This window comes from Stegodyphus dumicola, chromosome X2 (genome assembly GCF_044657685.1).
Source record: "Stegodyphus dumicola isolate Sdum_Otavi_A_Nest chromosome X2, ASM4465768v1".
Classification (NCBI taxonomy): domain Eukaryota; kingdom Metazoa; phylum Arthropoda; class Arachnida; order Araneae; family Eresidae; genus Stegodyphus; species Stegodyphus dumicola.
The window spans coordinates 151,294,264-151,438,442 of NC_140781.1; positions in this window are offsets into that span (position 1 = coordinate 151,294,264).

A 144,179-nucleotide genomic window follows, 5' to 3' on the forward strand; every position below is an offset into this window, starting at 1 on the left:
ATAATAACTAAGAATACTTTTTAGTATCACTTTCTAAATGGTAATTATTAAGCTTAAAGTTTTATTACATATCACGTTTGTAAAAAATTATAGGTAAAATTAAAATGCATTAAATTTTAAGTTAAACTGAAGTATTAATTTTTGAAACAAAAAGGCATAATTGTATTAAGCATCAAGAATTTTAATGGAAGCAAGGCTTTAAAAATTAAGGTCAGTTGGTGAAGTTTTATGCTTATTCAAAAAGCATGATATTAGGTTTTTAATGAAAGACTTCTATCTGTTAATTCAAAGGAAATTATTTGTAGGTAGGGTAAAAACGTTATGCAGTTGCCATCTATTACTTCAAACAATAGCAGACTGTTGTCAAACACTGAGTGCAGATAAGAATAAAAAGGTTAGTTGGACGTTGTAATTCAAGCTTATGAACAAAATTTTGAATTCCTTGTAGTAACAAAATAAAGTTCATTGCTATGTTGAATTCTTTAATTTACTGAAAATGTCATTTTTTAGAAGGAGAGAATATACTATTTTTGAAACATAAAGAACAGCTGTTCTGAGTTCTTCATAGAAATATTTCACAAAATGTCTTTTATTGTAATAATATGATCATATCAACATGCAACACGTTTACTCATATAAGTTAAATCTAAAGGAACATGTGTCTATTTTAACTAAAATTACTAAAAAGAAAGTTCTAGAACATATCTTAATAATTGACACTAAAACATGCAAATAAAGCATACTGTTTTTTTATCAGCTATTTTACAGGCCAAATATAAATTCCAGATGACTTTCCATTATTTTATGTAAAGGATATACATGTAATTTAATGTAAGGAGTAGCATATCAATTTGAACTTAATTATCAAATTAAGCTCATATCGATTATTAATCAAAATGATATATATATACCTACAGATATCGTTGCTTTATATGCATTTCAATGTATTTTATTATAATAAGCATTATTTTAGACCAAAAATCTATTACTTTTATAGACATATCCTTTAGTATTTCATCTATGAAAAATATATTCTACACACATATAATTACTTAATGAGATATTAGAAGGAAATAATCTGAAACCTTTACAGATACAACCACTGAAATTTTACGTAAGAAGAGTATCTTCTACTCACATAATAACGTGCTGTAATAATACAAGCAAATAACCCGTAACGATTACAGATATATCTGTTGAGATCTTACATGAGAAAAACATGTTCTTTTTACATAATTATTTGATGTAATATTACACGCAAATAATCTGTAACCATTACAGATATATCGTTTGGGATTTTACATGAGAAAAATATGTTCTACTTACATAACTATATGCTGTGATATTACAAGAAAAAGATCTGTAACCATTACAGGCAAAACTCTTGTAAAGTTACAAAGAAAACACCTGTTGCTGTTACTCAAATAACCCATGGCATCCCAGTTTCCATGAGTTTTCTTAGTAACCTTACAGATTTTTTTTACAGTGTGTGTTATTATAACCAAAATTGTTATTTATATCTGATCAATCGATCATTTGACCTCTAACTCTCTCTTATGTTAACACAATTCAATTTTAATATTTGTTTCGTTTTCTTTTCAGATGATCATCTTTATAAAAAAAATTGTCTTAAATCACGGTATGATGTAGTAGTGATCGAGGAGTTTTTATGGAATGCAAAATAAAGGGACTAAGCCAGATACGATAAACTAGAAATCAAGTGCGATAGAAGGGGTTAAATGTTATTTCTCTAATTTAGCACAATTTCACGAAAAAGTCTATCATTTTACAATTAACAATTCTAATGCGTATTCAGCTATTTGAATATATATTATAGCCTGGCTCCCATAATAAACAGGAATCTTGGGACATTTTGAACTAAAAGAAAGCTCTGCATTTGTCTCTAAAAACGGTGACATCTATGTAACTTAAAAAACTTACATACTTTTAATGAATATTAGATCGATACCTGAAGGTATCAACGCCTGCTTTTAATATTTTGTAAAGCAGATTTTTCATCATATTTTGATGGATTATAGTCTAAAAATCAGACTTCTTGCTTTATAATTTGATATCTAGTTTCTGAGCAACATAATACAGATAGTCAGTGGTAAGACAATGCCCTCAAGGTCTACCGAAGCCTCAGATAGGATCCTTAAGGCAAACTTGTTTTAATTTTTTCGGGTCAAATATCATAAATGCTTACAGAAAAGGAGTAGGAAAGAACTTATTTTCATCTCAGAAAACCACCATTCAGACAACATCCTTAACTGCTCTCTGAAAGCTTTAAAGATGAAAATCCTTTTAAGGAAGTTAATGTTGTGGTTCCATTCAATGTTAAAACCCCTTTTATAGTCTGGTTTTGCATTCCTTCATTACAATTTCCAGAAAAGGCGTAAATTAACGTATTTTTCGAAAGAAAAGAAAAAAAAGGAAACTTAAAACTCCGCAAGATACTCCAACTAAAGGCCTCTCCTTGCTTCTACACTGAGCAGTGTAACTTCTTTAAACATCTTCTTACAGAACTACTTGGATAAGATAACTCTTAACATTCTGTGAACCTTACCACAAAAGTATTATAGTGCTCCTACAAAACAGACTATAGAATCTGGCAGCAACAGTATAATTAGATCATTCGTAAAATTGTGGTGCTGAAAGTATATATTAAAGCTGTCAATTAGAATAAAACGATAATCTTCCCGAAGTCTAAAAATCTTCACTAATTTCCCCACCAGATCGTCCTTGTTACTTTCTTTATGCTACGCATTTGATGACAAGCATAAATTTCTTTAATCTTTAGAACTGTTTTTCTTCGAATGCACAAGTTTCAGTATACATGTCAGTTTTTTCAATTTTTTTAGCAAATCCCAGGACAGAAATCCAAAAGGGAAGTGGGGTTAAAAAATGTGACTTATGAATATCCATTTTTTTAGTAAAACATTTCCCTGTTAAAGAATCTAAAATTATTTAAATATATGGCATAAGACTAAATGTTCAATCTCATATAACTTTTAACACGTAAATGAAAAATAATTTCGTTTAAATTACTGGGAAATGTAGCATTAAAATTAAAAACTCTAATTTGATAGCCTAGCAGTAGCCATGTGAATAAGACCATCGAGTGTTCTTAGTTCGAGCCAGTTTTCCTTAGAAAGTGCTTCATGATGGCATTACTTTTCTCAAGATGACAGCCGGACCAGGGACAACGGTGAGGCAAATGAGGCACTTGCGTCAGCTGAACGGCTAAGAAAGGCACCAAATTAGCTGCAAATTTTAGAATTGCATTAAAAAACAAATGTGGTTGTTAACTTTCTATTTTGAAACATATCGAGTAGCACCATTTTAAAATATCTTTTTTTAAAGCACTATATTTTTGAACAGTTGCGCACTCACGTGGTTTCCTTTAAACAATTAAATCATAAATGCAATTAATTTTTAACTATTAAAGTGAGACAGAAAAATCGTTATCGCATATTTTATGTCATTTTCAGCTTATTATTACTTTATAATAAAGTTAAAAATTATTATTATCACTTTATAATAAAGTTAAAATTATGTAAGACATCGGTGATAAATCATTGCAATGAGTTCAAACTAAAAATCTCTTTAAGCAAGTCACTTTAAAATGTTATATACGTTTTTGTTGAACTTAATATACTATACGAAAAATAAAAAGTAAACAAAGCCTTGCAATCAAAAATTTTGTAGGCATAAAAAATGCACGTAATAATAGAAATAATAATAATAATAATAGAAAGATTAGCCCACTATCAAACCCATCAAATAGGTTAGCCATATAGGTGTTTTCATAGATTTTTCCCATGTTTAACCTGAATACAAGCTGGTTTCCCGTTCGAAAATCCTCAAGGAAGGCATTCCACTCTTTAAACAAACAGCCCATGTATGCTTTGCTAAAATGAATTAAACAAACAAACACAACAGTAGAAATATCTCTTTCTGTATAGAAAATATAAGAAAATATTCTTGAAAATGGGAATGTTAGGCCTTTAAAGATGAATGCATCAGCAGAAAATGAAAATAAGTGAAAAAGAAAAGATAAATAAATCGGATTGCCAAGAACCAATTGATAAAAAGTTATTGATTTTTCAGAAAAATATTTTATTAGTATAAATGAAATAAAGAAGATGTATTTTAATCTCATACTTAAAATAGAGATATCAGAATTAAACGAGATAGCTTCTGATTTCCGGTTTTTAACGCAATTGGCTTTAAGTATTTAAAAAAGAAGACGCTTAGCGCTTAAATATAAAATGATATAAATGGTTTAGACATTCCGTCAAAAATACCTAGTATTAAAAACACACTATTTCAATAATTCTGGTCGCAAAGCAATATCAATGCTTCTCCAGATAATCAGTGGGAATACGTTTCATTTCAGTCTCATGTGAATTCGAAAGTTACATCAGGAATATTTTTAACGTTGGCATTTACTAATGTTAGGGTGAATAAATCTTTAGAAAGCTTAAAATATTAAAACAAATCACGTAAAATCTTCTCTTGGCTCAAAAGAAACTTTTCAATATGCCTATTTTATGTACAGAACATAAAATATAAAATGAAGTACGTTCTGGAAAACTGCATGTCGATTTTATTTTGAAAAGCGAAAAAATACAATTACAAAAAAACTTACTGTAGTACTTTTTAAATTAATTGTAAGTCTACTTACATTATTTCAGTGTTATTTGCTGTTTATTAAAAATCTGGTCAAAAGCATGCTGTTTAGCGTTTCTCTTTTAAAAATATAAATTATTACATGTATTAATTTTTCAATACATAAAGTTATGAAAAAAGTTATCATTGAAAAACAAAAAATGTTTGGTATGGTTTCGTATAATAACCTTTGTCAAATATAAATGTGTACTAGTACAGTTAATGAGATTGCATTTTGGCGAGCGCATTTACTTCTTTATCTCAGGTGAAATGATACCTAGGCAGGGCTCTGCAGATAGCCGCCGCGTACTTTGCCGTACCTAACTACAGAATCAAACAGATTAAATTGTAAAACTTCATGCTACTTGACAATATTGCGCACAGTCCTTTTTTTTCCTAAGTTTTTATTATCATCAAATTAATTAAATTTGGGATAGTTTACATATTTTTAAGAATTCCAAGATAAGTATAGGAAGCGTGGCTAATTATCTGGGTAACTTCGTTAATTGTTATAGGGTCTAGCTCCGATACGACCTAATAGCTAAACATTCATCTGGCTATAGGTTCTTCAAAGCCTGACCCTTAAATCAAATCAAATCTTTTGTTTCTCCTGTGAAGAAGATACTTCCAAGAACTAGTTTTTTAATCAAAAATATTTGTTAAGTGTCCTTTCGATCTTGTGTCATCAACTACCTTGAAAAATTAATCAAAAAATTCCCATCTTTGTTTTTCATTCGAAATTCGAAAATTACTTAAGCACAGAGATGAAGTAAATAAGAAATGTATATTCATCGCTCCTTAATACAAGCAATTTCCCATATAAGAGTCCTGCAGAAACCAGAAACTCTTAAATGACTCCAAAATGTAATAAAATTCAGGTGATACGAATAGGTAAATATCATGTAAAGAAACATTCTGAAAACAATGCACTTTTTCAGTAGTCTTCAGACACTGTATTCTTACTAGTTACTGGTATTCTTGCTAGTACTGAATAAATTCTAAGTATGCTAATAATAACTAAATCCCTGTTCTCAAAATACTAGATTGCTGTAAAAAGGTGAAGTATAAGAGAGAAAGGATCTCCTGCTGATAATCAAATGGTAAAAAAATGCAGCATTACTATTATTTATGCAACAAGTCGCAGTTAGTAATTTGCATTCTAATGCAGTCCTTCAATGAAAAATCTTATTTATCTACTTAAACTAACTTAACAAGCTCATTTATATTAAAATTTCTTCCGTTAAGGTAATTACTATCAATTATCCTAAAGTCAAATTTTGTGATAATTGTTTTAGCGTTTAGCTTTATTTATTTAAAAAAAAAAAAAAAAAAAAAAAACCTTTCCAAATTTATGAACATTTCTCAAGTGCTAAGGGCCCACCAGCGGCCGAGCGGTAAAATCGCTGAACACTGGTAGTTCGGTCCGAGGTTCGAATCCTGCCAACGGGCTGGCTGCATGGGTGTTTTCGTGGTTTTCTCCATGTGTAACGTGTATACGAGACAGTTTCCCTTAGAAAGTCCTCCACGAAGGCATCCCTCCCTTTAGGCAGATAGCCCTCGAGGCTTTGCCGTAATTAAATAACCTAACCTCAAGTGCTAAGACGTTCTTGAAAAAAATAATATATAGATAACCTAAAATGCACAACCGGTATACAAAATCAATTATAATGCATTGCTATTACTGTAAAATTTCCTTATATTTTGTATTTGTCCTATATTTTTTTTTATGTTTTGTATTTTCCCCTATATTTTGTATTTTTTCTTATATTTTTCTTTATGTTTTGTAGTTTTACCCTATATTTTGTATTTTCGTTATAGTATTTGTAACTACATTACTTTTAAAACCACGTAAAAAGCACAGCTTAAATTGGCTTAGATTTTAGATGTGTTTCTATCGATATCAAAGGCAATCAGGCAGAGTACTTTTTTTTAGAAGTGAAACCATTTTTTTTTCAGAAGTGGGTGGACCAACAAGGAATATCAATTGGTGGATATAAGAGAAAACGAACACGGGATTATCTGTAGAAGCAAACAATAATAAATCGTTAAAAAGGCTAAGAAATCCAGTTTTCAACACTTTCAAAATAACGTATTACCTTTTTTGCGTTTCATTATAAATTTCCTTGACAGAGGGCGTCACATCTTTTGGTTCCGCCCATTGATTTTCTTATGCATATGGTTGCTGTTTATATGTTGTATATGGTTCATAAATTTTTGCATCTTTGCAAAAATTTATGAACATCTTTGCAAAAATTTATGAACAGGGAGTTACGACTAATCACTCTCGAAATCGAAAGAGTTTTGTTTAAAATATTTGGCAGTTTAAGATTGCTTTCTTGCTTAATTTTAAGTTCTGTTTCGACGTGTTTCTTTTCCATTTAAATTGTATTTATTCTTTTCTAGAGCTCAGTGTTCCCCTGCATATCACTTTCATCTATAGTAACGCAAGTTCTAATCTGAATCTGTACATATCATCTAAAGTATTTAGCTCTGTGAGCTTCATTTGTCATTACATTTATAAGGTATTTTCTCCCACCATTTTGCATGCCTTCTGGTGTAACTAGAAGCACTCTCTACGTGTATTCGGGAGATCTGGAGTTGAAATCCGGACGAAAGCATTGTGCATTTTTCATGTCCTAATATCGATATAACCTAATGACTCTTCGCATTATTTTCAGCTAGCCAGATTTCATTTAAATAATGAAGTTACGCACTCTAAAGAGGACTACTCATAAAAGATGACAATTAGCTTTACCTTCGTAGATATTGAGCCTAGTCATGTACTTGCAATTAGCTAATGTTTCAAATAAGATAAAGTTTTATGAAAGAAATTTCGGTATTGTAAGTTTTTACAGCGAAACGTCCAGATAACAAAACGTTCGTTATGTTAGTAAAAAAAGTTCCATGGAACTATGTGCATATTTTTAGGAAGGAAATTGGAAGTTTCTTGAAACCATTTACAACCAAATATCGGATTATGTTTTATCTCGTAATCGTCAAAACATGCCGTTTTTGCTTTTCGGTCAAAATCTGATAGAAATTTTTTAATACAGATATAGAAATATGACTTGAGTTAACACCTCTTTTGTCGAATATATTAGCCCATTTTGCACACGTCACATGATAAATATTTTTTTTTATTTTACTTATGCAATTACTTATGAATATTTCACTACCTATGCTTTTATTTTACGTGGAACGTATAAAAAGTTAAATACTTCGTTGTTAGAATTTCCTAGCTTCAACAAACAGTGTTCTTTTTCTAACGCCTCTCTTCTAAGAAACAGTATAATTGGAAGTACAAAATCTGAGATCAGCATTCAAGGAAATAAAACCACAGGCATCGTTTTAGAAACACACTTTATGTACTCAAATGATATTTATGAGTACATAATTTCTAGTATTCACTTACATTAATTGTTGTGTCAATGAGCTATAAATGCACATCAGAAACGCATTATTAAATCAAAGATTAAGCAGAAAAAATGGAAGAAAAAGCAATAGAAGGTACTTTCATGTGCGTTTAGCTAAAATATGTATACATGCATATCCATATCGTATTTCTAAAGTAATTCTTAATTCTAGCTTTTTTGAATTAAAAATATTGCGTAATTTTAAGATAGAATTATTTTTCATTATAGAATAAATAATTTAATTACGAGAGTAAGAAAGGTGAGCTCAAATCTATATTTACCCTGCTCTTGAAACCTTAAACGAAAACTCGTGTCAGTGTTTTTTGCTTATCTTTATGTTCATTCTGCCTGCTTACAGAAATGCATAGAAATCTTAGGACAGAAGAAATTGATAATTGGGTTTAATGCACATTAAAATGCAGCCTTATATTCTTTTTAAATTAAATTATTTTTACGCTATGAAAATACAGTTAAGCTTAATTTTACATGATGCCTATTTACATGCTATTTGCTTTCAAATTACGAACCTTTCAATGAGGCTTAGTAATTTATTGAATATTTTACTTTTTAACTTAACTTTTCATTTTTCTATTCTCCAACTATCAAGTTAATCATTTTTGCTAACTTTGCAGTTCCTTATGTAAAATATTTGTTTATTTTTCTCTCTAATGTGATGAGTTATCCATCTGCTTTCGGAATAATAAGAGAAAAACTCTGCATGTCGTTTAATAATATAAATTACATCAGTGTTTCATTATTTCCTGTTGATTTGAGATTTCCAGAGTAAAAGTCATTTGGCTGTACTTTAATATGCCCTGTTGTTAGAATGATCCTGTGAACATGCAAAAACATGGAAGAACATTGTTACTTTGCAACACTGTAAGCTTAGGAGAAGTTCGGGGGAGGAAAATTAAACAAGAAATCACTTAGCAATCTCACGGTTATAGATCTAGCCAACAGTCCCACCCGACACTAGTGACCTCTTGCGTGTTCGGCGTCGTAAATCCCGCAAGCCACCTATAGCGATCCGAACCTCATGGATATCCCATGAGCGACCCAGGGAGGTCAGGATAATATTGTCCCGCATAATTTAACTATATTTCAAACCTCACAGTGGAACTTAAAATCACAGCTGCCCAAATGCCATTCAGGAAGAAAGTGGTGTTAGTCATGCCTCAGGAAGAACGCTTGAATTAGTAAGGTTAGGCATGAAACGCACGAAAATTATAAAAAAAAAGTATTGAAGTCATATATAAGTATTTTGATTATTATAAGTTATTAAAACTTTATTATTGATATTTTTTTGAAATTGTTATGAAAGAAGTCAATTATTTTTTACATATACCTTCTTTGTTATATATCAAACAAAGAAATAAGGGAATTTTCATCGTAATTCTTTCAATAAGTTAATATTATTAATAAGGTCTTGCAAAAAGCTTTTATTTTATTTCTTTTTATTTTTGGCAGAAGAATCAGGACAATATTCATATAATCAGGCCTTCATTATTATTCATTCACCATGACTATGAAGTTCCTCATAGAAGAAAGAAAGTGTACTATAACTATTTCGTCTTGGGTTTCGATCAGATCTTGCAGAATGTTTCATTTCAGTTTTGGGGCAGGATTAGGCCCAACAGTATTATAAGTGCTTATTTAAATCAGCATCCATAGAATCTGACAAAACTTTCGTAATAGTTTTACAGGTGGACTATCCAATCGTTTCGTTGATGAATCGCTTTGACCAACTCAGAAGTGTGCCAAGATCGACTGGGAACTTGTGATCACCATGCTGGTCAAACCTTATCTGAGAAATTGTCAACGACTGCCAAATATTTCCTGAAAAGATCTGAATCAAGCATTTGAAAAATAAATTAAAAACTTATTTTTTAAATCTAAATCCCTGATGACACTATTTGTCTCTGCTCTCATGATTAATAGTAGGATTTCGATAATTAGAAAAGAAACGCAATAGTATACCAATTATTTGCTCTCCAGTTTTCTGAGCTTTCCAGGTATGCGGACACTTCAGATTCAAATTCAAGTCACAGATTATCTCAAATAATCTAGAAAATTAGAACATTTCTTAAGGTGATGATTCCAGACCACCAAATACAACTTCTGCAAGCATCCGTGTAATAGATGGGATACTAGTATGTTTCCATACCAAGTTAACTTCCCTGTCGCAATAAAAATGCAAAAAACATTTAAAGTAATATCTTTTCTTTACACTTTTTATTTGTACTTAAAAATGCAATTATTTAAACCCTTGTCTTTGTCAAAAGTCATACATATTTTAAAGAGGGAGAAATGCCATTAGTGGCCTTTGAAACTGCATAGTGTTTATTTGAAATAAATTTTCTGGTTATATTAATTATATTTTTATATTGTCTTTCTAGAATAAATTGTTTCAATTATTCGAACTTTTGCTTTGAAAACTGGCATCAGTTCTGATAGGCTCAATTAACCGGGTTTGTGCGTATAGCTACTGAGCTATGTCTCGTCACATATCTTAGACAAGTATTTTGCTTAAAAATGCACAAATTGCTTAAAATAAGTTTATATTTGTATGTAAAACATGTATTTGTTCAATTGCATATATAGGTTTTGAATTTCTTGTTTGACAACAGTTTAAACCTTCTTATTCTAGGGGTTTACGCTCTTCCTTAATAAGTATATTTATTTATTTTCTAGATATCACTGATACACAGTCATGCGCAACAAGTGAAGATTACTTTTGATGAACTGCAACCATATTGTTATTCCAGATTTATATACAAATATAAAACTGAGGAAACCATTTGAATTATTTTATCCAATAGTATATAATGAATATAATGAAGCTATTTTAATAACCGAAATTATTTTTAGCAATAATATTGTGGCTAAAGAAGGAAACTGGATTTATTTAGAAAGCGAGACGCCGTCTTCCATCTTCTGATGATAAGCTAAGAAAAAAGTAGACTTCCTCGATCTTGAATTTTAAGCTCAGGAGAGAATGATTACATTCTTAATTTAATAAATATCTTAATGGGCGTCCTTAATGAATGTCTGTTGTAGCCTAGGAACTTTGTTATAACTGATTTTACCCCTACATTAGGAGAGAACAGAGCTCTTGACTTATATTTTCAGTTAGGAATGATATTTTTCCAATAAAAACGAAAATAGCTGTATTAGACACCGATTGCAAACTTGATTTAGAGTTAGAATTTGTGTAGTACTTTAAGTCTTGTAGTACAATGCATTCTTCGGCTTTAATTGTTCAATACTAATTGTTGCCGTATAATGCGTGATCCGGCCGTGCACTTCAAAAACTAATAGATTTCCATCCTTGCTATTATTCATTTATTTTTTTCTGAGGGTGGGTAATTTTATCTGATGTAAAGTACCTTCGTCTTTAAAATTTTTCATTTAGTTTTTTTTAATATTAAGTAATTTCTGATAAACTGCATTTGTATGTTTTTAGTTTCTTGTTTCTGTTCCGGGACTCACTATTATTTTATATTAACTTCATTAATTCATTTACTAGATTTAGCTTCCAATATATTGTTAATTGCAACAACTTTTAAGCAAGTGCTTTTAAACTTGAGCTCTTTAATTCTTTTTTTTAAAATTTTATTATTTCAGTGTTACATATACGTGTATAACACAATCTTCTTCTTTTAATGCTCATCTTGGCCTAATAAATACATAGTCTACATTATTTTTTTAAACATATGTTTTATTTATTTTTTTGAAACGTATGTTTTTTTCATTGACTATAATGCAACAAATAAATAAAACATACGTTTAAAATTATTGAACAATGTGTGCTCCTACTTCAGCAACTGCATTGCCTTTTTGTATTTACTTCTCTGCGATTTGATGCCTAAATTATGATGATCTGAAAGTCTACTACTGCCCACTACAGAAGAAATAAACTCCATTATCCTTTTTCAGGTTGAATCTAAATTTCTATCTCTCTCCGTCATACATGCACTCGTATATATTTACTGTACATTTCAAATGCACATTATCCTTGTTTTTATGTAAAAAAAACCTTACATCTCAAATATGAAGCTTAAATATTTTAAATGGATTCAGTTATCTTAAATTGAGTAGTACGGAGCAAAATGGGCAAAATAAAAATAGTAACTACAGTTAAATATAAGAGAAACACGCAAATATGAAATTTAAATCTATGCAAGAAAGCAACCTTACTTTGGCGTAGCTTCTGGATAAAATTCAGCATTCAGCTAAAACAAGATTGCTTTCTTGCCTAATATTAGGTAACTAAAATGTAATAAAATTTTAAGAATCAAAATTTCATAGCATCAAGATCTCTGTCTAAAAGGAAAAGGAAAGAAAAACCTCCAATGTAAATAGCATTAAGTTTATTTAGCAATACCGGTAATGCTCTGCATGGACATTTAGTGAAAATATGTACTCTGAATTCAAAACCTTTTTTATTACATCTGTAAAATATCTTCGCTTATCTATGAGTACATTCACAGTTAACTTCATGTATTATAAATTTGAAAATGTACAATGGAAGTTAGAAAATGTATCATTATATGTGTATTAAATTGATTTTGAGTGTCAGTAGTTTTACTTTACGTGAATTCTCTAAATATGTGCCTCTTTGCACGTAAAAAGTTTATTTCTCATTTATTTAAATATCAAACTTTTCGATCTCCAAATTTCGTTGAAATAAACAGTGATCTTTAAATGCCAGTGGAGGAAAGTTTCCAAACAGTATTCGCCTGCCTCACCTCATCTTGACCTCATGGCCCGACACTTCCTCGCTAAGCACTGGGCGGGAATGACCGAACTATAGGGTCATTTAGCCGTGTTATCACCAAGAATGTTGCCCCAAGCGCACTCCAGGTGGTAGATACAATATTGCACAAGCAAAAAGGAGCAATAGGCTGTCGAGACATTAGGCCATTTTGAATCAGGAGACATGGAAAGCTTTCAGTGTCGGGACTCGAACCCTGGAACTCTCGAATACGCATCGAGTAGGCTTCCAATTACACCACAAAAGCATGCGGAAAGGAGGGAGAAAATACCTTAATTATTAATGTATTCATTTTACATTTATGTATAGCTTTACAGCTGTTTAAGCTATTTTATATATCAGTTGAGGGGAAATTATTTCGCCAGCATAAAATTCCTGTATCTTTTATGTAAAGCAGCTAAACAATACAACAATGCAGCTCAAGACGAAGTAATAAAATGTCATGACACCAATTTACGATTAATATACACGCTAATTATGGCGCTTTGTCGGCAATTTTTTTAATGTTAATGACGACTTACACCATTTTATATCTGAATTGAGACCTTCCGTTAAAAACGAGATAGAGTAGAAAAAATAGAATGAGCAAAAAATTGCCTGCGAATAAAACTAGAAGTGAAATCAATTCTGGAAACACTTTGAATATGTTAATGCAGAGTATATGGCTTGTTTTACGAATGATTCATTCTCGTCTGGGGCACTTTTTCCCCCGAGTTTTAACGACTCCTTCTCTTCTTCTGTTACAAACAACAGTTGTGAAAGTTTATGTTAGGTTTCACTGTTGAAACTTGGATTTTAAGTACTGAATTCTACGAAGAACAACAGCAAATTACTGTGATGCCGATGCATAATCACAGTGAATGGTGCCAGTGAAGTATAACAAAGTTTTAGTTTTTCTATTTGTGGCCTAACGTTCCTGCTGAAAATACTATTTATTCCGTGATTTATGTTAAGGCTTTAACTGTTCTTGTTCTTGAGTTACAATTTATGGCGCTTATCCAATTCTTAGCAAACTGAGGCTCTTTTCATTTCGAAAGATAAGCGTTGTAAGCTGCTCTGTTGTGTTATATCATATAAAATTTTACGGCTAAAAGGAATATTTTCTCCGAAAGAAACACTACTACAGAAATTTTAAAAAAAGTTCTGCAACTGAACAAAATGTTTTATACTAATTGTATTTTTAAAGTATTGCCTTAAAATATAAAATTAATTCCAGTTTCTTAAGCAGCTGATAGTGTATTTTATCATCTATACTAAAAGAATGCTTTGCATTTGCGTTTATGCTGTCTTATCTTAACTTTCAGCATAATTAACACAGGAGGTACTAATTCAATTATAGAGAAGACAATATAATGTATAGAAAAAGAACCATACAAACCATACATAACAGGTTGGGCGTCAACGTAAGTATTTTTTACAATTTTTAATTGCTTAGTCCTTTAAATAAAATTAATCTACAAGTAATAATAACAACTAACAATGTCTAAGTAATGATGCAATTGATTAAAAGCAAGACCGCAGGAATTCTGTCTTTCAGTTTTATTTTTACCGGATTTGGAACTTAATTGAAACAGTTAAAGATACGCGAATGAATAAATTACTTGAAAATGAATATCATGTAAATAATTTCAATATATTAGGTTATCTGAAAATCTCGAGAAAGTCAAATTTTCAAAAATTGTGGAAATTCTAAAATGAATATTAATGGAAAATTGTTTCAATGGATGACACCCGCATAAAAAAGTTATCTAGCATTTGAAAGTTTAGTCGCAGTTTTTATGCTTTAATATTAAAAAACTGCTCGTTTGGTGCAAGAGAGAGATGAGTTTCTTACAAGCAGTTAAAATAACGCTTTTCTTTTCGAGATATATCATTTCAAGAATGTTAAAAGATGTAAAATTATATTATGACGAAAAACAGACATATGAAACATTACTACTGCAATTATCGTAAAGAATGTAGATGAGATGTAACCTCCTTTGCCTTATATTAATTAAACAAATTTATATATTGCTTTTGAAAACATTCATAAGGTGTTTCACCCAAAAAAATCTACAAATAAAAATTAGTTTAGAAAATACAAGTACTGCAAATACGTTAAGAAATAGCGACATTATTACAATAAAGCTCCAGTTTGTTGAAAACTACAGTACCTGATCAAATGATTCATCATTTTCCTTCCAATTTCCCTCTTTTTGGATGATGTGCAATTGCCGAATAGGAAACACATAAATAATTCAAAGCGCTATCATATACAAGAGGATCAAATAGGGTAAGCCACTTTTAATGCATCTATTGGCCCATCTCTAACATGCTGCGCAACATTCAGGATTCAGAATACAAATGGTAACTCCATAAGTACTCATGCCTAAGGAGAGACTGCCAGCTATGTTACTTCTGAGTGTGTCAGTGTCCCCATCCATCAAATAAGATTGGCAGTCTGCACTGCTAGCTAAAGAAACGAAAGAACCTAATCTCGTTAGCGTACAACTGCCAAAGTCATTTCAAAATTGATCGTAAGGACGTTACGGTAACCTTCTGACACTGACACAATGCAGTTATTCCTTTGCAACTAATCTGTGATTGATCCCTAATGGAAAAGAAATAAGATTGACGAATATATATGCATCCATTCAAGTGACAGAATATTCCACGTGTGGCTTTGTCTAAATACAATATTTGTTCTGTAGAGTCACCAGGCTTTTTGTTAAGCAGGAAATGTAAAAAATATGCAGTGCCCTAGCCGGGACTCGATTCCTGGACCTCTCGAATACGCTTTGAGTATGCTTCCAATTACACCACTAAAGCGCGCGGAAAGGAGGGAGAAAATACCTTATAATTCTTTATAAACTTGACAACTACAACAATTGTTCTAAGCGGTAATCAGGTTTCTTTTTAATACCGACCATAGATCTAAGCAGTATGCCAACACAGAAGCGCACTTAAACGAAACGCTCATATTGTTTTATAATATTATATTTCTTATTAGATTCAGTATCATATTTCTTCCATTTAAAGTACCTTTGCTTTATTTATTATGATTTTGTTATGACTTATAAAAATGGTTTGATCTGAGAGTACACCATAAACCATATAAAGTACCTCGTCTTTTAGCTGGTTTCTCATTCTTTTACTATTGATATCCAAGAACTCTAGTCCAGATGACACTTTTGAGTTTTTTAACTAAGGTTAAAATATTCACACTGTAGCTTCCAGGGAAGTTTATAATTATCAGATTATTCTTATACAAGATACTTTGAAATGGATTAGGTTAGGTTACATCATCTTACTTGAATACGGTAAAACACATGAGGGCTATCTACCTAAGAAGATATATGTCATAATGGAGGAAATTATTTAAGGGGAGTTAGCTCGTATTAGCGTTACGTAAGGAAGAAACTACGAAAATCAACTACGCAGACAGCCCGTAATGTAACTTTTTCTCGAATGGAATATATGATACTTACGAGCTATGTTCACACGTAAAATTTTGCTTTGGATATAATAAAAGAAAAATTAATCTTGAATGGCCAAGCTTTGTCACAAACTTGGGATTTGAGCAAAATGGCTCATGCACACGTAATATATTTTGTCTGTTTAACAAAAAAGAACACTATAACAAGATCAAATGTGCGGACACTTTGTTATTACTTAATCAATCATTGCGACAGTCAGTTTTCTGAACATGACAACATAGAATGGCTAATATGTATTGCATAATCTTAATTCAGATACTTTAAATACTATTAATGAGATCCCTGTGCACCCGAAAGTAATTTGAAGTAACTATGAATCATCTTAATTCTGTATTTAGTTTTTCAAGATCGCTAAACAAATATTTTCCCCTTCTTTCTTCAAGAGTCTTAAATAACATACACTTAAAACACTTTGACCAGAATCCCTAAATACGTATAAAATAGATTTCATTATCTAGTTTACAAACTAACAGCGCATAAAACATCGCTTCATAAAATTCTATATTATGTTTAATTGCTCTAGTATCCTAAGCAGTTTATTTACCTCTCATCATCTCGCACATAAGGTGGTATTTTAATAATCATTATCTATCTGATCAGCATGCGCTAAAAGTAGGTAGGTTGGCTTGTTAGTTGAATATAGTTAAAAATACGAGAGCTATCTACCTAAAGAGAAATATACCTTTGTGAAAGGTTTTCCAAAATAAATTCTTTTGTATCGATATTACAAATGGGTAAAATTATGAAAATGTCAATGGAGCTAACTCGTTCGCTAGGATTCGAGTCTGAGTCGTACTATCAGTGGCTAGTGGCATTAACCACTTGGCCGTTGAAGCCCCTCCTCAAATAAACAAAGTAGTCATTTAATATATTTTAAGTCTAACCCAATTAGGAAATAGAAATGTCTGAAATTATTTTCTCAGCTTTCTTCATAGATTCACTTCACTCCTATGCAATTAGCGCAATATCCCGTTAAGTTTCGAGTTTCAGTAGAAAAAAGTTTTGTCACAGTTTTCAAAACCATCCCAAAGCGGCGTCCTTCAAATGATCAACATTGTTGTGGCAATGAATCACGCCAACGCTGCTTCAGTTTTTGTCGAAACGAAGTCACTTGCGGCAAGTTCTAGTAAATACGCTGGATGAAGAAGAAAACGATATCCGCCTTCTGAATAGCAGTTTGGCAAAGCTGAGCCTTGGATGCTAGTTGTCATGTAAAAGCTACACATTTCTGTTGTTCTTGTTATTTGTCCGTTTTACATTTATAGCTTGTCGGAATTGAGCCATCTCGTTAGCACTTGTTATCATGGTATTATGTGGCACTTAATCAATAAGCTTTGGTCTCTCTTCATCAAAAAGTAGCATCTAAAATTTTGCCTCAGATTTATGGGTTTTGAATTTATGAGGTCATGGGATCCATCGTAGTTCAACACCATGTTCTCTTGTTTCGTTACGGGCACAGTAATGAAGCCATGTTTCATCTCGTGTCACTAGTCGCGAATAAAAATGTTTAGCGTTGTTTGTAATGGACAGTATTCTCTAGAAAATTCTACTCGATGTTTTTTTGTTTTGTTTTGTTTTGTTTTGTTTTGTTGTTTCATTTATGGCGTCAACATTCTGGGAATCTATTTGATGCAGACCTTTAACTTTCCTAGAATTTTAAGCAAGATACTTCTTCATTGATCCAACACTGATATCCGTTTCGTAGCAATCTAAGAAACTGTCACTTAATTTATTTTTCATCACTTATTCATCGAATTAAAATTATTCAGGTAAAAGTCATCATTAGTCGCCAAGTATTGCCCCGATTTACTGGCTTTCTAGTAGAGCGTTTTCTTCGCAGACCAATGCGTAATCGTTCAGGAACCCTACCGATCTGAGTGTCATGTTTGCTCCACGCTACGTATCCAGCTCCGCATTCGTTAACAGCGTGGCAGATCTGGACGATGAGATCTCAGCGTTTTTAAAACGATTGAATTACATTATAAATAATTTTGAAGTTACAGATGGGAATTATTGGAATTTGTACAAGGCTGCCAGGTCTGGCCGTCACTTACCACGCTTCATTGCTGGCACTATTTACATTTAGTTAACATACTGAATATGCATAAATTATACAGATAATTCTCTATTCTTAATACAATTAAACCAATTTGCCGATCTCAGTCACACAATTTTATTAACAATTAGTTATTAATTTAAGAGAATATTAACTAAAGGACACAAATTTATTTCTCATAGTTCACGAGCGGCTGAGCTATGAAATCACAGATTAATGATAACTAGTATGCGCGTTAGATTCTGAATCACGGCTTTCTTTTCTTTTCGCCATATACAGAACAGCTGGCCGACTGAGTTAAGTGCTAGTCAGCCTGTTGAATTCCGTCGATGGAAAAAAAGGAAAGGAAAAAAACAAGACAACTAGAGTTTAGTGCTATGTCCTCCGGGATTTGACTATGTGAAGTGAGGAATACTGAAAGAAGGACCGGAGCATGAAAGGAAATGCATGGTATGGACACTGTTGGTGACACTCGTGAAAAATGCTGATGACCGCTTATCTTGAGTACTGAGAAGTTGCTGTTACTTGCAAAGGAAGTACTATGACGTTATCGAGGACAGTGTTCTCCTAGTTGTAATGCGTACTAACAGTAATACTATTAAATCAAAAAAAAGGGGAGGGATGCTGCAGATTCTATATTATTAAGAGTTTTTCAAATTTGCGATATATTACGAAATTCTGCTAATTCAATACTATTACACTAAATGCTAATTCAATTGAGATAGTTTTCACTATTATGGATATGTTGGGCTTACGAACATATAAAGGATAGGGTATAGATACAGGTGAAGATGTAAAGATCAAATCAGTACAAATATTTATACATTACAGATCACGAAGCAAAAAATTACAAATTAGGTTCATGAGATATTTCTCTCGCCTTCTTGGTGTGTCTTCGTGGTGTGGTGGTCTGTACCCCGGGCGCGTATTCCAGAGGTCCGTGGTTCGGTTTGCATATTTTTCATCTCTCCTGCTTCCAAAAAAATACCTAATATCTCTACAGGTTAATAAAAATATCTTATGTTGTAATAAAAATATGTATAATAATTTCCAATATGTTGTGATTACATTAATCAAACGCTAACGACAAGTTATACTGGTAAATTGCAGACTCATATATCCATATTATGCACTAGTAACAATTAAAAATGTATTAATTAAATGAATGCTGAATCTAAGCTAAGAAAAGATATTTCACGGTGGCAGAGAAAGGTTCTGCACCACTAACGCTTTACGTTCATAAATAGTTGTAATTCTTTTTTTCGGAAATTATGTAGTTGAAAGGTATGTAATTTGTACAATATTAACAGAAATCACTCACTGACTACAGGCAACAGCCTCTCAAAAATAAAATCAAAACACCTGCTGTTTATAATTTCTTTTAATACCCCAAAAGAATGATATTGTAAGGAATTACTGCATTCTCCTTTGCATGGTCTTATGGTGTAAGCGGTTAGTATATCTATCTGATAATTAGAAATACGTGGGTCGTATACGGGTGAGTGCACAGTTGATTTTCCAAGCGCCTTGGTCTGTTCTGTCTGATAGTATGTTCAATATAATAATTTCCAATCGTTCTGTCATCCCAGAAGTATTTCATAGTAATTATGCTTGGAACCTATAGTGCGCCTCTCGTAAAGAACTATATTCTTCTCTTTCGGTAAAGAAAGAAGTAAAATTTTCATGAGTATCAGAATTAAACATTGAAATATATAACATTAGTATTAGTATGTACACACAGTGTATAGCATTAGTACGAAATAGGTGTATTAGAACTAAGTTGTATGAATGAAGCAACAGTTGGTCTCAGCGATATCACACTAAGAAAGGTTTTTTTTTTAATTCATGAAAGAATAGTACAAAATGTGAGGACAGAAGTTCCTGTATTGAGAAAATAGAAATTTAATGATGTTTTGGAAGTATTGCATTTTTTCCCTATGGTGTACGAGGATTCGATTTATTTGAATGTTAATGCCAAGTGACACCTGACATCTTAAAAAAAAAGGAGTTCTGTGGCATAAGCGTGTTTTTCTCATGACTGACGGATACAGTGACAAAATTTTTAATACATTCGAACATAGAAATATCGCCCATATGAGTCTTAAGGAGTGATTATCTTTACTGTACTTGTTACAGGATGTATATAATAAATGATTAGGTTACAGCCTTCTTCAAATTTGAAAGAAAGAGTATAATGGTACAAGATTGAATGGACTAAATTATTAAGAAGGAAATCCTTACAAAATAGCCAGCATTTTAGCTAGCTTCTTCTAAAATTTTTCTTAAGTTTCGTCTCATTTTCTCTCTTATAAATTTTCTCTTTTCTACTGGGAATTATTTTCATTTCGCGCAAAAAATAGGATTTATAAAACCTGTTTATGATCATAATTTAACAACAAACATTACTATCTTTGTTGCTGCTTGGATTCCCTATGAACAGAATTAATTATTTTACCCAGTTATACATTAAAACAATCAGTTCACTCGTAAAGGTAAATCAGGCTTTGAAATTTATGAACTGAGATATCATTTCCTTCATATATCTTGACAGATAAAAATCAATCCATTTTTAAACTGAGTAAATACAACTATTTAGTTAACTCGCTAGTTAATTGCTTCTTAATATGTGTACCATCTTAAGATATTTGACTTCCCCAGATGGGACGTAAGATGCTTTCACGCCAGAAGTATACTCCGCAAACACTCCCTTTCGTATATATGAAACTGCGAGCACTACTAACAGATCAATCAATGACATACAATATGATGGATCACTATTGCTCCTCTATTATCAGGTCTCAAAAAAGAATAAAGAGGAAAAAAAGAACCACTGCAACGATAATAAATAAGCAGCCTACAACTAAAATTCAGCGAATCGGCGTTATATTTTTATTGTTTCGATGTTTCGACTAGATTCAGCTCCTGTGTTAAAGCGCTTTCGAAATAAAAACGCAATAAAGAAAAAGGAAATAGTCAGTCTGGCTAAACTGATAAATGCGGTGTTGAAATGTTTGACTGAACGGGTGTTTAGCGATTGCGCTCTTTTTTATTACTTTTGTTTTTTTAGCCAGTCTTACGATTTCGTTTTTACTTGATCCTCATGCCTCAAATCATGATTGATCATTCGAAGATTCAAAGCAGAGGAATAAGGGAATAAATATATTTATTGGCATACGAATATATCATCTAGACTAGAAATAAAAGTGATCAGGTGAATATCATTATCAGGCTACAGTATCGGGTAGTGGATGCTAAACGTGCAAACTTGGCAGGTGTCTGAATAACATATATACTCATATATTATAACAGAACCACGGAATGCTCCTATTAATTTGATGCCTTTAGAGTAATGGATAGTAGTGTTTGCTATAGGTTTTAGGAAGTTTATTGGGGATGGTTTTAAAAATAAATCGTTTTTATTATAAGTCAGCAATTTCTTCCGACTTTTTATTGATAAGGTATTTTTTCCTTCTTTTCCGCATGCCTTCGTGGTGTAACTGGAAGCCCACTCTATGCTTATACGGGAATCCCGGCGCGGGCATTGCACATTTTTCACGTCTTCAGCTTCAAAGAAAGCTAACGACACTGCAATATTATATGATGAATTCAGATGTAAGTGCAGATATAGTAAAGGCGAATCGGGACCACAGATAAAAGTCATTTGAGAGAGACCACAGAGAGAAATCATTTAGAATTCCAAAAGTTGTCTGACAGGCGGAGTGCACGGTCTTGGTTTAAAGTCTTCCTAATTACAGAGATATATAAACTGTGGCTATTTTATTGTGGAGGCATCTAATAGGCGGCCGCCGCTACTTCCTATGAAGGGGGAGTCAATTTTACGTCCACGCCTTCTCCGGGGATTCGAACCAAGGTCCTTCGGTGTCGCATTCAGGCTCCCCTAACCACTATACCTTCTGGGCGGCAAAATCTGTATTATACTTTTAAGCAATATTCATATCATTTAAGTTTCTGAATTTGCTAAAAGCATACATAGCCTTTTTGGCAACTCACACTTCTTCAAAGGAGAATACCACAGTTTAAATCTAGCTGCCGAATATGTTGTTTGAAGGTATACGCTTAGTGTTTTTGAACTTTATTTTAAAACTGGTACATTTGTGAAAAAATATTTTTTAAGATATAACAGAATATCATGTACATAATGTAATACCGAGATCTCTATGCATTTTATTTATTTACTTTTTTAAGTTAGGGTGTATTTTCACGAATTTATTTATCAGTGATACTTATTGATTTAAAAATCATTCAAAACTAAATATATACTATATTCCAGAGTAGACAGTGAAAAATGAAGTTGGTGGTTTTTTGTTTGAAATAAACTTCCCTTTAAAATTTTTACAAAAAGAGCACACGATTAACATTCAGAAAATTCTCCTCCGTACATAAAGGAAATCCTAGATGGATCCACAGTTCTTTTCATTGCATTTTAACGTTTTATAAAATTACATTAAAAGTAAAATTTTTTATATTTTAAGTTATTATTTATTCAATGTGACCGATTTCTAGTTTTTGATATTTTTCGTTATTTTTTTAAATAGCCGGGAACTTGCAATTTAATGCCTTCGTTGCCAATGCCCAATACCCATGGGTCTTATCACCGCAAACTTTGCCTATAGGTGAGGAGTTATTTTATAGCTGTGTGAAAGGGTAAGTTCGACACAAATTTTGTTGAAGAACTCCCCAGACAATCGATCATGTGAGGGCCTTCTACCTTCTTTTCCTTTCACCAAACATCTTATGGATATCTTTCTTAGCCCCATCCGGCTCTTTTCTCTTACCTTTAGCGTATGCTTTTTCTGAACCATTTCATATTTAACAACGAAGATGTGGAGGTTATTGCAGAATTTGCAAAGGTATTCCGTAACATAACGCCTTGGTCCAAAACATCTCCAGAGGAGTTTCAGCTTGTCCAGTATTTTAAGTAGCTCCATGCCTCAAAGGAACTGTGCACTTACAAACATTCAGATCTTTTCCGGGATTCAAGCCCAGAGTCAACGATACTACAGGCCAAACAAGGTGGCATATTTCAGGTTTTAAACATTTTGTGATAAATATAATCCAGAAATTGTAAATAAATTTGTGCACAAGTACAATACATTAAATTAAAATGAATAATTTTTTTCTGCAACACTTTTACATAACGTCATTTTTCATTATTAGCCTTTTAAAATCCTTTCGTGAATCAGTTTTTATTCAAAATAAAATAACGGTAAGACAAATTAAGAACAGTAACATTATCACCAAGTGGATTCGGACTATGAACTTCCACCTTTCTATGTCTTGTCACTAAGGCTATCGGTGCTTCCAAAAAAATTGGGAAAACTAAATAATATATATGATCCTTTCTGTTGTAGGACAGCATGCGCCGAGGAATTTTCCACAGAACTATACATGCACCAAGTTTACCCGTTGTCAGTGGTTAAATTAATTTTATTCATATTTCTTATAACAGTCTTTTTGTTTTCAAATTAAGTATCATCAATTAAAAAAAAATTAAAGCGTGTTATTATATTTCAGCCTTTATGTATTGAAATAACTATCCTAAGGGATATATTTGTTATGGTTGGGAAAAGTCATCACATTCGAAATGTGTGTGTGTGCGTGTGATTGCGGCAAAGCCTCGAGGGCTATCTGCCTAGGGGAAGGGATGCCTTCGTGGAGGACTTTCTAAGGGAACTGGCTCGTATACACGTTACGCATGAGGAAAACCACGAAAACGCCCATGCAGCCAGCCCGTTCGCGGGACTCGAACCTCGGACCGAACTACCGGTGTTCAGCGACTTTACCGCTCGGCCGCTGGTGGGCTCACATTCGAAATGAGTTGATGACGAAAGTGTATCTTCTTGCTTGAAGGATGAAGTTGCTCGTATATAACTTCCTAGAGCAAATTGTTTGACGCGTGTTGTTCTATAACAGATAAGATTAAATATAAATGTCACTTAAAAATTTAGAGCTAATTTTTTGCTTATTTCTGAATACTGTGCTTTTGGTGTTTGGAAATATATTTTGTTTTCCTTTATGCAGAGTTTGAGCGAAATCGGTGAATCCAAGATCTTGCACTTCCCTTCGACGTTTATATCTAACTAATAAATATATTGAGCTGCAAGATTTTTTACTTTATTTCCTCGTGTATGTTGCGTACGCGAATGTTGTGGCCTTGCGTATTCCCCCTAGCTCTTAGCGCAGGGTTCTAAAAATTTAAGATAGTCGCGTAATTTTCGCCTTGCTCAAATCGTTCAGATAATAACTTGCTTTAAATTTTAAAATAAATTCGTCCACGTAGTAATTTTTTTTTTCATTTAATAACAAAGAAAAGCTCTCGCAAACTACCTAAAAAGGTCACACTGAACCTTTCCCTTCTAACTGTTAAAATTCATGCTAGCCAAATGCAAAGACCGACCCATCACAGCGAAGCGAACACGAACTGATATTCACTCTAGTATTTCGCTGAATCGGCTGCACATTCCTCTTCTCTAATTATTTATGGATGATCTGAGGCCTCATAAGTAGTTGGTTGAGATTTACGTTACAAGGAAGTAGGAATGAAGCTATCTCATTACATTTTGTAATGTTAATATTACTGTGTACTCTTAGTGGAATGTAGGTTTTTTTTTTAAATAAATAATATTTCGGTAGTTATCAATAGTGTATCCATGGATACTTTTACTTTGTTATGAGGTTATTATAATTGCTTCCTCTGAAAATTAAATTACTCACATATGTTTCTCTCTCTCGATTTTCGAACGACAAAGTTAGTAAAAATAAGGTTAAAACTAAACGAAGAAATACGGTAATTATGTTAAGAGAATGTAATGTTAAAATTTTATAAAAATATTTAATTAAATACTCGTCAGTAGTTTCTTTCACGTGAGGACATATTCAGCAAGAATTTAAAAGACAGGAAGACTTTAGAAAAGTGAAGATTAGAAACTGGAGCTAAAGAATCTCTCAGATATTACTAAACAATATCTGAAATCTTGGAATTTTAAATGCACTATATGAGGGCCATTATTCGTAATAAAACATGTCAACTAAAATTGCTAAATTGGAATGAAATTCTACCTAAATATATTTACTAGCTGATTTTTATTTAAAGTTGAAAACCTGAGATTATTTCTCTATTGTTAGTAAATATATTCATGAGTATTTCATGAAAACTCTTCATAAGCGAAAACAAAAGAAAGCATTTTAATAGATATATCTCTAAAGTACAGAAAAATGCTCACAAGTCAATTGCATCATATTAGAGAAAAATCCCAATATTTAATTAATAGTTTGAACAAAGTTCGCTAATAATAGAAGACTATACAAAATCATTGTTTTATAGTCATAAATTTCATTGGTGTTGTTATTTGCGTTCACTGTAAGATTCTAGCATTGCTTTTACGAAAGGTTTAAAAGAGCAGCAACACTGTGCTTTAATTTTAAAATTACAGTATACGATTAAGGCATAATTAAATTTTTTAAGAATCTTATGAGGACATGAGAATGTCGAGAATACAAATCTCGATGATTATTAATGCAATATACAGAGCATTACTTGAGTAAGCATCTTTTGGAAACAAAAATTTCTGAAGCAAAGCGATCAGAACTCAGAAATGCATCTTTACCAATAATTTGGTCTTCATTATTACCTTCTTCGTCGACCTGTAATTATCACACGTCTCTTGAATATACGAATAATTTAAATCAAAATGTGACTTTTACAGAAGTTACATTTTTCTTTTGATCTCTCACTAAACTATGAGACAAATAATTTTTTTTTCCTCCGCTTTATTTTACTTGTCCTGATCTAGTTTTACTAAAATCACTAATTTTTTTAAAATCACCCCTGTGTTCTTGCAGAAGCAATATACATTTTGCATTAATAATACACCTTTGTTAGATGTGCCCTAACTACTACGGTACGAAAGTTTTTTTTTTTTTTTCCCTAATGGCGGGCACTATCCCTTATTAGGCGTTAGCCTGTAAGGATCCTAAGTTTTACTAACGTTTATTTTATTTTAAAACTGTACTATCACTTCTTATTTTCTATTTCCGGCCAGAATTAAATGCTTTAACTTGTTTATGCAAATGGTCTTGCTAACGCCCAAGTATTTAAGTTGTGGTTTTTCGCCAAGAGTGAGAGAGAGAAGGAGATTTAGGAAGCGAGCCGTTTGCCACTGCAGTCTTACGAGTTTTTCACTCGGTTGCTGTTTGCCTTTAAGGCCAGAGGTTTAGCCCTCTTGATATTTGAAAACGTATTGTAGTTTCAGCAGCTCAGCATACTACATACGTACCCTTTTAAATAAATGCCAGTCTTAGTGCTAGGCATTTGTATACTAATTCAAAGTTAGCTTTTAGTTAGAGTTTTAGTTAGTAGTTTTATATTTTTACGTTCAGACCCCAAGTGGTTGGTCTCTGTATCCCGAAGTTCGGGAGTACCTGTAAAGTAGTAGAGAATAAAGAGTTTAGTATACCCTTCCTGCTTGTGTCGTCTATTCCACACAATCTGGAACAGAGCTTTAGTAAGCTCCCTGTTCTTCTTCAGGATACTGTATGTTCCCGAAGCAAGTGAAGAGACATACATCTCCTGACAAGCCATTACTTAGCATAAAGCGGAAGTCTGTTATGGGGGCACCTAATCGGTGGGCCACCATTGCCTCCTATTTATCCTATTAGACAATTTACAACTGTACCTTCTCCGAGATTCGAACCCGAGCCCTTTGGTACGGCAGTCAGAGTCACTTTTCTGTCTGGACGGCGACCACTTTCCCGTCTGGGTGGCGAAGTAAAGTATATACTATAAATTTGTGTAAAAGTACTTTGAAGATGAATTTTGAAGCTGAATGTGAAAAAGGTTTAAATCTTACACAGTTAACATATGTGTTGTCGATTTAAAAGTGTTATTCAGACCTCAAAATTTACAGCAAGCATCCTGCAAACAAAATTACGCTTGTAAGTTGCGTAATCTAAATACCGCAACTACAGCATGAGTGGGTAGTGAAGAAACAATAACTGTAAGGGCATTAAAAAAAGAAGTCTTTGCCTCCATTTTATGAGCGCTATGAACTAAGTAATATAAACATTATGATCATGAACTATTGGCGTAAACAGATGTAAATCTGCAGTATTTTGAAACTATGGATCAAGAAATACATGCATTTGTTTCAAGAAGTGTTCTTAAACGTAAAAGAGCAGTATTTATGAAAACAATTCTGAGCAACTCATTAAAACGTTTTATTCGTCTTCAAAACTGCTTTTAGACTCGAATATTTTTCTAGAATTTTAATTTTGTGACACAGATTGTATTTCACAAATCACAAAAAGAAAATTCCCATTGAAATGATGTCAAGTTACTACTGTGTCCAGAGAATTAGGCCATCAAATACAATCCTTCACTAAGCCCATTGTTTCTCTTACGTCCTTTTTCTTGTCGATTACCTTTTCAAATTCATATTTGAATCGTCGTTAATTAAAGTAATTGTCTGATCTTCAGCAGCCAGTGAACCACACACCTTTCTTCTTGAAGTAACATCATTTCATATTTAGTCATAATCAAATAATCTAATCTAACCTAAAAATTCATAATTATAAGTCAGAATTATTCTTCAAACTGAATGCTGTCAGCGGTCGGTTTTTAGTGGGTTGTTTTTTTTCAAATAAAGTGCTTTTGAATGATAACATGAAAGTCCCTGCATTATTGATAACAAGTCATATCATATTACTGATTATAAAAAGTTAATTTGTTCCCTTTATTAAATATTAAAACTCTTGTCATAATTGATAATTTTGCTTTCGCTTTCGATTACTAAAATATGTCTAATGCGCGATATCTATCTGTAGATGATCGCGGTGAATAATTAAGCGTGGAAGACGCTGACTTCACTGCTTTTACTTTTTCTGAAAAATAAAGTTACTTTACATCTTCATAAATTGTAATTTCGAAAGAAAACCGTGTTTAATTTAAGCATTAAACAGTTAATAACATACTCTAAATGGGTAGGGTGGAAGTCTAGTTTTATATTTATGTATAATCTATTATGTCTAATTTTATGTTATTCAATAGTCCCAGTGTTTTTCTCAACACCAGTCTATCACAATTTGCTTTGTCATTAAGTTTGCAGAGTCATTAGGTTATTTTGAAGACATGAAAAATGAGCAATGCCCTCGCCGGAACTCGAACCTGGACCTCTCGAATACGCGTCGAGTGTGCTAACCGTTACACCACGAAAGCATGCCGAAAGCAGGGAGAAAATATTTTATAAGTTTTACGTACCATATTACATTTTATTACCTTAAATTGATATGAAACGTAGAGGGACATATTAAAATCTTATTAGACATATTACAGAATTTATAAAACATGAACGAAATGTCGTAGAATGATGCAGGTTGAGCCAAAATTCTTGTCATGAGTTCGAATTTCTAGACAACAGAAAAAAGCTTAACGGACAACCGAAACCCACAATATCATATATAGATGGATTTTTGGCTGTGAAACTATATGTATCCTCGAATGTGCACCACTGGCATGTCATTCTTAGAACAACTATAAACCGTTATCCGTCACAAATTCGCTTCTATTGAGCCAACTATATTGAACTTATGGGTGAATTGTGAGATTTATGCGTTTTTAGAAATGTTATGTTCTGTGGCGGAGGATATGATAAATATGTAAGATTGCGAAGATCTGCATAATGAAGCATTTAATGTTATCTGACGGGTAAGATGACCGTGTAGCCCCATCCGATCACGACATTTAAATGTTATTTTTTGGGCAAAATTCTTGAATTCATGATATCAGTTTTGGTGCAAACTGCATTCTCATAACAAAACTCGTTTATTTTTCATGAACTTTAAAACATCTTGTGACTTTTAATGCACACTGTAGACCAAAATAACAATTCTTCAAATCAGATTTAGGCATTATTATTATTAGCATCGTCGTTATTATTATTATTATTTTGCTGCTAGTGTAACGGCACTGGATTAATTAATGAGCTGCGAGTAACATTTTATAAAATTCTCATTTCATTTTCTACTGCCTGCTTTAATATAATAGCTCAAAACCTAAAAAGTATCCAAAAGCGAAAGGAAAACTGGTATCAAGCAAAATTATGACTATCTTTAATAAAAGAAAAATATTGCTATCGGTACATAAGAGCAAATCTTATAAAGTCTTTTTCCCTACGTATCACTTATTCGTACGAAATACAGTTATCATGTTTTCGAGTCTAGATATTTTTATGATTAATTTTGTATTTGGGAGGGGTATCTGATGAGTGATACGTTTCTAATCGAAATCTAACTCATATCACTGTTCAGTGGACTGGAGACAATGATGCAATGAAACATGCGATCATATGAAACAGAGTAAATAATATCCCAGAAGTTTTCGAGTGACTGCTTTTTATGTGTAGCCGAGTAGTAATAAGTTCTGGCCTTTCGTACTCGAACGTGATCTGGATCTCACTCGGGCATGAAAAAAGGCTTTTGAATGGAAGAATTTTAAGCTGGGATCTTTAACTGGTTATTGTTATTATTTTTTATTGTTTCTTACATTCTAAGAAAATGTGTTTTTCATTTGTTGAGGAGTAGAGCTGCATTTGGATTTCTGCTTTTTTTCTTTTCGGCTGCTTTAATATGTTTGAATGTGTGTATGTATAGAGAAAAGGAATTAAACCTTTGGGAATTTTTTCTCTCTTTTCTGAGAGCTGTCGATGAAACATTTTATGAAGAAAGGAGAATTAAATTTTTAAAGCGAAATTTTTTCTGTTCCATGATACCTATGTTATAAAAATAGAAAAGATGTTATTTAATCTTTCATTTCATGTATGCTTAAGTCATTGCATTTTCCTGTATATGTAAATGGCAAGATTTATATGTTACTATTTTAAAAAGTCTTTTTCATGTTTATGAAATGATTTCTTCTTTCATTCGAAATATCTAGATCATTAGCTCTCAAAGCGTGGGTCGCGACGCACCAAAGAATTGTGGCACAGTTTTTGATGGGGTCGGGAAAGCTTCTGAAGTAGTCTTTTCTTATTATATAATTACATACATTTACCTATAATTACAAATTAATTTGTAATTATCAATTAATTGGTAAGAGCTCCGTGTGTTAAATTGTAATTATTTTATTAATGAACAGCTTTTTTTCGCCAGACATGCGGAGAGCGACGAGTCGCAACTGAGTAAACGCTTATGGGTAGCGGTATTAAAATGTTTAAAAGACATGAAAACATTAATCTGCGTTCTTTGTGACTTGCTATTGTGTACTTCATTTTAAACTCTTTCTCATTAAGTCAGAACATTTAATAATATAACGATTGCTCTGTAGCATCAGTTCTGTGTAGATTTTACTTCGCACAATACAATACAATTTGAAACAAATCGATGAAGATGTTAATAAAACCTTTGCTGTGAAACTCATTTCAAATAAAAAACATATCGACGTTGTTTCAGTCATTAATATATAAAATTAATTTTATGAAATAATAGCATTCTTTTAAAACCTGTCTATGTTTAATTACAAGGTTGTTCATAATTTACGCATTTCTGACTTCACACATGGGAGACTAATTTGCTTAAATATTCTTTCTGGCAGTTTTATTTGACAGGCAAAAGACACAGTTAAATTTACAAAATTTCAGAAAACTTTGTAGAAAAAAAAAAAAACTGTCCTTATATTTTAATTTTAATAGTTATAGACAGAGTTTTACATTAATATAAGATTTTACTTTTCACATTTAATGTGCAATTTTATATATTAATCTCATGTAAGAATTAGTTCTTCAATTATATCATTATTTTAATATTTATGAAAGTAAAGGAATTTTGGCTCTACTCTTATATGCTCCCTAAGATCACCAATTGTGGCGATATGTGTTCTGCGCTGGTTTTTGGCGCGATTGGATGTTGTATGGCAACCATTTTGACGTTGAAAACTCTTTTGCTGGAGTGTTTTAATTGCTCGTTGGTTCGTGTCGTGCGTGTTTTGTAATGGCCTATGTTGCAATGAGAGACCTGGTTGCAAGAGAGTCTGGGAGATTATTTTTAGTGGCTGTGCATGATAGAAGTAAGGAAATGCTGATGCAGTGTATTAAAGAGCGAATTGAGCCTTGTACAGCTACTTTTTCGGATGGCTGGAAATCTTACAAGAATTTAGGAAAAGAAGGTTTTGAGCATTTTTTTGTGAACCATAGTATGAATTTTCTGGATAGTGTGTCTAGCTGTCATATAAATACGATAGTGATTACGTGGCGGAATGTTAAAGGCGGCACGAAATTGATATTTCTACTGTTCGAAAAATCATTCATTCATGGTAAGTGCATTTTATTTTATTCTTGTTCTTATTTTGTAAAATGTTATGTTCACTGTTTTTTTAGTATGAATTTCTGTCGTTATTGTTGCTTTGTTGCTTTTTGAGTTGTTGATTTTTGTTTTAGTTATTTTGAAATTTGTTTTAGTTATTTTAGTTTATTTTGTTGGTTAGTGCGTAGCGCCTAGATTGTGCAATTCGTCGATGTTTTTTAAAGTTAAAACAGAACGCTGTGTACATGATATTCTTTGAAATTTATTGTTGTTATGTTAATTTATTAAAGCGAGGTGTGCGTATTCCGTAGATTCTTTCGCTGCCTAGATTGTGCAATTCGTAGATATTTTTTTATGTTAGAACATGGATTCTTGTCAAACATTTTTGGTTAGAAACTTTACGTTTTTGCTATCTAAATTTTTTGTTTTTGTTTCGGATTTTCAGCTTAAATTGTGTGTTCAAAACGTGGTTTTTTGCATGTGTGAAAACCGCATTTTTGAAGACATTTTAGGCTTAAAGTTCGAAATGTAGACAAAAAATTTAGATAGTAATATGGCACCGTGGAGTTTCTCTCCAAAAATGTCTGGCGAGAAATTTGGCGACTTGAGGGCGACTATAAGAGTAGTTACGGAATTTTATCTTACAAGTTTCGCATATTTTGATTTGTTTATTAATAACTGAAATATTCAACTAATATATATTATATTATAAATATTCGATAGCACTGTTGAGAAAAGGCAAAATGAAATGTGCATAAAATATAAAGACACGCTCTTTCTTTATCGTAGAAATTGTAAGGGTTTGTACTGCTAGATTATTTCTTAGCTACAGCATTTTTTTAAGAAAATTTTTATTGTAGTCTTAAATAATTCTTCCATGCTCACATTTTCGAAAGGTACAAGCTATAAATCACGTCTCAGAAATACAAATAAAAATTTACATTCTCTTACTGAAATGCGTTTTTATTTTATTAATTTATTTATTTATTCTTTGTCGAGAATTAGAAAAGGTAGTTTGTATGATTTCATTTTTTTTCAATTGTTAAGTATCTTTAATCAATCAATTTTGTATCCTTTTTTTGATGGAAAGATATTTGACACCAGAAGCCTGCGAAATAGCAATTAATAATAATAATTAATGGAAGAAGAAAGCAAAATCGTGTTACAGCTGATTTACCGTTAGTAATTTGATCTAGCGATTAAGCCATTTTTTGCGTTTAATTTTGGAAATATTTTTGGGAGAATTCGAATTTGTAAAGCTTTCTTTGCGGTTAGTAATGTTCAACGGAGTTAAGAAACGTTACAAACTTTCTAAATAGGCTATTCTTGCAGGGTTTCGAGGTTATTCATGCCTTAAATAGAATATTTTCAATCCGTAATAAACTGAAAGTTATGCAACGTTCTTATTTTGTACAAACAACTTGCAAACTAAATAATATCAGAAATAAATTTTAGTTTATGATTTAACATTTTTTGTAGTTTATTTTATTGTAAGTTGAACTCTGAGTTTGCCGCCCAGAAGGTATAGTGATTAGGGAAGTTTACTGCGGTACCGAAGGACGCAAGTTCGAATCTCGGAAAAGACATGGCTGTAATTGTCCGTCCCTTCATAGAAGGCAACATAAACACATTTATTAGGTGCTTCCATAATAAAGTGACCACCACTTCTGACCATAGTATTCGCCCAGCCTAAGTCGGGTAAGTGCCCGCCAAGGGAAGATAGGGGGAAAACTCTGCGTTTGACTGAAATGGCTGCGTAATTTGGCAATGACAATACTAGTTACCAGATTTTCAATAACTATTCTTGATCTTTTTATACCTGCGGTATCCTTAAAATAATATTCATGTCTCGAAGAAAAATTATGATTTAAAAATATGTTTATATACGACTAGTGCAGTCATCACTATTTGTTGTGGAACTCCTAAAGAATTTTTGCCGAACACTATTCCACCTATCCCGTTCGAGAAGCAACCTAGCAGTTTCTTGCGTGAAACTTTACCTGAGAAAGAAACGAAAGCCAGACATTATAAAAACAGTTCTGCTAATCAAGAACTTGTTGCTGGTAATGTGCTGCTTATATTGTTTTCGAATTCGAAGTTTAAGAAAATATTTCATGTGACCATTTTTTTTCTATGACAAATTTCAAAACAGTTTTGCTTTATTTAGGAAAGAAGTTCTATAACTAACTCATTTCAAAATATTTATTCTTTACTAAGGAAAGAAACCTGTCAAAGAAAAGAATATATTATTTTACGAGCATAAATCTCTGAATGATAAATGCATACATGCAAAACAATTTCATAAACTAGTTTCTGTACTTTCTTTAGCCCCGGCAATTTTATTTTTAATATATTTCACCTTACTTCACTTCTTCTAATTAACAAAATAATGCAAGGTGCAATATAAAAAAAATACTCTTAAACCTTTTCTTCTATTTTTGGATTTGTCGTTTTTTTGGTTGCAACCTGTAATTTAAAGCCCAAATTCTAATGCAATGTAAATGAAACTGTAATCGCGCAGATATACTTCCCATGTTGTAGTGCTCCTCCCCCAACAATGCCATGGAGGTTGTAAAAACACGGTTGCTTAGTTAACCAGGGTATGGGTGTGCTCTTTGAAAAAATTCAAGAGGTGTTTTTTTTTTTTTTTTTTTTTTTTTTTTTTTTTTTTTTTAAATGAGTAATCCTTTATTTGAGTAAATTTGTTTTGCAAGGAATGCATTGCATGGTAAAACTTTTGGTGGTGAGTTTGGGAGACATTGCAATGGCAAGCCAATTTTATTTATCTTTTATTTGTTTAACACATGAAGGAAATCTCATTGAGATAACACACTATTCAAGAATTGCTTCGCGTCATTGACAAATAAGCAAATGCATAACTATTTTGCGGTTTATCTAGAAGCTGCAGATTTTATGCTTGACTAGAAAATATATCAATTATGTATGACTTTAAATAATCATTAAAAAATACAAACATATATAAGTCTTAGTACATAATGCTTTACCAATAATTCCCTAATAATTATGGTTTTAGAAATCCGCAGATTCTAAATTGAAATGCCGCGTTGGCCTTTCGATTACCTGATTTTAAATTCAAATGCCTCACTGGAGTTTCAATCAACATATTCTAAATTTATAGACCGTTCGCATTTACATCAAGCAATAGCCTGATTGTATGAGTGTTTTATGACATTGAATGTATGAGTATTCTATGGCATCTATGACACTGATTTCCGAACTGGTAAGCAGAAATTCTAGTTTTGTTAGGGGCAAAGGCAAACTTCGAATAAATTATACTAAAATAATAATTAAAAATGTGTAGCAATAAAGTAATTTAAATGAAAAATCCGACATTTTTCGATATCCTCGAGGATATTCTTCAAACTCATGGGTTACTGTTTTGAAATTTTGTAAACATTAACTAACTATAAATTACAAAGTTGCCCTTGAAAAGTATCATTGCTCATGGGTAGCGTATAAGACATGTCTTATGGAGTCAGATTGATAATTGTATAGAAGTATAGTTTTTTAAAAGCTTTTTCATATAAAATGAAAATAAATGCAAGTCAAAAGGAAGCTGATTATTTTTAACTTGATAACTAAAATATGCTTATAAGTATTTAAAAATTTTAAAAATCTTATAAGTGCACAACTGAGATATATTAATCTCTGGATACGCTACTCAAAATCCTATTCCAATGATTCACAAATATATATATATATATATATATATATTACTGCAAAATGTTAATAATGATTATGGTACACTTTTAAGTCTATTCACTGTAGGCTCCTAAGTACTTAAATATGTATGTAATAGATGGATAATTAGGTTGAATGCTGCTTATAATATTTTGTAACATTTAACTTTACTTCCACAGATCTTAGTCTTTTGAGTGTAAGAAAGTTTTATATGTAATAGGAACTAAGAAACTCTTACATAACAAAATCAGTAATTAAAAATCAAAGAAAGGGAAAATGTCAACTGGTGGTTCAAAGAAGTTTGTTTGAATAGCGGTTAGATGTTCGATACTCTAAATAAATGGCGAAGGTATATTTTAAATTATTTCGTAATTCATAAACTAATAAATTTCTTCAGTCTTCATTCGGTATAACGCATTTGGATTTTTGTTATAACAGGTCAATAATAGTCTTACGTTTATAATATATTTTTTGTTGCCTGTTAAATCAAGAATATAGTTTTTCATATTCTCCTTGATTTAACCTTCATAGTAAACTTTACAGTCTGTAATATTCTTATATTTTTAACATACCTGAAAGATTCATGATATAAGAAATAACTGAATGTGCTACGTTTAAATATGCTTTGGAATGCAAAGATAAAAGTCTATAGAAATATGATAGCACAGAAATTTTTTAACAAATATTCTTTACAAAATTTTTTGTTATCATATGAATACACAATCATATAATTTTTTTGCTTTGAGATAAAATATTTGCAATATAACAATGAATAAATTATCTTAAAGATGCTCTAAAATCCCTGACTCTAATAGCCGAGAAAGGGAAATGGGTAACTATTATTAAATATCCCCCTTATGTCAAAGTGAAAAACTAACTAATAAACGAAGGAAAATTGGATAGAAATCTGAAGAAAATTTAATACTCACGCCAAAAGGTAATTAGATATTAAACTTTAAAAAAAGGTCTAAGTTGCAGACTCTTTTATTTTCTGATCATACCTTTTTTTAGAGTGGAAAATATAAATATTAAGTTTTGTCAATTTCCCAACATTTCAAAGCATAAGATCCGTTTCTTGATACAAGTTTTTTAACTAGACAATGGAGAAATAAACCAGATCTAGAAATAACTTGCTTAAAATTTCGCCCCTTCGAGGGAGTTCCTCTCCTGCAATCGACTAAACTGTTAAGTGCTTAAACCCCACAGATCCAATTTAGCCATGGGTAAATTTTCCTCAGAGGCCTATCTCGCGACTTCAAAGGCAATGGAAAAAAAGGAGAAAAGAATATATTTTATCCCTTTTATAAGATACCTTTTCCCTTTTTTCCTCTTTCATTATATTCAAATTAGCCTTTTTTCCCCTTCGTTGCCTTGAATGGAAACAATTTAGAGACTACAAAAAGCCATGCAAATCTGACCATGATTATCGCAGTGAGTAGCAATTTCAGGGGCTTAGAAGTAATTGCTTCCTTGGGAAAGCTATTATTAGATCAAACGCTACTATATAAACGCTCCTTGCCTTTGTATTTTCTTTGCCAGCTATCTGCATACATTACCTCCTTAATTTTTGGATTGTTTATATTTTAGTGTACTTCTTTGTTTGCGGTATTCACTTAAAAATAAGCAAAATATTTCCTCTGGATGATTAATTTTCAAGAGATATTCATTATGCAAAGAGATGGAGTAAACTGTTTTCGATTTAAACAAACATATACATTACGGAGTAAAGGGACGTTTGGAGATTTTTCTTATAATTTAATGAAGCATTAAAACTAAGTAGCTTCTTTGACTTTTTCATATTGATTATTTTTAATGATGAGAGAGATGTTAAGTGAATCGTGTTAGAATAAGAGTTTGAGGAGGATACTTATCTTGGAAATGAATTTTATTTTTAAGTCAAAATATTTCTGTGATGTTACTACGAAAAGAAAAGTCTTTCCTCCAAATTAGAAGGGAAGCTGCTACTTTTCAAGTCTCTGGCAGCTTACAGCTGACTGTGTATTGATATATATCTGTCATCATATTTACCTTAACTGATACGAAATTTATATACGCCAGAAAACTAATTCCACGAATGTTTGAATAAATTAGAGGGATTTTCGGTATGCTTATTAAGCTACATTTGACTATAAATAACTGGTCTAATTTGAATGCATATTTTATAGTTAGCGGAAACACCAAACTAAAACATCGGGGCAAAGGCAAAAGCAAAAGCATTGCAATAACAGAAAGGAAAGATGTTGCGGACGTAAGCATTGCCGAAAAAACAACACAAAGGAAAAGCATCGTTTAACAAAACTATGTGGGAGAAAAAAATCGTATTTCTAAGAACATTGCGATAGGAAACATCATCGCAAAAAATAAAGCGGTTCAAAAACTTAGATTTAGAAAATTGTAAATGTATTTTTGACTAACGAGTTTTGAGCGCAAAACGGAATGAGTACTTTTTTTTTACTTCTGTAGTTCAATATTACTAATACATTTTTATTCAAAAAGCAAAAAAGTGAAATTAAGCATTTGCCTTAAATTCAAATACTTAAAATTCTTAGGAGTTTAAATATTATGGTTTGAAATTATATATTTAAAGATCATTATTTAATTTACTTCTTTTATAAAATTGGATAAGTCGTGCAAACATGCATTTGAAAAAACATTTATGCAATGATATATCGTCATGCGATTTTGAGCCAATTTATTTTCTATGACGATATTTTACACTACATTTTTAGAATTGGATGTTTTCTTCTCGCTTTCGTTTTACCCGCGCCCACCAGCGAACGAGCGGTAACGTCGCTGAATACTGGTAGTTCGATCTGGGATCGAATCCCTGCGAACAGGCTGGGTGCATGGTTGTTTTCCCCATCCGAAACATGAATACTAGCCACTTTCCCTTATAGAGTCCTTCAGGAAGGCGTCACTCTTCTTAGGCAGATAACCATCAATTTGCTTTGCCTTAATCAATTAACCTAACCTAACCTATTCTTTTCTCCGCGAGGTTTTCGTTCGCGATGTTTTCGGCGGACAGTTATTTTCTAATGCTTTGGGAAGCTATCTTCCAAAAAACAGTGTCTTTCATTACTAATAGTAAAACCTTTTTCTTTTAAAATTAGTAGGGTGTCTGATAATGTATTAGATTTTGCGTACTAATCTAGGGCATTTCAAGATTTGAAAGTAATAAGTTTTAAATCAATGACCTATTACTCAGTGAATAATCCGCATATTATTCATTGTTGTCATTGAGTTGTTTGTTATTTGAACATTGATGGTCTTCGACTTAACTGTGTTATTTGATGCACAAAACTAAATAACTGATTTTGTGCATCGAAAATCAGTTGGGATGTATAACAATTTATCACATGATATGTTTATTTGCCTAAAAAATATATACTTTTTTGGAGCAAAGAAACATATTACGTGTTCTCCATTCAAAAAAAATATGCATCTTTACTCGCAGCTGTATTAGTTGGGAAGGTGTAAGTAATACCGACAATTTGTATTTAGAAACTTATTTTAGTGTCTTGCAGATCCTACTAGACTGGGAAGAGAATTATCGCTTTAGTCTGAAACAAATAACCAGTTTGTAAGAAATAAAATAAAAAATAACCTGTTTATATAACTCTTAAATGAACAGAAGGGGCTCACCAGCAGCCGAGCGGTAAAAGCCCTGAACCTGGTAGTTCTGTCCCAGGTTAGAGTCCCGACGAATGAGTTGGCTACATGGGCGATTTCATGGCTGTCCCATAAGTAACGTGGATATAAGACAGTTTCCCTTTCTCCGCGGGCATCCCTCCCTTTCCGTATACTGCCTAAGGGCGGATCACTTAATAATTAAATGAAAAATGAACAGAAAGCTATATCTGTGCTACAGACGAACCTGTGCTACTTGCGGTTATTTAACAGAATATAAGATAAAATTATTTTAATGTAGCTAACTTGGTCTGAGACTACCAACAAAACAGGCTAATTAAGCTGGCTCATGATAATTAACGGTGCGTATTTTAAATGTCGGCTATCAAAAATGCTAAAACTGGAATAACTTTGACAGAGCTGGCTTACGTAGCTGCAGCTACGTAACTGCAGTGCAAAGCTTCAGAAGCTGTAAAGTATTGAAACTCTCGGCTTAAGTACACAACTAATTTGCGTTCTAGTAAGAACTACGGAAAAAAAATTAAAGTAAAGTTCAAATCATAATAACTTGTTAATTAACATAAAATTTTACAAATTGTTAAATTTCAACAGAGTGGTTAAGACTGCTGAATACTGAGAGTTCGATCTCAGATGAATGGGTTGCAAGGCTGGTTTGCTTGGTTTTTCCCGCCCACCAGCGGCCGAGCGGTAATATCTCTGAACGCTGGTAGATCGATCCGTAGTTCAAATCCCGCAAACGCGTTGGCTGCATGGGCGTTTTTGTGGTTTTCCCCATGTGTAACGTGTATACGAGCCAGTTTCCCTTAGAAAGTGCTCCACGAAGACATCTCTCCTCTTAAGCAGATAACCCTGAAGTGCTTTGCCATAATCAAGTGAAATAAATATTGGTTTTCCCCGTGTGTTAGAAGCAAATTTTCTTTAGAAAGTCCTGCAAGAAGCATGATTCCCCACAGACAGATAGATGTCCTTAACGTGCTTTACCGTATTCAAACAAGTTAGCCTAATCTGATATCATTCCACGAAGCCAGATAAAGTGATTAAACACTACCTTACAATTAACCAGCGGCTGAGTAGTTAGAATCCCTGAACACTAGTAATTTGACCCGGACTTGGTAAACGGGCTGGCTGCATTGTTGTTTTCGTCCTTTTTTTGTGCGTGCAACAACAAGGCGTTTTCTTAAAATGTCCTCCGCTGAAGACCTCTCTTCTTGTAGCAGGTAGTTTTAGTCTGTTTTGTCATAATCCTATACATCCAGTTTAATCAACAGCAGCTTATTTGCAATGACTAATAAAGTTGCTCATTAATTTTAATGCTGCGATTCAAAATTTATAAATTACAGTAAGACTTTGCGTTGTAAAACAAGGTTTAACCAAAATGATTACTAAAAATAAACGATACCTAAGACAGTCATCTCGAAGGTTTAAATCAACGAGGTTCACTATTTTATCCTTTAGAGATAAATAAGACATACTGTGTAATGAAAAGTGATCTCGACACATTTTATGTCAAAATAATGAGTTGTGAAGTAAGTATTTGATTAGAACCCGAGCTTAAGTAATAAGTTCATCGATGGATTTATGAAAGGCTGTGCTGTACTGTAAGATTTACCTGAAAGGCTGTTCGACTAATAAATTTTGGAAATCTGTCTTTAATTAGCCAAGTTTTCTAACCGATAATATTCTACAAGAGGGTTTCTGAAACTGAACACTTACGGATTTTTAACGGAAAATTTTGAGATGGTTGTAAATTTCGTATTTTGTGACATTAATTTTTTTTTTGCAATTACTACTCATTGTTTAAGCTAGAGTACTATTGACTTCATCATACTTTTTTTCTTATTTTGCTTGCTGAAGCTGATTGTGTAGTTTAAAAATGGTAATTTTGATAAAAGTAAAAATATAATTCTCTTTGCATAGTTACCGTCTTACACTACTTTCCTTCGGTAACTTGAAATACAATTTAGCAAATGAAAACGGAAATTTTACGTGCCTATTATTTTATGCACTATGCATTAAATAATAAAGAAATTAGCAGGCATGAGGTTTCCAAAGATGACCCATTTCCCTTTTTCTTCTTCTAAGACTTATATTAGCAGAAAAAAAAAATCAAAACGTAATGGATAGTTCATTAAAATCAAAATCGAAATCAGAATTAAATAAATAAAAATATTACACATTGTTTTAAATAAGACAGACGCATAAAATATATCGTATTACAGTGGATGTAACTATATTGTGATACATACTTTTGCTCAGCAATCATACATGTATTCACTTATAATTAACACAAATAGTGTTAATGACTTATTCCAAAATGTATTATCCGACATTTTTTATTTCCAAGTTAGTTTGGATAAACAAATTTCTTGCTAAGAAACTATCGAATTTGCTTTAAGTAGTTCAGTTTAACTTTTAAAGTATTCTGCTGCTCGCTACCTTAGGTTTAATTCTTTTCAGAGTAGCATTATAAGGTATTTATCCCACCTCCTTAGCATGCCTTCGTGGTGTAATGGTCAGGACACTCGGTGAGAGTTCCAAGATTCGAGTCCCGGCTAGGTCATTGCTCATTTTTCACATCTTTTGCTTCGAAATAACCTAAGGTCTATACAACAGCATTACAAAGGGAAGCAAATATATATGCAGAAATAATTTACAGAAGATATTCTTTCGTTAATAGGAAGAAAAGTAAATAAACTGATAACACTATCAGTTATCTGTTGAGAAAAGAACAACTGTATTAGCTGTTGATAGAGCCTCTTTGAAAGTTATTTTGTTAATTTTGCTCTGATCAATCACTGTATTAAAAATGAATCTGCAGATTAAATAAAATTTTATCACATACAAATAATTTTGGTAATTTAAATTAATGTAAGAAATAATGATAATTTTTTGTGCTGTGAAATGCTTTTATGCATGCAAGAATAACATGCAAGTACAAGTGCAGCGTCAGAACTTGCACTTGAAATCAGTCTTGTGTTATTTATTACCGTTCCATTTTAATATGAAGAAGCACTACTAATTCTGAAATTGAAAAATACCATTAAAAGAATTAGAGCTGCTTGAAAGTATTGGTACCATCTGATTTGGAACATCTTCTGCTTACGTTGAAGTATGAATATACTCTCACGTCTAGAAAGCTTGTTAGTTTGTTACAAAAGCATGTTCCATTAATATCTCTAGATATACAAGGTATATGCTCTGTCATCCGCAAAGAAATGCTCTAAATAAACTTATTTAAAAATTGAGTTTCTATGAAAGAGTAATTAAAAAAACTATTAAAAAAAGTGGAAGGTAAGACTTGAATCATAAAATGCAAAGTTACCATACCTTTTCTAATTATGGTATCATTGAAATAAACTGACCTAGAATAAATATACTAGTTATTCTGTAAATGAAACATTGTAAGGATTAAAAAATCGGCTCGCATTGGTGAGATAAAAAGATGGATTAGGAAAATACACTTTATGCTAATCTTTATTGCATTATAAACCTCTGAATTTTCATCATACTGTTCATTTTTGGGGTATTTATTACATTTATTTAAATGTGATCATTTCATTTGCTTCAGAAATTTAACGTGAATTACTAGAAAATTAATTAATTGTAATTGTTCAAATGTTCTGTTATTTTTTATACCGTCTCATTTTCTCCCTAATAAAATCGCTCACACTTCCTATAAAAACGCATTTTGTTACTATATAGAAAATTTTATAGTTTGTTTTATCCAATCAATTTCTAATTTAGTTTATTAATTTTTTCAATTATTCTCTGAGGTTTAAAATCTTGTAGTTTTTTGAGCTAAACTACCATTTTTTGCGGCCTATATTTCTTCGATGGTTCTTAGTTCTTTTGCTATTTGAATCAGTTTTTCCTCTTGCATAAGTATATTAAATCCTTTTCTAAATTAGGATTTAATCTCCTTTGAAATCTCCCGGCCGTTTTTTAATTTTCATCAAATAAATCATCAACTTTTTTTGAAAGGAAAACAAAATTAAATCCATTATATCTTTATAAATATCATCTAAGTTAGAAAGTTTCTCTTAGTTTCCGTTTAAATTTCAAGCTATTGCATTTTTTTTTTTTGGTGTAGCTCGTTCTAAGACTTAGAACGTTTTTAAAACTTCGCTAGTAGTACTGTGTGTTAAAATGAAATATAAACATGAAAGTATGACTGTTGTTTTACCATCACTGAATTCAGAAAACTATTTTTCTCTGATTAGTTTTTATAGTGATAGAAACTTATCAGAAAGAAATTGATGAATCTTTTATATTTATATATTGTTGCCTCCTTAATTTATTCGGCTCAACAGTGGGCGAGCCGTAAAGTCACTGAACACTGGTAGTTCCTATCTGGGTTCGATTTCAGGCGAACGGGTTGGCTGCATGGGCTTCACCCCATGAGCAGCTTGCATATGAGAGAGTTTCCCTTATAAATTCCTAGACGAAGGTATCCCTGCACTTAGACGTACAACCCATAGGTGCTTTGTCATAAAACCAAGCAGAGTAAATAATCCATAGACTTTATTTTCGATAAAATAATTAAAAAACGCTTCATATGGTGAATTAATTTTTCTTGAGGCCTTTTGTTTTCTTAAGAATGTGTCAATTTTAACTGGCAATTTAATGTTTCATAACATGCTTATAGTGATTCAGAAAATTTTCAGTTCTTTCATCTCTATTTTGTTTAATAAATCCTTGCTTCCTGTTTTTATTTACCCATGTTATTTCATATCTTTAGGTGATGTATTCAGGAAAAATAGTACAAAGTATTTTTGTAATTTTAAAACAAAAGACTTCTGTTAGTCTTTAGCGAAAAGCAAAGGCATGTTGAATTTTACATAATTTTCAAGAATGGATTTAATGCCATCGAATCACTTTCAAGAATGTATATTTTCTCTTAACTGAATTTTGGTAAAGAAAACCAGAAAGCTAGAATTGATGATCACGGACAATAAGTGTATTTAATAATATCTCAAACAAAGCTTTTTTGTAAAGTTAAACTTTCTTTATCTCTTGATGATAAACATGCAGCTTTTTATCAAACCCCTTATAAAGCTGATTTACAATATATAAAGCATTTTCGTTTATTTTGAACACTGATATGATCTCCGTTGCTTTCATGACGTGCTGCCTGTAATCGGTATAGTATAGTAAATCAACCGTCGTGGATGCTGCAGTAATGAGAGTTACTGAAATGGATGCCTGATGTTGGGTTGGAATCCTGAACAAGCCATTTGCATTGTTGCTAAGTAGTTCTTTAACGGATTAAGACACGTTGTGAAGTCATTTCTAGAAATATTTTGAAACAGGAAAGGTGATATAATTAACAGTTCCTTTGCCGAGATTCGAACTCTCAACCTTTCGATTGCTAGTCGGGTGTGCTTTCTAATTACGCCACGAAGGCATGCGGTAAAGAAGGTAAAAGATCTTACAACGTAACACCTGCTACAAATTTAATCCTTTCAAGAGCTTATAGGTGGAAAATTGGAACGTAAGAGTATTTAGCGCTCTTATTTTTTATTAATATATTTGTTAAATTTTTTATAAAGCGTTAGAGAAAATAAATTTTTGCATAAGATTTTGTGCACATAAGCAAATAAATGAAATATCATTTGATATTATTTAACAAACTTCGATTCCTCAGAAGCAAAGTTACGTTGGTAAATTTTGGGCAAAACTTGATTTATTGTTATAATTATCAGTAATGACATGGTTCTCCTGCGTAAGTTATCCTAATTGCAGTTATGATCAGTTCCACAGTTTCTAAATTTATCTCTGCTGAAAGTTCTCGTACAGTTCTTAATCGGAATTTATCACGCCATGAAAAATGTTCCAAGCACAGAAGAATTCTTTACCCCTAGAAACTAATTCTACTTATCAATATGTAAAGTAGTTAGGTTAAATTCGGAGAAGGAAATGTGAAAATGAGAAATGCCCTCGCTGGGATGCTTCCAGTTACTCTACGAAGGCATGTAGTAACGAAGAAAAAATTCCTTACATTGTCCCCCACTTAAAAAGCAACTGAGGAGGAGAGAATAAAAACACCAAATCGCGGTGGTGTTGAATTATAGTCTACCACATTTTAGTTCGAGCTCCACTTGTGAAAAATCATTAAACATTTTATTTCAGAGCAAGAGACATGAAAAATGTGCTGTACCCTGGTCGGAATTTCAACTCAAGAGATGCCGAAGTTAGCCGAAAGTACTTTCAAATACACCCCGAAGCACGTTTCAAAAAAGAAGAGAAGGTTCCTTACAAATAAAATACTATTATTGTTTCAAATGCAGCTGAAGAAAAGTGAAAAGAAAAAAATTAAAGCCTCTTTTCTTATTTCTATATTTTATATATTCTTATTTCTTATTTTCATCAATTATTTTCATTATATCTTACTTCGAATTTTTGATTTCTTTATTTAAATACCTTTCCTTTCTATTTTATGTTCATTGTAGAGGAAGTGTGTACAATAATTTCCTATATGTCGGTATTAAAAGTACAGAATCTCATAAGATTTTTTCGCAAAACGAAGCGTGGAAAATCAACTCTACCTTCCTCGCGATGCGACCCAGGATGAAAACAATGCATTCACTCACGACGCAACGAGATTAATTCTTATACTGTTTTGTTATTGTATCATATTAAGCTCTTCGAATGCTTTACTTTCCTATTATGTTTTATGAAAATTCACACTGAAAGGATTAAGTTTTGAATTCTTTTTATTGGCCGTCAAACGTCATTCTGTGGTACAGGCAGAGGTGGGACAAGGGTTGAAAAGCTGGAACGGTCGTCACATTAGTCGGGGCAAGTTATAAATTCATTACAAAAAAGAAATTACGATCGTTAACTTTCCTCTTTGAAACATAAAGAACGCCATTTTAAAATATCTTATTTAAAATAACAAAACTTTGTCAAAACAGTTTATATAATTTTAAAATGCTGCGTCCTCGATCCTTCTCTCATTCTCTCTACTGTATGGCCAAATGTCTTATTTCCGTCAATTATCTTTTCGTACCATGTTCTCAGTCAAGATAGCCCTTCTATATGTACATTTCGACGTATCATACCGTCAGTACAATATGCTGAAAAATGATTAAATATGAATTAACTGATTTACTTTCTTTCTTTCCTACAATGGAGATTTTTTTAATATGTGTATTATTGAATGGTTTCCGTTATCTCCTAGAAACAGTAAAAAAAATGCTTTGAAAACAATTCAGTTCAATTAAAAGAAGAATAAGCAAAATTAAATTGTTCGTAAAAGTACCAGAGTTTTATAGTAATGCGCTCGTTGTCTTCCAGCATTAAAATTTATTGATAGAACTAATGCACTGAAATTCGTTTGTATTTGCGGTAATGAGCTGCGTAAACTAAAGTTGCCTAGGAAACACCTTGCTGCCGGCATTAGTAATTCTGTTCAAGTTCCTTTTAATCTGAGTTATTGCTTTTAATGCTCTTACTTTGCCAAATAAAACTTTTTAGAATCCACTAACTGAATGTGGGCAAGGTGGCGCCAAGCTAAAATCTGATTAAATAGACTTAATGCACGAAAGCCCATTGGTATATAAAGCATTAAGAAATTAACCAAGGAGTCCTAGAAATGAAATGCACTTATTACTAGTTGCTTTCTCTATACTGAATTAATCAAATTAACATGAGAAGTTAATCAGTTTCTTCACGGTGAATAATAAAACTATTTCTGAAAATACTTCAGAAAAATCTGAAAATTTCGCTTAGAGACGAATAAATGAAAGAGCATGAAGAGAAACAAAAAGTTAATAAATGATAAAATTTATTAATAAATCAGGTAATTAAGATCAATTGATAAGAAAGTGAACTTTTCAGAAAAATGTATTTTCACTGTAAAAGCAGAGGCGGATTTATGCGCAAGCTGCAATCGCGAATAGCTGCACTTTCTAAAGGGCTCAGAGATTTTTCTAATTAATATAAAAATAATGAACAGACCCTTTATATAAATATTAAAGAACAGTTTGAGTAGATTTAAGGGTGCCCCTTGAATTATCGCTAAGTTGTTGTTTCATTTACCGCCAAATCGTTGTTTCATTTATCGTCAAGTTGTTGTTTCATTTATGGTAACCTGAGTAGTTGAATGCTATGGAAACCCTATTATGACGTAATTGGCTGGAAATTGTGAGTTGGAGTTCGGATGAAGTACGTTGTTATTTTGTGGTTTACACCAGGGTTTCTTAAACTGTGGGTAGCGACCCTCCAAGGACCCAAGGACCTGCAGCAGGGGTCGCCAAAAATTTTAGCAGTTTTGATATTTCTTTAACTTACTATAATGATTTTACAATTACCAAATATTTTTATACAATGTATCTGAAAGTAGAACAGAAAGAGAAGGAATCGTTTAAAATCATCTTCAATCAGATTGTGCATTTTCGTCGTTTTCATCATGTGTAGCGTATTAATACGAACCAGTTTCCCCTAGAAAGCTCTCCACGAAGGCACTCCTCCCTTCCGTATTTTACCCGTTAACTTATTTAAAAATTATTTTATGAATATAATATATGTTGATTTAAACTAACGCTTTAAAAACTAAACGCTTTAAAAATTGAACAAGTTTTCTTACATAAAGCTATTTTTAAACGATTCCTTCTCTTTCTATTACATTTTGCTACTTTTTTTTGTTAAAACTTGTTAAGTTTCATTTTCCAGTCTTTATATTGTTTTATGGATTTTAGTGGTATATATTGAAAAGGAAAATCTAAAAGCATGTAAAGTAAAAAAGATGATTTTTTAAAACTAAAGTTCCATTTTTTAAAACTAAAGTTTTTTTAAGATATGTTCGAAAATTCATTTAAGTAAATTAAATACAACATTTGAATTAATGCGAGGATTTTTAGAATTTTTAAAATGCTTAAGGATGTATTTTAAATTTAACTAGTTATTACTAACTAAATATTTACGGTTAATACAATCAATTTGTGTCGCTGCTAGAAGAATCTTGCAAGATTAACACCGCAAACTAAATATAACTCAGTTTGTTCATTTGTAAATATATTAAAGTTAAGGATTATAATCGCATAGTTATTAACTATTCTAAAATATTGAACATGCAGAGAAATTACAGAGTTTTCCTTTTATTTCTGAATAATTACCTTCGATTCGTAATGAAAGGGGAATCGTTCTATTCTAGAATTATTCATTTAATAAAGGCTTCGGAACTATACTCCTTACTTAGTTTAATTTCTATTGATGTTACTCAGTTATCTCTAAGGCTTACTGAGTAAACAATTCTGAACTTTTAATTTAGGATACGCAAAAATCATATAATGTATGCACTTTAAAAGACATGGCAGAAAGCGGAGGATGTAAATACGTCCATGCTCATATCAAATGCAGCAATTGCATTTCGTTTTCATTAATACTGATGATTCATGATTAATGTAAGAGTTATACACTGTGTTCTACATATCGTTATGATCCTTAAAATACATAGTCACATACTGTTCATAAAATGCTATAAATGAAAAAGCTTTTTTAATGCATTGTACTGAATTATTCAAGTACTGATTTATGCTACAAGAAATTTATTAAAAATATTTCAGTTTCTCTGGATTATTGCCCACTTTGGTTAACTGTTTTTCAAAGCATGCGACATGACAGAAAATTAAAATGTTTCCGGTTTCCAAACACAGGCAGATATTCTAATTAAATGTTATTCGTTTCCGCCATTCACAAAGAAAGTATTTTCATATTTTCTTTATATTAAATATGTAAAAAGATATTTTATTTATAATGTAAAAACAATTTAAGTATGAACATTACCATCGAAACGAATGAAATAGAATGAAAATTTTTCTTAAGCATACTTAAATCTTTTATTTCTTGAAATCTCTTAATTATAACAAAAGATATGAATTCGTCATTTTAAGAAGAAATAAGCTTGCACTGTTCTACAACTTAACAGTTCCAGGTACATGATTTTTTTCAGACTCAAAAGAATCTCCTATGTATAACATGAGAAATCTGTAAAATTTCCACTTTAAAAATATAATAAATTACAACGTTACTTCGGTTTTATTTGAAACTAGTTATATAAATAGTTTTCTTTAAAAGCTAAACATTTCGTATAGAGTTTAATTTGCTGTACCACAAAATCTCTATGCCTGTGTAATTGATACTTGCTACTCAAAGATAAAATTAGAAAGTACCTAGCATTTCCCTCTTAGGAAGATAGCTGTCTTGTGCTTGGCTGTAATCAAATAAACCAAAGCAAAGGTAAAATTGCTTTTCTAGAAAATTTCTTATTGCAAATCACGTAATAAAACCTACTGAAATCGAGCGCATTTTACATTCCTTATTATCTTTTTAATGGTTACATTGATTAATCTAAGAAAGTATGTTTTGTTCAAGCATGGGTATATCTTGATAAAATTAACTATCGAAAAATTCAAGGCTCATTACAAAATGCAGAAAAGATAATAATTACATTTAGAAAAAGCATTTTATCGTTTGTGACTTAATGTCAAATACATTTCTAAATCCGGAATGCAGTCATTACTTTTGGCGGATTATTGTATACATACACATATGCACAAAATCATTCTTAAAGAAAGGGAATACTTTGAAACATATTCAGCAATACTGGTATTGGATTTATGCCAAGTATATCAGATTTATTTCTAACCTCCTAGTAACATTGGAAATGAACTGTACCTTATATTAATCCATCAATTAAACTTTTGAAAACTGAATAAAAAAGTATGCAAAGGTAAATATTATTGTAATAAAATAATTGATTAAGTTTATATAAATTCATTTATCAATTCAAAATTATGTAAATTAATTTATAAAATAATTCATAATTCATTCACAAATTCAGAATTATATAAAATAATTGGTTCATATTTATTTAAGGAAAAACCTCTCGCTTAAAAATCTGAATTTTACGCAATGTGTTTTAGGGGCTGTTTATGTTAAATTTTTCCATAAAGGATGGCGTGGGAATTTATTTTTCATCAAAGCCTCATAGTAGCCAGGTGTATATAAATTAGTTTAAAATATTTTATCAGATATTTTTTGACTGGTTAATATTAATTTTGCTAATGCTTACTTTTTAATTACTTCCTGTAAAGTTGGGGTACCCAAACCGTAGCGCATACAGCAAACGTAATGCTTTGGATGATTACAAGTGGCGCTTCAGTCAGTTCTGAGTGAGCCATCATAAAGTCGAGTTTTAAAGCAGAGTTTTTGGACAGCGTTCTGTATGTTTTTGTTTATTATTATTATTTTATGAGATATGGTGTAGATAAGTATAATATATTTATTCTCCTTCATTATATTTTAGAGTTTCGAACCTTTCTGTTATTTTAATTCCTTTTATGCTTTACAGTGAAAATAAAATGACCTAAATAAGTGCAGATTATGATAGTAGGCGTGAATGTAATGAACAGTAGGAAAATGAACAATGAGATACCTTTTGATGACCTCAGAAATCGCGTGACTTATGTATATCTAATGTAAACAAAACCGATCATTCTTCCTCTTCTTCTCTTGAGGAATGTATCTCATTATTTATAGCAAATTCGTCAGGAAAACCGTTTTGCATTGTTTGTGAAAGTACATTTTCACATAAGACGTCATCTTAACAGTCACTATAAAACACAGCATCAGAATTATACAGAAGAAACGTTTAAGTTCTTAAAGAGTATGCGACTAAGAAAAATGAAGAAATCAGAAGACAAAATAGTATATTAAGTTGTGAAGACAGATGATGACAGAAGCAATGACAGAAGCTATGACAATATGAAATTACTTGAGCATTGGCGAAGGAAAGGAATTCTGAGTAGATTTTGGAAATTGAAATATGTTGTTTCTAATTTTTCAAAACAAGAAAATAAACTACCTGATAAAAGAACTCTATTATTTGACGACTGGCTGTTTATTTTGTCATTTTTATTGATATTGCTGGCCATCTCAATGATCTAAATTTAAAACTACAAAGCAATAATAAATTATTTCCTACCTTAGTAAGTAACATCAGTTCGTTTTAACTGAAATTAAAACTCTTCATCTCTCATTTAGAAAATTAGAATTTGAATCAGCTTCCATGCTTAAAAGCGCAGAATGAATGGGCTGAGAATAATAGCAATTTGACCAAATACACTGAAAAAAAATCAAGATATTGCAAGGGACATTTCAAAGTCATTTTCGTGATTTTTGCTAAAGAAGAAAATTCCATTCTCACCTTTATAAACCCATTTTCACTTAGTGAACTAAACATAATGCAGATGCTAGTAATATACAAATGCAACTGATAGATTTAAAAACAAACTACTTCTTAAAAATGAAATTTGATGAGGTTTTACCAGATCAAAATGCTTCTGACGTAATTACTTTCTGGCATTCATTACCACATGAACGTTTCCCAGAGCTACAAAAAATTATATATGTCATTTTGGAACGACATACGGATATGAACAAACATTTTTATCAATGAAATGAATGAAAAGCAAAACAAGGTCTCGTAAAAGTGATTTAAATATGAAGAATTCTCTGCTTTTCTCAGCAACAAATTTAACACCAAACAAAAAGACTAGCGAGATCAAAGCAGGCTCGAAAGTTTCATTAATGGTAAGTAACGTTTATGTGCTGTAATAGATGTTGTTTTACGTACAATAGTTAAATCATTTGAAAAATCTAATTATGTTTATAAACATACTTCCATATAAACAATTCGTAACATGAACATAAGACGCTATAAAAATGATCGTGTTATATGGCGCATTTGAAATCGCCTGTCAAAAAATTGGCGCAGGGTATGCAAAAGGATGCCCACCCCTGCTGAAAAGTGTCCAATTAGTGCGAGTTTCATCTTCTTCTAGAACTAAGTAAGAGACTTTTTAAAAATAATCATACTTTCCGTTTCATCAAATAAAACATTTTACACTTCTTTTAAATCAGTTTTATCTGAATCCTCCATAATTAATCAAATACACGTGTAAAATAATCCTTTTTATTTTAAGCATGTAAGGGATGTTTTTCAGACTTCTTTTGCATGTTTGCCTGAAAATCAGAAATTCCAATTATAACTAATCATTCTTAAATCATGACTTAAGCCTTATTTTTTAAAATAATCCAACGCAGCGACTTACAGTAAAAAAAGTTTCTGCATTCTTCGAAAAAGTTAAAAAAATTTAGCCGCAAATCTTTTTCGATAAATCCTGTTTTCAATCTTCCCCATTATTTTTAAGGAAATGGTAGATCTAAAACTTCCTGGGAAAGAAAGCTAAGCATTGCAAGTATTTGTCTCTTCTGCTTTTATACGAATAAAAAGGGATTTATTCTATTTTTCCAAGTACTGACTTTTGTTGTTTCATGTGTTCTTGGCACATTATGTTACGCTCATTTTATTTACATCTATTTACCATTACTGACATTTCCAATCCACAGAACAATTCTTCATTAATTGTTTTAAAAAAAAATGAAGTATTATATGCATAGTTAGTGGCCGCTTAAAACAGATCTCGTTTGTCCACAGCCATTTTGATAATATTAAAAGATAAGCAGGAAAGTAGCAACGGAATTCAACTACTTTAGTATACATACAGCCAGAAACGCACGAATAGGTACTTTCGCGGTATTTAATTAGGAAAAGACAAACACCTGTTTATGAATTGTTCACATTGCCTTTAATGTAGAAGCTCATTTATGAACTGTTCATGAAGTTTTTGGAAATTATCTGACCGATGTTGAACCCCTAATTTTAATACTTCAGGGGCATCCCTCATTCAAAGATTACATGGCAACATAAAAGTGAAAATTAAGCCAAAAATAAATCTTGTAGATTTTTCTTTTCAGGAGCAAGGTAAAAGGAAATAAAACTCTGCTCTATTTTTTTCCCTTTTTTGGCTCCTGAAGAAGTAATACATGTATCTGACCGACTTCAGAATCGATAGAGCTATTCAAAATCTACGCCAAACTAAGGTTGCCTTTTTTTTTGGCTGAATTTTAAATGATTTGTTAAATTACAGACCTAGTTGCTTGATGACTTACTTCCTTACCTGGTAGCACTGTACTACCAGTTGCCAGTTTTTATAATCTATTTTACCTTATTTGAGGCTTGATGGCGCAGTGGCTAGCGCGTCACGCAGCAGCGCCACAGGTCTGGGGTTCGATCCCCGAGATGGGGAAAGTTAATTCAGACTTTCATCCCTTGAATTGGTCAATAAAATGAGTACCAAGTTCACTTGGGGATTAAACACTGGGGGACCTGAGTAGGCTGACCGCTTGTCCAGGGTATATGCTCATGAACCCCGACGCCCACAGTCAAGAAAGCAGATATCAGGGCATTATACACCATGGCTCACTAAGGGATGTTGCGCCATTGAGTTTCTTATTTTTTATCTTATTTAAGGGATTACATTAAGCGACGTCTAATTTATCCGTTAAAAATACTTTAATACTTTATTTTCAATAAATGGTAACATCGTATTTACTCGCATATGTCGTCCCTCGAGTAGGTTTTCTCCTAGTTTTTTCAAGCATATGATTTAAGAAACCTCTTATTTATCCTAACAATGTAAATTTTGTCACAAAATGGAAAATAATATGCGTAAATAGAAAGAATATGATTGAAATTTATAATTTTTTAAAGCACATAATATAATAACATTCGTATGTCTTTATTTGTGTTTTTTATGCCCTATGTTTATCATGTCTTACGTTATGTGTCCTGTGTTTAAGCTGTCTTTTCAGAATTAGTATACACTACGTAATGTTCTCTTCCCGGGTTTCAAGCATTTAAAAATGGTAGAAAAACGGCAGAAATATGCAAGCAAATACGGTACATTTTCCAATGGTTTTGTTTTTATTGCTCCCGTGTTTTACAATGAGAACATAATACTTTTAGTTCAATGTTCTAAAACGTTTCAACTCTCTGTAGTTATACTTAATTTATTAACATGTTTTAGTGAAAGTAAATAATTTGCTATACTAATAGAACTTAATTTTAAAGCTAAATTTTCATTTGCTGAATTCTGCGTGAAATTTACAATTATCTTTAAATAAGGTATTTAAAATTTTTAATTTTGATAACCAAATTTCATTTAATACGTCATTTTTTAATTTTAATTATAAATAATTTAATTAATAAATTTAATTAATTAATTTAATAAAATTTTTAGTTCACCATGTTTTATTTTGCATTTGTAAAATTTTCAATTACCTGTAAATAATACGTTTTTAATTTTGGTAATAATATATATGCATTTAAATTGCATTTTAATATAAATTATTTTAATAAAATTACTTATTGTAAAAGTTTTGTAAACTATATTGCATTCTTTTTATTAATTTTCTTCCCGTTTTATCAGCGTTTATAGGTGTTGGTTTGTTCTTGAATATAGTTTACTATTCCTGCTTTAAAACATGCGAGATTTTGTAACTGAAAACAAATCTTCAATATCCCATGAACCTAAATAGCTGTCTCTTTATTTCAGTTGCCAAGCCTGTTCATTGTTTAAAGATTCATTTCACAATTACTGTTTATAACAGCTTCATATGCTTCCTCGTAACATGCGTCCAAAGTAAAAGGTGGAAAAAAGAAAGAATTAAAAAAAATAATAATAAAAAAAGAGCACTGGACTTAAAGTGCTGAAATATGCTGTACGTTGTTTAAAGCAGCATGAGAGCTCGCCATTTTATGGAAGCATTGTGTTGTCATTTATCAAAACTTAGTTTTTTATTAAAAAGAAAGGTGGAAGGACAAAGACATTTTTCCCACTGTAACGGACCGCTCTCAGAATTTTTTTTTATACGTTGTATTTTATTTTGAATTTATTAATTCCTGCAGCTACTTATTTATAACCGTTAACAATGCAAATAATCGGTAGTAGCAGAAGGTTATTATTATTTTCACTTTGACTACACATATTTTCACAAGACCAACTTGCGGTAAAATTATAAGCAGAAAAGCAAAACTCAGTTACCAGTTCATTGTCTTGTAAAATTAATAGCAGCATATGTCCCATGCTGTTAGAACACATGAATCAATATGTTGATTTTTTCTTTTATTTAAGTGAAATGATAATTGAAAAACTAAGTAACATTTTAACTAAATAATGAAATATATATTCTTTTAGCTTATTTTTATGAAGTATACTAAAAATATATTATGATTCCAAATATGAAAACATTTTGGATACATATATATATATATATATTATCTAAACGGATGGGATGTAAACGGATTTGCTACGTATATCGTGTAAATTAAATTTTGCGTTTAAATTTGGATTAATGACAGCTCAGCTTAGTAATCTGAAATATGAGGCACATTCGTATCATTTATGATTTATTGAAGCGTATTATGTCTAATAAATTGCTTTATAATACTGAGTTCTTTTAAAAAAAGAATGTATAATAAAAATTTACAAACGTTTACATGATTATTTCCTTTCTTTTTTCTGAATTTCAATGTATTGTCTTTTCTCATATTTCCAAGTAGCCGTTAGTAATATTTCCTTTTTCTTGCAATGGTAATTTTCACTTAATTTAATTGTTAATCATATAACGTCTCATTCACAATTACATTCGTAGATATTCGTACGTACATTCATCACTATGCAGAAACTCTGATCTTATCTGGTTGTATAACGTCTGCTAAAAATATGCTAATAAACGTGTAGTCGAAATTACTGGTGAGTTAAAGTATAAAATTAAGCTTAAATCCTCTTTCAAAATTATTTTGCACTAAATTGGAATAGTTGATTCATATTTTGTCATTGGCATTTTCTCACCGACCGTTTAGTGCAGGTTTTTATATTTGTCATTTCATTTTCCATCTAATTTTTTCAGATGTACAGAGGAAAGCTCGAACAAGAAATACCTTTAAATATTTTTACCATTTAATAAAATATTGTATTCACATGTGTAACTCTATTTTCTTTTGTTAAGAATGCATCTCAGAAATAACCCGAAGTACTAAATGTGTTTGACGTATGCTCCAGCGAATTCTTCATTTTGCCTGAATATTAAAGATTTTTTTCTTATGTCTTTCTTCCTGTTCTCCTTTGTGATTCATAATTTTTAAAGCTGAATTCAAACACGTCGTACGAAAGACAAAAATCTTTGAAAAATTCTTAATAAATTTTTAAATAAATACTAAAGAAGGGCGAGTAGTGATACTCTTGTCACAAACAGTTATTTAAAATTTTAATATAAATGAAAATTAAGGTAGTTGTTTAAAACCTGTCCTGTTTTCTTAAGATAAATTAAAGAAATTAAGCTAAAAAATTCTCAAATAAACACATTTTAAAATATAACCTCCTTTGAATCTTGTAAAAATATTTATAATAAAATAATTAAAAAAATATTTCCGCGAGTAGGAATTGTGCTCTTTTTAAACTTGAAACTGAAAAATTCGTCTTTTCTGTATTCGCTAGGAATTCTGAATGTGTTGTGAAATATCTGCCCAGTCTTAGTTGCATATAAGCAAAAAATTAAGACACAGACTTGTTTATGATGTTAAAGCAATGAACACATGTTTGCAGTTTTTGAAGGCTAACAAAAAGTTTTAGTGTTCTAAATAATCTGATAGGTCTTCAATAAAATTTAACAGTGGGTTCATACGTCACTTACATTGCGTACACAGAGGTTGTGACATGATTCCATAAAATCTCTGGCAAAGTATCACATGCTCCAGGTAGAGTTTAATGAAGAAAGGTTTGCTAAGAGAACTATGAGAGCTCCCAAATACATTCACATGGAATGATGATACAATAAAACAATACGCGAAGTAACAGAAATTTAAAGAATACGCTTTTCCAGGAAGTGCTTGTAAGAAATGTTTACTAGATAGTTATGTCACCCAATCAAAAAAAAGATTGGGAATAACTGCTTTAGAACCAGAATGTGCGCACTATATTCTCAATAAATGTTCTTCGAAGTTCTGAATATGACCTTTCATCTAAGTTTATTCCTTTTAAAACATAACAAATAAAGCTGTTTGACTCCATAAAAAAGTATCGTAGCAACTTAAACAATGTAGATATTTAAAATAACGTCAAAAAATTGGTTAAAATTTAGAGAATAGATCCATACATCAAGAAAAAAGTAAATTTTTATGAATAATTGCTATTGCACTTAAAGCGACTACCACAACTTATATGCGAAAACATAAAAAAATACTATAGGAAAGCACACATGAAAGTATTGTATATTAATAAAACGTTCCCGGCTTGAAAAGTGATTTGTTTACCTTAGAGACACGTTAGAAGCCAGTGTACTTGAAGTGACGTGAAGAAGACAAAACAATCACGAACATTAGCCTTTCTTCGTAAGTAACTCAATATATACTGTTGGAAAGACACCTTATTGTATTATTGTATGCAACAGTGTTTTAAGAAATAGATTTTGCTAACTGTTTTATGTTCTTCTAGCTTCTTTTCGACTGAATCCGACACTTATTAAATGAACTCTGCAGCGGTACATTACGTTACGTAGTTAAATTTCACTGTTAGCCCCTTTCCTTATTGTAAGTCATTGTACAGCAGCACTGTATCTTACAAAATATTTAATACTTCAGTCGTATCCTGTTTCTTCACATTGCTTCACATTTTACACGAAATTTGATGCTTGAAACAGTACTCAGCTTATTCGTATAATTTCAATAAGAGGTAGAAAACATCTATTTAAAGAAAATGCATTTTTAGTTATAATCATATCAAATTTAGAAATCAAAACATGCATGAAGTTTCAAATTTCAAAACATGCATGAAGTTTCAAAACTGTAGGTTCAAAATTCTAAAAAATAACGATTTCTCAGGTCGTTTTGAAAAGGTGTCTGAATAAATATTTCTTGGGAAGCTAGTCGTAGATTTTTAGATTCGGTTAAAGAAAACATGGCGATAGAGCAGGCTTTTAGACTGTAATAATTTTGGTCATATGGCAGCATTTATTAAAATTATATATTTCAGGATTTATTCGGGATCTTATATGATAAATATTCCAATAGTAAATTATTCTTTTTTCTACAAATACTTTTTTTGGGGGAAGGGGAGGAATATTCCGTAATATGCAAAACTGGAACTAAAAAAAGTGGGAAATTATTCGACTTAAGCCGCATTCTTCCGAGAAAAAATATAGATTTAGCAAATACATAAACTAAAACTAGTTTCATTAAATAATTTGAAAGTGAAATTGAATTTCGCTCAGTGCAAAATTTTTAAGGGTAGCATTTATGCATTAACTAATTTAAAATCAGTATTTAACGTTTTTCCAACGTAAAGGCCGTGTTACAGATATATCTGTATGCAAAAACAAAACATGCATACCTCTTATTAGCAGTACTGTATATGATCTCCAAAAACTTTAAATAATTATATCTAATGTAAGTTTAATCTTATATCATGTAATTCTGATTGGATATCTGATAAAAATCCCCTTTCTTCAGGTGCAACGGAAAAAGGGTCTCACATCAGTCTCTCCTGAAAAAGATGAAGGTATGGTATCAAACGTTGGAAATCGATATAGCTTTATTTAAAATCTACATCAATCTAAGGTTGCTTTAAGCCTTACTTTAAATTTTACCTGAAGAGTTTATCTTCGAATGAATCTGTTTCTCATACAAGTAACCATGCTACGGAAAACGGTTACAGCCGAAAACATCGCGGCAAAAACATCGCGGACGAAAACGTCGCAGAGAAAACAACGCAAGGCGAAAACGTCGTGCTACAAAACATCGTAGAAGAAAACATCGCAAAGAGAAAACATCGCAGTTCTAAAACATCGTGGTACAAAACATCGTCGTCGAAAATAAAGCGTTTCAAAAACTTCGCAGTTTGAAAATATCGTCGTCAAAAATATCGTGGTAAAAAATAAAGTATCTACAAATCATCGCGTGACGATAATATCGCAGACATGCTTTTTTTCAGGCTTTAATAACTGTAAATAGATATTCCCATAATAATTTGTGAGCGCAAGATGTAAAGAAGGATAATTTTTACTTTCACATTTTTTTATTAACTAAATTTTTGCGGGAAAAGTAAGAAGGAAACTTAAGCATAGAAAATTAAATGCAACTTATAGATTATACTTTTCATTAAAAATTACCAGTAAAAACTTTATAAAAAATTATTTATTAATGGTCTTTGTTAGTTAAATATGCCGGTTTAAAATTCTATTAAGTGCTATAAGTTGCATTAATTTTCTATGCTTAAGTTTCCTTCTTATTTTCTCAGCAAAAATTTATTAGTTAATATAAAATATGAAAAACAAATTACCCTTCTTTTTATCTTGCGCTCACAAATTATTATGGGAATATCCATTTACAGTTATTAAAGTCTGAAAGAAACATGTCTGCGATGTTATCGTCACGCGATGATTTGTAGATACTTTATTTTTTGCCACGATATTTTCGACGACGATGTTTTTAAACTGCGAAGTTTTTGAACCGCTCTATTTTCGACGACGATGTTTTGTACCCCGATGTTTTAGAACTGCGATGTTTTCTCTTGGCGATGTTTTCTCCCACGATGTTTTGTAGCACGACGTTTTCGCCTTGCGTTGTTTTCTCTGCGAAGTTTTCGTCCACGATGTTTTTGCCGCGATGTTATCGGCGGACACCACGGAAAACATATTCGCATTGCCATTACTTTGAAACAGAGCTCGTATAAGTAGGTAAGTTTTTTATTATTTTTTTTTCACCTAAAGGCTATCAATGTAACCACAGTTGTCATTAATATACTAATCTTAAATGATCTATTTCAATAATTGGAACCATGGGTTTACAACCAACCACTCAAGAGGCACTTTTGCTCCACCACTGGTGGAGATATTAAGATCGCTAAACACTGATATTTCGACCCATATTCGGATTCCGGTGCACAGTTTGGACAAAATGTCCTCCATGAAAGCATACCTCCAATTAAGGCAGGGAGCCGTGATGTGTTTTCTATATCAACATGACCTAACCTAAATAACGTCGTCCAATCTTCCCCAACATACTAAATGTTGGTAGCCTGTCGTGTTCCTGAAAACATGGTATTAGAGGCACACAACTATTAGGCACATAACTAAATGGACAGAATGTTAGGATCTTTCCCTTTGGCACGTAATAATCTTGGCACCCAATGTTCACGAATATATCATTAATTTGACGTACACAATCCTCTACTGTCTCAGAAATAACATATCTTATATTTAATCCAATAGATGAAAGAGCGAATTATATTGATTTTATTTTTGATCTGAGCTAATCTTTTTGCAAAAATAATCAAGGATTTAAAAAATAATGAAAAAAAAAAAACATTCTAACGTATTTGCTATTCTGACTTTCAAAGTAATGGAAAATTTTCAGATTCTGTTATTCTTCACGAAAACTTGCATAGCTGTATAGTAACTTGGAATAGGAATATTTTATTAGGAAATCGTAAATGAAGTGGTAGAAATTTTCCCCTTTCATTTGCACGTGCTTTCGTGGTGTAATTGGGAGCAAGTCAGGCTGGAAATTTGGAAGTCTGGTCTTGGAGAATCCCGGAAAGGGTATCCCAGATTTTTTTCACATTTCCTGCCTCAGAAAATTGTACCCGAACTAAAATGTTGTAGATAATAATTTATCACAACTTCGTTTTGTGACTGAATCCTTGCCTTTCCAGTCGCTCTTAAAACGGGGGAAAATGTAAGGTATTTTTCTTCTTCCTTATCGCGTGCCTTACTGTAACTGGAAGGATGTCCAGATGACATCGGGAGGTCTGGAGCTCAAATCCCGGCAAGATCATTTGTCATGTTTCCTGTCACAAAATAAACCTTACGACTCTTACAGGCTTATACATATTTTTCTTAATAAATCATTAGTTTTTACTTTAGGAAATTTAATATAATACTCTATAGTTGATTGATGGAGGATTGAAAAGAAAGAAGATCACAGGCTGCTGAGTCATGTAATAATGGTATGTCTAGCCGGATGTGCCCGACAGCTTACACGTCCCGTCAGCAACTGGGAGTTCCAGAGTTCGAATCCCAGTAACGACATTGCTGATTTTTCATATTTCCTGCTTCAAAAATCTACGAAGTCACTAAAAGCCAGAACACTAAAATTATTTTAATTTATCATTAATTATTTTTATTTATTTTTATTAATAAAAAAGAAAACTTTATTAGAAAACTGTAGGCGAAGCCACTAAAAGGCAGAAAACTGCAGTTACTTTTATTTATTGAATGAAAAAGAAAATTTTAAAAATTATATTAAGTTCTTTTAATTAAAAAAATTTAAATAAAATTAAAAGAATTATTTTTTTTAATTAAAAAGCCCTACATTCGTGTTTTGTAGTTTACCGAAGTATCAGTTTGATTTAGCAGAATTCATTTTCGTTTGATTACTTCGAGAAGAATTACGAGTTTCTGTGTCAGTTTATGAGTAATAATTTGCGCTGTCTTATAGACTGCATACCACTTGCATTCAGAGAAAATCAAATCTTAAATCATTTTAAACGTAGTCAGTTAATCCTTTGCAAACTAGGTGTTCATTATTCGTTGATTTGTAAGCAGATACATATTTCCATTTTGCTAAATCTAACAGCCTTAAGATATATGATAAATTTATAAAAGCACTTCTTTTATTTGTTAAGTTCTTAGAGTTGACATGTTAACAATGGTAAAAACATATCATTTTGAATAACAAGAATCATTCGTAGAATAAATCGCTGTTATAATTATTTTAAAGTTTTCATATTTTTGCTCTTCATGGAAATGATGGAAAGATTATTTAGGATTTTAATTTATAGAAATTCGATCTTCCCATGAAATTGAGTTTATTATCGTATCCAAATGCATTTTATTTTACTGTACTCTGGACTTACTGTACTGTACTCTTTACTGTACTCTTACGCTCATAATTACAATGCTAAGAAGTTTAAAGAAATTAGAAAACTCTTTTATTGTGTCCCCATCGTTATAATTATAGTCAAATACAAATATTATGATAAATATACGCATATCTATCTCTGCCTTTGCAAAGTGACAGATATAGATGAATCTTAATTACTTGGACGTTCATTAGGGATTGTCAATGCAACGGCGAATTGAGAACTTAATGTATATTCGCAACAGACCTTTGTCATTGTGTCTTGCGATCTATTCATCCATTTGTCATTGGATAAATACAGTTTTACCCTATGAAACTTAATTAAATTTTTTGTTTTAAAAATTAAATGACTGTTATAAATGAAACCCTTTTTCAATAAGTGTTAAATTAGTTTTGAGTTGACATTATGCATTTTTTTGTATTTTAAGTTTAGAAACTTCAGAAAATATACACTTCTTTGAAGAATTAAAATATATATTTAATAGATATCAATTTTTCTGTAGAAAAAAGAAAAATCTTAGTCAGTAGGTGAGTGCATAACATTTGACGTTAAAAACTTAATTCTTTCAGCAACAGAAATGGCGTAAATATTTATAAAAATTATCAGATAAGCCTATCATAAAATCTCTGAAATAAATATAATACACTCTTTTGCAAAAAAATCGAAGCACCATGAAGGAAGTGGTTGTTCTTGATGAAATTGAATATGTGTATAGCTCATACACAGATAATAAAATGATTAAAAAATCAAGGTCACAGTACCTGTTCATGGATCACCATCAACCATTAAGTACTCGTATTAGTAGTTGGTCGAACCGCCACTGGCAGCAATGCATTCTTGAATTCGTCGAGGCAAGGATGGGTAGAGGTTCCTAATGTCATCCTGCGACACATTTTGCCAGGAATTCATCAATTATCGCACCAGATCTGCGATATTTTGTGGTGTCCGAATCTGGCGGACTACTATGTCCCATACATGTTCGATTGATGAAAGGCCTGGTGATCTTGCTGGCCAAGGAAGAGTATCAACCGCACGGAGACAGTCCAGAGATATGCGAGCGGTATGTGGCCTGGCATTACTTGTTGGAATGACGTGCCGTGAAATGTAATGCAAACGGCCGTAGGATGGTATCAACATATCGTTGAGTTGTTAAAGATGTACGGAGGATGGCTAAAGATGACCTTCTGTCATAAAAAATAGCGCGCCAAACCACCACAACAGGAGTTATGGCTGTAGGCCTTTGTAAAACAAAGGCTGATTGGGACCGCTGGCCACGTCCTTTCCAGACAAAAACACGGTGGTCATCTGCTTCAAGAGTGAAGCTGGATTCATCGCTGAACACTATACGATGCCAGTCTGATGGCAGCCATGATGATCAGCTGCGACACCACTCCAGACGACTCCGCCGATGTTGTGGGGTAAAATTCATCTGTGAGCGTAACCCCGCCTCAGACAAGCCGCGTGAGATGGTGGACGGTACCACGGGAGGTATAGACGTGGCTGTAGTACGTTGAATAGTCTACAATGATATCTTTGGGGCGGTTCGGGCCTAGCGAACAATCATCCTATCTTGTCTCATATTTGTGCTCTTTCGCCTTGCAGAGACTTCAATTCGGCAATTTCCCTGTAGTAACCATTGCTGCCAACATCTTTGCACAGCAGTATCTGTATGCTGCAGGTGACGGCCTATTGCTCGGCATGGCCACCCAGCTTCACGCAACCCTACAATGCGACCACGTTCGAAGTTGTTTAGTTGTCTGTAAGGTCTTCGATATCGTCGTAATGGCATCTTTAGTTGCTTCTTTACGGAATTACAATGGCAGCAACAAAAAAATATAAATTTCCCGCCTCTGCTACTGGTTTTATACTTTGCAAGTTGCGCACTAGAAATGCGCGCTATAATCGCAATTCCTGCTCATTTGCCTTGAAACTTTCATTATTTACATGTTCGATCAAGATGTTTTTGCATAAGAATTACGTCACGATTACGAAAGTCCTTCTTGGTGCTTCAATTTTTTTTGAAAAAGAGTGTATTAAAGGTAGAATCATTAAACTGTCATTTTGAAACCACGCAATTTCCATTGTATTTTTTTAATTTGAATGATAAAATATTCTTCCACAAGATTGGCAGATGGTGTCAAAATTGGCATTTTTCCAATAAAGGGAAATTAAAGATCTACTATTTCAATTTTGACCGCAAGTGTTATGTATATATCACAAAAATAATTTTCATTATTACGTGCTAAACGGATGGATGCCCCTTAGAGGACGTTTAAAGGGAATTTGGCCTTGTATGCGTGTTTCACATGGTGAAAACCACGAAAATGCCGATGCAACCAGCCGTTTGCTATAACTGGAACCTCTAACCGAACTATCAGTGTTCAGCGCTTTCAGCAATCGGCCGCTTGTGGGCCGCCCGCTGATCTTAGATGTCACAATTTGCAGGTTATGTGATTAATCGATAACGACTGATTGGTAATTTAACAAAGTAACGCGATGCTAAACCTGGAAATTCTAGACTATAGATAATTTTTACTTCAATAAAAAGCGTATAACAAGATTATTAATTAGAGTAATGAACATTTCTTAATTGAAAAGAACTAATATTTCAGCATCATGAATGATTACAAAAATTTTAATTATCGCTCTTGAGAACTAGGAAAATAGCTAAATTTGTAATCTGAATTTTTTAGAACGCAAAGAAAATATTTCCTTCTCAGTAATATGCGATTACTGTTTCCATCAATAAAATTTCCTAATAACTCAGTAATATTAGTTTTGTGAACAGTAGATTACTTTTGTGATCAGATTAAAAATGCATACCTAATAATAAATTAAGCTCTGGGGAACTGAATGACTTAACCTATTTTCCATTTGGGCAGTATTTCTGGGAATAAATTCCCGATGTAGATTATTATAAATTCCCAATTAACTTTTCGGTAAAGTTCATTACAAGTTTTAGTTTAAGAAACACAATTTCAGCGCTAGCTTTGTTAACTACGACTGTATCATAAAATTCAAACTTTTCTAATTCAAGTAAAGCATTTCGCTGAACATTTAAATCAATTTCAGAGCAACGAACTTCTAATTAAACTACAATGGTTCTGGTCGTCGAGGCAATAATTTAATCCACTGGAAGGAAATAAGATCTTAATTTTAGCATTTCTTATCTTTTTTGAGTTATATTCATCTCCAGAACAACATGTATAAATTCAGTAATCAAGAGATGTGATTGCAGACATGATTATATTATGAAGAATGTCTATTTATAAAGCAGAGCTTCGTTTAAAAAATATGCATAATATGCACAGATTCTTAATATTAGGTGGTCAATATTTGAGAGCGGAATTTAGGGAGTCTAGGCAACCCTAGTAACCTTTTTCTAACTAAAGTACTGCGAGATGTTATACAAATTGCCGTAGTTCAAAGAGACAATAGATTGATATATTAAGAAGCTTAACTTTTAAACAGTTCGGATTTTAAGTTCAACAATTCCGTCTTCTCTTCATTTCATGAACAGCGAGCCTCCAAAGTACAATTTTTTCTTGAAATGGAGAAGAGGATACACCGAAAGGGATCACACCGAAAATTTTCACTTCAGCAAGAATGCGATGTAACTCAAAGAATGTCCTAGAATATTCCATTAATTATTGTTTAATTAAACATAAATTGTATCTGCGATGTATGGTATGTAACTTATTAGAATTTTATCACATCAATGAATACAAATCATGCCTCCAATCCTCTGTAGTAAGCTTGTGAAGGTCAGCCATTCTGAAAAACTAGTGCTTATTGCAAAGAGGCAATGTCCTAGATTTTACAGCGTATATCTTTCCTCGGTCGTCTTTGACTTCGCTTAAATACATTATTAACGGATTACATCAATGACCAAAAGCTAAGAGTAATTCATAAAATGCATAAACTGAAGAGTTAACTCAAATAGGCAGCAAAAGTCTGCATTGTCTGCTAACCTCAACCAATGTTAAGGCATATGCAAATTTTGTCAGTTGAATATATTAGTAAATCAGATGCTCATCTTACAATTACATAAGTAGAGCTATGTATGGTTTATTACAGTTTCTTATCATCTTCATGATAAAATTTAATTATTATTAAAATGAAATTATCACTTATTAAACTTGCAGTGATTATGATCCCAAAATTGTAAACTAACATTTGTTTTTCCTCGCATGCAACTTTAGCGGAATTATGGAACTAATGAATGACAAAAACTTCCACAGCAATGAATACAATGTGATGTATTATCTGGACTGAAGAAAGTTACAGAGTATTGAAAACATGATAAAAGTTTGCACAAAGCCGTGTAATAGCTGTGATTCTTACACAAGATAGGTATCATTCGATAACTGGATGACGTCTGGAGATGATGTCTGCAATTCGAAAACTCTGTTAGACCAAATGCTTCGGTATTAAGTACATACTTACAGGATTGAAGCCCATTCATTTGTGAGTCCTGCATGATTTACAGTAACGCCAATAAACTCAAAACTAGTTTGCGCATTTTATCAATTATTGGCAAATTATGCTAAGGGCTATTTCCTTAAGGGAAGGGATGCTTTCGTGGCTGATTTTCTAAGAATGGCTGGTTCGTATTTAAGTTGGGGGAAACTCATAAAGACACCTTCAAAATCTGCCAGCTTCGGAGAATCAAACTCAGAACGAACTAACGGAGTTCAGCGCCACTATCCATTCGGACACAGGACTATAGAAGCTATAGAACTGAATTATAAATCAATAAAATATATGTTTTGCACTGAAAATGCAAATTCGTTTGCAAACTGATCCTCTGCGTGAAGCTGCGAACCTCTGTATTGAGCAATAAAAACAACACGTTACTATTTTGATAACATTGATAACATTTTGAAGAGACACTAATCCCATTAACCATGAATGGGATGTCTTGAAGAATAAAAATGTATAGCACTATCCGCCACTAAAAGCCATACTAGAGCTGGAAACAGCTCTACTTCCAGACTAGGATGTTTTGCCTTTGTCAACTCTTTCAAAACATCAGAGCAAACACGAAGATGTTCCAGGTGGCTGCATGAATTATTAAATCAGCTTTCTTTAGTTTTTTCTATGAAAACTTTAAACCACGTTATTTTTATACGCTACTGTTTCCACCATAAATGTATCTTTGTTTTCTCTCATGACGTGTTTGCGCTACTCTTTAGGTAAGCATTCCAAGTTGAAACTTGGAATTGAAATTCATTCTGATGTTAGTTTTATTTTAGGAATATTTTCCAATCAGTCTTGGCTAACTTGTAATTCTTAGAATTTCAGGATTTCAGGAACATTTACTACGTCATGAGTATCGGTAAAATATCAAGCAAGTTTGAATAAAGAGTCTGCTACCTCAATGTTTAAATTTGACTCCTTTATTCAGATCATTGCACTCCTCAGCCCTTTCTAGGCATAAGTATGTTTTTTTTTCTTTCCATTTTCATATTCTATTCAATTCATTGCAAAGTCGATTAAATGCTGAGGTATTTCAAAAACAAAAGTTATTGTGCTAAATAAATATCCTACTGAATGAGTTCAAGTGCCACTTCGAATTTCTTCTATTGAGATTTGTACTGATTAACATCTATTCAGAATTTTCAGGAGAAAAAAGTTCAATATTGATTAGAGGTGTAATTGAAAAAAATAATTACCGCCCCTAACTTATCATATCCGATTAAAAAAAATTATTTAAATTGTTACGACAACTAAAACATATAATCTTAGGAGCTAAAAGATGGCAACACGAAAAATAATAACTTAAAAAAAGAACGGAAAACGCAAAATGGCTGCATAACAAATCAAACTCAGCACTTTTTTATTTTAGACGGTATTCAAGTTGGAAACAAAAATTGGAAAAAAAGAGCTGAAAAATGCTTATAAAATAATTTCTGATACGGCATTTAATAATATTTTTTATTACTCATTTCTTTTGAAACTTCTTGGGAAAGAAGGAATGAAAAGCCTCAATAAAAATATAAAAATCCCTCATTTTCTGTGAATGTAACCAAAATATTTTCTAAAAATTTAATTTTTTCGTTGATACTGAGGAATTTCAATTAAACATGTTGGGGGGAGGGTTTCCGGCATCTGCTTATTAATTTCGTTTTTCGCCTTCTCAAATTCCAAACAACTCCGAATTATTAATTAGAATTCTAAAACTACTTATTTAAAAATTATTAATTAATGATTTTTCCAATGTTCGGGCTCCTTGTTTGTACGAGAAAGCTTTTCGAGATGCTATAAATTATTCAAATTTTCTGCTTTGTTCAATAAAACATGCTTTTTGAAACAAAATAATTCTTAGAGAAGCAAACCGGAAAAAAAACAACATATCGAAAATAATAAAAATGCATAAATTCTCCGAACATGCCTAAAATTCTAATTATTTTACTGATGAAATGTTACATAAATAATTAAATGCGCTTGAATGCGACTGCTTTCCCTTTTGTTTTTTTATGAGGTATGGAAATAGATGCCAATGGATTTTTATGTCTGGCCGAAATTTATCAGCCACATCTCTATTAGTTTAGAAAACTATCGCTGGTTTTGAAATTTACGGAAGACGTCACTAACTGCATAAGTTAATTTGATTACTAGATATTTTATTTTTGTCTGTGACCTAGATGCATTTACTTTCCATGTCTGTAACTTAGATGCATTTACTTTTACGTCTGTGACTTAGATGCATTTACTTTAACAGCCTCATTCCTGAATTAACATAGAATAAATAATAAATGCCACGTTCCAAGCACTTTGCTTATAACGTTGCTTAAGCAAATAACAAAGTTGTTTTTAGTATAAGTGATATGAAATTTAAAATACTGTTAATTATTATTTGGTACATTCATTAGTTAAAGTAAAACCATTTCCTTCCACTTCGAAGACATCACACCCCAACAACGTTGACATATTGAACATGTCCTACGTATGCCTTTCACATTAATTGCCCATGCATATTTCAAACAATAATTTAGTCTTTCTTTTTATGTAATATTCTGTAATTTCAAAATTTTATAAGCTGTTTTCATCTTATCGTATCTTCTGCACTACTACGTAAAACTGCATAAGCATAAGCATAATTGCTATATTTAACTGCATAAGCATAAGCATAATTGCTATATTTAACTGCATATGCAGTTTGAAAGCAATTATATGTACTTCGTAATATCTTATACTTCATTTTATTTGAAAAAAAAAATGTCTCTAAATGCTGTAATTTAGAATTTATCTGTTTTGTAATATATTTAAGTCAAAAACATTTATAAACTTTGTGCTATCATTTTAATTAATAAAATATGTTTTTACGACATGTATTGCGTAAATAGGCACAGAATAAACATTATTCCTCGGTGTGTGTGTGTGTGTGTGTGTGTGTGTATGTGTGTGCATATATACATGTATAAGCCAATAATTTATTGATATTCTAAATAATAGCAGCTTTTAGCGCTATTTTAGTAACAGCCTATTCTCTATGTATTATCTCCAAAAAGTATTCCATTTTTCTCGCCAATTTTGGCTAAACTTTCTTAAATAGAAAACTGCACTTTACGACATACATTTTACTACCATCACTTAATACTTGAATTTCTAGCCATTTGGATTTAAAAAATTTTTGAAGGCAAGTTTTTAAACTTATATATATATATATATATATATATATATATATAAATCATTTCAGTCACTAGGTGGAGGAAAAAATTCAGTAATATGCTTATAATGAAAATAACATGTTAATTATTGTTATGGATTTTGTATTTATGTAAATAACTTTAATGGAATTATATGTGAAATTGTATTATGTTTTGCATCATGCTTGACCGAGAAAATGCTCTGCCGGAAAAATAAGATTACAGAGGGCAAGTATATTTAACACGTTGTGTTCTTGTGACTTATCTTACTTGTCTGTTAGTAATATAAGAACAAGCCCACGAAATTCCTCGTGGCAAGGAGTGCAAGATTGCGTCTGTCGTTGGCAAGAGCACCATGCAGGTCACAGTATGACTTCGCTCAACTCCGCCCCCAATTTTGCCGCACGGACACTATACATTTACAATATCCATGCCTTCTCCGGGATTCGAACCCGATCCCATCTGTGCCGCATTAGGCTCCTCTAACCACTATAATCGTCTGGGCATCCTTCTATTCAACACCGAGTAAATTGCTACCTCACTAAATTCTTGACATTTCTCCAAGCTGGCGACGGTTATGAAGACTAATGTTTGCCGCCAAATTTGGCAAGAGATCACCAAAAGTGGCCAAAGTTGTAGACAATTTGGCGACATTTTGGTCCGGTTCCTGTATAATTGTAATTGAATAATTTTGATTGATCACTCCATTAAGCGTCACCTCATCCAGCTTTCATTTGCCTTCCAGTAATTTCAAGAAGTGGAACATATAAAGATTTCTCGACTCCCGAAGAACACTATATAAGACAGAGAGAGCATCAGCTCTGAATGTTTCTCAGTTGTTTAGTTCAGCGTGAGTCCGGAGTACTGAGATATCTCCGTGAACTTCGCTATTTAGATGCACTTTTCATTGCGCTGTGTTTAACGCTCTGAAGTTTGAAGTGTATCTCCTGATTGTGTCCTGTGATACTGAGAAAAGTTGTACGTGTGCTTTTGTGGAAAGTTCCAGAACTGTAAAGTGTTTCTTTTCGGAAAATAAATTTTATCAAATTATCATCGGTTCCATGTGCATTCAATCCAATACGAACTCGCACGCACGCAACAATATTTCATATATTAATAAGAATATTAATAAGCAATACGAAGTAAGAAATTAACATTTATTTTTCAAACTTGAAAGAAACACTGCTAATTTAGTCTTTCGATGAAAATAATATCTTGCCAAAATAGGAAAACTTTGCCAGGCAATCCAACATAATGACTTTCCAGTATATAACAGTTGATTTTGTATCAGCTTAGCAGTGTGATTTATTTAAAAATAGAATTTCGAAATTATTCCACGTCAAGATAACTAACAAGAGAAGATTATTAACAGGACGTTTCCAGCTCAAAGAGCTCGAGCATTTATTCGGTGATTTTATTTTAACTTTCAAACTGAATTCTGAATTATTTGATGATCATTTATACTTTAATAATATTTAAATATTAGTGTAAATAACAAAAAGTATTTCCTTTACCATACATTATTACGTTCACTCATTACAAAGTTGTTTGACAGCTGTCATACCACAATCTTCAGAAAATTAGCAGAACCTCATGATGTAATCCGTGTCAAAATAAAAAAACGTGATATTACATCTAACATCATTTTGTTAAATATTTGATACAGAATGTCTGCATGATAGTTCTTACATTACGTATAATTTACTTTCTGTATCAAGAAATAAACCATGAGATGATAACATTTCGGAAACAACAAATAAATTGTAATCATCTTGTACCGTTCTACACTGCTTTAAACTGTCGAACAACTGAATATCGTCCTATCTAAAATTCTGATTACAGTAATCACAAAGCGAATGTTAAAGTCGCTCAAGTTAAACTGAATATGAAGTCTACTTAACACGCCTCTAATGAGCCTTCGCTAGGTCCGTTATATTCGCAAAGCAGATGCCACTTGAAAAAGCCGATGAATCAGTTCATGCAGCAAGCAGGCGTAACAAACTAACAATAAACTAATTTTCAAAGAATTCCTCTTTTTTTCAAATTCAAGATCTTATATATCCATCGATGCTGTCAAATAAGTATTATTATTATTGATGGAAGAAATATTTAGCAATTATTATAAACTTTGATGTAAAGAAAAACTTGCCAAAGAAGCTTTGAGTAAATAATTTATGTTTCCCTTCAGGTCTTAATTATTGTGTTTGTGACTTACTTGCATTCATACATTCTTATATAAAAATGTTTCCGTAGTGTGTTCTACTACACCTTAACTAGTGACAATCAGTTCTATTTCATCCTGTATACATGTAAGATGAAAAATATGTAAATATAAATTATAATTTAAATTAGATCCTTAATGCTTAACATTAATTTGATTATTTTCCCTCTCCATTTTAAAAATAGTAACAACTTTTTCTCAACTGCGTTATTTTGAGACTAACCATATCATTTTACTTTTAAACAACGCTGGTGACGTAAAGGGAACTAAATCTCAAACATCAGATACTAATTTTACAGCATTATTAAATATACTGTCAAATGCACTAAAACCTAAACTAACTCATACTGAGTTAAGATATGATCCTAAACACAAGGTGTTTTGCTGTCAGCACCTCGGCTTAGATAGACTACTCCTTGCTGCTTTCCCTTCTTCCGCATAACAATATAAAAAATACAACTGTTCTGGAACAAACACGAATAACGTGCCAAGTATCTGTGGCCGCGGATGTTTGATGAAATAAAATGAATATTGAATCTTCCTCGGCAGCCATGTTTGCTCTTCATTACGAATCAACATCTCAGTATCTACGCAGTGAACATTGCTAGGAACACCAGTTCATTACATTGTAAAGTTTATCTCAATTTAGCTAACAGTTAACTTTTAGTTAAAATCTAATTTCCTGTCTTTCCATAATTTCAGCTTACAACTTCCGGCCAGAACGTATTTTCAGAATCGCAGTTAAATGCAAATGAGGAGTAGTAGTATTTAACTGCGAAGTTCTACTTGACTTCGTTAGAGACCCAGAGATTCTATGCAGCGCGCGTTAGCCTTTTGTCTCTCTCTAAAGCTATTTTTACGGTCGGCCGTACTTTAATCCCTTAATAACTTAACCGTTAGTTAGCGTTAAGTTGTCAACTCTGTTAGGAATCTTGATAGCTTCGGTTATATCTTTTAGTTAAGATTAGTTAAGTTTTATTTCTTAGTTTCCTGAGTTCAAGCTAGAGTGGAGGCTTTATTGTAAAACTCCAAGAAGGAGTCTTCTGTGAACTTTATTTGGAATAATAAAGGGTATTTAACCCTTCTCGAGTTCTGTTCTCTGTCTACTGAACTAAAGCGATTATTCACTTACCTGTTCTTAAGGCTCCTCAACTTTAGCTGTAAATTAAAAGACAGGAATCTTACAACATCTTTTGGAGGATATGTTCTAAAGATTAGGTTTCTACTTGGTATCCTTCACAGCATGGAACCTAGTTTTACACTTATTACCGCTTCTATTCTGTGGGTCTTGTATCTAGTATATTTGAAAATAAATGTAAGATTCCGAATCGTCTAGATTACCTAGTACACACTTTTACATTTACTGATCCCTTTACTTTTATATTAATAAAATCACCAGCTATACCATTAACTTATTTCTATGCTTGTTTAAATTTACGGTATCTGATTTTAAAGTATTATTGTTATGTTACAATAACATGACCTACATTTTCACTTCCGTAATTTTTTTTTTTTTTTTTTTTTTTTTTTTTTTGCTAAGATTTCCAATACAACATTACTACGGAAAATTAATACATTATTAACTAAAATGGGAACTGAAAGCTTCGGCAGAATGAACGGAACATTTGAATTCTTATTAAAGCAATAAATAAACACTCAGTAACATCATATCCTAATATGCTACATCACGGTTATCAACATTTTAACGTCATCCTAATTCTGCATACAATCTTCTTTATTTGTCATCTTTTAGTTTCAAATGTTTTGTTAGAGCATATCTGTAGCATATTAGTATTACTATTATTTGGTTCTTATTTCCAGAATTTAAATGATAATTATGACTGTCTCAGCTTTATTTTATTATTACTTTATGTATAATCATTACATTATCTTTAGTACTTACAATAAATATTAAATAAATAATTCTTATTTTATTATTACTTTAAAATAATCATTGTATTAACTTTAGTATTTATAATAAAGATTAACTAAAGTGGTGTTTTTTCCTTACTACACCCTACACTGTGGGCATTTTCTGCTATTTCACATTTCTTTTACGGATATTGTTTAATTTAACACAGTTTATCTTATCGAAATACAACAAAAAATAGTAAAAAGGGTTTACTGGCGCTGCTGTTGAAAAGGAATAGAATTTGTTGAGACATTTGTAAAGATTTTTATCAATACCTAATCATGCAAAGGCAACTTGAATTTAGATTATGAACGACTTTTCCAACGAACTCGGAAATTAGAGGTGCTCGGAAATAATCATCCTCAACACATCGGAGCTATTCAAAGAAATAGGAGTGCAGCCAGAAAATTTGCATAAATGGCTTACGTTCGCGTAAGCAATAAATCCGCACACTCTTGACATTCAGTTGAGCCACATAAACGTATTCGAATAGAATTACACGCTGGAATTCCTTCGGTCATGAATATAAATTCGCTAATGGTGTCGTGTCGAATTTGCACTCTCATTCACGAGGATCTAATTCGAACTACGCGGATGATATTGGAGCTTGACGCGCGGAAACATAATTTGATACAAAAGTAAATAACGGAAAGATTCTGACAATTCTTGACATCACAAAGTATTTATTCCGCTAAATCCAATCTGACGAACTGCTCATACACTTTTTTTAGCAGGCGCCGAACGGTAATAATTAAGAAAAAAAGGAATATTACAATATAAAATTTTAAAACTAGGCAGAAAAGCAAATGACAATCTAAGGTTGCATTTTCGTCTAACTTTGAATAATAAAAAGGCCCACCAGCGGCCGAGCGGTAAAGTCGCTGAACACTGGTAGTTCGGTCCGAGGTTCGAATCCCGCGAACGGGCTGGCTACATGAGTGTTTTCGTGGTTTTCCTCATGTGTAACGTGTATACGAGCCAGTTTCCCTTAGAAAGTCCTCCACGAAGGCATCCCTCCTCTTAGGCAGATAGCCCTCGAGGCTTTGCCGTAAATAAATAACCTAACCTAACCTTGAATAATAAAAAATATTTTTGTCACAGATTAGAAACACACATTATATGCAATACATATTTAAATTACTGCTAAACAATAACAGCAGCTGGCAATTCCAATAACGCCCTTTAATATAATAGCACCAAACAAACAATGTACAGGGTTACATACGAAATGACATACCCTTTGTTTCATTTATTATAAATTTATTTATCATCGAAATACTACAAAATTAAAGCATAGTTAACTGCTTGAGCATGGAAAGTGAGTTTACCGCAGAAAGTGTTCATCGTAAACTCTTGCGAGCGAACATTTTTACATGTCATACATTTCCGGCGCAGGTCTTCTGAAGTTGTTTCGCATGATATTGAATTGCAAGATAGGAACCTTGAACCTCGCTACATCTGCAGGCGTCTTTGCGAATCCTTAGCTTTCAAAAAATTCCATTTAATTGAATCACGTGTACTAATATCCGGGCTATGCGAAGACCAGTGTCTCCAGCCTTCGTAACTTTCAGAAGACCAGTATGATATTACAATCATATTAAACATTTCATACCGGAAATCAAGAACTACATTTGCACTGTGTGGGCGAGCTTCGTTTTCCATGAAACTCTCCAGTGTGTAAAAGGTTGCCTTGTGGCCATATTCAGGTGTACGGATACTTGGATACTTGATGGGGAATTGAGAATCTTCTTATTCACAGAGGCAGTGGTTTTCAGTTGCTAACACGATCTGTGAATGGTCTGTTTCCAAGGAGCCCATCTTATAGCAATGTGTGTACGAAATCGTTCTTGTGTCGCCACCAACCTTTTGAAACATTAACAATTTTAACGTTCTGTTTAGCACTCAACCGGCCGTTGTCCGTTATCTTGCGAACTGAGTTTCGCGGCAAATTAGTTTTCGATCATGACTTTTCTCAGCATGTAACGGGTTTTTCATGAATCAAAGCACCCGGATACGTATTTTTAACATTCAATATATATTATTAAATTTTGTATGGGTGAACGAATGTTATAAAATTTCGTGCGGCAGCCTGCCCTTATAAATTAATTTAAGTTAATTCTTTGGCACCAACGATACTGGGCGCTCCATTAAATCATTAATTTTTTCTTAAAGCGCCGCTAAATTTGATGCTATGAGATATTAGACATAAAACAAGAATTTTACTTCTAATATTGTTGTTATCACTTGTATTAGTAATAGTTTTCTTGGATATTAAATGCTAAAGAACTTTAATATTCATTCGAAAGTAATTTTAGAGAATTGCTTTTAAAAAGGGAAAAGTATTATGGGTATAAAACAAGTTATTCTTATAATGCAACTTTACTTTCATATACTTTCAATTAATCACGAATCAAGCTTACAGATCGATATTTATGGAGTTAATTTGTTGATGCTCCTCCTAAGTAAAATAACATAATAATGGTAATAATATTATATCATATTAAACTTTAATATTAAAATAATATACTAATATTATAGCAAAAGTGTAGCTATCTGAGAAGTAATTTAATAAGCATATGACAGAAGTAAAATAATGTGACATTTCATGTGTTATTAATGAATTTTACATATAACGATTGACCAAATATTAATTTTAGTTTGTGATTTTAGGGCAATTTTTTATAATAGTATGACACTTATGTGTGGAGAATTTTAATAGGTACGATACAAAAGTAAAATAATGCGATATTTTATGCATTAGTAATGAATTATATAAAAAAAGAATAGCCGAAATAATTCCTAGTATTGTAATTTTAATATAAAGGTATTTCTAAATGCCCGCATCAAAGCATTTTTATAAATTATGCCCGTTTAAAATTACTCTCAGAGATTTTTCAGCTTTGAATTAAATATACTTTGAGTAGAAAAACTAGCTATAATACATTTAAAATTCTATGAGCCTCGAGTGCGGCAAAATAATTCAGTTTCCTGCTTTGCATACAATTTGCTATTCTGTTAGAAATATTCCTTACTTATATGATTTTGTTACTCCAAAAGCGTCTTTTGCTTTTTCAGAACTGTCTCTTTGGTTATTAATAGTGATAATGTGAAAGTACGAATACCGAATAGAAGAGAACGCAGAAGATGCTTTGGGAAATCATTTGAAAGCGTTTTCTTTATATTTTTATGCTTGAGCCTTGCTTTTCGTTTTCAATTTGCTGTTTTTTTGCCGAACATTCGGAAATTCTAACATAAATTATATTTTTCTAGGATGTAACATTTATTTTAGAATGGTCGCTTTAAAACTATTTTAAGGTTTATTTAACGAATTATTATATTTGTTTTTATCTAACTTTTCTTGGAAATTGAATTATAAAATATGACCTTTATTTCGGTTTGAAGTAATCGTGTATTGGTAGTTTAAGAGGCTATGTTTACAGCAATCAATCAAATATTTTACACAGTGCAAAACAAAGGAGAAAATTGTATTGTACATGACAAGCTGAAATGTTAAAAGCTTATCATTAATCTTAGAGAATAACATGCTTGAGAAGATTCAATTCAGAATTTTCCTGCAAACAACAGAAGAAAATGCTAAAAAAAGTGCTTTTGCGGCAGCGGTTTTATTGATCGGGATTGTCAACTTATCATCCAATTGCAGAAAAATTAAGACACATAATATTCGCTCAAATGAATGTAGGAAGCGACATAGCACAAACCCCCTCATTGACGTTCACAATTATTTAAACCTAACTGTGAATAACTATGAACATTCTTCTTAATAAACAGTACCTTTTCCGGACGTTTTTGCGAAAGGTTTTATTTGTTATTTTGATAGAGCTTTAAAATAATTCTTCAAGGTAGACGATAAAACTTGTACATTCTACATTTGGCCCACCAGCGGCTGAGCGGTAAAGTCGCTGAACACTGGTAGTTCGGTACGAGGTTCGAATCCCGCGAACGGGCGGCTGCATGGACGTTTTCGTGGTTTTCTCCATGTGTAACGTATATACGAGCCAGTTTCCCTTAGAAAGTCCTCCGCGAAAGCATCCCTCCATCCCTCCCCTTAAGCAGATAGCTCTAGTGTGCTTTGTCATAATTAAATAAACCAAACCAAACCATTCTTGATTTTTGAGTTCAGTATCCTAAAATTCCGAGACAGCAGTGTTTTTATTAGAAATATTCCTACTCATTATTTTCATCTTGACATAATTTCACGAACTTTAAAATTGATTTGCTTTGAAAATTATCAGGGAAAATATTTTATTAATTTGTTTTTCTTAATTTCCTAGTGAGATATTTCTGATTTATACTGGAATACGTCTTATAAATATAATGAATCAAAGGAAATTAATTCATATTTAACATCTATTTTATGAAAGCAATGCTTTCGAACTTTGCGCTGCTTAAGCTTTTTATTGGGATAGAACTAATTAATTATGAAGCATGTAAAAGTTTTTAATGAAAGCAACAGAACGCATGCCGTTAAACCTTTACGTTCTTTTACTGCAGTTTTTCGGAACAAATTATATAAATTCGGGACCAAAAAACGAATTATGAAAAATTCGGGACTGTCCCGGGAAATTCGGCTACCTTATACATGGGAAAAATCAAAAAACTCCTCCATAGGCATCCCCTTCAACTGCATAAATCTAACCAGGGAAAAGTACTTACGTTATATATCTTTAGTCTTTTGATCTCTGGTAGAGCATTTTAAAAAGAATTATAAGACGAAATTCATTTTCTTTTAATAAAATTATATATATTTATAATTTTTAAGAAAATCTCTAAATAATCTAATACTTATACACACACACTTTCTTCTTTACCGCTTCCGACGAAAGTAAACAAAATTAGAGTGTTACCAAAAATAAAAAAAAATATCGGAACTAGGATTTGTAACTGTTTATCAATTTCAATATTGACATAAGATTTTTGTCGTAGAACAGAAGCTTTTCAATGGATATCAAGTAAAGCTTAATTAATAAAGTTTGCAAGTTTCCTTTTCGTAAGAAAATTCTCAGATGAATATATATACTACAACTTCTACTTCAGCCGGCAACATTTTTTAATGATTTTTCTTCTTTTTAGTTCAAATTAATAAGTAATAAATGCTTATATTCTAATTAAAATGCAGATGCGTTTAAATTAATATTCCCTATTAAAGAAAAAGCTACAAAGCTGATGTCAAATATATATTTATAATATCGTGATTATTCATATTTCGAGACTGATAGGAATAAATTATTGGAAATAGCATTTTAAAGACTTTTTGGAGCCATAAATGGAAAAACTAGGAATAATAATGGTTACTTTTTCTCATCACTTATCAACTCACATATTATGAGTTAGTTGGTTATCTGAACATGGCAAAAGTCTTCAAGGGCTATCTGCCTAACAGAAGAAATGCATTTATAGAGGACTTTTAAGTGGCTCCTATTTACTTTACATATAAAACCGTCATCATATCTGCTAGCTATCCTCAACAGGAAATCGAAAGAAACATTTTCCAGGATATCTAATTAGTTGACTTAATGCGAAAGCAATTTTTAGGGGGGTGGGCGAAGATCTACAAGAGACGATGTATGCGCAGTGTGAGGCTTCCGTCACATTTTGTGCATTCTTGGCGTAGTATGTATATGGTAGGAGCAGTTCCTTAAATCATACTGTGTAGTACAAGACATAACTTTATTTACAACACAAATAAAGAGATATAATTCACATAAAGCTAATAACATAATGTTTCTTCTGTTTTTGCAGCGTAACGTACACAAGTCTTCTTCATGGAATCCTCTCCTTGTAATATTTGTTCTGACTCTGTGTCGCGTGAAGAGTCCGCCCAGAAAAGTCGGCTCAAGGATTGATGAGTATGACTTACTTTACATAAATTCCCAACCTGAAAAATATTTTGAAATTCCACCTTCAGAGAATGCACAAGCTTCTTGATATTTTCTATCAATTTGATAGAAGAAAATACTAATGAGACCATCTATAAACAGTTCTTTCTAGAGCACAGAAATAAATACAGCAGTCTCTTTCCTATTTAACCAGACGGGTCAAAAGCAGCCAGTTATCTCAGAACATCTTTTGTGATTGAAAACCATATGGAGGAAAAACGGCTGCATGAGGCGTGTTCAACGGCGACTTTGATACTGATTGCTGTCCGTTCCTACATATTGAAGCTATGTAAGAAAATTTTATAATGTATACAAAAATTTACAATGTATACGGACTCGTACAGTGGGCTAGAGGCCTTTTCTGATAACCGGAAACTTGTAGTTGTTGAAGTTCTAAAACTCAGTCAGAATTTAAACACCCGGGAACACTGGCTTATATATTTATGGGCTTTTGGACATGCTGGGATAAAGGAAAATGAGCTAGAGGTTATCACAGGAAAGTCTGCTATAGAATTCTCCACTCAGCTTATTCCTCTTAGAGATATCAGCATGTTCATTAAAAGCAAAACTCTAAACAAATGGAAACTGTTATGGGGTGTTCAGGTTAATAAAAAATTAAGAAGAGTCAAACCCAGACTGGAACAGTGGGAGGCAAATAGAAGCTGGAGGAAGGAGGTTCTTTAAACTAGCTTAAAAAATGGTCACTCTCCTCTTACTCATAATTAACTTCTGAAAACTGAGAGTGAACCTATATGTTCAAATTGCAATATTGTTCTGTCGCTGCAGCATATTTATGGGTAAATGATTTTGTTTTGACGAGCTTCGTGGGAAGTATTTTAATAGCTGTCGGATAAGTCACGACAGTATAATTGGACAAGTCTTTAATTTTAACATATTTCAGCATTTAAAAGAAACTGAATTCTATTAATTAGTTTGAAATGGTTTTAAATTACCATGATGTATTTAATATTTTTTCATGTGTGCTGATTTTACTTGTTTTTACAGTAGGTTTTTTAAACGTCAGTTTCATGTATTTCCTCATCATGACATGCACCACTATTCATTTCTATACTATTGCAGTTGGTCTTGTGTTTTTACTTCCAATTTTTCATGATATTCGAGTATTTTCACCATTTCATAATATACATCTAATGTACCGTTATTTTATTTTAGTTTTAGAATTACATGAATTATTAAGCATGATGCAGTTTCACTATATGTATGGCGCATCATAACCTTCCAGATTATCCGCCTATAAATTTACCATACTATTACATACATTTCTCCCGCCTTCTTAGCATGTCTTCGGGGTGTAATGTGTGCAGCACACTTGGCGCGTATTCGAGAGGTCCAAGGTTCGAGTCCTGATGACGGCATTGCCCATTTTTCATGTCTCCTGCCTCCACATAATCTAATATCTCTACACATTTAGTAAATCATTAGTTTTTACCTCTCGTTCATATAGGGGATTTAATAAGTTACTCTATAGGTAACTGTACAGTGTATTCCAAGCGGAATCAGTAGCAGTACTGTAAGCAATAAATAAAGTCTCGCAAACTTCCAAGAAACATCATATATCTTCAAAGACAGCCTTTCAGCGGTAGACGCCTTCGAAAACCCCCCCACCACAAATTAAAATTAATTCAAGAGATTACAGAAAGAACTTCAGCATCACAAAATCAACTCTTCTTTGCCACTTGGCTCAAAGCACATACAGGGACGAAAGGCAATGAAGACGCTGACATCCTAGCCAAAGAAGCAGCTAGAATTCAAAGTACGCAAAACTTATCAGTTCCATGATCTGGCTTGTAACTCAAGAACCTCATAACCAACGAATATAAAGATGAATGGCAGAAGTACTGGAACAACGCTGAGTAAGAGAAAATGACCTATCAACTGTTCCCAAAAGTAGGCACTGTACCAAGTTCAATAACAAGAGAAATAACGTCTTTGGGAATGGCCCCGTTACCACGTACTTTAATGCAAGGAACTTAGCTGCAACAGGCCAGCGTGTATGTGGAGAAAAAGAAAACTCCAAAAGCTACTTATTTAAATGTTTTCTCAAAGCTGACTATCATCTAAAAGTTCCGAAATCAGAAAGCGAAATAGATCCTTTTTATAATGTATGCTATCGGGAACCAACATCTAATAAAACAAATTGTAAACATAATGAACTCCAAGAGAAGCACTGAGCTACGCAACACAGCATAAAATAGCATGACAAGGTTATTTCCCTGACAAGGTTATTTCCCTGAGTAAGAAGTGAAACAGAAATAACGTAGCATTTTTAAAAGTGCCATATAATTTAGTATAAGAGGAAACTACATGCTACTACAACAATCGAGCAATTTAGCTAACAGTGAGACTCTTAATAATGGAAACTTAATGAAACACCTTCTGATTAACAAATTCTAAAACTCTGTCATAATAGAGTAACAACGTTTATAGAGTAACACATATATAAAGCACATTAAGAGAGCAGTTTGTAGTACACATCTGTCACATGTGTACAAAAGCCTAATAATCTTACTCAGAATTGTAGAATGCAGCCTCAAACATCGCACATAACCGCAACAAAGGAAAACAGAACTGGAGCTGTCTTCTACAGCATGCAAGTGCGAGAGGCATGCAGTTTTGACAAAGACCTCCCCGTCGAGTGGTAGAGAGATCTAATACTCACCAGAAGGGGTACAAACTCCCGGTGTGGAAGGCACCAAATACAGCACATTGCAAACAATGCCTGTTGATGCCCTTTGTGGACACTATGGAGTGTAGTTATCTAGATAATTAGTGCGGCTGGACAATACCCACATTGCTTGTGGTGTCCATGGTTGTCCGTCATTCTTTATCACATCCATATCCATATTGCTCATTGTGATGACAAGCTAACAAGGAAAACTGTGTGGTGTAAAACTGGTAAAGAAAACTGGTAAGTGGTGTAAAACTGGTATGGCGATAATATGCAAATTATGTTTTTCTACACTTGTGACATAAACTCACGTTCGGGAGGTACTGTAGAAAATATTTAAATTTTTTCGGAAACCAATGAATTTCATAAATAAAATATACCTTCGCATTCATCCGAAGCACGGTTTTTCTTCATTTTACTCTCCTTATTTGCTGGATGTGTAATCAGTTACAATATATATATATATATATATATATATATGGCCTAGAATATACTTTGCGACGTCGTTAAGAAAATATATATACGTATATATCGAAATATGTCTGAGAAATTAAGGCAATGTGTTAAAATTACGTAAATCCAGGTATAAATTAGCAGGGACATTATGACATTAAAATTAAGAAAATATCCATTTCTCCTAGAAGTTTTGTCACAGCGCTATGTTCTAACACGACGATGCATTGATTATCTTGCATAAACAGGATTGAATAGTGATCGGATAATTAGGAACGTCAGCGAATACGAAAATATTAAGGATTTGATGTGTAAAACATTCTCTCGGACAAAAAACTACATTTTGTTGCAACTTTGGGACAATAAAAGGAACTCGTAACTACTGCATATTGAAATCAACATGTGGTTTTATCTTAGCACAACTGATTAGAACAAAGAAGTTATTTCTTTGAAACATAAAGATAGTTCTTCTGAGTTGCAGTTATGTCAAGCATCGTCGAAGCGACAAGATTTCGGGGCTGGTAGTATGAGTTTACTATTCTAGAATTTTATGTCAGCTGTAGTGGGCGAGTGCTCGCGGAAGTAGAAACATACTTTCATGAATGACAGACCACTCTTTCGCATAGTTACTCTGGCCATAATTTACCTTCATGATTTCACATCGTTATTGTGGCTGATTTTCTCTACATTCTTAGGTCCGCCTCCTAGATTACCTATAAAAACGAATTTTGCATATCCATTTACAAATTTTAATACATCTTCGTTAGTCAGTTTCACCCTGCTCTTAGGTTTAACTAAATCGGCTTTAGTATTTTGCGAGCCGTGTTTGCTCGTTTTGATTAGAGAGCTTGAGCCATAGCTTGGCACAACACTTTGCTGTGAGAATGTGAACTGCATGTTTTAATTGCCTATGATTTAATTCTTCCGTTTTGTTAATCCCCTTGAAGTGGTGACTTGTTTTGTGCTACACGAGCTGTGTTGTTTGTTAAGTCCTAAGAAAATGGTTTATTTTAAACCTTGTTTTAAGTCCGTAGTAATTTATCTGGAAGACAAAGACGGGGTGATAATCCTTCTGACGGTGTACACGAAATCGGAATTTAGCTTTGAAATATACTGTGTCCGTATCATGTTATCATTGTTTATAATCTCAAAATCATAATACTTTTTAATCGAAATTACTTTTTTGAATGTCGGATAATTTGGACTCTGTTTAGTTCCCATATTTTATGAAAGTATAACTGATGCAAGGAAAGTTACACAAATGGAAAAAAATATAACTACTGCATAAGTGATTATAGTTTTCATAATTCAGCATAAAAGATATTGAAACTAGTATTCTTTCTGGTAGATGGTATTTTTTCGATACTCTGATATATGAGAACGCAGTATTATTTCTGTTTAAGAGGGAAGAAAATATTTAGAACTAAGAGAGTAGCACCTTGAATACTCTTAATGTTTAAAATTAATTATCTGGAAATAACTGCAGTTTATCTACGAAGAAGTTTCTTGGTATTTATATCGCCCCTTCTGCTTAGACGACAAATAGACAACTTAGACGACAAATTTGGTTTTAAGAAGCATCAAAACGAACTGGTTCGAGTACAATAAAATAGTGCGATTTCACTCTAACTCCTCTAAAATGCTATTTAAAACACATTCTTTATCGATCGAGGAAAAAGTTAACTATCAGATGCAATTTGTGTTACTTATACTAGTTGGTCGAGTAATTTCTCTATATCTTCATTGTATTTTCGCTTCCATTAATAATCTGAAATTTCATAAATTGACCCACCCGAGAACTGAAATATACAAAACCTGATAATATTTAATTGATCATCTGAGAAACAGGTTTTTTCATTGTTAGGGAGTAGAGCTTAATTTTAAGAGTTGGATAAAAAATTATTGTTTGAAGCTGTTTGAATTGCATCTATTTTCATTTGACCAGAGTAAGGCGCAGTTCCATTTATCATTAACATAGTTTATTATTGCTGACATGGATTAAAAAATGTAGGCAACACAATTCGAAATTTCAGGAACAGGCTTCATAAAAATCTAAATTTTAGGAAAAAATGCTTAAGCAAATCCTTTCTCTAAGTAGGCCTTTTCTCAGTAATATGCATCTACTACCAATAAGTTCAGAAGAGCCAAACACTTCGGAAAACCGAGCGCAGTTTTGTTAGAGCGCTCACAGCTTAAAGATCCAAATCTGGAATATAAAATGAAGATTCTGTTTATGTAGAAAATACCCTTGGCATGAATCATTTGTTGCATATTGACTTTCATAATCCATTCCAACAACTTAATGGTGAGAAATGGAACAACTTAAATGGAGCTTCCAACAACTTAAGGATCTTCTTATAATTTCGTATCATTGATTCTATGTTACATTCATCATCTTCGACTACTTTTCTGGAATTGTCAGAAGCTTTGATGATGTTTGAATTTTTTCAAACTATATTATCTTCTTTAACCTACTTTACAGTGTTACTGGTTTCTCACTAGGTATATTTTGCCCAAATTAGGAAGTTTTCGGGCGTTTCTCAGCAAACGTTATTTTTGATACACACTTCAGTCGCCAGAAAAATCTTGACTCAAATATCCACATGTATCAAAAGACGTAATTTAACGACGCAACTTTGTCTCAGAATCACAGCGAATCTACTACGGAAGTGAATTGTCTCATGTACGTAGTCTCAGAATATTTGGATACGACTCTTAGAAATATATATTAATTTACATGCAGTAATATAATATTTTCAGAGACATGGGGAAAGTGACCACATTGTATGAGGGACAAACGCCCGAAAGGAGCGAGTTAAATGTTTATCTCTAATGAAAACTAATATTCTGTAATATTTTTGCAATGGTATAAAAAGAAATGTATTAAATACTAATTATTCTTTAGAGGAATATGTTAAAAGTGTCCTAAAGATTTTTGTTAATCACCGTTACAGGCGATTTTACAATATACCGCAATGGATTCACCGTGATACAAATAGATTCTAACTCAGTGGTTGCTAAAGACTTAAAGCGCAGACCTACTGTCTGCGCTTTAAGTCTTATCATTCTAATCATGTGACATCAATACGTATTAAACGGCAGAAATGTATTACTCAAACACACCTTATTAATTCTGTTAAAATATCGTATATTAGTTGACAGAAAGTATTCCTCAAAGCTGCATACGTTGTTTCAAATTTGAGACGAAATGGAGTACTTGAAATATTTTTCTAAGCTTCCACATATTTAAATTACGAATATTTGAATATTTAATCTAAAAACTCTCAGCTTGATGGCAAAATAGCTTTATCTCCTTTAGCTCATTAAGTTAAATATAATAATTTTTATTCCTATTTAAATAGGTGTGAAGAATTTCCTTTAATCTTTTATATAACGCGAATTAATTTCTACTCTAAAACTTGCCGGCTAAATGCTCTCAGCTCCCGATTAGTCAGGTTACTACCAAGAACAACGTTTATAGTTAGCTAAAAATTACGGGTAATAAGAAAACAGTTAAAAATAGGAATAATCCATATTACAATAACAGGAAAAATACTTTTAACTACTGACTTATATATGTAATACGCCGACAGGTGGCATTGTAAGAAAGCCGCCATTAGAAGGTGCAAATTGAGAAGTGTTGGCGAGAGTAATAGAGAAGGGTCCGAACGAATGTAATGACGATGTGCTGCGTTTAATAATGATATTCCGACATGCAGCTGGATGTACATTTCTACATAATTAGTTCCTTTAATAAAGCAAAAGAAACAGTATTAAGTGAGATTTTGATAATATAACACACAGGTAACACACACATCTTTAACAAATATTTAGCCAATTTAATTTGAAGAATAAATTCATTTAGTTACGAAAAGTTAATAGTTTTCAAAACATAAAGAACACGTTCTAAATAAAAGAAGAATAAACATCAATAGACATGCAGAAACTAAGTAGTTAGTGACATTATTTACAAGAAAACTTCAATAATGTCATCGAATTCTAATTCGCGTAATAAAGCCAAAGCTGTATTAAACTAGCGATTTAACTAAGCTTTTATATTCCTTATGTATTCAGTTAAATCACATACTGTTTCGGGTAAAACTTAAATTGTGCACAACTAAATTATATACTGCTGCAAGTAAAAAGATAAATGAATTATTTATTCCATTTGTTTTTAAATTTATTTTCCCCTTTATTTTCCTCAGACAGTTTTGTTTTGAAAAACAGCTTTGTTTTTCCGTTGTTACAATCTTAGTTTTTTTTGTAAGATAAAACCCGGTTAAGATGCTTCTAGTAAACAAAGAATGCAATCTATTTTCTAGTGTTTATAGTTGTGAGGTAAACACGTTTCATTAATGAACAGACATTTCATGGATTTATTTTTCCTCTACAAAGTTGTTCTCCTTCTAAAATTTCCTTTTTCGAGAGAAATAGAAATCGTTAGAAAAATATTAAATTACTTTGTAACATAATTGATTGTTTAATGTATCTTTAGCAAAGTAACTAAAACTTTTATTAAATACACAGTAACTGACGATTAACACGTTATCAGAAGTAAAGCTGAAAAAATACATATGGGAATATCTGTTAGATATTCTTTCACCGCATAATTCTTGATCTTTCTTAAGACTTTGACCGGATATGAAATTCTCCCATCTCATTCATATTCAATCAAAACACGAAATAAGGCGGCTATGTTTCATCCGTATTCGTCTATGATGCCTTAGCCAGAAGAGTATTTAAAAAAAAAAACGATTCGGACAGAAAGAAAACTACTGTCTTTTTATAACCAATATCTGAAACAGCTGTTTAATAATTTAATTAGCTTTATTAAATTTGATTAGATTTGTTAAATTGGGAGCAGGCGTTGAAACGAGATGTGTCTATCATAGATTTCTTTTTCTTACTCTTCAATAAAGCAACTAATTTCAATTAAATGGTACTAAGAATTCTGAGACTTTTTAAGCATTTATAATCTCCCATCTTCAAGGGATTGAAAGAGATGGATGGATCTGAACATAAAAGTGAATATAATGGTGATATACATTTGTTATTCCTTTTACTTATAGTAAAAACGTTAGCAGTTCTTCAGCTTTTTAGGATTAATCTTTCAAAAGGACATATTACAGTGAACAAGAAGTTTTTCCTTTTACGTACATACCCCGCTCTGTATTACAGGTTTTGAGGAATTTTGCACCTTCAGTCTAAAAATTCATCCTTTTTGATTAGTTGATCCAAATTTAATGTAAGATAATTCAAAAGATTACCTCATTCCTACGTGCTTAATCTTGCGGTTTAATTGAAAGACCAAAACTTCCATCTAGGGGCTAGAAAATTTATAGCTCAAATCGCGGTGAAAGTAAAGCTGTTTAGTTAGTAAAGCTGTTATATCATGTCCTCGACTTGTCGAGCAATTACAGCTAGCAAAGATTATTAAAAATAAAATCGATTCTAACGCTGGGAGAAATACTGGCGAAATAGTCGAAGGTCCGAGTTCAGTCCGAGTTTCGAAGTTCGGTCCGAGGTCGAAGTTCGGTCCGAGGTTCGAATCCCGAGAAGAGGCTAGCTGCATGGGTGTTTTCGTGGTTTTCCCCACGTGTATACGAGCCAGTTTCCCTTAAAAAGTCCTCCACGAGGGCATCCCTCCCTTAAGGCAGATAGCCCTCAAGTTCTTTGCCGTAATCTAATAAACAACCAAACCAACCTTCTGATTATGACTAAAACATACGTATCAGAAACTGTGCAGCCGATGCTGTTCATGTAGGCAAAATAGTTAATTAAAACTATTATTGTCACAACCAAATAAAACTCAAACATAATGTGTAATTATTATTTTTTCCCTCAACTATAACTTATTCTATCTATAATAAAAGTACTGCATACATGTAGTAAAATATCAGTTTTAGATCTATTTTCACAATTACTGTGCACGACAGAAATTAAATGAAACTTTCTCAGTGGGTAAGATAAATTCACATTGATTATCCTTTCATCTCATTGCTCGCAAACAAAATATATCTTCAACAATGTAGAAATAATTAAAAATAATTGTAGCAACAACAAACCATGGATAAATCAGATATAATAATTTCTGTCACCATGTGTAATTAATGTACTACAGTGGAAAAATGTCTGCAATTCATCACGTTGTAATGACATATAAGTATTCAGCACTTTGAATGGTAACCTCTCGTAACTTTCTGAAGATGGTAGTTAATACCCAGTCTTAAAATTTTACAAGTAAATTTAAACCAACTTTAAAAGTAAATTTAACTCATTGAAAAATATGTCTATAAATATATCGCACACATTTAAAATATTCAAAATGCGTAACGCTTTTTCTTTCGATTAATTACGTTTAGTAAATACTTTTATTTTGACTAATAAAATCAATATCAGAAACTGTTATAAACTTATTGAAAAACATCTCCTTATAATATTTCTCATCCGATCAAGAGATACTAGTTGCTGCTTAGATTTATCTTCGGAACAAGTATCAGTTTTATGTAAAAATTTTACGATTCTTTAGGGAATAATAACAAGTCTAATCGTGATCTGCACGTGTAAAAGCAGCGTAAAAATCTTCGGGAGTGTTACTAAGCAACCACAGGATTCTACCACACTATAAAAAACCCTAAGATAGACCTTAACAATGGGGAACAAACTACTTTACACAGCTTGAGGCTACGAAGATATCCATGTCAAATAAAACTCTTAATTTATTATGGTATGTTATGTTCGCGATTTTTAATAGCGAAAGGACCACACATGGAGGTTTTTTCGTGGAACTTGATTTAGGCGTTAGTAACATTCTACCGTGTGTAAAAATTAGGTGCTTCTTTGAACGTAAATTAAATGATCCTTGATGGGATACGCGTCTCATCGGCTTAACATTGTAGAAAATTCTTGTATATCAGTGAATGTTTCAATTTTTTTATTATGGTGTTTATTTATTTGTGTTAGCTCTTCATAGGTATACACGCAGACAAATTGATGGTCTTATCCCAACCGCAGGTGATTAGTAATGCGCATATTTTATCGTTCATCCATTTTCATGTACCTCATCAGGCACTAAGCCTCATTTCGGAAACACGCATCTACAGATAAATTCATCTACCTAGTGACCTACTCACCAGCAATTCCTATTCGAACATCCTGTCCCCCCTTCTCATTTAGCATTTTACACGTAACTCTTCAACTGTTGGCAAAGGCTGTAAATTTATTTGCAGCTGACATTTTTAAGAATATATCTTAATATGCTTCTTCATATTTACATCTATTTTTAACCTTTGAAATCAAGTAAGATTAAAAAGAATTTTACATCAGGATAAATTAAGATTTGCTATGATACTTTCTAAACGAAAACAGTGTTCTGTCAAGTATGGTACGATTACGACTACTTTCAATAAAAATAAGATGTCAGTTTGAGTAAGAAAAATTAAAATTTAAATCTAATGAAGTTAGGTTTTGATTAAACAGAGGCGTTTTGCTATGAAATTGAAAATTTCATAAAATTTTCTATTTTTTAATCTAACTTCCGCAGAATGTTACTTAGAAAGAATTTTACGAGCTACAATTTCGTTTTTATTATAAACTGAAAATTTTAAAGCAGCTTTTAAAGCAGCTTATTATCTTCTATCAAAAAATGTCGATGAAGAATATAGAAATGAAGAAATTTTCTTTCTGGATTTATTGTTATACCCCAGTCAAACTCCTCAGTACGGTTACCTTCCTTTAGAGATGCGGCTATCCAGAAAGTAGATTACGTTTTGGAATAAAAAAATAAACAAAGTATAGGAAACAAATTTTATTATATACAGATGAAAGCCACACTCAAATACTACTTTTCTACATAGTCACCATACAAATTAAGGCATTTATCGTAGCGATGTACGAGCTTGGAAATTCCTTCGTCGAAAAATTCGGCCGCCTGCGCCTTCAACCACTTCGTTACCTCTTCTTGCCTTCCATCTTGCACAAAACTTGTGGTAACCAAGCTTTTCGCTGATGATTTCGTGCAACAAACTTCGCGAAATTTGTGGAAAACTCAAAGAAAGTTCCGTTATTGTGAAATTTCGATTTTCACGGACTTTAGCATCGACTTTTTCGAGAAGTTCGGCGGTCACTATGCTGGGTCTCCCACTTCGATCTTCGTCGTGAACATTGGTTCGGCCATTTTGAAATCTTATGACCCACTGACGCACTCCACCTTCAGTGATAATGTTGTCCCCATACACTTCACGAAGCTGCCGATAGATTTCTATCGGTTTACAGTTTTTTGCAGTCAGAAACCTTATTACTGAGCGCACCTCGCAGCTCGCGGGATTTTCAATTAACGCAGACATTTCAAACCGTCACAGTATCTGAACGGAGCACAGCACGAACCTCTCACTAGCACGGCTAGATGCAGACTGAGCTGCGCAACGCTCTGACCCCAAGATGGCCGCGCTAGCCCCGCCCCTAGCGGACACAGACGGAAACGTAATCTACTTCCTGGATGGCCCTTGTACATGAATAATATGCAGTTCTATAAAAAATGCATACTTCATTATATTTCGAGGTTATCAATATCATTTTTGTATGCAGACACCTATTAACCCTGTATTCATTCAAGGTTCTACCCCAATAATATCAAAATTCAAACACATTCCATGGTAGAGACATATTTTATTCATTATTGTTCCATGTTATAACAGCTAAGAAGTTAAAACTATCCACAAAAGCGGTTAACAGAATCCTAGCTTAATTATTTCGTGTTTAAAAATATGGAAATGTGGAAAGCAGCTGGTACGAGATATTGACTGTCCTGTGAATATTTTTCATAACACTCCATATAAGGTAATTAATTATTCATGTCCTACCTGATGTCACTAGAGGTAATTCAATATCTTTCGAAAACGTATTGAGTAAAACGAATTGCACCATAAACGGAAAATACAAGTTCCAGAAGCTGCCAAACCATATTTTGCGTCATTTTGCACTTAGAAAATCAACGATATCCATAAATATTTGCCGATATGGCATAACATATATGAAGGCATAAATATTATAAGTATGTAATGCCTTTAGATATTCTTGATTCCTTTATTTAAATTTGCTGCATTAGCTCTTTCTAAGCTACCTTAAATTAAATGTTTCACCCATTCGCAATGATTACTTTTTTTACATTATTTTATAATACTTTCAGAATATGGAGGATCAATACGTCACAAACACGCATGTTTAAAATGATTTACAATACTGCCGTAATTGCATTCTGAGAAGAAGCCCAATAATTTTTTCAAGGAATTTATATTCTAAATGTTAATTTATATAACAATTACAACCTTTAGTTTAAAACTTTCTAATGAATCTTAAACCATATATCAAAAGATAAAATACGTTACTGAAATAAAATGAGTTCTAGGGGGAAAAGCCAGTTACAGGCGTTCAATAAGCCGATTAAAGTAGCAGAATGTTCCATTCCATTTTCCATGATGGACGCATTCCATCCAATCCACGAAGAAGGCTAAGATTTTAAAGATATTTCTTCGTCGGATGTTCGAAGGAGATTCGAAAGTGGAGGATTATGATGAATTTAATGCATTGCATACATTTATACTTTTATTCGAAGCGAGTGAATAGCGCGGAAGAGGTAAAAAATGTCCCATACTTAGGACATAAATCCAAAACTGAAGTAAAGTAGGAACTGTAGCGAGTTAAATTATAAATACCTATGGAGAAGAAAGTTATGAGGCACTTTGTTTCCTGTCTGTACAGGGCGTACATTTAGTAAAAATTATAAAAACCAGTAAAAATTCATTGTTAATTTATTTCTGAATTTCGAACCTAACACATGAAATGAATAGTGCAAGTAATTTGATACAAACATATACTTCCGAGTTACAAAATATAAAATATTTTAAGATTTAAAGTAGCTAATTTGTTATTTTTATGTCGTAAGGAGTTATTTCACTCCCTTCGTGCATACGTTTATGGTGTGAGTAGTTAGCACATCGAACTGGCAGCTGGAAGTTCCATCGTTCGAATCCGGTTGATTTTTCAAGTGTTTTTGCTTCGAAAAGCCTTCGAAAACCGAGTTGTTTGAAATAAACTCGTCCAATAACTCATCACCACCTCCATTTGATCAGTCCTTAAGTCACCCTTTAAGTGAGGGAGAATGTGAGTAGTTTTATAGCATCATATATGCGTGCTTTAATGGTGTAAGTGGGTTGCAAATTCGTGCGTTATTGGTACGAAAATCCCAGTGAAAACACCGCTGACTTTTCCTGTTTTCTGGCTTTACAAACTCAAACGAGTTATACATTAATAATTCTTTTCTGTACCTAGTATTTCTTCTACCAACCATCACCTATGAATGCAGATTAAGTTGAACTTAAGAGGCGATGCAATTTGTGATTTAGAGAGTGTTGTGGCAAACAATCAGTAAAATTGTTTATCCTGACTTGCCAAAGTAATCGACTTGCATATTTGGTTAGTGAGTTTTGTATGTATTAGCCTCAGGGTTAAAATTTCTGTTAGATGGAGCCGAGTCGTTTGTTGCTGAAATTTAGCTTGTGTGTTGTGTTTATATAAATATCTGAGTTACCGAAACCCTTCAATTAGCGGTGGCTAATATTTGTTAATTCTTAAATGTAATGCAAGACGTAGATTTTAATTAACATTTTAATTAAATTTTACCTTTTGCTTGCGTTACTGAAATTTAGTTAGACGAAATTTAATTTTGTTCGAAGGCGAAAATTCGTCAGAACAAGGAAAGATTAAATATTACATATATTAAATATATATATTTAGATAGTTAATCAGGTTTAACTTTTCAAAGTAAAAATTATGCGTGAAGCGTGTATTTTCAAATGTGAGTTCTACCACATATCAGTAGAATACAAATAAAGCACACAGTAATTTCAAATTCATACATTTTTAGAGTTGATTGCATTCTCTCAAGATGCAGCGTTTTCAAGTAATTGAAAACAAGCTTTTTAAAGTAAACATTGTTAAAATTTATTTAAGGTAACTGTTAACTCAATGAAATTAATCTCTTACTGCATAAACACGTTAAAGCATAACATTTTCCCTTAAAAATAATTTAAAGTAAAACTCTGAAGCTGTAAGCAAGAATGAAAAATAAGAACTTGATTAAGTTAGTTCTAAAGAAATATTCATCTATAGAAGAATGTGTTTTTAAATACCTGAAAGAGTACTCAAAAAAGGAAGAGCAGAAATCGTAACAGAAAAAACTTATAACTAGAGTAACTTACGTCATGTAAAGTTAAATAAGTTATTAGGTTTTATAAAATACACTACTAGTAAGTTACACTGTAAGGTTTAGTTTTTAAGCTAGCCAGCTTTATTTTGCTCTTTTCGTTTCGCTTCCTTTTTTATTTACCTTTAAACTGCCTTTCACTCCAGAAGTATGAAAATCTGTTAGATATTAAGCATGAAATACTGCACTCTTAAGAAGTAGCAATTACAGAAGCTTGGAGCTGTAACTGCTTTCAAGCTTTGTTTTAGTTTGGTTTGGTTAACGTGATTACGGCAAAGCCTCGAGGACTATCTGCCTGAGAGGAGGGATGCGTTCGTGAAGGACCTTTTAAGGGAAACTGGCTCATATAAACATTATGCATGGGGAAAACCACGAAAATGCCCATGCCTCATCCATTCGCGGGATTCGAACCTCAGACCGAACTACCAGTGTTTAGCGACTTTACTATTCGGGCGTTGGTGGGCCTTCACGCTTTTGTCAAACGATTCTTCAGTTCATTGCTACCAGTAACACTTCCATAAGAACCTGAAAGTCAGAAAGTCCTCTTTCATAAGTTCGATTTCATTCATCTAGAGCTGCGAATCACAGAACTCTCTTAACATATTTAAGAGTTAAACTTTAATAACAGTTAAACTTATTATGTTTTGGCGGATTCATTTCGAACGGTCCTTATTCTGAATTTGTTAACAAAAAGAAATATTTGCCAGTAAGATATGAACTATAGCTATCTATCGGTATTTTATTTATTTGCTCTGCTTTTCAGAGAAAATATGCTTCTCACAGTGATAAGATAATCTAGACCAGGGCTTGCTAACCTTTTGCATACCATGCACCCAACGTTTTGACAGACGAGCTCAGATGCGCCATATAACTCGGATACCTTTTATAGCCTCTTACGTTCATGATTATAGACAGTTTAAATAGAATTATGTGTATAGACATATTTAACTTTTAAAAATGATTTAATTGTTGTCTGTGAAACAACGCATGTTACAAAACATTGGCATTACTTACTATTAATCACACTTTTGAGCCTTCCTTGGAGCTTTTGAACTTACCTTGGATTTCGTTAATCTTTTGATGTTTCGAATTAAATTTTTTACTGATAGAAGCAAAGATTTATTCAAATTATTAGCGATCTTGTTTTACTTTTCATCAATTTCATAGAATAAAATACAAGTATTTGTACACATTTTGTATGTCGTTCCAAAGCGACATATATTATTTTTTGCAAATTTTTGCAGCTCTGGTAAATGCTCATATGGTAATGAACGCCAGAAATTAATTACTTCAGAAATATTTTGATCCGGAAAAAGCTCATCAAATTTCATTTCAAGAATTAATGTTTTTTAAATCCATCAGTTCCATATGTATGTTACTAAGCATCTGCATTATTTTTAGTTCATTGAGTGAAAAAGGGTTTATAAAGGCGAAAATGCAATTTTCTTCTTTCGAAAAATCACGAAAACGACATTCAAATGTGCCTTGCAATATCTTGATTTTTTTTTCAATACATTTTGTCAAGTTGCTATTATTCTCAGCACATTCACTCTGCTCTTAAAAACAAATGAAAATAACTCAAATCCTCATTTTCGAATTGAGAAATGAAGAGTTTTCATTTCATTTCATATGAACAGATGTTACTTACGAAGCTAGGAAATAGTTTATTCTTGCTTTGTAGTTCCAAATTTAGATCGTTGAGGTGGCTACTAATGTCAACTAAAATGCCAAATCAAATAGTAAGTTGTTTTCTAATAATAGTGTTCTTTCATTAGGTAAGTTTATTCTCTTGTTCTATAAAATTAGAAATAGAATATTTCCATTTTCAAAGTCTGCTCAGAATTCGTTTTTTTTTTCGCTAATGCTCAAGCAATTTCATATGACGCTTCTATCATTGCTTCATCTTCACAACTTAAAATATTTTGTCTTCTTCTTAATATAGTGGCAAATATATTTTGTCTTCTAAATATAGTAGCAATTATATGTCTTGTTCTGAATTCTTCCTTTTTCTTAATCACATACTCGTTTGCAACTCAGACCCAAGAAATACATAACTTTTCTTCTATGTAAGTCTGATAGTGTGTGTTTTAGTGTATACTAAGAATCATGCCGTATGTTACGTGAAAATGTCATTTGACAAACAATTCAACATGGTTTCCTGATGAATTCAACTTTTCATTAAATTCACGCCTACTGTCACTTTCGGCGCTTCTTTTGATCATTTTATTTTGCACAACAATGGATAAAAGAATTTAAAAAACATAGAAAAGTACAAAACTGTAAGAAATTTTGAAAAGAACAAATAAATCATAGTTTCGTACATCGTATCACGCAAAATAAAACATAAATTTAAAAGCAAAAACATACAAAACGCTTGCGAACACACAAACGATGGCTCTCTCAGAACTGACTGAAGCTCTATTTGTAATCAGCCAGTGCGTCAAGTTTTTGGCCACCGGTGATCTAGACTATTTAGAAAATTTGTAACTTAAAGCTAGATTTTACATCACCTCCCCTATAATTATTTTAAAATTTCATAATCGAAAGCCAGAATTTACACCACCCTAAGACTATGTAAAAAATTACAATTTAAGAACAAAACTTATAACATCTTCCTCATGACACTATTCAGAAATTTTATTACTAAAGGCTAGAACATAAAAAACGTTTTCCTTTTTCCTATGAATAATTTCCTTTTTTGTGAGGAAGCGATTTACAATATTCTGAGAAAGAGATCTTAAAGTTCTGATTTAGGTACGAGAAAAGCGTAGGCATCGAAAATTATTTTTCCCGACAAATAATGGATTTTCCTTTATATAACTTAAGAGGATATATCGTATATGACATTTTTTACCACATGCGGACAACTGACATTTTGATACATTTTTTCTCTTATTGATGGTTGATTGCTTAAATCTCGTTTCGCCATATTTGTGTTTGACTAGCAGTACTCCTCAGAGCTGTGTTTGTTCTTACTGACAGGTTCCTACCTGGCAAAAAGAAATATTCTCCATTTATGCCCTCCGATTGTTATATTGCTTCATCACTTTGTTCAAAGACATAACTTGACAGAGAGTCCAAGCTAAATACAAAATCATTTTCTCTAAATAAGGCATACGTTTTAAGTTACAGAGCACAGACGTTTCTGCTGTTTCGTATTCTTCCTCTTTAGAACCTAACGAGAATGATGTTCAGCTATCGTATAAAGAAGCATTCATGAAGAACATAATTAATATAAGTATTTATAACATACCTTAAGCTATTTAAATATCTTTACAATAAAGTTGATCTTTAAAGAATGTGGGTATAAACTACCCCGGCAGTACCTATAACGCAGATTTCTATCAGTAAATCTTATTGAAACTTCTTGGACACATGCAACAGTTTGAAAATCTCTTGGAGAAAACGGTGTAAGCTAAGTCTGTTTCTTCAGTTAGGCACTTCAGGGTCCTTTCCTTTTCTGATTTGCCTCGTATCAAATGTGACGACTTCTGCAGAAGAGGACTGAGTACTATTTTTTAAAATCCCAATTATCCCTCCTTTTCTGCGTTGATGACGACAAGCATTACTATCGTGAACAAGGAGAATGTCGTTATGATGCTTTAGTGCCTATTTTAAATGAAAATTCTATAGCTGAGTATGTAATTAGAGGTCTTGTATTTTATGGAAGTAAATAATGAAACATGCTAGCATCTGAATTCGTATTATATATAGAAGATCTGATCCGGTTTTATGAATTAAGGTAACATACGCTAAGAACAGTAGCCCTTAGGGTACAAATATCAGTTTATTTTCTCAGTTACTAGCATAAAATGCAACAAATACATGCATGGTTGACCCAAATAGCTTAAGTCTTTTCGTCTTCAAGATGTTCGAACTGTCATAAGTTTTCATTTTCCTAGCCCTAGACATTGAAAATGCTTATGTTTTTATAAACTACTTACTGTATTTTACTGTAGTAAATAGTTAAATAGAGTAGTATTCTCATTCATGCAAGGTATACATGATCGGATGGGAATATGTGAATCAGGATGAAACACAGCAAAATCAGTTTCCCTTTAGTGTATGTATATTGCTCTATTTCCTCAGTTATTACCATAATAGGCAGTAAAACATTTGCAAAAACTATTCATTTTCGATGACCACCATTCATAACACGTATAACGTATCAGTCGTTTATAGAACCTAGAGTGTTCTATATTATATAATACTAATGTAATATAAAATACGATATGCGCATTACATCCGTTTGTATCATATATAATGTTGATATAGTTCTTGCTAGACAAATTATTGATTTTGCTTGCACTAAGAGACCGAAAGTATACTTGTGGATATGTATGAAATTTTAAATAAAGCGTTGTCAAATATGCTATTTAGGAGGGATTATTTTGCTTCTCAAAAAGAAGGGACGCTTTCAAACTGTTCTAAACAAGTATGAATCCGAGATATTTCTCTAAAACCAGCATGCTTCTCTCTGATATTAAAACTTAGACAGATTTCATATGCTATACAACATTTTAATTGTATTTTACCCTCATCGCAATTTTCTAAATAATATAATCCTTTTTATGAGTCATATTTTATTACAGAAATGTAGTAGTATCTAATATACATAGAATGCAAAATGTGTGTTGATAGAGCAGTTTATGTTACTGCTAAACCTTCTGAAAAATAGTACATTTTTGGTAACTATGTCTCGAGGAAGTCTAATGTTATACGTGGTTTTTTTAAGGAGGAAAAAGCTCAATGTGCCTGACACCATGCTGCTCAAAAGCCAATTGATTTTTTTCATTACTTGTCCTTTAAATATACATTGACATTAACTGTATAAGAAACGTTTAGTTTAAGTTTTCTTTTATTATATTACGATAAAAATTTACTTGCCAAGACGAAGAGTAGCATTTCGAGAAAGAACTAAATAATAGTAAGCAAGATACATGTCAAAGAGGGAAGAAAAATTAATCGCTAGTGTTTTAATTCCCTTCCCCCGGAGGGGGAAGTGAAATTTTTTTGGAAGCTATCTTTATACTCGTATTTTCAAGAGTTATTTCTGAGTCTTCCTCAGAAACATTTACCTTGTCCTGGTCGAGAGGCTTTCCTTCTTATAAGGAGCTAAATTTCACTCCACGGCTTTATGCAATGCATACCCCCCGTATGAACCCCAGGATACCGGAGGGATGGCTGATAGTGAGCAGGAAGAAATGCAGAATGAAGATAAACAAAAATTTTAAAAAATTCTGAAAGGTTTCAGATTTTAAATTACGTTCAAATGGGCGCTTTTTTAACGTTTTGTGTGTTACCTTTATTTATTAAATATCATGTTCTTCGCACTTAAACCATAAAATTCATTTTAACAGCAATATCGCAAAATAATTTTAAAATGAGCATATCTTTAGAATTTCCGATACAGAGTTCCGCGCGCCCGAAGATAAACAGTTCCCCCCCCCCGTTGAGTGTTGCTATTGCTTGCTTTTAAATCGTTTGTTAATCAAAAGTTAGTTAAAGTTTTACAAAACATGAAATAGATAACAAAACAAATTCCAAACTTGGGCTTCCAGATGCCCATATTCGGGTGGATACGTACGTTAATCAAAACTGTATGGCTCTAGGTACCGTTGTTTTATCACAATGCGAGAAATATACATACATTTATGCAGATTCTTCATTATTTAAATGTAATAAAGGACGATAATATTTGGGGGCAACAACTTGAAAAGTGAATCGGACACTTTTCGTGAACCAACGCAAAATTACAAATTGAGAATAATAGTCCTTCAGGGCAAATTGCCCCTTTGGACTAACAAAAACGAGAAAAACAAGTACAAAAGGAAGAAGAGGGAGCCATTGTTTCAAAAGGCTTTGAGATTGCCAAAACGCACATCACTGACAACGAACTGTCTTATGTTCATAGTTGTTCTAGAGAACTTGATGGTATACTAGCGAATCCATCTGATAAAGTTAATAAATCATTTGGAAATAAAATTAGAGAGGTATTTAGCAAATTGCAAAATGTTCTGGTTGAGAACAATGAATTTAAGAAGACGATTAATAGAAAAGGGAAATATTCAACCTATGGTGGATGATAGGAAACAACCAGGAATGACTTATGCTGAGGAGGCACAAGCAAAAATCTAGACCACGAGCTATATCGAGAAGTACAAGAAAACAAGAAACGGAATTTCTTAATTTAGTATATTCCAAAGGAAAAAATAAAACATTGAAACAAATAAAATAAAAATTAATAAAACATATATCTCCAACTCAGTTGAAAATCGGAGTTCAAAAAATTAAAAATGGAGGTGTCTTAATTAAAGTAACTAGAAGATCTTAGTCAATGCAATGATAATAATTTGAAATACCTTTTAGAGGTCAAAAGATAAAAGAAATTCAATCCAAAGATTATGATTTATAATGCTGACCCTGAAATATCAGGTAACAATATAATGGATCTTTCTAGATCTCAAAACTCTTATATGAAACATGCTAAAATTGAATCAAGATTTAGTGTCCAGCTAAAAATGGCACACATTGGGTTGTATCTTTAGAACTAGTAATGTTCCATGAAACTATGATTGAAACGAAAATATATTTAAAATGGTCTAGATATCAAATTAGGGAGTATGAGAGAGTCACAAGATGCTTTACATTTTATGGCTTTGGCCATACTAAGAAATTTTGTACGGAAGTGGCAATATGCAGTCTTTAAGGACATACCACAGGCAAACTGTTCAACGAATGAATATAACTACAATAATTGTACTATTGCAAACTCAAGATTTGGCCTTGTACTTAATACAAGACATGAAAATACAGATAAAGAGTGTCCTTGTTTTATAAGGCAGTTTGATTTAACTAAAATATAAATTATGGTTTCTAAGTCCATAAATGTGAAGTTATGCCAAATAAATCTTCACCATGCTTTAAAGGCTACTGATCAGCTAAAGATTGAAATTACTAAAAGAGGTATATAGATTATCTATGTACAGAAACCGTATACCCGTGAGGGTAGAATTTGTGGATTTTCGCTCAAAGCAAAAGCATATTACAATAAAATTGCGTAGGTACGATCGGGAATTTTTGTACTTGATTAAAATCTGTCAGTAATGAGGATTTATAACTCTAAAGATATTGTGACAATTTTAGTAGAGGGTGTAAGCCTATGTGTTATAATAACATGTTACTTTTCTTCTGCTGAGAGTATAGATGTTCAACTAAAAGTTCTAGTGTCTCTGATTGATACATTTAAAGACATTTCCTTGATAATTTAACGAAACTTAAACAGTAAACATCCCTTATTGGAGGGAGAGAGGTCAAATGGATTTTAGAGGTGAAGCATTTGAAAAATTTCTGTTGGGAAATTACCTTGTTGTCAATAATAAACAAGTACAGTTTACCTACCGACTTGTGTGTGCTGGAGAAATCCTGGATTGATATAACGGCTTCAAGGTTGATTAATACTATTGAAATTTGCAACTGACAGGTTCTGGGCATTATTAATTTAAGTGATAATAATTATATTATATTTGAAATTAGCAGTATAGGCTCTCAGGAAAATGGCCAATCTCGAATTAGACTAAAAATTCTAAATTGGATTATTCTTAAAGAACTGATGTATAAGAAATTTTCACAAATGAAATTTAGAAATGATATAGACAATACTATTCAAGATATTAACTCAAACATTCGAGATATATTCGATAAAGCACTCCTAAACTGTAATGGAAGCCTGGGAATAAAGAAGAATAGTTTTTCTCCATGTGAAATTGTAACTTGTATACAGAAAGGGAAAAATAAGAGCCCGTAGAAGAAAGTATCAAAATTTAGTTGGAGATCAAAGAGCTTATCATAGAGGAATTTGTAGTAAATCTTTGGCTATTTATAGAAGTAATATTAGAAGAGCTAAAGAAGAATATTGGAACAAAATATGGGACAATATAACTGTAAATAACCCACCCGTTTGCACGCATTTTAAGCTTGCAATGGATAAGCAGTTAAATATAACAACTCTTATGCTGTAAGAAAAAGAGATGGCTCAATGACAAATAATATCAATGAAGGTCTTGGAGAGATTCTAAATTTTCATTTCATGGATGACACAACTGAAGATGATAGGGATATACAGCATCAAGTTCGAGATAGCACTAATTACCATCCAATTTCAAGGAATGATGTTTTGTTTAATACAGAAGCACAAAATGCTTTTGAAGATATGAGAAAGAACAAATCTCCGGGTTCACATGGGATCCCCTTGGAAATCTTTAGAGTTATTTTTTACAAATGAAAATTTGATTTTGGATTTGATTTGAAACTACGAAGATAAATGGAAAGTTCCTATATACAACTGAAAAGGCTGAATTGGGCATTACAAAAGCTATCATGAACAAGGATTATCATCATGGATATGAATATTTTATTTTAGGAGATCATTAAATACTGTTATATTAGTAAAAATCTATTTGATTTATGTATAGAAGCCAGTATTGTTCAATGTTAATCAAAGACTGATTACTCTGTAGAATTAAGTAATAATAAGTTTATAATCCGAGTAATGATTAGATTATCTTGTAACACAGACATAATTTTATATAGACAGAAAATCTTTGTATATATTATTTGTTATAAAATATGTTTCTAGATATAATTATGTTATTACTAATAGAAATGTTTAATGTTATTATCTTGTTTGCTGTCTGTAATTGAATATAACTGTTTGCATTGTAATTTAATTATATTTCTTTTATATGTATGTAATATTCTGAATAAAGGTCGAGATGACACATTTAGTGAGGCCGATACATCTTCCTAGGAGGACGAGTGGAAGGGCGAGTTGTCCTCATTCTGTAGTTTAGTTCCAGTCTTTTATTATTTGGTTTGTTTTAATTTGACGGTTGTGCCATTTTGCCGGTACGGCTTATTACCTTTCGGTTAGGTTATGTTTTAATTAGTATTGGATTCTTGAACATGATAGAAAAGATGTACTTTTAGAAAAACTGATTTGACTTGCTAATTTATGTTTTCTGTTAGAAACAGTGTAAAGTTTGCTAGCATCATGCAGGAGTTTAGTTGATGCTTTCAAATAGCATACTTATATTTAAGACCCTGTGCAAAATTAATCAAGAAGATTAATTTAATTTTAAGATTTTGTAAACTTTAACAAACTACAAACTTTACTTCAATCTGTTTAAAATCTTTAACGTTTTTATGCCTAAGATTTTTATACCAACTTTCTACTATCGTAATTATCAGCATTTAAAATCTGAATTCATTCTCTTATTCAACTAATAGTTACCTCATTTAAAATCATTAAATAGCTAAAGACTAGCTGAAAATTATTTTTTCATTATCTGCTGAATCTGTAATACGGTGATCCATCAAAAAATCTAGACTAATTTTTTTTCCTACATTGCTAACGCCTACTTATATATAATGGATAACGGAAAAGAAATGCGAAAAAGAGACTCTAATACTTCTCTGAGGTACACTTCAACAAATCATCAGCAATTCTCATTGATGATCGCCCACTTCTGCGGTATATCTAAGGATAATTTCGCCACCCTATCTATTCTCCTTATCATTTCGGCCAAAGTCTGTGGCTGTCTGTCTCCTCCCGAGACACATGTCCTCTTAAAGAAGCTCAAATCCACATAAGCCGGCTCTGCTCCGTCTTTCGCTTCTACTCCTTCTCGGTCGACTCTTCTTAATTTCTTTCCCTCTCTTTACTCCTGAATGACACTTGCGTGATGGTGAACTAAGTAACAGTAATTGACACAAGGAGTATCAGAAATTATTCAGCCGTGTCATTCCATTTTTATAATATTGTTCACCTACTGGACATTTTATTGATTAGACTTAGTTCAACCAACATTTCATTTTTTTCCAAGTTGACCAAATAATCACATTATATAGGAAGAGAAAATACTTTTTCTTTGTTAGTAGATTACTCATGCGTAACCTGTTTCACTAGCTGCTCAATAAAGTTTTCTCTAAAACAGGGGTTTCTGTGATATTTTTCTCAATTATCCAGAGTTTATTTTTATAATTAGGTTAAGAACTAGAAATTTCTTGGCAGAATGTGTTACTTACTCTGTGTTAAAGGAGAAAGAACTTGCGATGCGTAACGAATTTTCATGTGCATATGATTTTTTTCGGTCTTGCATTCAATGCCATTGTTTAGTTTAGTCGATAAGAAAATATATACTAAAGCGTCTGAAAAAGCATTTTTGAGGAATATTTATTTATGCACAATTTCTTATTTTAAATTTCCATAGTACAAACGTCAAATTGTCACATTTCAGAGTATTCATAAAATAATTTTAATGATCGAAATCTTATTTGCAAGCTATTCGGTTTCATACAAATAAGATAGAATGCAAAGCTCAGAAGTCTACCAGGATTATTTTCTCCTTGCTGTCGGTCTATGGATTTAATGCAAATTTTTTAAACTTTTGAGTTAAATAGACCTTAAATAAAAATTTCGTTCAAGAGTGATATAAGCTTGATGGCAGAATACACAATCCTCGAAAAAAAAAACTGGTTCTTAAAAAAGCGTATTTAACGTGTCAAAAGGCCTCCTGATTTTATTTGTTAAAGAATTAATCGTTCAAGAAACGAAAATTCTCTTGCAGTATTAACCTGATATATCTTTCAAGCAATATCTCATAAATATTTTTATGAATCCTTTTTTCATGATAAAACGTAATGAAAAGTCTTCATGAAATATAGGAACCCTTTTTATTAATACTAATTTTCTTTCAATAACTAGCTGCTCTTTAGTTTAAAAAATTATTATGAGCTGATATTGTATTAAAGTGACATATTAATAGCACACAATAATAAATATGTAATTTTCGAAAGTATCAATTAATATTTATTAAAATGACTGGTTCTAAGACAAGTATGTTCCATTGAAAACTAATAATGCAGTACTAACTCTCCTCGCTGCAAAAAATGGAAATATTTTGATTTCAGCGTGTTTCAGAATGCGTTTAAAAATGAGTACTTAAACACAATCTGTGGTATAAAACAAGAAATAAAACAGTTAGCTGTTGTTTAGTTTTGGTTTTATGTATTTAATAACAGGGACAAATTAATAATAACTTTAAAGCTTGTCCTTATTTGAAGTGGATAACATTTAAATTAAAAAAATTATAAATAGATAATAAGAATACAGTTTTTATGGAAGCCCATAATTAGTAAAAACCCTTTTTATTAATGGCACACTTCTTTGGATAATCGATTAGTCTTTAGAGCTCTGGAAAATATTTTGTAAGCTGATATAAGTCTATTTCATTATCTCTCTTCGTCCTTATTTGTTGATTTTATCTTAGGCATTAAATTTTAAATTCAAGCTAAGATTCTTAAAACTAAATTTTATTTAAAATGTCCAATGCAATTCTTTTTCAAAATCTTCTTTCAATACATTTTTTCCCTTCAGAAGGAATCAGTTCAGTGAAGGAACTGGTATGGTAACTTTATATGGTGAAGTCTCTGACACCAAGAAAAATACTATTTATAGGTTTATGAATGTTTACAAAGATGAGAATTTGCAATAAAGTTCAATGATAACATGTCAATAAATGAGAATATTATATTGCAGAATTGGGAAAGAACGAAAAATGAATTTAATTAAATAAATACACGGACTTTTTTTTATATAGGTTGTCTCATCAGTATCTGGACATTTAGCTTCCAAAGATCTCTAATTCTCTAGCAGATAGTCCGAACATAATATGTAAAACCTCTGACTCCAAGTTAAGAAAGGAAACAAATGAGATAGTCTTTCGGAATGCAACAACTGCTGCCATCTCCAGCCACGAGATGAGATATTTTAGCACAAACGCGTAAAGTTTTGTTCGAGCAGTGTACAGAGAAAATTTCAGCTAGTAAGTGAATCCTTATTATTGATAAAAACACCTTTTTATAAAATAATCACTTTCGTTTACTGAAAATCTGGCCCAGAAACCAAATGTCGGAATTGTGTAATCTAACACACTGTCTCTATATAATAACTTTACTGGCCTTTATTTTCGCAGCTATTCGTAATAAACATATACATTCAAATACAAAATTTTTTAAATGACGCAAATATCCTTGTTTTGGCATTTTAAAATTTAACAAAAAATCATTGTATTAAAATTTCAAAATCTAACTTTTTATGCGTTTCAGTGTCTTTGTACTACTTATATATAGGAAAATTTTATACTCATTATAAATCATACAAAAAAGTGTGTTGAATCCCGTGCAACAAAAATTGACCGAAGTATTTAATTTCAAAATTTGTGATATTTAATGTCCTTTTCAACTTGTATTGAGGGAGTTCGGTTAATAAATAAATTAGAATAATTTCAGGTTTATTTTCCCTATTAAATGCCACTCAGTGATTTTGTTTATGACTTAAAAGTGTGTAACATTCTTTAATTCATAATTTTGTTTCATTTTGTATGCCAAAATTAATTCACCCAATTTAGTTCACGCACTCTAAGTATTCTAAGGTTAAAAATACGTTATTAACATTCTCGAGAAATTTTGTTACTTTAGAATCATAATATAATAATCATTAAAAATATTATTAAAATAGATATATTTTTTATTTATACAACTAATGTTGCGGGTTGGTTATATAACCAATATTGAAGATTGTCACTGTTTTCTAAAACACGAATAATATAAGTTACGTGGAATACGGTTTGCTTTGTGAAACAGTTGAAACTGACTAATATTTTCGACGTTCGTTTTACATATAAAAGATCAGCATTTAATATATTAACATCAGAAACCCTTTTTTTCCTAAACTGATGTTTTACTTTTAGTTACGGAATGCATTTATTTTCCAATTTGTTCTTCATTATGTGTACATCCTCTGACAAGGATCAACTTAAAAACCAAATATTTGGGTAAATTTTTGTCACAGGGAAGATACACGTTTTTGTATTTTTTTTATAATAACTATAAACATTTCCTAAATATTAGTATGAAGACCGAAAGAACATGCAAAATATTAAATTTCGAAACTTTTACAAAACTGATTTTTTAAATTTAAAAAAGCCAGCATATGAATATTTGCGTAATTTAAAGCAACATTTTTTTTCAACTGAAAGTATATGGGAATGACCAATGATTGCAGAATTAAAGGCTTGGAAAAGACCTTTAGGAATGCGGTGTATAAAAAAAAACTTTATGGCAATTAATGCTATTGATGTCCAGAACTCACGGTACCATCCTGCAGCGAAAATAATTCCATGATAGCTTCTGGCGACTAAAATCTTATAAATAATGTACAGAATAACGTCGTTTATAAAGAAGACACAGAAAACTTAGAACATAAACATCATCGACCTGTACTTGAAAATGGAACTTTTATCTGATGTTACTGACGCATCAGTAACTTGCTGGAGCAAGTTACTGATGCGTCACTGAAATTTACAGCATATGACTCCACTCCTTGAAGAATATTTGAAGGCCTCTAATTTTGTGAGGAAAAACTTCCTCTGTGCGCAATTTAACTTGTTTCAGCTGACGACATATTGTATGTAATTTCAGTAAATGCGGTGTAATAGTAGAGCAATGGATATCGCAGCTTGGTTTTCATATTAACTTTATATGCATGCCTTTACTCAGAGTTATACTTTATTTCGTGTGCTCGAAGCAAAAGATTTTAATACTTTGGAGCAAAAATAATATAATTTGCAATATCCAAACAATGCATTTTGTGCGTTCTGCTGATATAACTGTTTCCCAGCCATTAAGTAGATTTCTGCAATATTCAGAAATACGTGTGTTGGTTGTACAATCTGAGTTTAAAATGTGTGGCTTGGATTGTTTGAAAATCGTGTCAGCAAAAGTAGAAGAGAAACTGCATTTTTCAACTAAGAATGAGAAGTTTCTATTAAATAAGCAACTTTCTAACTCGGAAATAAAAACTTACTAAGCAGATTTTGTTATGGAATACTTATTTGCATAATGGGCTCAGTTTAAAGCATATTTTCGCTTTCGGCGTGTATTTAATGCCTGATTTGCACGTTTAGATATATTACAATCTGTTTCTAAAGTGCAACTGAAAAATCTTAGAAAAGAAAGAACGTATAAAAAAAGCTCTTGAAATTTGCCGTAGGAGACAATGTACTTTATGCATTCTTTATCAAATGCAAAGCAAGGTAGAAACTCAAATTTACTAATAGTTCCTGTATGAAAATAAGTAAATCAAAATTTTAGATGCGATGAAAGGGAATGCAATAGCTACGCGCAAGAATAAGGCGTTAAAATATTAATATACTTTGCTTTCATTTATAATCCTTTCAAAACATCTTTTCTCCATACAAAGAATTCAAGTTCTGTAACGTTTCTTACCTCAAAGTGTGCCATGTATTTCACACATGCAGCTTTTCACTTTTATTGCTTGCCATGACTGTAAAAGATTGCCTTAAGATCTACCACACATTCTACAATCGATTAATCAAGATTACGTAGTCTAAACCTGACGCAGTTTATTGTGAAGTTGTTATATTGTCAATCTGACATAGTTCAGGAAACTTAATCATACAGAAGTTTCCACCATCCTTCCAAGAAGCTCACTAAAAGGAGTAAAATCTGTTTGAATTCTTTTCCTCGTAGAAAGCTTACCATACCTTCTTAAAACAGCTTTAATTTCTTTTAAAAAATCCATGTTGCATGCTTTTAGCAACTTTTCCGATGACGAAACATACTGTGAATTCTTGGAAGCTAGCTTCATTTTCTTTCACTCTCCGTTACTATATAACTATATAAGGCAGTGGTTTTTAATTCGAGTTGCATGCTGCCCGAATGCATAAACTGAAAGAATTTGATAGCCCAGGACTTTTAAAAAAATTAACTATATTTTTCACAAAATAAAATTCGTTTAACTTAACAAAATTCACATTTTTGAATTCAAACGTATTAATAGCTAAATATTTATTTTTACAAATAATTGAGGTTATTTAGGGTTTAAATTAGTCATGAAATAATTTGCTTTTAGTTTGTAAGCTATCTTCTTCCTCCTTGCTGCTTGCCTTCACTGTGCAACTGCAAGAACGTCCAGCTAGCAGTTGGGAGGTCCAATCTGAAGGAGAGCATTAAAAATTTTTCATGTTCCTGCTTTGGTAAGACTAATGATTCTACACTGACCCCGAACTAAAATGTGGAGGGTCGTCATCACTAAAACTTGGCGATTGTGTCGCCACCTTCCCAGTGAGCATTTAAGTGGGGAAGAATGTAAGAGATTTTTCTCCCTCCTTACTGCGTTGATTCTTGGTGTAGTTGAGAGCACTTGAGGCTAGCAGTCGGGAAGTCCAGATATCGAATCCTGACAAGGACACTGCACAATTTTCAAGCTTTCTGCTCCCAGATAAAATCAATGTCTTTACGATGAAATCTGAATAACTAACTAATAAAACTTTTCCAAGGTTTTAGAGAAAGGTTTGTTAGTAGAATAAAATTGAGAATAATACTGACATATTTTTCTTTTATTTGATAACGTTTTCATCGGCATATAAAGAAAAAATACGAATCTTTATAAAACTTCTTTATTACTACTACACATTTGATAACAATGAGCTTGTGATAAAGTCTGTAAAGTTGGAGGAAAAATATGCAATTTTTTAGATTTTTGGAAATGAAACATAGAAGTTGATTCCGTTCCCACCACTAAAGTTCGTAATTTCCCATTTATCTTGAAAAGCATGTTGTTCTTCGTGTAATAAGTAACCTAAAAGTTTCATACGATATGAGTGCCGCACCGTAACAATAGGTGCACAACCCCCATGGTTACAAAGTGTCAGATGTATGTTTTGAAGCTTCTCCACCATTGATCATCTCACATGTATTGCAAAATCATGTGTACCGTGACAGAAGTACGTCTCAACACTGAAGTAGACAAATCTCCATTCAGTTGTCTAGTCGCTTTACAGACATTGTACCCATGAAGCCTGTTAAGCTTTCTTGTAGAGCGGTACAAGTCGATTTTGATCGTGAAGCAGGAAGCCCATTTTGCATGGATACGACGAAGAATCTTGCTGTTCGAATACGAATTTATGTAAAGAGCTCTGAGCAATCCGAGGAGTGCTCCAAGTGCAGGCACAAAGTTGGCAACTATTGTACATGCATTATGGTAACTCTTCCTTGCATTCATTAGTCGAGAAAAGCTTGGGGCGGTACAGAAATATTTTGTGCTACCGATGCCCTTGCCATGAAACTGAGCCGATATCACGTCCTACTTCTGTGGGCATGTGATTCTGTGACCTTGTAATGGTATTGATATTATATGGCCATATAATCGTGAAACAAAGAAGGTTCATTAATATCATGGAAATATCATTATTAAATCATCTTTTATATGGTATGAGCCCATGAAATACCCTGCGCAAACGGTATCGAGGCATAGAAGTGGTAAGTATGAACGGCCAAAGGATACACGTACAGGTGCTAGTAAAAGTATGGGGAATACCATCGATAGGTCGACTGGTAATGCCTTCCTATATTAAATATCCCTAAAATTGTCAAATATGTAAGCCTAAGAGCTCACAAAGAAAATATTCAGTTCCACCTAGGTCAACGTAAGCTTTCCAGCAGATCTAGAGTTTGCTTGTTTTAGCGCATCGTGCAATCCCACTGTACGCTCCGCTTCCAGTATTTATTAAAAATAATGCTTTAAGACATAATGGGATTACAATGCGGCCAGGATACAGATATTCGCAGCAACCGTCGAGAAAAAACTTTGATACAGGACCTCAAATACCAGAGGTATCCATTATTTAACAACAGTGGATTGCGGCACATTTATCTTTATATAGAATCAATATTTGCTATTTTAATAAATTCAGTGGTATTAGAAATCCAGAAACATGGCAAAATATACATCTCATGTAGGGAAAAAATTAAGGAAAATATTTTATGAATCTTAGGCCTTTTCTTTAGCATTGAAATGGAGTATAAAAGCCTGCAATTGACAAGGTGTTCAAAATAATTTTTTTCATAAACTACCCTCAATGATTTTGGAAGCAAATAAACTTTCTCAGAAAGTATTAAATAAATTAATAAAAAAAAACAGCTTAACAGTCTAAACAAGCTTCGAGAGTTTTATATCTCTTTAATTCTACCTTTAAATTTAAATAAACAATTACAAGATTTTATTGTCACTTTCATAAACTAGAGCGTTTCTAAGAAACCTTTCATAAATCTTAATGGCATGAAGAAAAGAAGGCTTTAAACAACATTTGATAGATTAAGCTCTACTTAATTTGGCTAATATTTGTTAGAACTTTACTTAATGTGATTAGTATTTGTAAGTGCTGTCCTATGTGTGTTCACCATCAAATATGGGACCGAAGTCACCGGGTATAATTCCGTGTTGCAGGCTGGGAAATGTTCTAGGAGATAATACGACTAAGTGATCGATGGGTATTGGCTATTTCCGACAAATTTATCAAGTTACAAGTGACCGGCCATTTGGAATAATAACAATATATTTTTAAGCATTGACAGCCCAGAAAAGAAACTGTTGATCCATAGCAAATAACCCATAAAACCTGAAATAACATTAAAATGTAGTAGAATTAGGGAAGATAAAATAAATACGAAGCATATATAAGTTAGAAATAATGTATAGGCAATAACTACTATATTTTCTCAGCTAGTTTCCAGAAGACAGCAGGCGGTATTGGAAATAGAAGGGTAATGGAGCTGGTAGTGATGGCGATGTATCAGGAAACATTGTGTGAGTTTGAATGAATAGAAGACATATTAAAGTGACGAAATAAAAGGAAAATCATATCGAGAGTAAGAAGCTTATCTATTAATATTATTTCATTATCTGAATGCACAAGACAAGCAGGCGTCCACCAGACTACCAAGTAATAACGAATACCTACATCTTTTATATTTGTTAAAATACAGTTGAAGGATGGTTTCCTTCGTCTATTATGCTGATTTGGTGGCTCTGAAATACGACAGCACACTTGACAGTTTAGCCTCATATATATAGTCTTATATGTTTACCATACCTTTCTTTATAGGGAAGAAAATAATTAGAACAATATGCTCTGTATCTGTATGACTGTTCAAACTCAAATGCTGACTGCTATTTGTTTGCTTTTGTGAAAGGGAAAATCGATTTCAGACTTCTTTTGGTTAGTGAAAACCGGTCCTAAATTAGATCTTTCTAAAAAGCAAAAAGATGTTAACCGAATTTTTGTAAAGTGAAGGATATTCTAATTAATTCAGGACAACAGCGAGAGAGAGAGAAGGAATGACTTTAAAGCATTAACTATTCGATATTTTGCACTACACAGCCTCTAAATATGCAAAGTCCTCTGGCAAACACTTTCTCCTATGATGTCCATTGCTTTAGGGGAAGAAGATTCAAGATTTCGTGGCATGCTAAATATGTTGCTGAAAATGAATGCAGTCATCAGGTAGGAATATCGAAATGTTGTTGAACCGTTTAAGGAAATAATGGACCATGAAGGGGTTACTTTCATATTCATGTGGAAATACATCCTGATTTGCAAAGCGGGGTTTCGCAACGGATGGAAACTAATTATTGTTCGTCCATCTAATAAGTCACAGTCGCTAAATCATTTAGACTCCTTTCCATATCTGGACCAACCATCCATTGTTATTCGATCTCTGGCAACGTATTAATTGATGGATCGAATGAAACTGCGCAGTTTTCGAGACAGTCTGACGCGCGAAGTTTCTATTCGTTTCAACACCACATTGATAGGCGTCATTGTGTAGAAATAGGGTGGATTTATTCATAGTGTTTTGAAATTGCAAATGTGAAGGAACTGAATGGGAATTTATCAACATGAAAGCGTTAATATATGGCAAATGTGTGTTTAATTAAAGCAATGAGAGTAACGGAATTAAGTGCTTTAAAATCGAAACATTTCGTTTTGAGTGGGAGTCACCTATAATAATTCACCGTAGCTGAAATTATGTTTACTTGAAAAGCATGTCAAATTAATGTAAAATATGGCTTATAGTAGAATTTATTAACTTGAAATGCATTTAACGTTTTTACAGTATGAAATAATATAATTGTATATTTATATTCTGAAATATAATAAATTCGAATGGTTCTAAAGTAAGATCTATTATTAACAGTCATTTGCTCTCCATTCAAATTATTATGCAAATATTTGTTAATGTCTGATTTAATAATTTACTTTAGAGATAATTTCCAGGATTATACATGGAATTCTCTGAACAGCTCAATCTTATGTGTTAAGTTTTGATATTAAATTCTTAACTTTATTAATTATTTGCCGTTGTTCTTAAAATTGTTAAAATAGCTTTCGTTTTAATTCCAAGAAAATGTAGGTAAAAGAGAATTATAATAGGAAGTTCGAAAGAGAGCATATTGTCTCATAAAGGTTTTATTTTCATTTATATTTAGCTTCTAAAATTTTTATGTTAATGCAACCTTCATTTGTACTTGTATTTCTTATTTTCTTGCATAAGATATTTTCCCTAAACATAGCTCAGGAATAACATTTCTAGTTGCAGGTGATTAAAGCATAAAATTTCATAAATACGCATCAAATTTAGGAAAATATTTCTTTAAAGCTAAGACAAGCATTTAGAGTTAAATTTAATGTAAATCATTTCCCGTAAATTTAATGCAAATCATTTCCCTATTATACTATATGATAATTTTAGTATTGGAAATGACGACTGTACAGGTTCGATTCCTGGGGAGGAAGTGTTTGACTTTTTCATAACCTCACCACCGAAAATCAATTAAGTAATAGTTAATCAATTCATAATTAAATTTTAGAATAAGTATTAAAACATTTCTGCGTTTAAGAATTTATATTTAGGGATTCACAATGTTCAGTGCATTGGTGAGTCAAAACATTTTGATAAAGGTATTGTAAAAATATGGGATGATGATAATAGTTTTATGTTAAAGAACCTGTCTTATACTGTTCATAAATTAATCCTGCGAGATAAGTAATTTATGTTGAACTTTACTAGTAATAATGACAATTTTATTTTCTTCCTGAAGACGAACATAAAACTCAAAATATTCTCAACGATCTTAGAAGTCTAGTTAGCTAAGTGATAAAGAAGCTGGTTTTATTCTGACTGAATGTCTTAGCAGTTTATAGCCTATAAAAGACTGGACTTCGTATCAAGTTTAGAAACTTTACAGACGAGCTATAAAGCTATTTTATTACTAATTACTAGTTTCTGTAATAACGTTTAAGTGCTTAAACATCATATAACCACTTGAAAATAAACAACAGTAAAAACACAAGAACACTTGAAGAGGATTACACGCTTAACTTTGTACTGAAATTTGATTTAAAAAGCTTGAATATTCTGAAATGTTCTTGAATTTGTTATTGCCGCATTAAATAAGCCAAAGTTTCTTTAAAATGCTAATTTAATAATTAAATACGCATTTAAAAAATTAAGTATCAGTTCACTTTTGGTAAAAATTTCATAACAATAATTTAAAAGAAAAATTTAATATATAAAAGTATTATTTCAAATTTCTTAGAAATGGCAGTTCAAATTCATTTGAAATTACATTGATGCAAAAAGATGTATACTTTGAAAGAGATAAGCATTATAAAATTCTCTTATTTTTTTTTAAACCGGGCGCTATTTAGGATAAGTTCAGAAGTGTATGGTAATTAAGTTTTATCAGCCGGTATATCTAATTTAAGGAATGCTATGCAGCCAAAAAATGCATCTTAGAAATTTTGTTAGTATGTTTCGCCTTAGTATTCAAAAGTTAGTTAGCTTTAGAATATCAATAATGTTTTACTATATTAATTATAATTTTTGAAATTTTGAATTCGAAGGCAAAATAATTTCTTATAAAGTTGTCTTTAGTATAATAATTAATATTTTACTGTAGATAACTTTATAAGGAATACTTTTAAAGAAATGTTTGATTTAAAATCAACTATTTTGCTTTCAGATACAGTTCATTAAATTTACATGCATATGTCTATCTTTATGGAAAGAATCACATATATTTCCAATATATATAATTAAAATAATCAAAATTCCGTGTTCGTATCTTCCTTATAAAACGCCATTTAAAATTTTAACACTGACTTTCTTCTTATTCCGTTATTGATTTCACTTTAACTGACAAGTGTACCACAAAACCGAAACATAAAAATGAGCATAGTTACTGAACCAGTAAAGAATTCCTTTCAAACAAAATCAGAGGAATTGTCGACATAAAAATTTGAGGAATTCTTTTGGCAACTTCAAATCCAGATCTCTGAAAATCCTCACCAGGAAGGCACAAGGAAATGGTGATCTTGATCGATATAAAAACCAAAACCATAGCACGAGGCCAAGTAATAAAAGTTGATCCTAACTTTTCAGTTAGTCGCTGTTTCACTTAGAAGCGAAACCCTTCACGAAAACCCAATCTCCAACTTACTTTTTTTCCTTATTTATTTATTTTCTCGTGGATGGGAAGGGCAGGCAGGAAATGGATCAGGATTAAGGGGTTAGAACAGCTGGAATGATATGTAGTTTTAGCACCTATTTTGATGGGTTACCTCCAAAGCCTGGAAAGTTTTGTTAGAAGGATGAGTGGAAGTTTAGCAAGGAGTGATAAAGTTGCGAAGCGCCCAACTTTGGAACTACCTTCCGCTGAATTATTTTGCCCCGAGACGAGACCTCTAGTAAGAGTAAAATAAGCTGAACCAAGAGTGCTTTCACGAATAAATGTCAGTACACGGTACTCAAGAATCTTTAACTAGAAAGAATACGAGAGGGAAACAATGCAACGATCTTAAGGATGGAGGAAACAGTTACTACTGAAGACTTTGTGTCTTTAATGTAATTACAGACTTGAACTCGCAGTAATTTTATGTTAACATGCACCGACTCCTACAAGCTTTTAAGCTACATTGTTTGAACTTTATTCTACTGCCTAAATCTTGTGCTGATGAAAATTTTGAAATTTTATTTTATATAGGAAGATATCCCGTTTCGACCCTCTTGAAATCTAACAGACCACTTTCACTATTATAACCAAATCAACTAACAGACCACTTTCACTATTATAACCAAATAAACTAGTGTATGTTTATACCTAAATCGTAATTTACAGATGATTTTGCCGAAACTATAATAAATTATCAGCATAAAATCTCGAATTTTAATTTTCTAGTTGTTAGATTTCATAAGCCTTACAGTACCATATTTTAAACATTTTCGCCGTTTTCTCTTCCATATATGTAAACGCACGGTTTTAATACGGGTTAGTAAAATAAACTCCTTTTCTATATAATTCAACAATGTCAACCATTAAGTTATGATAATAATTCAAAATTAATATACTTCATTGTTTATTTAATTAAAAGAATCCAATGCTTTTGTCGAAATGATAGTAAATTTAATTAAAACATCGATTCCAACTTTAAATACTTGTCAGATTTCATTAGTCTCGTTGTACCATATTTTGTTAAATTACGGTAGTAATTCAAAATAAATGTATTTTAATGTTTAATTGATTATGAGAGAACCCCAGAGTTTATTTGCTATTTTACGCTTTACTATTAGTTTTTTGCGTTATGTAAAGCTTATAACTCTGTTTCTATGTTTCTGATTTATGGCAGACAGTTCAAATAATTTCAAACTTTGTTTTTAATTTAATTTGTCTGAATATTTGGACGGGCCGAAAAATTTGGTATACACAAACCAGTTCTTTGAATTCAGGCAAAACACTCGGGATTATTTGTCTAACTCTAGTTTGAAGTACATCAATCTAGTGATTCAGATTTTGAGAAGATACAGTTATTGGGGGGGGGGGTAAAACATAAAAATTTAAATAATAAACATTGATTTTACTGATAATGTTGTTTGAACTGGGTAATGATTTATTTTTTCAGTTTAGTTTATATTAGAGATTAAAAATATTTTTAAGATTCTCACATTCACAGAAGCTATTTTCAAGTATTTTTAATACCTGAAATTAACATCTTGAAACGTTTAAAAATTTAGAACTCAGATCTTTATCATTATTCAGTTTAATGAAACAAGTGAATTTACTTTAAAATAAATACAATTATTTTCGATTGTTTTGGTGTGGTAGTGTATTTAATTACGGCAAAGCACACTAGGGCTATTTGCCTAAGGGGAGGGATGCCTTCGTGGAGGACTTTCTAAGGGAAACTGGCTCGTATACACGTTACACATGGGGAAAACCACGAAAACGCCCATGCAGCCAGCCCGTTCGCGGGATTCGAACCTCGGACCGAACTACCAGTGTTCAGCGACTTTACCGCTCGGCCGCTGGTGGGCTTTCGATTGTTTTGAATGATTTCATGATTATATTAAGCACATTTCATGCTAGTGCGCTATTATGATCGATACTTCCTTTGCTGTAGCTGCCATAACGAACTCCTGAGTCCCTAATATAGCATTTTTCGATCACTGATATTACGGACATGGTACAGTAACAATAATGTAGTGCGAAATAAATATATCGATATGGAAGACTTTATATTCATTGAGCACAAAATGACACCATGCACCACATGATAGCTACATATGAATGCGATCAATAAAAACAAATATGATCACGCCATTTAAAATAATAATAAAATAAAATAATGCATCAAATACAAGTGAACCTTTCGTCACCTTTAGGCTATATAACATAAAATGGTTCCGCCATTTCTTCAAAGAAATTCAATCGAAATTTTACGATGCTTCTTTTAATATTAAGAGGTTGAAGTCTCACACTAGGTTGAAGTCGTTTACACTAGCTATCAAATAGTAATTCCTGAAGCTGATAACTACCAAATATTAATTCCAGATAACAAATGACTAACTATTTATTTATTTAAACTTTCCATCTCATTAACTGAAATGAATTGTTTTGTTTTATAACATTATATGTAATTAAAATTAGTAGCTTATTTTCATATTAATTTGGAGCCCATTGTTTCCTTAGAGACATTTATACATTGCAGTATAGCGCAAAAATAAGCAACCCTCTTTTATCTTGCACATGATTTTTGGGCCACTTCCTAAGACGATCTGGCATGTAATTTCACGGGAGGGAAAGCACAAAAGTCCTGATATTATTTTTCTGCAAGATAAAATACTTCAACGTATGAAGCAGAGACTTGGTTTTAAATAGAGTGATTAAAAACAATGGAACCATAGCTTTGATTAAAGTGTACAAAAACTACATTTTACGATGCCAAAATGCTCTAAATATGAGTAAAATTTTAAATGGGAAAAAGATGTCTTCACAGTAAGAAGTTACTTAAACGCATAGCGACTTCACAAAGAATGTATGTTTTTTAGGATAATTTGCTCTAGCTAATGACATACTTTGCTAATGATATTGAAAACTTCTTAAAACTAAATGTCATGCAAAAGCATATTTTCAGTATATATTAACTGGTAGATTCACCTTTTTCTGAACCAAAAAAAATCCCCTTTTTGCATTTCTAAAAACGAATCTTGAGTACGCAGAAGCTTCTATCCATTGAAAAAACTGAGGGTGAGTAATATAATTGTATCAAAGCTTAAGAAATGTTACATCGCTTGGTCATTTTATAATATTTTGCTTGGTCACGTTTTTTTTTCTTTCATTTGTTTATTTGAGCTGTTTCTTTTAATTATTTATTTTTCAATTTTTCTTTAAGCAAATTTAACGTAAAAATATAAATAAAATAGATCAAATTTCAAGAGACTTTGCATTTATGGACATTTACAGTAAATTAATCATTACAACGTAGAACAAATGAGGAAACCTGGTGTACTCGTATTGAAGAATGCAAAAGTAAAACAAGATAAAAAATTGAAAAAATAAATCCAGTAATAATAGAAATAGTCTCTTATGCCATGTCTCATCTAAGGGGCGCCGCATGACATGCATTCATCCACTCACTTTTCTGAGAGAACAATCTAAACCTTTTGTAACTTAGGAAGAAATGAATATAGTAATTTAATAATTCCAACATTAGGATTAAAAGCTGTGCACTCCTCCCTTACGTAACCGTTCAAATAGTTAAAAATGAAGCAAGCTGAACAGATGCGGATGGAAACTATAGTAATATCGTAGTAATATTATAGTTATTTATGATTTCAACAATTAATAATTCACACACACACGCTTATATAACGAGATAATAATTATAATTACTAGTGAATGTAACTCGTACATATATAAAGAGATAAATCAAAATTATGAAAGAGGAGCAGCTTTTCAACAGGAAATAATCATATCAAAATTAAATAAAGAACAATTCAATAAAATAAATAAAACATAATAAATTGATTTAAAATATATAACCGTTGAAAATTCCTTGATGTTTTTAAAGGAGCAGCCGAATAAGTTTCAATAGAGTTAATTTTTAGAATCGTTTCTAGATGTAATTCAAAATAGTGCCTCTATTGAAAATTCTTCGGCTCCTCCTTGAAAAATACCAAAGAATTTTCTAAAATTATATATTTTTTACCAATTTATTATGTTTTATTAATTTTATTGACTTGTTTTTGTTTTGATTTCGATATGAATGTTTCCTTTTGAAAAACTTCCCTCCTTTCATGATTTTATTTTAATTTAATTAATATATATTGATTATTCAATTAATTTCGTAGCATACTCTTGATTTTAATAACATAGATCATCTTAATTTGCAGTTTCTCAACTTTTGCTTATATATGTGTATATAAATCGAGAGAAACTGAAGGAAAGAGCTTCAAAAATAAGGCCCTTGTAATTCACATAACCATTGAGTTAATACATGGGGTAGGCTATGATTCAGAATAGAATCTATGAAGTCTGTAGCTCTTTCAGTAATGAACCTATTCAACGATATCACACTCGGTGGATGCTTAACGTATGGAAATTTGTTTAGGCTTATGAGACGCCATCTTTTCCAGACAAGGCGTTATTCACTGAGTATGATTTATAGATATCATGTCCTGTTAATTAATACCCTATATTTTGTGTCGTTTTTAAAATTTTAGTTATAAACCGCCATAATGATGTTTGTTATATATTCTAGTTTGTAGTTTTACTTCGTTATTGGCTCTAACTGGTTTAATGTTTCTTTCCTTAAGATTTAGGCATCGCATGTCAATAAGACGGGAACGCATCCAGGAATCGTTTTCCTTAAAACGTTGTATTATTATCAAACAGAGTTATCCATTTTAATGTTTCGTGGAGCAAAATTGAAACTAAAGTTTCATTTATTTATCAAAATGTAATCCCACTTCGTAAGTAAAATTTCAGTACACATATTTTCTCGTTGGACCTTCATGAAATTCACAATGTTGAATCTCCCAAGACATCAGTATAACATGCACGCAATATAATTTTTTAATAAAGAAAAAGTACTAACAAAAAGTTGTCTTTCTGTTAGATAGCACATTGAAGTTTGACTAACCATGCATTTGCTTTTAGATACTTTTTTCTGTGTTTCGGCTCAGTAAAATCAGGTATCTTATTGTCTCACATAAGTTTAGAAATAACTTGTTGCCGGCTATCATTTATTCATGTATTCATTTACGTATAAAAATATATCAATGCATATAGAATTTCTTTTTAATGGTCAGGCGTTTTATTTAATAGTCGTTAACCTTGTGCCACAACAAGGGCCGGAAGTGGTGGCCGTTTCATTACGGAAGCACCTATGGCCACCGTTGCCTGTTATAAATTAATAAACAGTTATAACCATGTCTTCTCTGGGACTCGAACCCGAGCCATCGCTACGGCAGTCAGGGTCACTAGCTACTGTACCGGCTGCATATAAGCAAAATGTACACTGCTAGGACAACAGCTTAAGTTTGGCCAATGACAATCCAGATAAGGGTCACCATTAACTCCGCCCACATGAGTGATGTCACATTTCTGACGTTTGTTTACATTCTGTTATTCGGCGTTACGAAGTGCGTTGTTTGAATGAAAAACATTTTTACTTTGCAACGTAAATTTGTTCTAGTGACACTATTTTTAAAATTTTCTTTAAAGTATTATTTCCTTACTGTTCCAGAAAGAATATAAATTTATGTCTCAAACATTACAAAATTTCTCACTATATGCGTGAGTGTGTATACACACGCATGCTCACATACATATATTTTCAATATATAATTAATCATATGTGAATTATATCTATCAATATGTGTGTGTTTTATGCATATAAATATGAGTGAGTGTGTGTGTATGCGTGTATTCATTTTTCAGAATGTCAGATTTCCTAGCAAATAGTCTACAAAGCTCTTTTCTCTTAATTTTTCCCATCTTCACATTCAGTTTTTTAAATAATTAAGATTAATGTATTCATATTTAATATTTCTGCACAACTTGATTTATCAATTAAAAATGAATTTATTTAATTTTCGATAAAGTGAGATGTTAATTCCAGTAGTATATGATTTTTAATAGTAGAATAATTTCTCTAAAGAAGCTTTTGTTTGTTTTTATTTTTTAATTCCTTTATAAGAAAATTACTTAATAATATTAGAAATAATTAATCTGTTACTCCTTACACATGTCTGATATATGTTAACAGAAAATTTTCATTGAATAGCTTTATAAATTTATTTTAAGCAGTATTTTAATTTAATAAGAACTACTGTTGATAAGTGAATTTCCATTGCTTTATTTATACATTTAGTTTAAAATTCAGTTTTCAGTGCATGTAATTATTTTCCTTCATGGCCCTCGAGCCCAACAGCGCGAGCGGTAAAGTCGCTGAAAATTGGTAATTCGGTCCGAGGTTTGAATCCCGTGAGTGGGCTGGCAGCATGGGCGTTTTTGTGGTTTTCCCCATGTGTAACATGTATACGAGCCAGTTTCCCTTAGAAAGTCCTCCACGAAGGCATCCCTCCCCTTTGGCAGTTAGCCTTCGAGGCTTTCCCGTAATTAAATAACCTAACCTTCATGGCCCTCCCCACACAGCCCAACAGCGGCTGAGTGGTAAAGTGACTGGAATGCTGATAGTTTGATCTGAGTTTGATTTCAGTTGGACAGGCTGGCTACATGAGCACTTACCTGGTTTTCCTATGCATAACATGGATATGAGAGTTTTCCTTAGAAAATCCTCCACAAAGACATCCCTCCCACATAGACCTTGTATGCTTTCCATAATCAAACAAACTAAACCAACCCTCCAAGAAAAACAGCTCCTCAAAAGAAATTCTTCATATCTGTCAAGCAAATGACATTCGTTAATGTAATAAACTGTAATCATACATACTAAATTAAACTCGGAAGTTGTTATTAATTATGCTTACAAAGTACTTAATACCAGATTTTGTTGATTAATTTGCATTTTTAGAAATAGTTGAATAAATTTCTGACCTTTAATAAATACAGTGAACCCTCTCTATGATGACCACCAGCAGTTCTACATGATTTTAATTTTGTGTAAATCTTGTCATTTCAAAAAGAAGATGTTCAGTACCAGAATTTGTATATTGAGGAGAAGTAGTGTTTCAGAAGTGATCACAAAGAAAAAGTTTATTGTGTTAAAATGATAATCTGTTCCTAACCTTTCTCAGGGTTTGATTTGGCTTATGTGATTTATAGCAATTTATAGCTTGAGGGCTATCTGCCTAAGCAGAGGGATGCCTTCATGAAGGACTTTCTAAGGGAAACTGGCTTGTATACATGGGGAAAACCATGAAAACATCCATGCAGCTAGCCTGTTCGCGGGATTCGAACCTCAGACCGAAATACCAGTGTTCAGCGACTTAACCGCTTGACGCTGGTGGGCCCCTTTTTTTGTAGGGAAGGAAGTGTAGGACATAACATATCTAAATAGTCCATGTTAAGATTTAATCTAGGAAATGAATAATGTTGAAGCTGAAATTAAAATTATATAAATTTGAATATCATGTAGTGTTAATTTCAAATTTCGTTTCCTGTGATGTGATTTTTTTTAATGTAAAGATCAGGCTCTGGTTTATTGATATATATATATAAACTTTAAATATAGTATGAAGTCTTATATTTGAGTATAATACTGAAAAAGGTTCGACATATGAGAAAATAAATATATGTTTTCTTCACATGTTATGGAATATTCATCCTTGACTTAAGGGAACATGAAGTTACACAGTTTTAAATTAAAGTTTACAGAAAAATGTATGATAGTCACAAGTTTGACAAAAGATCCTTTGCTCAAATGATAAAAGGCTTTGGGGAACATAGATGCTAATTAGAAATGTGTGCTAAATATGAGGCAATTGGCATCCACAAAATTGCAGTGTATTAATTTTAATACTGTTTTAGGTTCTTACATTATCCCTTTGACCGGCCAAGTAGCATGATTTAGTGCCCTTGATTTAGTGATTTTTTTGCCCTCGGTTTGGTTTGGTTTATTTAATTATGCAAAGCACTCGAGTGCTATCTGCTTTTAACAGGAGGGATGCTTGTATGGAAGACTTTCAAAGGGAAACTGGCTCTTAAACACATTACACTTGAGGAAAACCATGAAAGCACCCATGCATTCGGCAAAATTGGAACCCTGGGCTAAATATCTAGTATTCAGTGACTTTTTTACCACTCAGGTGCTGGTGGTCTGGCCTCGGTTCTATTAAACTAAAATTCATCTATATTTATAAACGGCTTATCAAAAAAATGCACACACTTTAATAATAAAAGAAAATTCGGTTAATCTTCGGATTATGGTAACTTGGTGAAAATTTGGCGACCAACTCTGCTACAGCAACCTGCTAGTTTTTTTTTTTGGGGGGGGGACGCCATTTTGTTTTCACAAAGTAAATGCTTTTTTTTTTTTTTTTTTTTTTTTTTTTAAACTCAACATTTTTTTCCAACAATCTGCTAGCCGAATTACGCTTATGCTAGAACTTTTATGGAACAAAAGTGCTTAATCATGACGAAGATTAGGTGCGAAATTGGGAAAAAGTGCAGAATCGCTTGCCGCGTTTTTAAGAATTGCACATACACGTTATCCATGTACATGTCGACCTATTTTCACTTAAAAAAACATCCCAGAATTACACAAAAATGGCATTGACTTTATCCATGTACACTGCTAAAGTCCTAGCTAGTAACATTTATCACCTTACCAAAATGTCGCCAAACTACCTGTTACCAGATTCCAAAGATTAGCCAAAAATTCTTGTGCTTTAGTATTGAACTTAATTATAATGAAATCATACATATCAGAGGCTATGCTAGGTTTAATAAAAATATTTATGAATATGTACCTGTACAGTTACTTAGATTGCTCAGTCACAGCGGTAGCCATTAACAGCTAGAGTTATAGCACAATACTGAGCAGCTATTTGAACAATGTTTAGTCGATGTGTCTGAGGCGACTGCTGCACATTCTGCCATAATTTTTTGATGAAGGACCTCTAGCTTAACCGATTTCTTGTACTACACAATATCCCTCAGAGTCCTCCAAATCCATTTTGATTCACTGTCATGTATTACATATATGCGAGAGTACGAACATGTTAAGGAAATATTATACTACATACTATAAAGATAATTCAACTTAGAAACCAATATATAGATATCATCTATTAAAGTTTCTATGTATTTTTCTGACAGATCCTGTATGTGAAGTTGTACGTTTCATTAGTTTCACCTATTAATTAACTTAGGTATTTATTGTATGGAATATCTATGAAACTGAACTGATAAATTTTCATATCTGTTCATTTGTTTGCTTTTCATATATTTTTTAATAGTTTTATTTTTTATGTTGCTTTACATGACGTCAATTTAAACATAAGAAAGCAGAGAAGAAAAGAAATTCACACTGAAACTAAATTTAAAATTAGTCTGAAGATTACTGATGTAAAATGAATAGTGTCTAATTTATCAAAATTACATAAGAGGGCAAATAAATAATTAGCATATTCAGATATTTATTATAAGCAAAAATTTTATATTCTTAACAGTAAAAATGCACATATTACAATGCAATTAATTTATTACTTGCAACCACCTCAGTAGAACTCGTCAAATTTTTAAAATGTGCCAAACTCTAGCAACCATGCTCATAACAATCCTTTAATAGAACAATGTTGCCATTTTTGTGTAAATTCTTTGTGTTGTATTTCAAGTTTCAACATTTTTTATGAACAAATTGTGATATTTTTTGCCTTAATTTTAAAATATGCTCTTTGGAATTTATCAACAATGGAAAAAACTACAGTGGAAACTCTACAGGAATACAAAATTTCTAAAAGAAAGAAAAAGGAAATGCATTTGGTAGATAGCCGATGCTGCTGAAGTTTGTGTAATGCTGAGTCTCAGAAATTATTTAATTTTTTTTCCAAGCAAAAACAAACCGCTTGGGGAAAAGAATAGGGCAAACCAATTACAGAAAGATTTGGAGATGAACATGCTTTATTTCCTAATTTAATAATTAAAATTTATATTTCAAATTCTAAAGTATGTTTTCTTTTCATAATTTGATAATCTTAGCCAACTTATGATAGATATCAATAATTTGGGTATCTATTTAAGAAAAGTTGTGAAAACCATCAACTTGCACCCAATGAATAATTTTTACATTTTCATGTGTTAAATCCAAATTAAGCTAAGGTGGTTGTGTTAATCTGTAAGTATCATTAATTTTACAGGCAATACACTGTATTCTTTTATATACTGTAATATTTAGTTCGTGCTGAAATTATGTAGTGGCAATAATTTTACTTAAGAGAGAAATTTTTCAATATTACAAGTTTACATTTTGGTTAATTTTTTTATGTGATAAAAAGCAGCATGTTAAAAGTTGGAGTTCTTAAATTTTGTAATAGTACTAAGTATTATATTTTAAATTACTCGATGACTAATCCAGAAATAAATAATTTAATTCTGTATACTCGAAGAAAATCATTTCTGACTGGCATAAAAATCAGAATTTTGAAACAGTAGTAGAAAAATCATTAAAAATACTTAGTTTTAAAACTCGAATGCAATAAAAACAGGTTAGCATGAAATGTCTGAATAAAAGATAACTTGTTATCATTATGCATATGTTACCGTGAAAGACCGAAATTGGAGAATGTCCACATTCACCAAATGCGTTGGTGAAAGATCGAATATTGCACTACATTCTTGTACTTTCAGACCCTCACCGGTGTATGTCGACAATCACAGATATGCTCTGGTGTAGGTCAAAAAGAGAGGAGTATATGTACATGCTGTCATTGCAAAAGAAAGTGTTCCATAAATAAATGCAGTTGTAAAAGCAAGGACCTCTTGTGCAATTCAAAGGGTAATAATAGTTTATGTTGTTGCAATAAATAAGATTGGAATCACATAATTTATAAAGTTTTTAACTTCTATTATTTTCCTTTCTCATTTTGAACGTACTGTGTGTTTTAAGTTCTTATTTTAAGTCTCAAGTGCGTTTTTTCGAGACTGAATTACGGAAGAAAATATAATATTCTTATATGTTCAACATTCACCATTGGCACATGGTGAATGTCGACATTTACCGGTGTAAGTCAGAAATAAGAGTATTTGCAAAATATTTCGGACATACACCAAGCGACTATGTGAATGTTGACATTCACCGGTGAATGTCGACATTCTCCAGATTTCGGTGTTTCACCGTAACACATATACAGTCATTCTTATGTAAAATAAATGTTACACGATTTCTTAGACCCCTGCTTTTCAAACTTTATCTATTAATCTCAGAATTTGATTATTTCAGTGTAGTAAATAAATAAGTTTTAATAAATATGTTATAGACGTCAATATGTTTGTTTTTTGTAACATATACTTTGAACATTTTAATTAAATAATTTTTCAATAATCACATCAATAATGTGTGCATATATTTTACTTATGGTGAAGAGAAATTAACATTTAAAAAAGGAATTATAGACTGAAAGTATTTTGTAAAAGAAGATATTGGAAAAGGAAATTATTGCAATTCATAGAACTTGTAAATGAATAAATGTAATAATTAGTATCATATTGTTCTTATTTATTAAGAATGGATATTAAATTATTGATAATAGAATGGACTTATAAATGTGAAGCACTTATGCAAACAATAATACTAATTCATAACATTCTGATCTTGATTTCAGTACTTAATGTAAAGCATTATTGACAGCTTAGTGGAACTCATATTAAATAGTTACAGTGCAATCTTAAGTCCAATGTATTTACTACAAGATAATGAAATTATAGTCTGGATTTTAATTCAAAACTCTTTTCGAAATCTTTAAAAGCCCAATTTTAACTGGTACTTTTCTGTTATCGGGACAGGATTCAGACATGTAATGTATGTATCCATGAGTGGTTTGGGTTTCATTTTAGTTTGGTATGGCAAAGTACACTAGGTCTATCTGCCTGTGGGAAGGGATGCCTTTGTGGAGGACTTTCTAAAGGAAACTGGCTGGTATACACTTTACAAATGGAGAAAACCACGAAAACGCGCATGAAGCCAAAGAATTTGCCTGGATTCGAATTCAGCGTTCAAAGATTTTACCACTCTGCCACTGGTGAGCCTATGCACGTGTGTATAAGTGTGTGTGCATACACACACGTAACATGAATACATCCATCCATCCATACAAAATCTGGTTCCGAAAATAAAATACAGTCAAAAGTCGTTAATCCGAACTCGTCGGGACTTCGGCGATTCCGGATTATCGATTTTTCCGGATTATAGATCATCCGTTTAAATCTCGTAATATGGCATGCAGAAATTCTAAAATTAAAAATATGAAACCGTAATTTATGAAATAAAGAACAATTATGATCTAAAGGGTATCAAAATTTGCAAAAAGAAAAAGCTTAATATTTATTTGTTTAATTTATTAAACATTTCTTTCAATGTAAGTTGTTTAAGTTTTGCTTCGTTTCATGTGATAATACTTTCTCTTTAATTCTATTAAACAGACATAATTTCTTGTTCAGTAACAAAGTTCCGCTGTTCAAGTCCTATAATTGCTGTGTCGAGAACACCGACTAATTTGTCAATCGAAATTTTTTCGTTTTCAATAACCTCTGTCACTTTTCTTCGCTATCGGAAGCGAATTATAATGACGAGGAACTTGTTTTAAATCATATCAAAGACGGAGCATATCGAGATGAAATACTACATTAGGTAAGGAATTATAAGCCAAATAAAATAAAAACATCTGCGCTGAAGATAAGGATAGTGCTGACAGATCAACTTCCAATTCATTACGCGCCCGCCGCGAGCAGCGTGAAATTGATAAACAGATTTCGGATTTCAAAACATACTTTCGCTTTAGATCCTTTACATATTAACAAATATATATCGGAAATTCTATTTGATATAATCGAAAGTTTAGCTTACTTTTATAAAATTGCTCTTACAGTCTGCAAAAAATAATAAGCCGGATCCAATTCGAAAATTAAGGAACAACGCAATCATCAACATTAACTGAAATAGATAATTAGATAATTTTAGCTTATACGTCCATTATACAAAAAACGCGCACGCGAAAACGTATTCTGCACTTGCGCACACTCATATGCGCAGTCGTAAAAGGTCTTACGCGCACGCGTAAACGCCTACGCGCATGTGTCAACGCGGCGCATGCGCAGAAGGTTTTTAGTTTTGAGGTCCGGATTATAGATCATTCCGAATTATGGGTGTCCGAATTAACGACTTTTGACTGTAGTACCTTTTAACCATATATCTTACAGTTTTAATTAATTTTATGTACTGTCATCAATAATACATCTTATTAGATACATCAATGCATCTTATTATCATTAATTTCTTACTAACAATTCAATTTCAATTGCCATGAGTTAATGCATGACTCGTACATATATAATATATAAGTTGTTTCAATATCATGATCACAATATAAGTTACATAGCATATTTACAATAATTATTTATTACTCAGACATGTAATGTATAAAATCAGGCAATAAATTGTAAAAAATACTTTTAATGAAATTGGAAATAAATGAAAATATAATAATTTGCATGTGATTACAATTTTTAAATGCACAAACTTCACAGTTAAAAATACATACTAATGTAAGAAAATCAATATTAAATGCTTTTTCTCAAAAGAAAAAAAAATTTTTGCCTGTTCAAGACATATTTTATCAAGTCCAACCATCAGTGGAAACCCAGGTAATCAGTCTTTAATATGACAAAATGTAAAATTTGAAATACAACTTTAAGTTATTTTTTTTAATCCATTCAGTTTTGACTTAACTAGATGTAAAGAACTATAAACACACATTCACACAATTCACTTGAAGGTATGTTTCCAGGAAATAAAAGTATACTTATTGGAATCAATTCAACATAACACCTTAGAACACGTAATGATACCTCATTGTTAGGCATTTTCGATACTCTTGAAATAGCATAACATATCTTTCTAAATTCAGTTCTTGTTAAATTATGTTCAGCATTATTTAGCATTTGCATTTTTATAACTAAATTAGATTTCAGTAGGTCTATTACACTAAGCACTTACAGTTATTCACTATTATTTTCTTAACATTTCAACAAAACAATGAACTTCCTTTCTAAGAATGCATACTGAACAATGAAAATTCCAAATATTATATATGCTTTATCAGAACTATAATGTCAATTAATAGTGATTTTTTTAAATTGAATTTGATTAATTCAAGCAATTCACTTGAAGGTATGTTTCCTGGAAATAAAAGTATACTTATTCAATTCAGCGTTACACCTTAGAACAGGTAATGATACCTCATTGTTAGGCATTTTCGATAGTATTGAAATATCATTTAAGACTATTCTATGGTAGTATATCTTACTAATCCATGGTAGTATATCTTACTAATCCATGGTAGTATATCTTACTAAATTTTGTTCAGCATCATTTAGCATTTTCAGTTTTATAGCTAAATTAGATTTCAGTAGGTCTATTACACTAAGCACTTACAGTTATTGAGTATTATTTTCTTTACATTTCAGAAAAACAATGAACTTCCTTTCTACGATTCCAAATATGATATATGCTTTACCAGAACCATAATTTGTCAGTTAATAGTGATTTAATCTTCATAGATAAGCATATCCAACAGTCTTGAAATATCAGAGCTGGTAGCATATCTTAAATATATTCAGTTCTTATTAAATAACATGTTCATCATTTAACTTCAGTAGTTTCACAGCTAAATTACATTCCAATATGTTCATTAGAGTGGACACAATTTTTCATCTTTTATACTCTCAACATTCTAATAATGAAATGAAGTTTATTTCTAAGAAAGCATATTGAATCCTGTAAAGCATATTGATTTCTTAATCAAAGCACAATTAATGTTGTAAATATTCAGATAGATATATGTGAAATGTATTTTAAGGATTTCTTGACACACACTATGTCAATTCATTGCAATAGTTACTGGTGACATTTTGCTTCAAAATATTTACTGCATTAATTACTGATACAAAATAGCACTTGGATTCACTAACTTAACATTAACTTCACTTGGTTTAATTCCCGCAGGTACATTTTATATAGTAGATGATTTAAGTCATTATCACTTAAAAGTTTCTGATTATCAATATGCAGAATAATTTGTAAACCACACTTTACATGCATCTTCCAGCCATTAGTAACTTCTATCTGACTAGACCTAATTTTGTATTGGAACAGTAGAATAATCCTTAATATTCCGAAACAAACATTAAATCAGTTATATACAAATATATACGCATATATATACACTTTTATTCCGAAAAACTAAATGTACATTCAAAAAACGCACTTCGTAACTCTGAACAGTAGAATGTAAACAAACGTCAGAAATATGACGTCACTCATGTGGGCGGAGTTAATGAAACCCTCATCTGGACTGTCATTGGCCAAATTCAAGCCGTTGTCCTAGCAGTGTACATTTTGCTTATATGCGTACCGGCTGGACGGCACAAATATAGAAATGGAGGACGAGACAAGGGTAGTCGGACATAAAAAGAGAAACAATAAAGAAATCTTAAGAACTATTTATTAAATAAACGTTTCTAATTATTGAAACAGTAGACGTTTAATTTATTAAAAAATATTTTACTGCGAATAAAAAGAAGTAACTTTACATAATTAAGTAAAAATAACCTAAAATGATCATGGGAAAGTATTAGAATAAAATGTGAATGTTAAAAAAGCTTATATAAAAATAAAATATGAATTAAAAATAAAATGAAAAACCTCGAAAACACGGAAGTAATGTTAGCCACAATTAAAAAATATAAAAGAATTAAACTGAGAATGATTATGCATAATGGAATTAAAAAACTAAACGTCAAATTAGCCTAACTATCTAAAATTTAATCTAATTAAACATGAATCTCTTTAGTGGCTTTGCTTATCTTTTTAGGGCCATTATACAACTTTTTATGAGGCTTACATGTTTCTGTCCCTAACCAGCCGATTACTTGCGGAAAACTGCGAAATAAATTTACAGATTATAAGACATGTTAAAATACATTACTATCAAAAAGAATTCTCGACAAATGAAAATTCTGTTTAAACAAAATTAAAAATGAAAACTCAAGTTGAAAATGAATCACCTATATATTTTATACAGCTGCGAATTGAGTTTAGTTCTGTTTTAACTCTATAAAGCATATTTTGTAGCTTTTGGGGTTATTTTCTCTTTCCAACTGCTAATATCTTTTTTATTATAAATTTTAATTTTATCTATCTATTTATATGTTTGTAACTAAACGGATATGATCATTGAATCAAGCACAGATCATTCTTCTCATAAAGCCGGAGAGTAAAATTGAAATCCAGAAAAACTATTACAAACGTTACATGCACACATCCGAATGTCCATATTTGTATTGCTTTCTCTTTGTATTGCTTTTTGATTCAATGTTTTCTTTATTTCCAAAAAGTAAACAACGGAAGTTTATTTATTTATTTTTTTTTTTTGGTGGAAATACATTTATTAATACGTTGGCCACCCTGCGCCATTTTACGTAGTTTGCCCATGGCGCAAGCATGAATGCTTTATTATGCGATGTATATTATGTTGAAATATTATTTACAAAAGGTAAGGTGAGTTATATAATCGTATTTAATGCCTTTTTCGTGGTGTGGGTCACCGGTGACCTCCGAGGCGCTGTAGACCATTTTTGGGAATTATTATTTAAATTTTTGCGATTTATTATTCTTCAAACCATTATAGTAACAATTTAAAAATTTATCAGTACTGATACTTACTCTAATTAAGTATTTTTACTATTTGTCGCATCGCCGGTGGCCCCCACGGCGCTGTAGCGAAGTCGAGTGCCAGCCACTAGTGACCGCCACGGCAGTCAACGTGTTAAGTTTATTATACCGTTCTGTACCGGTAAAACATTGGAAACTAAGAAGCCTGTCAGTTGTTAGACCTAGAAATTATTTAAAAATATGGTACTTTTTCTTTATTTGCCCACAATATAGTAAAAACTTAAAAATAAATAATATAACAGAATAGCGCATAATAATTAATAATAAGACAATGAGAAAAATATAATTTTGAAAAGGATAGTTGCCCTTGTCAATTAGTATTTATTTCAGGTGGAAATTGAGGCAAACAATAATTGACTTTTGATATTATAATATATATTTTAAGAATATAATACGTAGTATGTCCTCTATAATTGTCTTATTATTAATTATTATGGGCTATTACTTATTCTTACGATTTTGCGATACTGCAGGCAGATACAGAAAAAAGTACCAAAAATATGGCTCCCTGATTTCTGAGGCTTTTTGTCTAAGTCAGGATTCACGCTGCTATAAATCTCTCAAAACTACTAGATTTGTTTGGTATTTGTTTCGTATAAACTCGAGCATATATAAAGCAAATACTGGCTATTTTTTTCTTTACTAGGTTCTTCACTAATGCACTATTTCTAAAGAGATAACCTTTATGTGCTTAATCTGATTTTGATTAAAACAAAAGGCACACAAATAATATTTTAGGTACTTACGTATTATCCCGTGGACCGTGAAAATTGGCTACCATCGAACCATAAAAGTTGACAAAGATTCTGCCAAATTTAAGTTAATCGTTCCAGCGGGACTGACTCCTTTTTTATTTCACAAGCAATCAATATTTGACATGCTTTGTTATGACCTTCGCAAAAAGGCTTTCATCGACTTCTACTTTTTGTTAGACCCCCTGATTTTACCGGTAGCTAAGTTTATAACGCTATGAGTACAAGGTAATTCTTCCAATCTATTACTGATTTTTCGGCCATATTCAACTTTCTTTACCTCACTTAACAAATGTTAGTTCTCTCGACCAGTTTTAAATAAACTAGAGAGGAGTCACAAATGTGACTCTACAGCCTTCAAACTGCTTTCCTTTTCAAATACATATATAATTATATATGTATTTGAAAATAAACATATTCTTGTGACAATTTTTCAAGTTGAATCGACATTGTTTTTTTCGTTTTCAAATAGAATACTATGTAATTTCCATAAATCCACACAAACAAGTCTCAAATTTTAATCACTTTCTTTTTCAAAATGCAAGAAAAATACAGCTACAGCAGTTAATATGTCCTCGTTTATATTAAAAAAAAGTGTTTTAATGAGAGTCAATCAGGGTAACATCGAAAGAAAGCGTAGATGGTATGAGTGTGTTGCTAGCTCCATAACTCAGGCTAAAGAGCGCTGTTTGACGACAGTTTCACGGTCCACGTAATAATACGTAAGTATTCGTTATTAATAGAAATTATCTTCAAAGGACTACGAATTTAAGTTAAAAAATAATTTCGTATATAATCTTGTAAATACATAAATATTTGAATGTATATCTGTAAACATTTTTAAAAAAAAACGTAGACTTTGCCATACGTTTTTACCAAACAAATTATTTACCAAAACAAAATCCATACAATGGAAGCTCACAACATTTTTCTGGCATACAGTATAAAGCAAGAATTTATTCAATTTATTTTCTGCTTTATATTGAAAAGTTAGTAAAATTTATTTTGTAACTGAATTCTTAAGGTAGAACAATTAGGAAAAACTAAGTATTATATTATTTGTACATTTATTGCTCTTTCGGTAACAAATTGAACGCTTACACAAACATGCTTTCCCTGGAAAAAAATCTTACTAGATTCCTCTTTACAGGAATGAAAGAAAAACTTTTCTCAAGAGTAAAATGTTATAATTGCGAATTCTTGGATAATCAATCTTTCTTCGTATTTCTCCAATGAACGAAATTATTGTTTTTTAAAAGCCAATTATTTTAGTGTTAGTATAAGTTTGCTGATAAAGTAATGAGCATTTTTACTTTTTTATAAACAAACTCAAGTCCGATTTTTTTAAAATACCGGCATGTCTTTCACGTAACGTATTCTTCTAGGTATGCATGACAGCCGGTGCTTGAAATTCTTTAAAGATGCCTCAAATTATTTTTTTTTCATTTAAAGTGGAATGCATTTGTTTTACGTATTCATTATTATCAAAAGCTTTAACTGATAGAGCAAAGATTTCGCATTGTTTTACTATCAAACCTTCTCTGAAAACTTGGTTTTTTACACTCGAAACTTTCTGCACCAAGCTGTTACATTGTGGTGTAATTATAATTTCCATTACCACTTGCCTTAAATCTTTGATACCTTCGTATAGAAAGGCGATGAACCATCACTTTTAAAAACAAAAATAGCGTTTGTTCTTTTAAGGTGTCTGGAAGGTACTCTAAAGTGTGATAAAACCGTGGCTACAATGAAACCCTCTTGAAGAAAATAAGTCTCTTTTGTTTGCTGAAAGAGCTTTCAACACCGTCTAAATGAATACGAATTATCGGTTAGTTTAACTCGATAATTATAACGCCTTTTGATTCATAGTCTTTTATTCAGAAGAATATCACCTCGCTGCTATTGTAAACGGAGCATCCAATTTTTTTTTTTTTCCCTAAGAAATTAGCCATTTTTAGTTCTCTTCCTGTATTCCTGAATTTTTTAATACCTATAACAATCTACTCCAATTAGGAGGTGAAATTTGACAGACATTATATATATATATATATATAATATCACTTAATTAACAGGCATTTTATTCCACGATGTTTCAGATGTTCTTTTAAGGTGTCTGGACTACGAAGAATTTGTAACAGAGTTATGTTATTCGAATATGGCATTGAATGCAAGGGTTATCTGCCTACGAAGGCATGCCTTCGTGGAAAACTTTCTAGAGAAAATTACATCCTATTCACGCTACACATGAAAAAAACCTAAAATCCTCAAAAACTAACCATGCAGCCAGCCTGCTCGCCAAGGATCGAACTCTCAGTATGCAGCGGTCTTAACCGTTCGAAGCCCACCAACGGACGAGCGTTATATTAGCTAAACACTGGTAGTTCGGTCCGGGGTTCGAATCCTGGCAAACGGGCGCTTCAGGTGTTTTCCCCGTGTGTAAAGTGTAACGCGCCAGTTTCCTTTAGAAAGTCCTCCACTAAGGCATCCATCTCCCCTTTAGGCAGATAGCCATCAAGTGCTTTGCCGTAGTCAAATGAATCAAATAAACCTTATTTACTTGGCTACTATTGGGGTATTTCAACAAGAACAGAGGTTTCATCAATGCATTAAAATTAGATATCTGAACTGCTTGTAATTTATACTAAATCATTTTAATTTTGAATCAGAAAATAGTTATTTCAAGATGATTTAGGTTTTATTTATTTATTGGCTTTGTTTTGCTAGATTTATACAAAATACAGTTTGGAGATTTTGTTTATGCGATGTTCTAACTTACCTTCAGTAATAAATTTGTACAGTTTCTTTTTTTGTTTGTATCATAGCATACAATAAGAAATTAAAAAAAGTAACTATCAAATAATAGTCAAAATGACAGGAATAAAGACATGAACATTCGATAAATCTTCTAAACCTGAACTAAACCTGCTTTTAGGATATGAATATAGTACTATAAGGATGCCTAGTTTACTGAAGGAATGAAACTGTAAATGTTACAGCAAAGCTGGCTATTCAAGATATAAAAATTTTTCCGTTTTCATTCAGGTCAAACTTATGAGCTTCCGTTAAAACAACTAATATTTTTATACATTAAAGAACCAGGTAACATTTGCATTATGATTATTCAAACATCAACTTACAAACAAAATTTTCAAAAACATTTTGATACCGATTAAAAATTATGAATACTAGTTTGTCAAACGACGTTTTCTTTAAATATATGAAACAAATCTGGACTTGCAATTAAGTACTATAAAAGCAGGAATGTCTAAAGACAAACACTAGTAGTATAAAGATTCATGTTACTAAACATGTTTTAGTAGCATAAAAAGTGAATTTGGTATGTAGCAGCTTTCGAACAGAATCCTATACCATTCAAAATACTCCTAAGGTAACCAGAATTCAGGTAGGGTGAATACGTTTGAGCTTAATTAAGATAGCAAGACGTATATAGACCCGTTAAAACTACGTAATTATTTATTTACAAATATGAATATGATTGTTAATTCGTTTAAGATAAAACAAACTGAATGTTTTCGCTAAAAATCATAGAAGTATGCGGACATTAAATAAAATAAATGATTCCGAAAAACATAAAACACGGTCCTTGGGACCCATACCGAGCAGGTTAAAGGTTAAATTTGTCAACATTTTTTAGAATTATCCTGTCAAATAAAAACTACACCGTAAGTGAATTCAATTCCTATTCAAATGGCCTCTTACTTCTTCTTCTAATAGTTCTTTATTTCATTTTATTGCAATTGCAACAACGTAAAAAATATTAATTTCATCTAAACAATATTTTGTTGACTAAATAACAATTTTGTCTTCCTGTTTCTTCCAAGAATGTAGCTAACCAACGGCCGAGAGGTAAAATCGATGAAGACTGGCAGTTCTACCTGGGTTCGAGTCCCGGCTGGCTGCTTGGACGTTTTCTTGGTTTTCTACATATGTACCGTGGATGCAAGCCAGTTTCCCTTAGAAAGTCATCCACGAAGGCATCCATCCTTTTACTCGGATATCCCAGCGTGCTTTGCCATAATCAAGTAAATCATATTTCCAAAAATGTAGTCGTATTTTGTGCTGATAGCTAACCTTTAGGAACATAGCGTCCGCTGAATACCGCTAGCTAGACCTGCTTTGGGGTTCGAATCTAAACAAACGGGCTGGCTGTATATTTGGTTTGTGGTTTTCTAGATATGTAACTTGAATACGAGATAGTTTTTCTCAGAAAGTCCTCCGAGAAAGCATTCCATCTCTTAGCAGATAGTTGTCTTGGAGTTGCTATATTGAAATAATTTAACCTAATCTTTAGTTGCATAGTATTCCTCAAATATGTGTTTAACCTGATTAACCTTTAGTTCAGTTTTAAAATCTAACATTTACTTTTGGTAGAAAAGTGAAGAAACACAATGCTGGAATTAAAAACCACTAGCTACTTTGCTGTAAAAAATTAACCGAATAATTCTACCATTCTGATTCAAAGTTCCGCACATTTCAATTAGCGTTATTATATTGATAAACTTAAAAGGCCATATACTTAATTATTTTTATATTATTGCATTAATTTCTTATTATTTCTGCACTGAATGCAGCAATTATTTTATTACCATAAATAATTGATTGTTATTTAAAGTTTGAAATTTTATCTATTCTTTACATAGTCTTAGAGTTAAATAGAATTTCACATTTTTACTTAGAAAGTAATATTAAAATATTATTTTCCTCCCATCATTTTTTTCACTTCTTCATATAGCGAATAAAAAAATAAATTTAGATAACGTTGTTATTTTTTTTTCCATCACGCTAATTACAGAGAGGAGTTTTGAACGGAGGTACTATATGATAACAGAGTATTGTGAACGCTCGAGGTTTGGAACTTCGGATGCCAAGACCTAGCGCTAGTGTTCTAGTACACGGAAGTCTTTTTAGATTTGAATTGGGATTTATTTATAGACATTTCTGGTAATTTTAATAATATTTTATTCCTCAGAATACGGAAAATACTTTATTTAAAATGTTCACTATTTAGTCAGCGAACATCATATGCATAGCAAATAATCCTAAGCTTCTAGCAATTACAACTCTCTTACGTACGTTTCATTTTTAAAATATTCATATATTACAAATGTTTGCAGACATATCTTGAATAAATAGTTTGTTATTTTTTCATTCGTTCGACAATTTCAGAAATGTCCAACTTTTGATTTATTGTCTTGATGTTAGAACTATAATGAGTTATCCGTATTAAGGAAAAAAGACACGTACTTTGGTAACAGTGAAATTGAGTATTTATTTAAAATGTTTGGTTAAAGTATTTCTTATTTTCTTGCCCATTATTTCGATTCGACTTAATTCGGTCAAGTTAGAGAAATAAAAATGCTTAAGTAAAATTGCTAGTTCTTTAAAATTAAATATATTATTAATGGTATTTACATAGCATAATATTGCTCACACTGCGATTTAAATGACATTCATAATTGGAAACTTTTTAAGCCTCATTTCGAAACGGAATTAGTTAAAAATTATTTATAAAAGCAAATATTGATTCTTTCATTTAAAAGCATATTAAATGATATTTAATATCCTTTTAGAAGAAAGAAACATTCATTATTGAATCGCTGATCGTTACGAAATACCATTTTTCTAAAAAGAGTTTCTATTATTTTAAAGAAGCATTTAATTACACGAACCAATAAAAAAATTTACCGCTATGCTAAATCTGCTTTTTGGAACTATTCTTAAAACTTAATTCACCGTACGTTCATAAAGGTAAAGATTTAGAATCGTATATGTTATTTTTGTGTACGTACCTCCATTTTCTACTTTATGTACCTAAAGGAACTTGAAAAAAATTGTTTTGTTAAAAAGATATTTTTAGTGCTCGCTGACGAACAGTAATTGAAAATTCGTATTATTTAATAAGAATATGTAAAAAAATTGAATAGGGAAGTATGCAAGGAAATATCAACTTTCATGGTTGCCGTTGGCGCTAGCGCAACAGAGGTTGTACCAAAGAAGTGTAGCCGCTAATTAGTCAGTTGGCTAGCGTGATGAAAAACGAATATATCGTTGAAAATATGTAATCTTTTAAAAATATGTTATTTAAATATGAGGTTTCAACTGATTTGTGAATTTCGTAATGTATACATTATTTTAAGAATATGAAGCATTTGGCTTGCTATCAATAGGGCGTTTGTCTTTTTTTTTTTTTAATTTCAATGAAAAGAGTAAAGCAGTATCATACATTTCACATTGTTTTTCTTCTAAGATATAAAAGATGACTTAAACTGTTCCGAAGATTTCTATTTCAACCATCAAACAAAACTCTTCTAGTATGGGGATAATCAGAAAAGAATAGATTAAAAGGATTCATGTTCCATACCTAGAGCAAAACATTTTTCCGAGATGGGGGGGGCACTTGCATTTTCAGTGTCTGAAATTAGATTATTACGAAACAATTAAACGTAGAAAATTAAAATGAAGGAAAATATTTTTGCTTACTTTTCAGTAATTAATTTACGTTATTTTAATATAGGCTATTTAATTTTTAAGCATCGTTATTTTATTTCAAAACTCAGAAGCCTGTACTTTCTTTCTTTAATTGAAGCCTTCTATGATATGTCTTATCGCAAGTCATAGCTAGTGGATCACAATTTTCTTCTGCTCGATAACTTAACGATAGTATCATAAGTATAGTATAAACTAGAAAGGCTTCGTTATAAAAACTGAAGAATTTACTTGTAGATTATTTGCATGAATTAAGCTAGTAACTAACAATCTAAAGCTCCTGGCGTTCTTTAGTCTTGCACGCAGTAATGTAAAAACGTAGCGGTAGACTAAATTTAAGAGTCGAATTTCAAAATATCAATGCATTCTTTCTTTGTGGAATTTGTAGCGGAAAATTGCATTTTTTAGAAGCACCTAACTGTCCATTTTACAACTTGTGTTTCGTACTCTACTTAAGACATACAAGCTCATTTTATACACTGCTCGTCAAAATTGAAAGCTAATCTGAAAACTTATGCTCACTGACGAAAGCTTTTCAAGAATACAGCATATGGTGCAATTATTTATGCTAATCATCTGCAGTTGAATCAAAACTGGAATTCTGCACCAAGGTTTCCATGAACTACGCAAATTCAGCGATTGACAACGTGTTGTGCAATGAACGCATCTTGGAACTCAGATATACAGAATAATACCGTTTACGATTTCCTGTAGATGATGTTTACACATTTCTAGAACGATTCTGGGGCTATTTAATTGATGATTAAAATCCAAAGAACAATTTTTACTATTCGATCGGATAAGTTTTTTCTCTACTGTCAGTCTGCCTCATGATTTCCATGATACGCTTTTCGTAAACCTTTCAGGGATATTGCTTCCTACGCCTCTTTCACTACTTTCCAGCGCCCAACGATCGTGGTAAGTTCCCGCTTAGAAAGAGCTCTTTTAAAGATACCAAAGGCACAATAGTCCATAGGTGAAACGTCAATGGATTTCAGGAATACATTGAAAAGGTACATTTGCAGTACTTGTATCAGTCTTAATTGTTTCAAGGAATGCAATGTTATTTTTCGAAGGATGACTTGTTGCTTTTTCTTGGTGAAGTTTCCCTCTTTGAAAGTCACTGGGATAAAGAAATAGAAGGAAAAAAATAATGTTAAAACTATAGTTTGTCGTAACTTAAATTTTCTCTCCGTGTCTCTGTACAGTACTGACAAACTTTTGTACATTAAAAAGCCATAAAGAATGCTTGAATTTAAAACATTCTAGTTGATCTCACATTTTTATTTCAATATAAATTGTTACAATTTCTTTAATACATAAGAATGTAAAATCAATGGCTTTAAAAAACCTGCTAAAATAAACATATTTGTCCTTCAGCTTAGGTAGCATTTATTTGTACCAGAAGATATAAGTGACATGAATTTTTGGATAAGTGAGGATCTACGTAAAAGGTGTATAATCTGTCAAAAAAGGTAGATTTGCTATCTGTTGGCTTGCATAAGAAAAATCAGTAAAGCTTCAATAAAATTTCCTTTTAGTCAAAGGATACGTTTTAAATATTTTGTACAAATTTGTTTTAAATATTAGTTGTACATTGCAAACTTTGGTAACAAAACAAAGCGATGAAAATTGGTATTTGACAGGCAAATTTCACAATAAGCGTTTTCTACAGTCTCTACTATATTATCTAGCAAACGAAATTATCTACTAACATCATCTAGCAAACGAAAGATCCCCTCGCCCACGCTCTAGACGCTAATTTTCTTCTCTATGTTTTTCCTTTTAGTTTATTTATTTATATTGGTTTATTTTGGCCTTTCATAGCACTTCGTTCATTTTTTATCATCTAAATATAAAATCTCAACAGAAACATACAGAACAGCTATGCATTATTCAATAATTCTCCATATAGTTTTCAAAAATTGCATATATTATTAAATAAACTAAATATCTCTGAACTATTATCAAACATCATGGTTACTATACTTACCTATTAAATGGAAGTGATCATTTAATGAACCATGTATCCAACAAATCAAAGAAATTCACTGAATTCAAGAAATGTTTTAATAATCATGTTGATTTTTCCATTCAGAAATACTGGCGGAAACTGCATTTCACAGAAAGACATATTTGAAATGTTCTATTGAAATATTTTCGAGAAACTAGATGCTAAACACAATGAACTGAGATATTTCTCTGAAGCAAACATTATTACAATACACTACTCCATCTGAAAGTAAGTCTGACAGAATTCTGCAGGCGCATAGACTATGCAATATCAAATAGAAAGTTTATATCAATATTTACTTACAATGATGGCAAAACGTCTCTAAAGCTCATCACGTCAAGTGATACAAACAATCTCCAATCAAAGCGGGGATTCGTCGGAAAGAGACTGCTGACAATTTATTTTTATTTACCCTTCTGTGCGGCCTTAGTAATATTGGTACGTATGTGTGTGTATCCGCGGGGTGGGGAGTCATATGAGTTCAGGAATAGGAGGCAATGAATGGAAGAATTCCCCCATGAAGCTTGTCTTACGTAGTGTAGTATATTGGTTCTTTCTGCGAAAGTGGAATCATCTTCCGTAAGCTGCAGTAACTAATACCTACAACCTAAGTTAGTATACTGAAGAAATTAGGAAGCTCAAAAGTCACGTACGTAAGGATTCCTACTAACGTATTTTGTGATTCTTATGTGATCCTTTCTTACATCTTTATGTGATAAAATTATTTAATATGCTAAGAGTTATTATTTAATACAGCTAGTCACCTACAAAACTTATTACAAAAATAAAACATATATGCATATATAATGATTTTAATGAGTGCAACTAATATAATGTTACGGGTCCAACTAGTAATTAACAATAATATAGTTAAAGAGCTGCTTTTATCGATTTCAAATCGAATAGTTTTTTAATCAAAAACAGGCAAAGGAAATTTACAAAAAAAAAAAAAATTAAATATCTTACTTTTTGCCCAATGGCAGCAGGTTGTTGCCGGAAAATAAGACTTATTTTATTTCCGGTAGTGGCAATATCTTTCTATTGTTTGTTTTTTTTTCATTCAATTTGAAAAATAAATATCTTACGCTTTGCCAGCAGGCAGCATATTGATTTTAAATCGTTAAGTTTCTTAATCAATATCTCCTTAAGTTTCCACGAAATATAAAAATAAATATTTAAAGCATAAAAAATTCAAAATTTGAGCTTCAAGGTGTGACAAGGTGTGCTCAAAATTTGGTGGCTCTGGGAACCCCCGTTTTTCCACGGTGTCAGAAATAGACAGAAATGAATATATATAATACATATCCTTCATTATTTAATGATATAAATTAACTGCTGTAGCCTATGTTAATAATTTTTCCGAGGGGGAAAAAACCTTTGAATTGTTAATCACGCTTAATTCAAGAGGTGTGTTCAAATGAATTTGTTCAATTTTTAAATTAATTGCTGGATTGGATATATCTCTCAAGATTATATTTCATAAATATTTTCACTTGATGATTTTTTCTTCGGATAATATTATGCATGTTTCTTCCGTGTTTTGACGCATCTATACTACATAGTTTGAAAATTTTTATATTTGCATTTGAATAAAAACGGACTAGCTTGATTGATAAACATGAGCAATATAAAACTGATCCTTGAAATAAGAATCTTACTTGTTTCCGTTAGGCAAATGGGGTCTCTAGTAAACATTGCGTGATAGAAAAAAAATAAATGCTACGTAGTAATAAAATTACGAGTAGATATTACGAGAAAACTGTTTAAATAAACTGATAGTTCAAGGCACGTTTTAATGCATTGAATTATGTTCAAATAATAACATGCCGCATTTGATGCTAGTGATCCTACACTTAAAACTGTCGCTTAAATATTTATCTTGTACTTAAAATTGCTGTTAACATCAAATGTTGTTGTAAGCGGCTACACACATGTGCATAACAATAGGTCTTAACTGTTACAAAGAGTAAAGAAAATTTAGAAAATATCTTTTATAGTCATTTTGAAGTTTGATAACTTTTTGTTTAGTTAATTGTTGATTATTTAATTTTTTTGAGTTTCTCATAAACATGCACAATTCATTTCAAACTTTATGATTATTATGGAATGTGCTTTATGCAAGCACGTGGATGTCTACATACACAAAACCTGCGAAAGCCATTTATTATTTTGAGTATGAAACTTTTTGGTGTTAGTTTGTTGAAACATTCTACGATGTGCTTAAAAAGAATGGTCCCAGTATAAAACAGAAATATTACAGGTATGTATTATTTTACAGCACTTTTTATTCCTTTTTTCTTTTATGAAAATACAGAAATCTACATTCTTTGTACATATTAATACTTATATTTAAGAAAATAAACCATCCATATAAGAAAATAAAACCACCACTTAAGTGAAGCGTTATTATCTAAACGTTGAAGCATTAATAATATTGAGTATTTTCCCTTAGAAATAAAGCAACTGGGTAAACAAATAGCTTATTCAAATGGAATAAATAAATATTGATTAAGTTAGGAAAATATTTTAAAATATGATAATTGCTCATATGCGTCAGTATTTATTAACTCTTTATCAACGAATGAATAATAATAAAGCTAATCCTCTTAAATTTAGTAGACTGTTAAACAAATTTTAGGGGAATATTTTAAGACAAACCATTATATTATAAATTTATTATTTTCATGAGTAGTTTAAAATTGTTTTCGTTATCCATTTGTAATTAGGCTGCTCTTTATCTTGAAAGTTTGAATTAAGTAACT